A 144179-nucleotide genomic window follows, 5' to 3' on the forward strand; every position below is an offset into this window, starting at 1 on the left:
CTGATTCAATCTTATCACATTACATTTTAATTCATTAACTTTTAGCGTTCACTAGTTCATTTAGATATATTTAGGCTCTTATTGGTTCATTTGGAGATTTTAAGCAATTTTGGGGGTGAAACTGTTGTATCTTACCCATTTATAGTTAATTTCATTAAGTTATAGCCTTAATTAATTCATTTGAAGCTACTTAGATTCGCTTTAACATTTTTGGATTTGTTTGGTAAGTATACTCGCACAACACGCACCAAGATGCAAACCTTTCTACCGTAGCAACCGTCTGGCAGCTAGCTGCAGCAGGCCAGCAGCCCCTGCTAACCACAATAGGCTGGCAGCAGCCCTTGCAGGCAGGCGGTAGCCGTTGCCAGCCACTACACGCCGCAGCAGGTCATAGCTAAGCAGTCACAACAGGCTGGCAGCAGCCCCTGCAGACACGGCAGGTTGACAGCAGTAACGGCAGCGACATCAAAGCAGGTTCGGAGGGTGCAAATACTTACACTTAGAGTCTGTTTTACTCTGCTTCTACATTGCAGTCTGGGTGGTTAAATTTTGGGAATGAATACTGCATAGATTAAACAAATGTTATGATGATTTATTAGTATGACTAGTATCTGTGAGTCCTTCGTTGGAATGCCCATTTTACGTACTTTGATCTATCACTCGTTCCATGGATAACAAATTATTTAGTTATATACTGAAAGTGAGTCTTGTGATACCCTCTTTCAATTCGGACAAAATGTTCAGATTTCTGCTTTTAATCTAGGACATCTACCCTCGTTCAATTTTGGTCCCAGTGCTTGATGATTATCTATGAGAAAACCATTTCCCAGTTTAGTGAAGATTTCATGAAATATATGGAGTAGTTACAACTCTTCCATATTTCAACTATGGATACTGTAAAATGTCGTCAATGTAGCTGATTAGTAATTTTTTGAGACGACACTTGTAATTTTCAATAATTCTGAAGTTTGCTCTAATATTCCATTCTCTTAAATTAGTATGCTAATTAAAGTTGTTTGGTGAGTTCCCGTCTCTTTGTCATTGTTCATTAAAAAAGCATTTGAATTCTGTCAGATAACAGAGAAATCAAGTCACAATTGGCGTAATTTATGTCTTTTGCCATATGGGCATGTATGTAGGTGAACTTCACAGCCATCTCTATGTATCTATCCTTTCACTGGTTCTCTCTGCCCCTCCTTATCTTCACTTCCACTGCTCGTCCCCATTCAAGATATTCATACATTATTTACTTTGCCCAAGCCTCTTCTCTGCTGGTGACGATTGGCAATTGGACGACTTTGATTTTTCTGCTTGTCTTTATTCTGTCTTCTTCTTCTTTTTTTTCCATTTTCTTTTCTTTAACCAATGAAAGTAATTCAACTATTTTGGTCATGTCATAAACAAAAATGAACGATTTTTTTTTTTGTCAACATGCTTTAATATCATTGTCCTCTCTTTATGAAAGTGTGCATAAAATTAGGATGTTTGTTCATACAATATCTGGCATAAAGAGTAAGAAATTGGTTAGTAAAGACTATTAATATTTAACATTTGATGATTAATTATATGGGTATGGAATTTTGCAGTGTATAACAAATTGAATTATTAATTTGCTGTACTATGACTTCTATCAAATCTATGTAGTATAAATGTATGATCTTAACCTATGACTCCCTTTTATAGGAACATTAATGCTTCGAAGGTGTCGGTAACAATAGCATCAACGGCTATCAATTACCCAATTTTCCTTCATCGTCTCCCTCCGCGACAATTTTCTCTTCAGGCAATGTCCAGTGGCAGAGAAAAAAGTAGCTTCTCCTTCTCATCTTTTGCTCATGATTTACCTAGGTTTAATCTTTTTCATTCTCTATGTTCATGTTTGAAGTTGATTGATTAATATGTTTAGTAGAACAGTGATTTGAATTACATTTAGTTTTGTTTTTTAATAAAATGACGATAGTTTAAGTCATGTATATATGAATGTACCTAGTGATTATTAATTTTTTTTTAATTTAGAATTGAAAACCAATTGTCGTTTCGATAAAGTTTATATATAAAGTGATTGAATGGACATTATTTTGCATTTAAATCATTTATATAGAGGTCTAAGAATTCTCATTTCAAACTTTGTGTTATTGTTTTCTAATCTGTATTCTGTAGTTTAACTGGAGGAAGAAAGCATGGAGATATGAAAGGCTATCGTGGTGGATCAAGAGGTCGTGGTCATGGTGCTCCTACTGGTACTTCAGATAGAATTGATACTCTTGGTAGACTGTTGTAAGTACTACACAACCTTTTTATTTGTCTATTATTTCTTTTGCCTTCTGAAGACTTTTTTTTTCTTATAAACATTGTATTCCTTTTTTCATAAATAAAATTGAAAAAAATAATTCCAACTTTCATCAGTTTGATCAAAATAATCCCAATTTTGGATTATTTTTAAATTATCTGAACTTTGGAGTTTATTCGCTTAAAATGGTCCGAAGTGATCAGTAACATGTTAAAGAGGGTTTTTTTTTGTTTTGTTTTGTTTAAGTGACATGTGTTACAACATGAATGGTTGAAAATAAAAAAAAAAATTAATAAACAAAAACCAAGCCCCAACTCGCGATAACCCCACTACCACCCACCACACTTCAGCGTCCCTCCTCCCACCGGCCCTGCTCCCCAACCGCCGGCATCCTGACGCCATTTCCCCTAAAACCCTCACCGTGAAAGTGTGAAACCACCTAGTCTAACCCGAAACCCTAAAAAAAATTCAGCCCACTGCACAAATCAGCCAATTCGCCACTCCCCCACCCTAGGGTTCCGAGGGTAAGGGAGCGGCGATTTAGGGAGTTTGTGCAGTGGTTTAGGTGTTTTTAGGGTTTCGGGTTGCGGTGGAAGTTAAGTGATTTAGGGGGGAAGGAGGAAAGAAGTGTCGGCGCCGGTGTGAGGGAGGGATGGTTTGGAAGCTGGCGCCGGTGTGAGGTAGGGTTTGCGGCACTGGTTGGGGCTCTGGGGGTGTGACGGGCTAGGGAGAGGGTGGTGCCGTGGTGGTAAGGTGGCCGGTGGCCGGGTTGATTTTTTAATTTGGTTTTTTATTTTTTTTTTTCAAGTTTATTTTTTTTTTTAAATTTCAACTAATCACATGATGACACGTGTCACATTTACCTGATATAACAAGTTAGGTGACTGGTTGGGATCATTTTTAGCGAATGACCCCCAAAGTTCGGATTATTTATTAATAATCTAAAGTTGAGACTATTTTTTTATCAATTTTTCCTTTTTCATAAGGCTCATAAACATATTGTTGTTTTTGTATAGGATTTGGAAACATAATCAAGCATTTTGTGTTTATTAGGGTACATATATTGAGACATGATGCAACGGAGCTGAATTTGGACATGCGTAGTGATGGATATGTTAAGCTTCAAGATATTTTGAAGCTGAACATGAAAACACTGTCAAATATTCCATTAAGCTCATATGCTATTGATGAAATTAGAGAAGTAAGTCCTATCGCTGTTGTTCTCACACATTGATGATCACACAATCTTTTAAATTAAGTTGATACAGATTTTATGATTGGATTGTAGCTCCACTGTGTTTCCAAGTTTCGTTTAACCCTTAGGCATAAGTCATAGTTTTCTCCATTCCCACCTTTTTTCTTTGACCATTCATCAACCATCATAGACATATTGTTTTTCTAGTTATCTTTTATAGGTGTCATTGCAATCTTTCCCCTTCAATTTTTTTGTGCCTTCCTACCCTTTATTAATGACCAAAAGTCATCATCATACTCGGTACTAATTATCTACACATTTTCTCTTTTGAAGTGAACTTATATTAAATAAATGTAACCATTTTTTAACTAACCACCCATTTAATTTTTAAATTACCACCCAAAAATGTAACCATTTTTTAACTAACCACCCATTTAATTTTTATTTTAAATTAGCACCCCTTAAATTAAATAAATGCTCTGATTACCACCCATTTCAAAAACCTGGTGGATTTTCCATCTGTAGGCCCCACCTAACACTTATTTTGACCCTTTGGACTGATTTTTTCCTCGATTTTTCTCGGTAAAAACACTCTCTAAACTTTAATTCACATTTCCTTCACCAAATTCTACCAAATTTCAAAGAAAAAAATGTGAATTGAAGTAAGGAGAGCGTTTTTAAAGAGAAACATCGGGGAAAAAATCAGTCAAAAGGGTCAAAATAAGCGTTAGGTATGGCCCACAGACGGAAAATCCACCGGATATTTTAAGTGGGTGGTAATATGAGCATTTATTTAATTTAAGGGTGGTAATTTAAAATAAAAAAATAAACGGTTGGTTAGTTCGAAAATGGTTACATTTTTGGGTGGTAATTTAAAAAAATTTCTAATATTTATGCAGGAAAAAAAATTATGTCATGATTAAACTTTTTAGATCAAGTATTGAAATTAACTTATTACTTTTCAAAAAAAAAAAAAAGCCAAGCAACAGTAATTAATGTATACGGTACAATTTTAGACATTGGATTTCCTTTTATTGAATTATTTTATGTTAGCTCATACTTTAATCTTTGGCATTGATTCATTTAGTTCTGTTCTTCTTAACACACTTTGACACTGATGTGCAAAATTTTCAGGCTGTAAGGATAGACAACAAGCAGAGGCTTAGCCTTATGGAAGAGGATGGAGAACTGTGGGTACGTGCAAACCAAGGTCATACTATAAAGGTTAATTAGCTATCTTTGCAGTAGTATTACTGTGTATTAATTTAAATAAAATTGTCAAGAACTGCTCCATGAGTCAATATCATTCCAATTCCTGATCTTTTCAATGCTCTAGACTAATGGAGAAGATCTAGATTGTAGGATTCCACTTTTAGTACAGTTCATAAGCTATTTTAAATTGACTTGACTCATCCTGGAAATAATGGAAAATTTTTAGAATATGAAGTGGAAGATATACACAGGTGGAAATGAATAATTATTTCGTGAATGGAAATGGGAAGTAACATAGTGAAGTCAATCGTTTGGCATTGCCATGCTACATATTCCTTGTTCCTAGCATAGGTTTGTTTGGTTAAAATAGGAGATACAGATGAAGAAGGGAAAGGGAAGGGAAACCCCTAATTTACGGAATTTGTTTGAGGGGAAGGGAAATTCTATGTTGTTCTTCTTCTTCATTTTTTTTTAAATTTTTTATTGGTGATGTGGTTTAACTCAGGAATAAAACCTCCTTAATCCCTCAAGGCAAGTGCCCTTTGTCAGCTCCCTCATTACGGCGTCTTCTGTTGAATCCATCAACGACAATTTCATCTTTGTCTTGCTGTCAACATTTTCTTTCTTGTTCCCTCTCTATAGCCCTTCACCCCTAACAACCTCCATCTGCTGGCCAACTCACTCTTACCTTTCCCACCTCACAGTCCCCCTCCACTAATTAAGGCGCTAACAATTCTATGAGTTCACAAATTTCCTACTAGCTCTCTGTCTCATTATTTCTGCTCCCAGGCGCTCCTTTGGTAGTAGAATTGACCATGAAGGCTCTTAATTTGGAGTCTTGCTGGTCAAATTTAACCATTTACAGCTCATCAATGTTATGGCATTTTTAAATATGCTCTTTTTGTTTCTTTTCTGGTTATTATGGGGGTGAAAATGCCATCAGCTGCTAATTTTACTGTGTGGGCAGATTTTGTTGTGGCTGATGGTATTATGGTAAATTGAGAACATTTGGCCCGGGGTTGAAGCTGTGAGGTCCACGAAGATATATGTAGAAATATTATTTTATTGGAGATATGATTCATGTTTGTTTTGCTTAATGAGCGTGGTTAAGGTGTTGCTAATTAAAGGAAACACATTATTAAAGCAATAGTGAAGCACAAGGGCAAGAGCGAAGCTCGCTCGATTGGGGTCATGCCCGGACGATCGGGCATGTAAGCACTCTGGAATAGTGTTGCTGTGCTGCTTGATCAAGCACCCTGTCGAGCCCACATGCACGCTAGAGAAGCATTGTGTGACCGCCCGATTGGGCGCAAGTGTTGTTGTTTTTGATGGATTATGTTTGCCCGAGCTTGACCTTCTACTAGCGGTTGTTAACGGTTTTTATGTTCGTGAGTTGCTCTATATTTATAAATATTGTATATGATGAAAGATAAGAAATGAAAATTAGAAATTAACTTCCTTTACATTCTCGTTGTTTATTATTCTCTCTAAGATTCATCATCACAAATTCACAATAACTTGTTTTCATTGAATTGCTTTTAGACTACTCCTAATTGCAATTGCTTTGTTGTATCTCCTAAGTGATTTCGTGATACCCAAGCAGTAGTATAGGGTTGAAATAAAGCTTTTGGGAAAGTGATATCGTTCACGCCTTGAAGGTTCTTGTTGTTATTCTTAATTGTTATTATTTTCATCACCTTTAAGACCCTTTATCTCCATACGATCCCCAACAATTAAAAAGCTGTATTTTTTGCAAAGATGACTACCATCAAGGAATCGACAACAAATTTTCAAAAGTTAGACAAGTTTGGGGGTGTCGGTTTACGTAGATAGTGAAAGAAGATGCATTTTCTCTTGACCTTTCTTGGTGTGGCTATGTTCTTACTACCCCAAAGCCATTAGAGGAAGAAAGTGAGACATTAGAGACCCCGCAGAAGAGGAACAAATGGGAGAACAACGATTATATTTTCTGTGGTCACATTCTTAACGCTATGTCTGATAAATATATCAGTTTTATGAATCTACTAAAATGCTTTGGGATGATCTTGAATCAAAATACATGGTTGAATATGCATCTAACACGAAGTTCCTTGTTAGTAATTTCAATAATTTTAAGATGGTTGAGAATAGGCCTGTGATGGAACTATTTCATGAACTACAAAGAATGTTAGGAAACTTTAAACAACACGACATTAATGTTGATTAAACATTTTAGCATCCTCTATTATTTGACAAACTCGCACTCACTTGGAAAAATGTTAGAAATTCTTTGACACATAAGAAAGATGAAGTGACTGTTTTAGAATTGGGTTCCCATCTTCGAATTGAAGAGGGAATTCGATTCAAGATGGACTTAAGGATGGAAATCCAAATTCCACCATTAATATGGTGGAAGATGGTAAGTCCAAGGATAGTCACAATTATAAGAGGGGTAAATACTCTAACGGTAACAAGGGCAAGAAGCCTAAATTTTATGAGGATGCACCATCTTCGAATTGTTGTTACTCTTGTTGTTCTTCTCCCTTTTCACCGGAGACCCATGGGAAATCTGCAATTGTTGGGGTCATAAATGATGGTGTTCATCGGCGAGGGAGATAGGCATAGGATCACCCCCTCACCAACCATAAGTAGGGGTGGTTTTCTTTTACCTCTGTTAGTCACTTCGTGGGGTCTTGAGTGACTAAAGGTCTAGTTGGTCCTTGCACAAACTCTTGATATGCAAAATCAAGGTTAAGAGTAACAACAATTATAGTATTAATGACACCTATAGTGATGTTACCGGATCCTGTGGCAACATCCTCAAGTGGTTGACAAACCACGACCCAACATCTAAACTATCATCGGTTTTAATCAAATGCCATTGAAAATAGAGCTCCCTAGTAGACACCACCGCTGAACTATCTCCTCTAGCAAATACCGTATTTGCTATGGTGCGCTGTGAAAGTCTAAACCCGAGGATAGTATAGATGTTGACCATGAAGTGGTTAACGGAGGTAAAAGGGAACCAACCCTACTTGTGGTTGGTGAGTGGGCGGCCATATGCCTACCTTCAAGAACAACAAGGGCAACAAGATGATTGAAAGTCAATTATCTCAAATTTCACGCAACAAGTTGGGTGCCACTCTAACTTTGTGGTCAATTTCCAAGGATAACGGTTATGAATCCAAAAGAACATGCGAAATCAATCACCTTCATTTTGGAAGGAGGGTATGAAGCTCCAATAATGAGAGAGTTGGTCGCCAAAAAAGGAGATGAAGGAGATTGTTGAGTAGATGAAAGTGAGTTTGAAAATGAAGTGAGTGAGGAGGCAAAAGGAAGGCCAAAAATGAGTGATGAAGGTGCCTCAAAGAGAATCGAGGGAGAAGTGAAAAGCCAAGCTCCATTGAGAGCATATGAGCCTCGTATTTCATTCCCTCACAGAATGAAAGAATTTCCAAGTTCCTTAATGTAATGTAAGGACTTCAATCAAACATTGCACTTCTTCATGCTTTGTCACAAATGCCGACATATGCAAAGTTTTTGAAAGATCTTCTTTCTAACCAGAGTAGGCTTGAGGAGAGTGATTCTTAAAAGAGGTGTTGTTGCTGTTGCCACCAACCTTAGTGGGTATTCTTTGTCTTCTTCTGGCATCGGTAAGGACTTGCACCACGGTCCATTAAATCATCAGCTAAAATTGTTTCAATCTTTTTCTACCACATGGACATTGGCCACGGCTATATGGCCATGGCCCTTGGATTTTCAATTCCATGTAAGGTTTTTGGGGAGTAGTCTTGGGAGCTTGGGGAATATCCACCAAGTGCTTTGCTATTTTATTTTCTTATAAAAAAGTAGATGTATCTTATTTTTCTTTCTTTTTTTTTTGTTTTTTTGTTTTATGAGGAAACAAAAAATGTTTTTTGTTGAACTCTTTTCCATATTTTTAAATCCACTGTGATTTCTCTCTTTGGTTATCTAGTCTATAGAGAGTGATAGTTTGTTGAAGCCGATCGTTTCTGCCGAAGAGATCCCTGGTATGCACTACGCGTAATTACTCAGATCTCCACATTGCTTGCTGGCAAATTACTCTGTAGATAAGACAACTCTTTGGAATTTCTTTCATATGTAGTTTGTGTTCATGGTACTTATAAGAGGCTTCTTCAATCTATTCTTGCATCTGGTCTCAAGCGAATGAGCAGGTTGCACATTCACTTTGCATGTGGCTTACCCTCAGATACAGAAATAAAAAGTGGTATGTACACCCTATACGAAGAGTTTTTCTGATAAGTTTTCTTAATGTCTTTTGCAAATTTTCTTTGGACCATAAAGATATGTAATCTTCTGCATGGTTTCTTTTACTGATTTATTTCTCATTTTTCTCTCACCACACTTTGTGAGCAGTATTGCTATCCCTGTATATTGTACACGAGAAATTCTATAAAAAGAAAACATAGTTACTAATGTGATCAATGGTGATATGTTAAAAATTCCTGGTATTACTTGCCATGAATCTACAGTTGATGTGTTTTGGGCCATTTTCCAGGTTTTGGGCGTGATGTTAACATGATAATCTTCTTAGACACCAAGAAAGCAATGGAAGGTAAGCTTCCTGTATTTTATATTTGTTGATGGATACTAATAGCTGGTCGAAAGTGATTTTTAGTGCCAACATAGACCCCCCTGGTAATCTAATGGAACTCTTTCACCGTGTCTAACCTTCGCAGATGGAATAAAGTTTTACAGGTCTGAAAATGGGGTAATCCTGACAGAAGGCTTGGATGGCGTTGTCCCAGCTAAATATTTCCAGAAAATCGAGTCATGGCCTAAAAGAAACATGGTGACTTTCCATGTTTAAGTTATTTAGACAAATGCATTATGTACCCTTATTATTGTTAGATACGTATACGAGTACTCTATTCATCAAAATCTGCAGGCTGGACTTTGTGAGTCGCAAGACAATTGACTCACTAATTCCTAAGTGACATTTACTGATTATCTATTATATTTATTCTTAAAATTTATTCATTTTTACTAAACTGAAATTATTTTTATTGATCTTTTTTTAACTGTACTGAAATTGTTTTTGCTGAATTGAAATTATTTTTACTGAATTAAATTAATTTTACTTAATATTAGTTTTTTAAAGGAGAAGTGAACAGGCCTAACACCCCTGTACAAGGCATGTACAAAACTATCCAAAATCTTATCCGCAACTGATTTGAACTTTTGGATATTCGATCCGAATTTTCATTTCGAATTGAAAATCTGACATGAAAAAGCGGATATTGGATGCAAATTCAGGTAATAATTTTTAGAATTTCGGATAACCGGTATCCGAAATATAAAGGTTGAGATAGTGATTTATTCACTTCGTCCCATGATACTTGGGACGTTGGAATGGACACATAGTTTAAGAAAACTACAAGTGGATCTATTTAAAACATTTGTACTTTTATATTGCAGTAAACAATAAGTGGCATTGTGGTGAGGTGGTGAGGAGAGAGAAAATGTGGGAAAATATCAGTATATTATTAATGATCCCATTCCATGTTTAGTACTCTCGCCGTTTTTTTCATATGCATCACATTGACAATTGCACTATTCACATACCATGGTTGACTTAATTTTTTCATCTCTAAAAAATGAATAAATGTTATTATATTATATATCATTAGGTTCGTCATAATGTCTAGTTTCATAATATAATTTTTGTTACAATTTTTACTAATACACAATTAAAGATATTTATGGTCAAAGTAGCATCTCGGCAAATGTGCCGGTCAAACTGATGCATATAAAAAAAACAGAAGGAGTAATGTGTCATGTATTGGTGGGATGAACGAAAATGGGAACTGTGTCAAGTATTATGGGACGGAGGGAGTATATTATATGAAGAATAAATTTTTTAAAATGTCCATCTGAAACTAACCATGTATTATTCAATTATTATAATATTCTTAATATATTATTTAGTTAAAATATATTGTACAACTTAGTAATAAAAAAGAGATAAAAATAGTGATATTTAGAAAATAATCATAATCAATTGTAATTAACATTTGAAAATGAATATGCGAAGCATCCCATCAGAATGACTTTGGAAATTTTCGGATCAAATTCGGATATTCGAATCGAAATCACATTTCGGATTGATTTCCGATCTATGAACAGGCCTACCCGTAACTTGACTGACGCCAAAACTTTGACTCAATTATAACTGAGTAATCAATTTCCAACGTATTACTTTGGAAACACACTATCTATATGACATTTTCAACTAATCTTATTTTATTAGTTACTCTATATCAATGAATATCAAGTAAGGCAATTTAACCCTATAAATTGAAACAAATTGAATAATTGGAGAAGGAGAAAGAGGAGCATCAACAACAATTTTTCAATTTTTATGGTTGTTTAAAACCCAATTTGTGAAAAGAGAGAAAAGAAAATAGGAAAGAAGGCTACCTGGCCATGGTTGGTGCTTGCCGGCTATTCATCACCTGCATTATTTCAAAGCCAAACTTTTAAAGAAGGGACAGAATGAGAAGAGGAGAGAAAAGCGGGTGAAGAGGAGAGAATGTGTAGAAGAGGAGTGAAAAGCGGGTGAAGAGGAGAAAATGTGTGTAGAAGAGGAGATAAAGTGTGTAATTCAACATTCTGAGGAAGGGAATTCAGCTAAAACAAAATCAAAGACAAATAGACAAAAGAAAAGAAAAAAGGACAAAACTATAGTTGGACTTTTGAGAGGCAAAATAGTCAACACACTATTCATATGTAATTCTTATTGCCCACTTCTCAGTTTATTAAAGGTTTTACGACATTCATTTCATTTTAACTTTTTATTCATTTTTAATCATCGACAACCCCACTTTATAGGTTCTAATAATATTTAATAAATCTCATTTTCGCTATCTGTCTCCTCTTTATTAGCAAAAGTACCTACATGCATAGTCCTTGTTTCCACTATTTATTGGTTTACATAATTATATTATTGTTATTATACCTATGTTTTCCTAAGTTTTACTTATCTTTTGTTTTCATTTGTTTTTGTAAAATCTACTCACTTTATTCTTTTTGTGACAACTTATTATTCATTGTTATCTTTTGTGAACTTTGTGGGCTCCAACTTGATATGAAATTATCCCGTTAAGGACATTTATCTTAACTCTAACTTCTTAATCCATTGTTCTGCTACTTTCGTAAAGAACATCCAAACCCTTCACTAAATATAATCAATTCCATTAACTTATGTTGCGATAGAAACAAAGTGATAATAACAATACCAATTATTCCTATCTAATATTGGCAATAACACAACCTATTAAGCATTTCAATTAGGTCAATTATTGGAGAATTTAAAGAGGTATCGCTCACATCAATCATATTAGGATTCCGCATAATCATAGATTGGGAAACTACTCACACATAATAACAAAAGCAAAAACGATAATCAATGAAGAAAACATGATTAATAGGAAAATAAAAGTAGAAGAAAAGATATAGATGAATACTAACTACTTGAGTTGAAAAGAGATTCATTTGTTAATGACAAAAGCTTACATATGATTTTCTAAGGGCAATAAAAACCTAAGTAGAGAAGAAACTAGGGTTCAAATGAAGTATTTTAAAAGTAGTAATCAACTAAGTGTGTTTAATCGAGTTTTACAAGAGGTATTTCAACACAAGAATAAAAATTTTGAAAAAGATAGTTTTTCGGCTCTACATAGCTCTGACTGGTGTGCCAAGGCGAAGTTGCCAGGTCGAGCGGACAAGAGTTTTTATTCCCCTTTTTCCCTCAAAGCTTGCTATGACGAAGGTTTGTTCTCCTGATCTACCAGGGCGATTCCTCCCGATTAGACGCACTAGGAGACTTTGAATTCCACTTTTAAAGCATCGCCTAAATCTCTTCATTAAAAGCTTCTACATTGATATTAATTTCATCTTCATATACAGGCTCACTCAAAGTTTTGGTTTTGCATCCAATTCAATTACCTTCTTTTTTCAATAATAGGTTCATTAGGATTTTTTCAATAATTGGTTCATTAGGATTTTCGATCACCAAAAAAAAAAAAAAGTTCATTAGGATTTTAATTTATTTTTACATGTGAGCACGAATCAATATCTACGCTATTTCTTATTGGTTGTTTTAACTTTTATGGTTATCTTTGCTTCATATTTGTCATTTACTTTCTTTATAAAAGCTAATATTTCTTCTAGCTTTTTACTCTTTGGACGTTTTATGTACTTGTTATTTCATCTTCATAACACTACTATTTTACTTAGACTTGGTGTTCTTAGACTTAGAATCCTTTGTATTCTAGGGTTTAGTTATCCCGTGATGAATTGACCCTGATTTATCTATCAATAATCTTACTTGACTTGTTGCTAGACGTAGAGTTTAATTTATACAGAATTCTCCCAAGTTCTTTCTATTGTAATATCATTTGGATCGGATTTACTTTTGTGTGACTATTTTCTTCTTAGGATTACCTCCTTGCTTAGGCTTTAGAGCATTTACTGCCGTTTTTCTAAAAGATGAATTTGCCGTATTTACCAGCTTGTAAACTACTTTCCACCTTAATTGCATAAATCTAGTTCCTTATGCATTTTTACTTTATCGGTTTATAAATTGATAGCTAAATTCTTTGGAGCAAGCATATATGGATATTCTAATCTTATATAACACCTTAGATCACATACATAGCTTACAAGATTAAACATTTTACATAACGTATTAGTTATTCACCAATTTCTGCCTTTAATGGTATTGATAGGGGATTCCTCGAACTATCGGAGCTTACTATTGAGACGTAAAGAAGCATCCAATCCATAAGTCTACTAAGTACTCGTTATGCATTCATTTCTTTTCTCTTATATCTGCTTTTCTTTTATGGCTTGCTGGTTTCGGCTATCGCGATTACTTGAAGATCTGATAAGAGTCAAGGATTCCTTTTTCTTTTTTTTAATTTTTTTTTTTTAATTTTTTTGTTTCTATCTACGAACGCCGAGAGATGTGATGTGGTATCTTACTTATCTTAGTCTTAGAGATTGCATCTTATTCGAATGAAAATGAAAAGCCTACTCATCCCAGCTATGAGGGCCACCCTAGCCCATTGAGTGCTCTACCTCGTGCCATCAACATCATACGCTCTACTAAAATAGATTTCGCGAAAAACCAGCTATATTTGATCTTGGTTGGCCTTTCACCCCTAGCCACAAGCCATCCTTGTATTTTGCCACATACGTTGGTTCGGTCCTCCAAGGCTTGCTAGAGCTCTCTTCAACTTGCTCATGGCTAGATCGATCGGTTTCGGGTTAAATAGGAAGAACTAGAAGATTCCACCTCTGGGAAGGCCTTTTATACTTGAATTGTATTGCACCAATACAAATGTATATATAATTTTCTTTTGCTTTATGATTTTTATTAATCTTTTTGTTTATTTATTTAAAAGTAAGATGGACATACGGTTATTTATATGAAGGTCAACCCTTGAGAGTAGAGGCGGGAGGTAAGGAAATCTCCTACTCCCAAGGAATTGTAGTTGGTGGGGCTCGAACTCGTGACCTCAAAGTCACAAAGTGAGTTCCACTCTTCTTGTTTATGATATTGATTTATGCTATTTCTTTTCACAATCTTGTATTACTGTACTTTCTTTCATTTCTTGGCCATCGTTGTGATTTTAAAGAAAGAAGTTTAAATATTTATTGTGTTTGGTAATCTTGGCTTAGTGTATTGTTCATGTTTACACTTCTACTATTTTCAATAGTGGGTGAGCTTATTTGTAACATTTGATGATCTAAAGTAAAACGTAATATCAATTTGTCCCAAAATTTTTTTAAGTACTATCTCATATGGTTAAATACATATTTTAAAAATATTCACAATACCGATTTACCACCAAAATTTTTTAAAATATTAATATGTATTATCTCAGGCGTAGTTTTAAGACACACGTATTGATAATCAATAGGAATTGAGTCCTTTATTCAGGTTCTTATACCATAGCCTACAAACTTGTGATTGTAAAACCATGGGAAAAGGACTTTAATTTTCAGAAGTAAACTTTGCGAATGATTCCAATTTGGATCCAATTTCCCAACCTCCCTCTTAATTGTTTAAAATACCCCTAATTTTTGGAAATACCCCTAATATTTGAAAATATTTTCTTAATTATTTTATTTATTTTTTGAAATGATTAAATATTTTTAAATCATGATCTTGGTCGGTCCATACTTTATTAATTAACGTTGTACACCGTTTTAAATTAACAATTTTATTTTCCAAATATTATCTTAATAATACTTAACAACCTTAGCTTAATTATTATCTCATGAATTACAACTAAATCTTAGTTTTGATATTATCTATATATTTGTATAAGAACTTGATTTAATTATCAAATTCGATATTTTATTTATTTGATTATAATTTTTCGATTTTAAAAAAAAAGAATGAATGAATGACGTGAAGCTACTCAAGCTAGCAACCATGGCTTTAATGATAAGCATATCTGACTTAACCTCTAGCCTTCTTCATTATCCATTTTTGCTTCTTATCTTCATTCTTTCTACCATATGCAAATTTATCTAAATTTCTTCTCATCTTTTAACCCAACTACTATCCTAGACTCAAATTGATCCAAGTATTTTAACAAACCCCAAAACTTATCATATTTTCTAGTAAATATGTCATGCCTTCAACTCTATCTTTTCTCCCCTCTAAACACTATAAATAGACCTTCAATCCTTTACAAATTCCTCACACAAAAATTAGAAAAATTCTCTTCCCTATTTCTTAAACTCACGGCCCTCTCCTTCCTATTTTCCTTTCCTAAAACAAACACCACAATCGCCACCAAGTTATTGTTTTCATAGCCACCATTGCCCACCTTATTGATGCACTAACTACACCTTGACGCTTCTGCCTTCTTGCCCCCTTTCTCTTCCACTTGCTGCTACCGCAAGGTGCTGCGCATCGCACCATCCTCATTTCACTTCCTATTTTGCATGAGCATTTGTTAAAAATATAACAAATTTACTACTCTTTTACTCCTTATGATGCTACTATTAATATTATGATTACTATTATTAAGTTTTGATACTAGGAATATTATTATGCTACCTAACTTTGGCACTAAATTAATACTTACGCAAATTCTGTAAAATTTGATTTTATAAGGTTGATATTTTGGTAGTTCAAGCACAAATAGAGTAATATCTATAGTTTAGTGTTTATTTTGTTAACCTTACATTAATTAAGGTTATTTTAATTGTGTAGGAGGAGTCCCTCGAACGTGGTCAAGTTTAGTAGTCGTACCTTATTGTTCTCGTGATCAAGGACTCAAGGTACGTATAGGTGACTAGGTTCTTGATACAAATTTGAATGCGTGTTTTGGTAAATGTTTGTTTTTAATGATTGGTTGAATAAATATTGCGTTTGAATATTTAAGTTAACGATTTTCATGATTAGTTAAAATATATAATTTTACGATTTAAAGGTTTGATCTTGAAAAAAAAAATTAAAAAAAAAAGTGTTGATTGATTAATAATAGTTGTTTAATTTATAAATCACTTGATTGAATTAATTTGCAGCTCATTATGAGCCTGATTATTTGATATTTTTACTGTCCCTCTACCCGGGACTAGTTAAGTAAGACCATGAGTTTTGTATGATCTGGTCTTTCCTCGAGTATAGTTTAACTTGCTTGGGGGGTGTGCATACTTAGGCGAGGAAAATTGGTTTGGAAATATATCTTCAAAATTTAAAAGTTTATAATTAAATTGAAAATCTATTAGTTTTGAAAGCTTCTATTGATGGACATTACTACCCTTGGAAGGTTAATTTTGGATAGTCTAATTTTGAAAAGTGACTTGTGGCAAGTTTAAATTTAAATGATTACTTCGAAAGCAAGTATGCCAAATCAAGTATTTACATGCCTTGCACTTCTATGTACTTAGCGTTTTTGCTAATCTGTTTTCCGTTCCTTTTTGTTTTGGTTCGCCTTTTTTACCATTACTGGTAAGCAGTCTTGACTTCAGGTGTGGAGTTGTTCGTGCGCATGCTAGAGTCGGGATAGGATCACATAATTAGGAGTTAAATTCTATTTTTGATTGGACAAGTTTTTATGAAGTAATTTGAAACAGTCATTATGGTTATTCATATTACAATAAAAGTTAGTTATTTTTCCGCTGCAATTTAAGTAATAAATTAAGCCTTACGTTTTTCACGTGGCGGTAATACGCCCAAGTCTATCTCTATGGTATTTGTATACGTATAAATACAGTATTTACGTAGAGGGAGATTTAGGGGTGTTACAATTTACTAAGTAGAATAGCCAGTACGTTGGGCACACCTCTCCTAGCAGATGAGTGCACTGCTTCACAGACTCGTCTTTCTTATGCAAGATTGTTGATTGAGATTGATCTTACTCAACCTATTAAACATAACATTGTGATCGAGGGATCTAATGGAAGAACTATAAATCAGAAGGTTCGAAATTGGACATGAGCGAAAGCTAGACTGACTCTTGGCCCAATGCTCGTGGACGATGAAGATTGACGACCTCTTCTACCTAACTTTCTCTTTGCAAGAATAAGCTCTTCGAGAATGCGCTGCAAGCCTAGGATTCGTATCATCTAGCGTATAATCCCAATTGGCCGAATTGGCTGAGTGACAGAGGATTGTAGAAAACTAGGATGATTTTTTGAAATGGCTTGGTGGTATTGGTGTGCCAGCAACCAAGAGCTGGGAATCGTGGTGGGCTGAAATACAAGAGCACTTGCAATACAGAGAATTTTTTGGAAAGTTCCCAGAGATTGTTCTTTCTCCGCGTTTCTTTCTATATCCCTAAGAAGTACTATATCATTAGAATGTAGCTAATGGAAATCAAAGAAAAATAATGAGGCTGACATCTGTTATGGGTTTAAGCTTTCCTTTTGACCCAAGAGAGAAAGTGAATAAAGCTGCTGCTAGTTGCAACTGCATGATGCACATTTCACCCAATGCAGAATTAAAAGAGCAATAAAGGAGGAAATACTTGAATTAGTTGGACAAAAAGTCTAAAATGATTATCACACACCAAGAAAATCATGTTCCGTAATTTTTATGCAAAACCTTGAAGTTTGAAAAGAGAACAACCCTTTTTTTTTGTATTTGGTTGAAAAATGAAAAAGATAGTCGAAGGAAAGGAACATTCAATAAGAACGAAGTAGGAAAAAACGGATCAAAGAGGACACATGCCATTTATGATTCCAGCCTAGAAGACTAGTTAATGAAAGGATCAAGAATGTCATATATTTTGGTCAAATTTTATCCACAACATTTCTAAACTATTTTTATTCTTACTAGCTATTTCAATTTGGTTTTATGTCACAACTATAATTGTTATTAGTATAAATGAGAGAAAAATATGTTAATAAATATTTAGGGGTATAAATGTCCGTATGCTATTATTAAAAGTAAAAAAAAAAAAAAAAAAAAAAAAAAAGGCAATTGACATTAATGAGACCTATGAGGGCAAAGAAGTTAATAAATATTTTAGAGGGTATAATTGTCCAAACATTACTAGTTATCTTAAACTCTTTAAAAGATTGGGGTAAAAAATTGTTAAAATAACTAAACTTTGTAGTAAAAGTTAAAATCATCGTTTATACATAAAACCTAATAACCTACGAAGTATTTGAGTATATATACAAATCAAACTGGTTTCAAAAAAAATATGTACAAATTATACATTGGTAAACTGTGATTTAATATAACTCAAACTCCACCATAATTTTTATCTTATTATTATCAATTACAAGCAAAATATTTATTGGCTTATGACAACTTGATCAATGGATTGGATAGATTAAATAATATGGATTAGATAGAATTATTGGACTTTAACATGATAAATAAGATAAGATTACAATGTACAAAATAGGAAAAGAATCACAAAGGATTAATGCATAATCAATAATATACACATAGTGATAGTGTATCTCAATTGCACGTCACTTCCACCACACCTAAAGCAACACATATGTAAACCTTCCAATTCTATTCGTCCACTTCTTATTACCCCCGTGCTATTCCGCACGATCTGGTGTCTTTGTTCCTAACCCAAGTCAAACACGGGCTACCTTTTCCTAACACACTTCGACTTTCTTCGTTCTTCCCCTTCTATAAATACAATCAATCTTCCCTCACTTTTCTTTCTTCCTAACTTTACTCTCCAACAATCTGCTGTATTTTTCTCTCTCTTTTCTCCTTAAATTCTCTCTCTAAAACAAATAATAACAATGGAGGATTCAAACCACCTCTACGAGTTTGACGATGTCAGTGCTGCGGCCACGGCCGTGCCGAATCATGGATGGCAGAAGGTTACCTACGGTAAGAGGAGGAAGAACCAGCAGCAGAATAAACAGAAGCCTGCTGTCGCTTCCGGAGTTACTGTCGCTGATTCTGGGGTTGATAAGGATGGGAATGTTTTTCGAGCGATCGAGCAGCAATCGGAGGATCGACATCGGCGAATTGTGGAGGCGCAGAAGAAATCTGCGCTTTTCGATGATGACGATGATGTTCGTCGGAATGGTAGATCGAAGAAGCGCGATGATTTCGATGATAGTGAATCGGAGGACAGAGAGAATGTGAGTGTTGTTGAGAAGAAGGATGATAATAAGGAGAAGAAAAAGAAGAAGAAGGTTGAGAAGAAACCTAAGGTTTCGGTTTCTGAAGCCGCTGCGAAGATGGATTCCGATGATTTATCTGCATTTCTTATCGATTTGTCGGTGAGTTGTTTTTGGTATAGATCAATGTTTGATTTGATTGTTTGATTATTGAATTGAATTGGGTTGAATTGAATTGAATTGAATTGAATTGGGTTGAATTGAATTGAATTGAATTGAATTGGGTTTAATTGAATTTTGTTGAATTGAATTTCAATTGTGATCTGATTGATTTGATTGGTCTTTTGTGTTTTAGGGTTCTTATGAAAATCAGGAGGACATACAATTGATGCGATTCGCAGATTATTTCGCACGGGCTTTTTCAGGGGTGAGTTCTGCCCAATTTCCGTGGGTTAAGACATTCAGGGAATCTCCAGTTGCTAAACTTTCTGAGGTGAGAATTTTTAAGCATATGCTGAATTCTGTGACAACTTTGGCAATAAGATCTTTAGCTGAATTTTAAATTTGATGGTTGATTTCGTTGCAACTTTGTTAATTAGATCCCTCAAAGTTCGAAACTTGAAATATGTTTAGGATTGAATGCATCATAGTCTAAATCTGAAACCTTTTTCTTTTTGAATACATCTTGTTCGATGAAAATAATGCTTGAGCTAATATGAATTGGCGAAATCGATGTTGAATATGAGTGTTATGTGCTTGTGAAACACGTGAGTTTGTATTGTATATAAAATTTTATGAATGTGTTTTATTATCCGCGGACCACAATTGCTGGCATTTGGACTACCTTATCTTTCTCCAAATAAAAAGAATTTGTCTTTTTTTTGTTTACTGTAAATTTTTTGGGCTTTACAACTTATGTACGGAGTATCTAATTTATAGACTATAGAAGAATATAACTTTCTGGATATTATATTGAACTATTTGGATGTCTTTAACATATATTTTCTTTGGTGAATAGATTCTAGGTATTGGATATTTGGATTATGTAATTTGATTTTTATGTACATTGAACCGGTTTCCCGTTTGTGTATGATTTTGTTGCTTCTCCTTTCTTTGTTCATACGAAGTATTATTCATTGCCTTGTTAAATTGTTTTTGCTCGACTCCACATTTTTTTTTGATTACATAGCTATTATTTCTTGCTATGCATGTCTGCTCATCCAATTCTACTTTTTCTGAACAGATCCCTGTCTCCCATATCCCAGAGGCTGTTTATAAGACATCAATTGACTGGATCAGCCAACGTTCAGTTCCCGCCCTTAGTTCCTTTGCAACTTTGTTATTAGATAGTATTCTCGCAGATTTAAACGTTCAAGCTCCTAGTGTTAAGAATGCTAAAAAGGCAACTCAGCAGCCACCATCCAAATCTCAGGTAATTTTGTACTGAATATGCTCATTTTTATGTCTATTTCCTAGCAGAACTTCAAATGCTTTCTTTTATCTAAGAGTTTGATATGCTTTTCTTACACTTGGTTTATCATCACACCTCATGCGAAAGTACACAGTGCTACATCAGGTTTTTATATGTTTTTATAGAATTATGACTTTGATGCTGGTTTGAAGCATGTCCGTGCAATGTAATTACTAATGCTTTTGACAATGATTTATAATTATCATTTTATATTTATTATATCTTAGTGTCACTTATTCTGTCACTTCTTGTTTTACCTCTTCCCTATTCCCCACCATAAACTAGGGAAGGAAGTATCGAGTGTCAGGATTACTATGTATTGGTATTTATGGAGAACATTAACTGTGCTACCAATCTACCACTCTTTTCACTTTCTTTCTCATAAGTCTTTTACAATAATTGGTCATATCACTCTCCACTCTCCACTCTCAAAGCATCCTATGAAAGTTTCCAATTCCTGAAATATATGTAGTCATTTTGTAGTTGTCTTATGGATGTTGCTATATGTGATAGGTTGCTTTATTTGCGGTTTTGGCTATGGTTTTAAGGCGTAAACCAGATGTTCTTGTGAGCTTGTTGCCCACATTAAAAGAGAACCCAAAGTATCAGGGACAAGAGAAGCTTTCAGTTATCGTATGGATGATATCTCAGGTAAACTTTGGAGTAATGCCTCAAATTATTTGAAGGATATTGAGTTTAAATTGTTACTTTGCTTGTCTCATTTGACTGCCACTGTCTTATACTGACAAAATAAACTATTCTGTATAGGCCTGTCAAGGAGATTTGGCAGTTGGCTTGTTTGCATGGGCTCATAACCTCTTGCCATTGCTCAACAGCAAATCCACTAGCAATCCACTTTGTAGGGGTCTGATTTTGCAGTTAGTTGAAAGGTTTGAAACAGTTGCATAATTTGATACAGTACATCATTTGTGTTAAATGTTTAGTACATTAGTAATGAAATGTGATTGATTGCAGAATTTTGGCTGCCCCAAAGGCCCGTTCTATCTTGGTTAACGGAGCTGTTAGGAAAGGAGAACGTCTGATCCCTCCAGCTGAGTTTGAGATCCTTATGCGGGCCACTTTCCCTGTGTCATCCGCCAGAGTAAAGGTGTGTAATTCATAGAGATTATCATTCATGACCTTTTAATGAATATATTCTAATAGTTGTATGGGGATTCTTTGCAGGCAACTGAAAGATTTGAGGCTATTTATCCTGTCCTGAAGGAAGTTGCTCTTGCTGGTGCAGCTGGAAGCAAAGCAATGAAACAAGTTTCACAACAGATATTTGGATTTGCAATTTTAGCAGCCGGAGAAGGTAATTGTTTTCATGCTATTTTGCATCCTCGTTTTCGTATATAAGCATGCATTTCTAAGAAAGAACTCTGTTGAGAAATTAATGTGTATTTTTTGTGTACTGATTATACAGGCAAGCCTGAGCTGGCTAAAGAAGCGACTGATATCTTAGTTTGGTCCTTGGCCCATAACAGTGATATCTACAAGCAATGGGTAAATTGATGTTACTACTCTTGCTATTGAGCATTCAATTCTTTGACAGGTTTATATTGGCATTCCATCGTTTGTGGTTTACTTGATTTTGTGCTCATTTTTGCAGGACAAAGTATACCTGGATAATGTGGAGGCAAGTGTTGCCGTTCTGAAAAAGCTTTCTGAGGAAAGAAGGGAACAGCATCTGAACCAGTCATCTCTTGAAACTGTGAAACAGACTCTGAAGAGTTTCCAGCAAAAGGTATATTCCATGATCCTCACTCAACCTCTTTATTTGATTCAATCACATCTGGAGCCGTAGATTGACGGATAAATTACAATAAAATTAAAGATTGATAGAAAGGGTTTGGAATCAGCTTCTGCTAATTCTGTTCTTTAAAAAGCATAGAATAATATGATTGTTTGTGACTGTATAATTCATTGATGTGACATTCTTTTGCTTTTCTCATAGAATGAAAAAGCATTGGCCGGTGACCATTCGGGACAGGCAGCTCTCTTCAAGGATGCTAACAAGTACTGTAAAGTGTTATTGGGGAGATTATCGCGAAGCCATGGCTGTGTGAAAGCCTTGGTATTTGTTGCAGTTGCAACAGCTGTGGGTGCTGCTGTTATGTCTTCAAATGTGGAGTCCTTTGATTGGAAGAGGGTGTCTGTGATGCTCAGCTCCTTCCAATCTTTTTAAAATAAGAACGCTTAGTGGCTGTTTGCTGTCATTTGTGCGGTTCATTTGGTTCGTAATATGATAGAGAGGAAGCAACACCAGCAAGTTTACCTCCAGCAATAACCATCTAAATAGATCACCGGATACAAGGAGTTAGAATATGAGGAAGCCATAAGGCTTGCGGCTGTATTTGATAGTTTCAATTCGGTCCTTGACATTTTTGACCGATTTGATTTTATGTTTATTTATTTTTAGTGTTTTTTTTTTTTTTTTTTTTTTTTTTTTTTTTTTTTTTTTTTTTTTTTTTTTTTTTTTCAGCTTCCTGTTAACTTTTAGAATATTTGACATACATGCTTGTATTTTGTAGACTCGTATGCTTTTATTTACAGGTTTTAATATTATGAAATTATTAAATTACCAAGTCTCTTGTGCTCCCTTCGGTCTGGTATAAGATTTTTTTTTTTTTTTTTTTTTTTTAATCAAGTAGAACAGAATAAAAATTTGTGAGTAATGAAAATTATTTATGAACTAAATTGATCGATCATTTACGGGCATTTATCTTATCAGAAGCAATTGAGGAAAAAGTTGCTGAAATCGAAACTGATTTTATTGCTTCTTCCCTGAACACAAAAGTAATGCATCCAAAAGAACAAAACTGGAGGAAGTGTTAACTTGCATAGCCTCTTAAGTCATAGCTTCTCAATGAAGATTGTGTCTATTACGATAATCAAATAAGGAATAACTTTTGTAAATTGGATATATTATATGTGTAATCACATTGTAATCCAAGGAGTGAGAAGTTACAGATATCAATTAATCAATACATATACTATACAATTGATAATGATAATTAGAGAATTCTTCATTCGTAATCTTCAATGGTAGCCCATGGATATTTGAGAAACCCACCCTTAACCTCTGACGGGTTTTCGGGTTTAGACCACGGATACTTCAATGTTGTGTCTCTTGGGAATTTCCTGAAGTTAAGAAATGGTGCCCATACCAAAATCCTGCATCACATTTGTTCCAAAATTAAATGACATAATAAGTTTATTTGTTCAATACTACTCGATTTAAATATTGTAAACTAGTTCAAATTACACTGTTAACGTGTTAGACGAAGGAAGAAACAATTGACGTAAGGAGTATAAAGGTACTCACCCAGGGAAGAACAAGAAGACGAACATAAATTGGAAGTACATTTCAAGTAGATTTCTTCTGTACCATCTTATTCTTAGCCAGTTCATGATTATTGGCTGCCATGAAAATAAATTCAAGCATGTCAAATATAAACTACTACAGAGTATATGATCAGTAATTGAATTACCTGAAAAAATCACCATTTTTTTTTTTTTTTTGATTTGATAATGAACTTACCAAAAAAAAAAAAAACTCAACTTATTCGGATTATATAGTTAAAAACTCCATATGCTACTAAAGTGTCGTGTCGAATTATTTTTTCGTTATGTTCTCTATATATTATCGTAATTGTTGTCATTAATACGAAGTATATATTATATACTCTACTAAGATTTGCCCAACTATGATAAAAACATCACAAAGCAAAGGAAAACAGAACATTTTTTTAAGAACATTATTACAACAGAAATAGTAATTACGACTTTTGTGCACAATCAATTTATTGATTTTGATCAAAGGATTAGGAAAAGGTGGATAATTTTGCTTACTGGCATAACAAGAAAGTACCCAAAAGCCACAACTCCAGCCTTAATCAAAACCCAAATCAAATCTTCATGATAATTTACTCCTGTAACTGCAAATGCTGGTTCTGCAGCAACCTGTTGGTGCATTTTATTGCATCTACTTAACCACTAAAATAAATACGATTCGAATAATATATCAATTGAATTAAGGATGAAGATCATACAGTAGTGGTGGCCAAAAGTCCCAACTGAAACACCCAATTGGATTTTATCCCATCACTAGGCTTCAATGAAATGTTGCTTCCATTACTAATCTATTTGAAGCCAAAAAAAAAAAAAAAAATACAGATTAAAATCATACACAAAAAATAAAATAAAATAAAAAAGAAAAAAAAAATGGTGTGGCAATTTTTTTTTTCTTTGGGAGGGAAAATGTAGGAGACATACTGGTGATGGTTGTTGTTTGGAGTTAGAAGCGCTAAGCAGTTTGTGTTTGTGCACACAAGTGATGGAGAAAGCGGGTCGGCGTTTCGGAGCAGAGAGTGAAGGCAGAGCCTTGAGAGGGTGGAAGATTGTGCAATTCATGGTTTTGTGGCCTTATCTCTTCTATTCACAACCAAATGTTTCCATGGTAAGCATGTCATGCATCTGAGGACGATAATGGTTTGTCTTTTTTTTTTTTTTTTTTTTTTTGATGAGACGAGTTGTCCGCCACATGTATATGGATGGAAATGGTGAAACATATACTTTCTGTGTTCTTTTTTAATTCACATATTTTAGGTTTTGTAAAAAAAAAAAAAAAAGTTTTGTCATTACTTACTAGATGTTGAAATCTTAAGGATTCATTTGACATTGATGTGGCTTACTAGTTTTTGGTTTTCTCGCAAAAAAAAAAAAAAAAAAAAAAAAAAAAAAAAAACCAGAAAATTATTTTTCATCACCAAAACTTTTATCTTACCACCAAATAAAAAATTTAAAATGGTTTTTTACCACATTCTGTCAAAAAAACCGATAAACCTAATGGAATTTTTAAATTCTTAGATTTTCATGTCAAACACATAGTCTTTAGGGGTTTTGAGGGGCAGGTCCAATTTAAGGTCAAAAGTGACAAAAAATAATCGAAAATGTCTCGTTTTGCGTGTCTATAAGTACCTCGATTTTCAATCATTATTTGTCAATTTTGACCTGAAATTGGATCTATAGGGCCAAAATGCCCCCCTAAACCTATGAAGAACATGACACAAATATCGAAGAATTGTTTTTTTTAACCATTGAATTTAACGGTTTTCTTGACGAAAGGTGGTTAAAAACAATTTTTATAATTTATTTTGGTGCTAAAATAAAAGTTATAAAAGTTTTGGTGGTAAAAAAAAAAAAAAAAAAACATAAAATTATGATAATTTTGAAAATTGTCAACAGAAAAGTAGAAACAGCTTTTCTTGTTTCCTTTTTTGGTATTTAAAATGTAAGATTTTATTTGCATTAGAATCTCTCATGTAAGATTATAAATGGGGCATCATACCTTTCATCATCTTTAAAATTATTTATCTTGAATAGAATTTTGAATGAACCTTTAAAATCGTCTTAGGATTGATTGAAATGCTTGAATTGTATTTGAAAGGTGTATTATGGTGCATTAGGAGCTAAGCTTTTAGGCTCATAACTAGTTATTGGCCTTGGCGATGCCCCGAAATACTATAAATTTGTAAGATTGATCAGAATTATATTTAGAAGTTTGGTGCTCAACAATATTTATAAATAAATAAAAATATAATAATAAATTTTAGATTAATGGGAGGTTAGTTTTTATTCATTTTATTTTACATTACAAAATAATAACATATATAAACATTATTGTACTTCGTGGTATTGAGTCTAGTAAATTAGCATCCAAGAAATCAATGACAATTAGTGTGAGATTAATGTCTTAAAAATTAAATTATAGAATACTATGCAATTATTTAGGGGTTATATTTTATAGAAATATTAAATACGTACAGTTGAAAGTTATGCAAATGAAGAGTTTAAGGATGATAAATAATGACACATAAGACCAAGTGACACATACATAGCACTTATATGGCGCCAAATCATACGAAAGACAATGACACATGGCAGTAGCATGTTGTCCCATTGAGTTTTAATAATATTATAGATTCGAGTGTATTCCATTTGAAGTTAATAATAATTGATGAAATTTGTCGCCGCCACTGCTAATGCTAGGTAGTGCATCATTGCACGCTGAGATTTAATGCATTGTGAATATTGTGATAGATTCTAGAGGAGTGGTTGGAATACAAATAGTGTAGTGAGCTAGCTTCCAAAACCGTCTTACAGAGGTTTTACTAGGTTTTTGAGTGGTGTTTAAATATATAATTAGGTTATTTGGACGGGGTTTTGAGCCATGTTAGCCTAACCCTTATGCAGCTATTCTAGCTACAACACCAGCCCAAAAGCCAAATTTCAAACGTAACCCCATTAAAAAATTAAAAGCCCCAAATCAAAACGAACCCACCCAAAAAACTGAAAAATATCTTTAAAACATAGCCCACCCAATTGTCATTTATACAAAACCGTCAATTTCAACAACTATATCCATAACCATTATAAAAGTGCAAATGTTGCTACTATTCCTTATGAATAGTATTTTTTGGTGTTATTACAGCCTTGTCCCCAACATTAATGAATTGCCAATTATACCCCTTATTTCCACCGACTTACTTGGCCCTTGCTTTTCACCGACTTCCTGACCTTCTTGCTTCTTCCAACTCTTCTTCCATTTTCTCTCTCCTCTACTTCTTCTAAAGTCTGCGCTGATTTTTTTTCGCCATTTTTGTTCCCCATTTTTTCTTCCTTTTTCTACTTCAATGGAGGATGAAAACGAAGCTCAGTTGCTCAACAATTTAATTGATAGAATCAATGAAATTGCTTCAATTTCAGATTATCGTCCTCCTGTTAAGAAACAATACTGTAATTTAGCTCGTAGGTTGAAGCTTTTGACCCCAATGTTTGAGGAATTGAAGGAGAGTCAATTGCCGTTAGATAACGATGTTGTTATTAATCTCGTTGCTTTTCTCGATTCGCTTGTTCAAACTCTTGATTTGCTCCGATTTGGTTCTCATGGCAGCAAAATTTATCTGGTTTGGATCTGCTCATTATATACTGTTAATTACTCTTTATTTTAAAGGATTTCATGTTAATTTTGCTTATTTATTTGAAGTTTTAGTTTGATTATTGAGTTCTGAGTATTTTTCCCCAAATTTGGTTGATTTGAGGTAAACCTAGAGAGAGAATCCTAGAGAAACCTAGAGAGAGAAACCTAGAGAGAGAAACTTCTGCAACTCAAGATGAACGTGAAATCCAAGGGCGGCGGCTCAAATACCACCACCGATTTTCCCTCCGTCACTGCTTTTCGGTAACTTAAAAATAAATTTCTCATTAGTATTGTTGTTCATTTGATGGTTAATTACCCAACATTTTGAGTTACTTTTGTTGATTGTGAAATGGGGTAATGTGAATTTTTGTGGGTATTTGAAAATTTGAGTTTTTTGTGGTTTAATTTAAGTTTGTAATTGAATTTTTCTATGTATCCTCTCTTTAATTTGAAGCGATGTAGAATTCTACCATCACCACAACTTTCCCCATTTTCTGGCTTCTTGCTCCTTCATTCATTTATGGCGGTGGTGTTTGACTGCTTTCTCTCTCCTTAGATTACTTCCTCTGGTCATTTTTGTGGTATTTAGAAAAATTGATGTTTTTATTTAAGTTTGTAATTGAATTTTTCTGGGTATCCTCTCTTTAATTTGAAGCGATGTAGAATTCTAGGCCGACACAACTAGCGATAGATGCAGAACGCACCACCAATTCGTCCATGGATTACGGCTAGCCTATCTCAAACGGATCAAGGAACTTGAACAGAATGAACACTACCCTTCATCGTCAACAAATTCCTGACCTTGTTCTCAAGGTTCGCACACTCTAATCCTTAACTCTCTGTGATTTTATTGCTTTCTTGCTATGATTGAATTCGTCCTTGATCTTATGTTAGCATTTGTTTGGTTTATTCGGGATTAATTGTCAAATTATCAAGGTAATTTTCTCTAAATCTCTGCTATTGCATGTTTGAAATGGGGATTTTTTTTGTTTTTTTTTTTGGGCGCTGCTAATACTTCTTTGTGTGTTACTTTTTTTCCTCTGTTCTGAGAATTGTACATGGAGATAATTTTTTTTAATATAAAAAAAAAAATTCATCGCGTTTCTATTGCATTCCAATTATTCTTTCTAATTTTGTTTAATTTGGGTTGTAAATTCAATTTTAGGATTTGGACAATCTCAGAGAAGCTCTGAAGTACTCTGTTCAAATGCTTACAGAGCTTTGAATCTCTAAACTTTCTTCTCCTCATAAGTATATCGAACCGTGTGAGTAATTTCTTGCTGTTATGATTTTTTGCAGATGTTTATAATAGCTTTTATTTTTTCTGAATTTTTAATATGTGTTTTGGAAGCAATGGGACTATGGGAGCTTTAAAAGAATTGAGGAAGCTGGAATTGTTCTTTAAGGATGAGAGCAGGCATGGCTTTTCAGTTTTTGATCTTTACGAACTTGTTCAAAATGGTAGCAACGTGTTACCGAGACTGTAAGTTTTAATACTATAATTTAAAGCTGTTAGATATTGAGGGCACCTTGAATGCTCTAGATATCTTTTCTGTGATATTCAGTGTTTATATATGTCAGCAAAGCTGCAAGGACCTCTGAACTTTTTTTTTTTTTTTCTTACCTTCTATTTTTAATGGTATTTAGGGACTTTGCATTTTTTCTATACTTGACAATTTGCCGCCTTAGGCCTATCTACATTCATGTACAGCCATTGAGCTATACTTCCTTTGTTCTGCATATCCTCAGTAACCCTACGATTCAATGAGTAGCTTGATACAAAAGAGGTGTCACATATCATGTTGTTAGCCTTTTCAGTGCTTGGTTTGGCCTTGGTAGTTATATAGCTTCATTAGAAGGTGATACACTGTTAACAGTTGTTCCAGTCCCATCCCAATTGCTCTTATTTAGCAACTGTTGGAGCTTTAAGGATAAATTCACTTTTGAAAAATTGGAGCTACCAAACATTTCATTCAGTTTAGGTAATTGAATATGGATTATTAACTACTTAAACCCATACGTCAAAGAGCTGTGATTTTGTTAGCTTGCAGATTCGTGAAATTATTTTGCAATCTGGTGCTGTGATTGAATCATATTGTCTCAAAGTTCACGGTCAATTTTGTTGTTTTATTGTCTTAGACGAGTGAGGAAAATAACATGTTGCAGTTGCTTAAGTCTATTTGTTGGTCTATGTGATGAAATCATGAAACAGGTTAAGCTATTTCATTTCTGGGGTTGCATTTGATTTAGCTATTATTTGATGATACTGATGTGATTGCCTTCTACCTGATAAATGAAACCTCTGCTACTGTGCCTTCCAATTTTGTGGTTTTCTGACATCATTCAATGCTTTTCAGGAAAACGTGAAAACAAAGCACCCTCAACTGCTTTACAAGTCCAAATTGTATAAAATTCTGCAAAAAGGAAGTAATGAGCTTATCTTCCATTCTCGACACTTAATTGATTCTAAAGCTGAATATAGTAATATTCTTTCCCACATTTTGATATTAGTCTTACTTTGATATTGTCTGATGTTGGCAGCTGGAATTCCTAATGTAAGATGGTTTGGTGTTGAAGGAGACTATAATGTATTAGTCATAGATCTACTTAGGCCCAGCTTAGAAGATTTATTCAATTTCTGTAGTAGGAAGTATTCACTGAAGACTGTTCTTATGCTTGCTGATCAGATGGTATTATGTTTTGTTATTTTTTTTTTGAGGATTGCAAAATAATTTCACTTTGGATAGAGCACTCAAATGGTCTTATTATTTGCTACTTATTATAGTAATATTTTTTGTGCAGGTTTGTTGTTTTGTATATGGAAAGAATGGTTCACTTTGCATTATTCAGCGCATAATTCGGCCAGCAACAATGAATTAGGTGTGTTCTGGTAGATTTTATGGTATTCACTATTTGTGCTTTCCTATCTACGCTGGCACTTTTTTTCAGGGTGGGATGGGATGTTTCTAGATGTTTGTGCTTGATTTATGAAACTTTGTATTGCAATCTCACCTGATATGGTGATTTCTTGTATTGCTTGTATATTCTGTCTACACTTCTTACTTCTTATAGATGCAGGAAACTGATAATTTAGTAATCATGTCATCATGATTACTAAATTATAGGGATATTAGACCAATCCCCATCTCAACCCTCGATTCCCCCCCCCCCCAACACACACACGCAAACACCTTTTTTTTTTTTTTTTTTCAAAAATGGCATTATTTTACTTTCCGCGACCACTTTCACAACCACCGCCAAATTTAGATTACCCCTAATTTCCTTTAGGAATTTTCATCTTACCAGCTTTACCCCAACTCTGACTTATTACCGACCAAACCCCAGCAGGCCAGCACAATTTGATTCGGAAACCTGTGCTGCTCACTAGCAAGAAATGGAGGTGGTGTATGGTGGCTGAGAGGGCTGTGGAACTCTGGTTGGGTTGTGTTGCATGGGTCAGGGGAGGGGAATGGGAAGAGGAGGAGGAGAAAAGACACATGGTTATCATTTCTTTTTATCAAGTAGTTTGTATTTGGTGGATAATTTAATTTGATGTGTCATCTTTTGAGAACCTATTCTAAGGAATGCTCCTTTTCATTTTTATGAAAGGATTTGCTTTGAAAACATGAAGGTTAAACGATTGTATACTTAAACTGATCCCACTCATTAAAAGTCTGAATGTGTTATGTTTGCTACTATGATTATGTTATTGGAGCTTTTATATTTGTATTTATAGTTTTATACAGCTCATAATGTGGTTATGTGGGCACTTATTTTGTTGGAGTATTTGCTACTATATCTTAAAGTGGGGAATGTAAGACATTTATATCTTGTTAATGTAGGGAAGTGCTAAAAGATTGGTAAAAACTGCATTGCAAGAAGCAGCTAAAAAAAGAGTGATGAGATACTCTGATTTGAAAAAGATAGACCGTGGGGTACGTCAGCATTTCCACGATGACATCACTATGATTATTGTATTCTTTGATTCAAATCTAATATCCAGAGCTAGCTTAGTAAGGGGTACCACATTGTCCCTCAGAGGTGGTGGTATCAGCCTACCTGCAAAAACTCTAGCCCCTTGTGCCACGCCCATGGAAGTCGGCAACAGGCTAACAGGGCTAACAGCTGATGAAAGGTTTCTCCTTTTTTTTTCATGTTATTATCTATGTTGTATCTAATGCCCCAAACCCTTTTTTCAGCCTTCTCATCAGGTGACACACTATTTAGAAAGATAAAATGGAAGGTTATGATCTTTTTTTTAATTTTAAATTTTTTAATGTAAAATGTAACATTTAACTTTGAGATAGCGTGTTAAATTATTTTGCGAGCAGAATGAAAAAGAAAGAATCTGGTCGAGGCAGCTTTGAAAGGTGATGAGAAAGATCCATTCAAGAAAGAATCTGGTCGAGGCAGCTCTGAAAGGTGATGAGAAAGATTCATTCTTTGGGACACTCCTCTACTAATCTTGATCCCATGGTCTTGAAACTCTGTAAATGATTGTATTTCTTATCGTTGGAGGGGATTGGGGGTACGCTCGTAGTGCATGCTTCAACGACTTAAACCTTAAATAAAATAAGTGTTAAGATATTCCCTCCAACTGTATTATCTAAATATCGTATATAAAATAAATTTATAGATAAATAACCCGCAAATAAACTTCAATACATACACATATGATATTTCTCATTCATTTAATACATTCCACGTCAATTACAAACTCTAACTACTATAATTTTCAACTGAACCACCAATTGAAAATTTTCTACTTTAAAAACTATAACAAACAAATACACAATTCTTTCATATATTTTACATTTAATCTATTTTAAATAACTTCAACCTTTAGTATTGCATTTCCTTAAACTACTCCTTATAATCACAATCATTTCAAAACAAATTATTCAGCAATTATTTAGGTACTCAATAGAAACCATATTGCGTTCTAAAATAATATCTAAAACAATAATATAATTCTTTTTAAAATCTTTAAATTGTAACGAATTCTAGATAATTTCACTTATAACACTGGTTTTTCCATAGGTAATTTCCCATGGAAACTTTATCACTAATTCACTATTGCTTGTCAGTACTAACAAATTCATATATCCTTATTATTACAAAACCCGAACACAATCACAAATATCACAACCACTGACCACAATCGCGAATTTTACTTATCTTACCGTCGGGGGATGCGCGTGCTCCAACGACTAGTATATATAAGTATATGCATGAAAAATATGGCGCCAAAACAACAGCTATTAACAACAACTTTGTAAAAATAATAACTGTCACTCTCAAACTTAATTTTCTGAAATTTATTACTCTTGTCTTTGATTTTCTCTCTCTTACAATCAAACACAATTCACTCTCTCTCCTCCAAAACAACCATGGATATTTGAGATGAGATGAAAATCAAACGGATTCTCCCAAAAAAAAGGTAATTTTATGTAAATTTTACATAATTTTGTTTGAATTTTTATGAATATCACTTATTTTGTTTGAATATTGTTCGCTTCTGTTGTTCGAAATTTTTATTGGAATTGTTAAAAAATTTAGTGAAATCAAACGAATACCTTATGTTCATAAAATGTTTAGAAATGTTCATAATATAATTATATGTTGTTCATACGTTAAACATTCTTAATGTTCATAAAATGTTCTCATTTTGTTTTTTTTTTTTTTTCTGTTTATGCTTATGTTCACATTTTGAATGCTTATGTTCACTTTCTTTAATGCATGTGTTCATATTTTTCATGCATGTACTTATGTTCGTATTTCGAATCCTTTTGTAAACTTTCTAAAATGCATATATTCACTTTCTGAAATCCATATGTTCATATTTTTTATGTATATGTTCACCTTCTAATATGCTAATTATGTTCATACACATTCAAAAAATGAACCAATGCATATGTTCATATTTTGAATGCGCATGTTCATTTTCTAAAATACATATGTTTATATTTTTAATACTTATAATGCGTATGTTTCATAATCATTTTATTTTTTTATTTTTTCGATTTTCTTAAGTTCATAATTAAGTAAATTCAATTCATATGAATCACATGTTCACAAACCTAATCAAATTGATCAAAATTCATTACAAAATCACCACAAAAAAATTGAAATTCATACATAGATCAAATTGATAGAAATTAAAAAAAATAAAAAAATACAATTACAATTGAATATAACTTTTTTTTTAAAAAAAAAAAAAAAAAAAAAAAAAAAAAAAAAAAAAAAACCTAATTACAATCAACAAAACAAAACGCTAACTTTGAATAACAACTAATTCCATAGTAAGCAACAAAATTAATCGAAAAAGTGAAACAAAAGAGAAAATTAAAGAAACCAAAGGAGAGAAAAAATGAAGAACGAAAGAGGAGAAACAGAAGAGAATAAAATTTTGATGAAAATTATGATCGAAATTTTGATGAAAATTATGATCGAAATTTTGATGAAAATTTTGATTAAAATTATTATAGGAACGAAAAGTGAAGAGAAAAGTAGTACAATCAATTTGTATTCATCACCAATTACAAATTGACAAAATACCCAAAAATTGTATATGCAATATCAATCACAAATTTAGAAAATATAATCAATTAAACCAAATTACAAATCAATAACATAAACTAACTTATATCAACAATCTCTTCAAGATTCCAATTAAATCCATCACGAATCAACGAAAATACAAAAATGGAGAGAGAAAATCTTAAAAGAAGAAGATAACGCCAAAAACAGTGGAGAGAGAAAATCTTAAAAGAAGAAGATAACGCCAAAACAGTGGAGAGAGAAAATTTCAGCCAAAATTAAGAATTAAGTAAAGAATTTGGAAAAGAGAGAAAAAAAATTATGTATAAATTATATTAAAAAATAAGGAAAGAAATAAAATAGGAAAAAGATTGAAGGAAGGAGATGAAGTGATATAAGTCAATACTCCAGTAGTACATAGTATATATGTGTGTTTAGTGTATAAAAGGGGGTATTTGATGAGTGGTGCAGCCAACTTCCCTATTAGGTTTATCATCTAAGGCTCAAATTAGGTTTGGATTGAGTTTAAATTCAATGCAATCTTTTTTTGGCTCGATTTGGGTTTGATTTAGAAGGCTTACTGGTAAATAATTCTTTTGGTCCATATTTAAGTTTAAACTAGCTAGATAAAACAAATAGTAAAACTTTTCAATCATTGAGTTCTTTTTAGAGAGACACACTTTGATGCCTGCACTGCCCTAATTTTTTAACTAGTACTCTATAGTAATCTACGTAAAAATCATCATCATGGATAAGTATCGGTGCATAGAACTTATTTGTTTTGAAACAAATATGGTGGTTAAGTTGTAAATATTAGGATAATAATACCATTAGTGTTGTTGTATCATATACTTCCTCCGTTCTTTTATTATTGCAACATATAGCTTGGGCATAATTTTTTTGGTAGTGGAAAAAAGGAAGAGCGAGAGGGGTAGAAGTACAAAAGTAACCATGTGATGTAAGCATAAACTAAAGTAAGGGTAGATTGGGTATTTTCATTGTGAACATAGACATTTTGTTTCCTTAAATGGATATGGTGCAATATTTGTGAAACTTCCTTAAAAGGAAAGTGGTGCAATAATTAAAAAACGGAAGAAGTATATCTTTCTAACGGTACAAATAAGTATGTAAATTGTACGTCAAATATTATACCACTATGAGATATAATAATACTAATAAGATAACCTATACTCTAATGGTATAATAATATACATGCATAATTACAAAAAAAAAAAAAAAATAAATAAATAAAAAATAAAAAAAATATAAAAAAACCACTGTGTAGACACCTAAAAATGTCTCCCCAAAACCAAATCCGATAATGGACAACCTTTCACCGCCATTATTGGTCGGGTGAAATATATAATCTTGCGAGTGTTTAAAACTCATATTCAGTCAAATAAATCAGTCCAGGCATTTAGTAAAACTCAGTCCATGTAACACCCCTAAAATTCGAGTCTTTTTAAAACAATAAGAGTAACCTTTTTAACTTTCAAACCCAACCAACGAACCCTGGGAGTGCTTTTATTGCTACGCTTATCTTCCGTAAAAAATAATGCAAAGCAAAACGAAATACAGTTTAATAAACTAAGTGGTCTAAGTGGTGGCAAAATAAAATAGTCATTACATCAAAACTGCTAATTATTTTAAAAACATTAATTAAAAGGAAAATAAATAAGTTCGGAAATAAACTAAATTGTCATAGCTACGTGATTATTCTAACGTCTCCTCACACGTAATCGAGTACCCTCTTACCAACCTGCAAAATAAATCAGAAACAAGAAAAGAGAGAAAACTTCCAAAATTAGATAAACTGAGTAATTGCAACTCCATCCCGTAAAATAAGTAATTTTAGTTCGAAAACATTTAATATACATATAGTTTCATAGACTTTATAATACTAAACCAAAATCAAATTGTCATATAACACTTTATTACTTTAGTTAAGAAAGGGAAAAAGAACGCCAGTAAGCCGGGACTAGTCCCTGTCACCACCTCTTTTATGGAGGGTCGTTCATAATCCCAAATGGCCATAAAATAAAACAGAATGTCCCTAGTGTGCACACCCCTCACTAATACCCATTGATTAGGAGGAAGACTAAACATCAATATACGTTAATTTAAACCAACTAGTAGCAACCATAACTACTAGTGGATAGTTAACCTATTCTTCACCCTTTTGGGTTTCATTTCCCTTCTTAGATTTAATTTCACTGTACATTTTATTAGATTAAATCATCCGATTACACTGTACACAAGTATTGCACAAATCAATTTAATCCCAAGTAACAATACTTCAATTTTAGTATTATTAGACCATAGTCATTCTATGACATACCAATTACAACTCGTTCCCAATAGGCCTTGGAGACCATCAATTACATATAATAATCAATCATCCAATTCCCAAGATTTTAATTTTATCAAAAACAATTACAATACTAATTAATCAAATTTACGAAAACACTTAAACCAGTACACAAAATATAGAAAACTAGTATTAAATATAATTCCATAATATCATACAATAACACTCATCACATATAATTACATGAGTGATGTGGGGTAACATATAATGTCGTAATTTTTTGGTTGCCCACACTAATGCTAAGCTTGTTTTTTCCAAGGTGCTATATTTTGTTTCATATTGAATCACTACTAAAATGCGGCCAAATTGCGACCGCCTCAAACGGTCGCAAAAAATAATTGCGACCGTCAACGGTCGTAACATGGTTGTCGTTACGCAAAAAAACAAAATTACGACCGTTTGACGGACGCAGATTTTTTGCGACCGTTTTTACTATTTTCAACAACCGTTATGAAAACGATCGCAAATATTAATAATTGCGACCGCTTTATGAAACGGTCGCAAATCTTGAAATTAGCGACCATCATAAGCGGTCACTCACTAAAAGTTTTTAAAAAACAAAAAAAAAAAAAAAAAGACCCATCACCCACCCACCCTTAACCCAGACCCACCGAAACTAGATCCCACCCAAACCACCGCCACTGCCCACCCTAAACAACCACTAGCCGTCGCCCGCTACCCACCATCACCTTCGCCCACTTGCAACCACCAATACCCACCAACACCCACCCACCCTTAACCCAAAAAAACATAAATTTATCAAAACAAAATTAACCCGGAAATTTAAACAAAAATCAAACCAAAAATCGAAAAAAAAGCAACATAAATTAAGCAAAACAATTTAACCCACAAATAAAATGCAAAAAAATTAAACAAAAAACGAACAAAAATTAAATTAAAAATTAACAAAAAATTCGAACACAAATCAAACCCACAAACACTAAGCAAAATTTGAACAAAAAATCAACTTACAAAAATAAAACCTACAAAAAACCTACAAAAATTCAAACAATCACACAATTTCGACAAAAATCAAACTACTATTCGAACAAAATCAACAGAATTTCGAACCAAAACTCAAACAAAAGCACAAACAAAAATCGAACCAAAACTCAAACAAAAACACGAACAAAAATCGGAAAAAAAATCGAACAATCATGGAAACTAGAGAACAAAATCAAACAACAAAAATTGAAAATAAACAAAAATATAATAAAAATTTTGAGAAGAAACGCATACCTTTCACAAAACTTCTTCCTCTTTAGGTTTATATGGTCAAATTCGACCATAAAAACTCTAGATCTGGAATTTTTATGGTCGAATTTGACCATTAATACCAAACTTTGACGAAAATACAACACCACAATTTGTTAGTTGAAAAAGATAGAATGAAGAAGAAACAGAGAGCGAAAATTCTAAGGAAATAGTAGAAAAAGGATAGAGAAGAAAATGATGGAAGGGGAGAAAGGAAAAAGAAGAGAGATAAAGGAGAGAGGAGGAGCAGATCAAGGACGAGAGGAAAGAGAATGGGAGGGAGAAAGGAAAAAGAAGAGAGAGAAAGGAGTGAGGAGATATGGAGCGGCGGTTTGGGATAGGGTTAGTTTAGTACTCCTTTTATAAGATTTTTAAAGAAAAAATATTAACCCTGTTGTGACCGCCTTAAACGGTCGCAAATGGTCGCAAATTGCGACCGTTTCTAAAACAGTCGTAATGGTCGCAATTTGCGACCGTTTTTTGCGGTCGCAATTGATTTGTTTTTATTAGAATTATTTTTAACATGTATTTTATTTTTAAATACGTTTGCGACCGTTAAATAGCCTAAAAACGGTCGCAAATCTGCGACCGCCTTAAAAACGGTCGCAAATTTGCGAACGCCTTATAAACGGTCGCAAATATTATATTTCGCGACCGTTTTAATGACGGTCGTAAAAAAAGGTCGCAATTTGACCGAATTTTAGTAGTGAATGACTTTTTTTGCTTATATAATATATTGCGCGTTCTACTTTTTCTACCTCTTGTGCTAACATGGCTCTTGTGGCTGTATCTGTAATGGTGATGTATATAGTCTAAGAGGTATTTTGGGTACTGGTGGTGCTAAAATTGGTGGACATTTGAGATAGTCTTTGACTTTCTCAAAGGCCTCTTGGCATTGATCGTCTTATTCATGTATTTTTTTTCTTTTTTTTCAGTTTTTTGAATATTGGCTTACAAGTCATTGTCAACTTATTGATGAATCGACTAATGTAAAGTAGCTTGCCAAGGAACCCCCTAATTTGTTTTTCTGTTTGATAGGGAGGCATATCAACGATTGCCTTTATTTTAGAGGGATCGATCTCAATACCACGTGTGCTTACTACGTATCCAAGTAACTTGCCAAAAGTCACTCCGAAGGCGCATTTTTGAGGATTCAATCTGTAGACACCTAAAAATGTCTCCCCAAATCCAAACCCGATGATGAACAACCTTTCACTGCCATTATTGGTCGGGTTGAGTATGTAATCTTTAGAGTGCTTATATCCATGTTCATTCCCAATACATTTCATAAACAACCCAATTCCTAACCCATTTCACCAAACCATAACTTATTTTCCTCATTTCGTGCCTTTAAACCCAAAATAATTCATTTCGTGTCCATTAAAATCATTCATTTCGTGTCCTTTTTATAAAAACGTTTAGACCAGTTTATTTCGGTCCATAATCTGGGTCCAATTGTTAAATAGTTGGATGGGGCTTGAAAATAGCTTTCCAACGATATATTATGAGCCCAAATCCGAGTTATAACGAATAAGTTATGGCCAAAATACTAAACTGAGTCCAAACCGAACCTAAGCCCACCTTACCTACGACCCAATGATCATGTGGAGGGTCCAAAGGATTTAATCCCACTCCTAATCCAATTAGGATTAATTGGAAGCTTCTATAAGCTTCTAAAAGATCTTAATTATCCTTTTTGAAAAGATATGATTAAAGAGTTTGAAATAAAATAAAACTCCTCTAGTAATTTGATTTGAATTGAAAGACGTTCAAAGATAGTCAGAAATTATTTTCGTTCCTCACTGTTTTTATCTGACTTTTCAATATAAGAATCGAGTAGAGGCCAATACTGGCGAATGTGACCTCATGACTCACTTCGTACCATCATCCCCGATCCTCCTTTCGTGGTTCCGAACCATATGGAGTTAGTAATCTCATGGATTATGAATGGGGTGTAACCTTCACGGGTCAATCGTTGTTGCCTATCGTTGTCCCTTTTCGTGGTTGCCTTATAATGATCCGTGGACGGTTTACAAGTTCCTTAAAAACTTTTTGGCGGCTCCCTACTTTCCTTGTCCCTAATCGTGTCCCTAATCGTATATGTCAATTCCCACTTCCTATGAGTGCCAAGCATATTCACAACATGCTTTTAACGTAGGCGCACTTCAAACGACGCCTACAAATCTCATTTTATTTTCTTTTATGCGACTGAAGAATTTGCGTAAAGCTTTTATATGTCATATTCTATCTTTAGACTTTCACGATCATGTCATCCACATATACCTCTATTTCTTTATGCATCATATCATGCAAGAGAGTCGTAACCGTTCTTTGGTACGTAGCTCCTACATTTTTTAGACCAAATGGCTTGACTGTATAGTAGTACTTACCCCAAGGGGTAATAAGGCATGTCTTTTCTTTATCTTCTTTTGCCATTAGAATTTGGTTGTAACCTGCGTATCCATCCATAAAGGATAACATCGCATGTTCATCCGTTTCATCTACTGATATGTCAATATGAGGTAGAGGAAAATCGTCTTTAAGGATAGCCTTGTTAAGGTCCCTAAAGTCGACATACATGCGAACTCGTTCATCCTTTTTAGGGAGTGGGACGATGTTTGCTACCCATTCTAGGTAATTACATACTCGAATGAAGCCTGCGTCTATTTGCTTTTGTACCTCTTTTTTTTTTTCAAAGCGACGTTAGGTTTCATTCATCGAATTTTTTGTTTTGCTGGTTTAGAGGTAGGGTTCAAGGGAATGGTATGTTCCACAACTTCCCTACCTATTCCAGGCAAATCCTTGTGTGACCAAGCGAACATGTCTTTGAATTCTTTAAGCATCGATATGAGGATTGATCGCTCTTTCAAATTTAAGGTTTAGCCAATTTTGACACCCTTCTTGTTATCATTACACTACTAAAATTCGGTTAAATTGCGACTGTTTTTCTACGACCGTCTGAAAAACGGTCGCAAACGATGAAATTTGCGACTGTTTTTTATGCGGTCGCAATATTACGACTGCTTTGACAACGGTCGCAAATTTGCGACAGTTTTGCGACCGTTTTTATCCTTTTAGACGGTCGCTGGGATGTTTGAACAATTAAAAATAATTGTAAATTAAAATAAATCGTTTGCGACCGTCAAAGACGGTCGTAAATGTCATAATCTGCGACCATCACAGTAACGGTCGTAAATCTCATAACCTGCGATCGTCAAAGACGCTCGTAAATGTCATAATCTGCGACCGTCATAGAGACGGTCGTAAATTTTATAATCTGCGACCGTCAAAGGCGGTCGTAAATGTCATAATTTGCGACCGTCTAAAAGGACGGTCGTAAATGTCATAATTTGTGATCGTCAAAGACGATCGTAAATATCATAAATTGCGACCGCTTTAAAGGTCGCAAAAGGGATTTTTTTTAAAAAAAAAATTATGTGGTATAAAATGAGCCAAACCCTAAGAGTTTCTCAGCTCTTAGCCACCGCCTCTTTCATTTCTCTCTCCTCCTCTTCTTTTTTCTTTTTCCATGGTTCCATCTTCTTCTCTTTCCTTTCTCCTTCCTCCTCATTTTTATTCTTCATTTTCACATCTCTATTTTCGTTCCAAGTTTCGTGCCCCTCCTTTTCCGTTCTCTTATTCTCCGGCAGCGTTGGTGGTGTGTTGGTTTGATGCTTAGCTTTGTGGTGTTAACTAGTTCATGGTTTTTAAGGTCGTTTTTATCCTTTTAGACGGTCGCTGGGATGTTTGAACAATTAAAAATAATTCTAAATTAAAATAAATCGTTTGCGACCGTCAAAGACGGTCGTAAATGTCATAATCTGCGACCGTCACAGAGACGGTCGTAAATCTCATAATCTGCGACCGTCAAAGACGGTCGTAAATGTCATAATCTGCGACCGTCATAGAGACGGTCGTAAATTTTATAATATGCGACCGTCAAAGGCGGTCGTAAATGTCATAATTTGCGACCGTCTAAAAGGACGGTCGTAAATGTCATAATTTGTGATCGTCAAAGACGATCGTAAGTATCATAAATTGCGACCGCTTTAAAGGTCCAAAAGGGATTTTTTTTAAAAAAAAAATTATGCGGTATAAAATGAGCCAAACCCTAAGAGTTTCTCAGCTCTTAGCCACCGCCTCTTTCATTTCTCTCTCCTCCTCTTCTTTTTTCTTTTTCCATGGTTCCATCTTCTTCTCTTTCCTTTCTCCTTCCTCCTCATTTTTATTCTTCATTTTCACATCTCTATTTTCGTTCCAAGTTTCGCGCCCCTCCTTTTCCGTTCTCTTATTCTCCGGCAGCGTTGGTGGTGTGTTGGTTTGATGCTTAGCTTTGTGGTGTTAACTAGTTCATGGTTTTTAAGGTCGTTTTTATCCTTTTAGACGGTCGCTGGGATGTTTGAACAATTCTAAATTAAAATAAATCGTTTGCAACTGTCAAAGACGGTCGTAAATGTCATAATCTGCGACCGTCACAGAGACGGTCCTAAATCTCATAATCTGCGACCGTCAAAGACTGTCATAAATGTCATAATCTGCGACCGTCATAGAGACGGTCGTAAATTTTATAATATGTGACCGTCAAAGGCGGTCATAAATGTCATAATTTGCAATCGTCAAAGACGGTCCTAAATATCATAAATTGCGACCGCTTTAACGGTCGCAAAAGGGATTTTTTTTTAAAAAAATATTATGCGGTATAAAATGAGCCAAACCCTAAGAGTTTCTCAGCTCTTAGCCTCCGCCTCTTTCATTTCTCTCTCCTCCTCTTCTTTTTTCTTTTTCCATGGCTCCATCTTCTTCTCTTTCCTTTCTCCTTCCTCCTCATTTTTATTCTTCATTTTCACATCTCTATTTTCGTTCCAAGTTTCGCTCCCCTTCTTTTCCGTTCTCTTATTCTCCAGCAGCGTTGGTGGTGTGTTGGTTTATTTGATGCTTAGCTTTGTGGTGTTAACTAGTTCATGGCTTTTAAGGTCGAATTCGACCATGCAAAGTCTAGATCCACACTTTTCATGGTCGAATTTGGCCTTATTAAACTAAATTCGAGATAAAATTCGAAGTTTGAGGTATGTTTTCGTGTTTTTGGTTTATTTTTGTTTTGGTTTTGGTTGATTTTCGTTTCTTTTTTAGTTTGATTTTGTTTTTTTTTTTGTTGAATTTTGGGTTTGATTTTCGGGTACATTTTAATTGGATTATTTTGTGGGTAAATTTTCGTTGATTTTAGGGTTTGATATTCAAAGTGAAATTGTTTGATTTTTGTTATTTTTTGATTTGATTTTCGCTAATTTTTGGGTTTTCATGTCATTTTTTTTTTATTTTTGGTTAATTTGGTTTGTGGGTGGCTTTGTGGTGGATGATTTGGGTTTTTGTGGGAAAGGGGTGGGAATCCGGGGTGGCCTGGAGTTTTCGTGGTGGATGGAGTTCTTTTCAAGGTGATTCGGGGTGGCTGGAGGTGTTTTCGTGGTGATTCAGGGTGGTTGGAGGTGTTTTTGTGGTGGTTGAAGGTGTTGTCGAGGTGGCTGGAGGTGTTTTCGTGGTGGTTGAAGGTGTTTTAGTGGTGGTTGAAGGTGTTTTCGGGGTGGCTGGCAGTATTTAGGGTGGATGGTGGTGGTGGGTAAAGGTGAATAGGGTTGGCAGTGGTGGTGGGTTGGTGAGGCTGGATACGGGGTGGGGTGATTTTCCTTTTTTTTGTTTTTTTTTTTTTAATTTTAGCTACAGCTGTAGGCGGTCCCTAAATCCAATTTTGCGACCGCTGACTATACCGATCGCAATTATATTTATTTGCGACCGTTTTCCAAACGGTCGTTGAAAATATTAAAAACGGTCGCAAAAAAATTGCGACCGTCAAGCGGTCGTAATTTTGTTTTTTTGCGACCAAATTAATAACGACCATCACGTTACGACCGTTGACGGTCACAATTAAGTTTAGCGACCGTTTTTACTATTTTCAACGACCGTCAGAGGCGGTCGCAATTTGTCCGAATTTTATTAGTGTTAGTTCCTATATTAACCGTTTCAGTTTCTTCAATTACAGGATTCTTTTGTTGCGCGCGCCACTTGCTCGTGCGAGTTTTTTTTTTTTTTTTGTCTCCTTTTGTTTGACAATTTTTTTATGATACCCTTCGAATGCAACTCAAAATTACGAAGGGACTACTTCGCAATTGGGTACCTAAACCAAAACTAAAAGGCTATCATAAAACACATCGCAAATAGTCACGTAATCACATAAGCATACTGTAGACACCTAAAAATGTCTCCCCAAAACCAAACCTGAAGATGAAACACCTTTCACCGTGCAGTCTCTTATTTGTTTAGAAAGAATTGCATTCATTTGCGCTTGTAAATTTGGAAAAGTCCTTCCATGAAAATTTGTTTGTTTTGCTTTTCTTTTGATTTCTTTTTCATGCATTGCCTTGTTTGTATTATTATGAGAGTTATAGGTTAATCTCTTAGGAACTTTACGAGAGCATCACTCATCCTCTAGGGCGATCTAGGGGTTTAAATGGCTTGTCTTTAGTTGCTAAAATTGACTGTGATTCCTACGAAAGTGAGTTAGTGTATATTCTTGCTCCTCATTTCTTTTGTTTGTTTGAATAAGCTCATCATTTTTCTCTCCCTTGGTTTTGTTTTGCTAGAGGACGAGCAAAAGATAAGCTTGGGGGAATTTGATGGTGTCATAAATGGCATCCATTTGATGAGTATTTAGGTTGTTTTCACCTTCTTTTCATAGCTTTCCTTTTTAATAAATGCTTAGCTTTATGAATTTCCTCTTTGTTTTACCTTTTCTCTCTTATTTTGTGGCTTTTGTACATTTTGATGGTTTTTCTAGTCTTTTCTCCTTTATTTGCTCTATTTTCGTGGTTGTAGGTATTGTACGAGGTCCGAGTCTTGATATTGGTGATTTATTAAGGTGGATATGCTTTTGGAGCAAGGCTATAGCATTTGGGAAGCTCAAGATGCAAGGAAGTGGATTCTCTAAGTTCTAGCTCTTGTGCTCTCATGAAGGAGTGGTGTTGAACCCACTATCAAGTGCTTTTGAAGCTGCCACTCTTAGTGCTCATCATCACCATATTGCGCGCTCATTCGAAGCCCTTAGCGAACGCACGAAGCCGCGAGAAGAGCCGAAGAAACCCGGGGGAGCGCGGGCACGCAGCCCAGCCGCGCGGGCGGGCCTCCCCGGGTTCTCACTTTGCTCGGTTTCGTTTCGCACCTCCTATTTAAACCTTTGTAACCCGAAATTAGAACAAGTTTTATTCACATTTTAGATCATATTTCTTAGCTTTGTTGAGAGTTTCTCTCTCTAGTTTTAGGGTTAGTTTGGGAGTAGATTTTAGAGAGAGAAAGTAAGGAATTTCAATGGTGATTTGAGTGATTGAAGATTCAAGGTGACAATTGTATTGAGGATTTCTAACTCTATCTCATTTTATTGCTTTGTTTAATATTCATGTTTGTTTGATTTGATTTTGATGTTTGATCTTTGATTAGTGTAGTTCTTGATATTTTTTTGATTCTTGATTTCGTTAGTTGCTTGGTATAGTAGTTGTTTGGCTAGGGATAGGGTGAAACATGTATGATTGATTGATTGTGCTTAATTTGGGGATTGTGTTGATTAATTGTTGAGATTAAAGTGATTAATGGAAATTGTGCATGTGTGTAATTCGATTAGGCCTTGAGATTTATGCTAGATTGCATTGTAGTTTCTAATGATACGGGCCATTGATTTAGGAATTGCAATTGTCGATTGAGCTTGGTTAGTGACGTTCCTAATTAGAGTCTCTCGTAGTTGGCGCTAGTTAGACCTCTAGGAGATATCTTGTTAAGCTCTTTTGATTGCTCTACCATTAGTCTTTGCAACCATTGATTGGAATGTTTTTCCCGAGTTGCTACAATTGTCATGATTATTTGTTGATCCCCATTCCCTAATGCTTTATTTGTTTGACCGTTTTGGTAGTTGTTAGTGTTACTTCTTTACCCTAGACTTGACCTAGCTTAGGCATTGATTGAGAGCACTTGAACATAACCGTTCCTAGTGGTTCGACCCTTGATTTACCTCTATACTTGTATTTAGGTTTGTTAAGTGATTATAAATTTTGTTTGGCTTAGGGAGGATCAGTTCAATGACCTAGTTTTCCCCTCGTCATATAACTGACAAGCCCATGTACATCAGCTTCCCTCAAGTAATTCACATCAACCATATCCGCTTTGACATCCCTCCTCTAATAACATAACCCACCACACCAGCAAAGTAAATATTTTGTTTTGACACTCTCTTGGGCACAAACGCACACCCAACTCTAAATACAATATCAATTAATCCATCTGGGTTGGCCATAATCTATCCAATGAACAAATGCAAAAGTAGTTAACAAAAGGCAACATAGCACACCCTAATTACACAGTGAAACGCATTGATTCCAATGTAATTGACAAATGAAATAAATCCCAATTCAACGACGACACACAACAGTCAACAATGCACCAATAAACTCAAAAATTAAAGTAAACAATAACCAATTAAACAATCTACTACTTAAATTACATACCAATTACTTTAATTTAAAGTGATAAAACATAGTTAATCACACCCAATTTGACTTTTTTAGGGTTTCATTTTTTTCCCCAAAATTTACCTTAGTATCCACACCAAATTTGCAAAATTAACACCATCAATGATAGAAAACTACTTAAAAAGGTTCGAAAGGTACCTCTTTGGAATCTTACTTCTGTTACTGTTAAAAACCAAGAAAAATCCACAAGTTTATTTTGTTGCTGAAGATGAATGACGAAGTTTCGTTGCGTTGTTTCACTCCCACTCTAAATCCTCTCCTTGAAATAGAATTTCTCAACCATAGAAATCAGATTATGTTTTGATTCTCCATGGTTAACTTTGGTGGTTGAATATTAACAGAGATACTTCAACAAAGGGAGGAGAGATTGCGTAATGAATGAATGAGGGAGAATCGAATTAAAGAGGTTGAATTTTGGAGGGTAAACTAATTTGTGGGCCCCACACAATTTTTTAGTCACGGGAACTATTATCTAGTGGTGAAATTAATTTTTTTGTTTTTTTTAAGTCGTGTTAAAATAAAACTTTAGAATTATTTGTTGTGTTATAATCAAATTTTTGTGATTTTTGTGCTGTTATAAGTCAATTTTTTTTTTTTAATTAATCTAATTTTGGGCAAGCTCTGAAATCTTATAATTAAAGGGGTATTTATACTACTCCCTTTGAGTCATACTTGCCTTAAAACAATTTTTCTTGTCTATAAAGTTTAATTGGTTGACATAAATTAAGAGCGTGAGTTATGGTAAGAATATTTTCAAAATAAAAGCTTTAGTGAGGAACTTTTAAAATATCTTTTAGAATTAAATAGATTGATTTGCTTAAATCCCACTCATATGTATCTCTAGCTAACCAATTATCATTAATATTAGAAATGTAATTTTAATAGTAATAAATAAAAATAATTATTATTATATTTATTGTAATTATTATTATTATTATTATTAATATTTATTATTATTATTATTATTATAAAAAAAACCTACAAAGTCAATCAATTTACAAGAATTATTAATGTTGTTGTTGTTATTATTATTATTATTATTATTATTATTATTGTTATTATATTATTATTATTATTATATTATCATTATTATTATCATCATCATCATCATCATCATCATCATCATCATGAACTTTAATATTTCATTTTAGTTTTTCAGTTTAGTTTAGAAAAATTTAGTTTAGTTTGGGAACTTTCAATTCATTTCAGCAGCTTTCAATTTAGTTCATCATAACAAATTTCAATTTAGTAAATTTCAGTACAAAATAAAGGAGCCTTAATCATTGAACCATCAAAGCGGTTTTTCTGACCAATAATTTAGTGACCTTAATATAATATGTGCCAATTTTTTTTTTTAATTTTTTGCTATAAAAGTTGAGGTACTTTGTTAAATTTAATTAAATAGAGGGGATGTTATAGGTTGAATGGGCAATCAATAATTGTTATATTATTTTACTTTTTATAAATAAAGATATTACATTATCATCTCTGATTTATTTCCACATTTTTTATAGTACTTGTAGAATACGACACTTCAAATACATCATAATTAAATATCAAATAATTACATCAAATCAATATAAATTAATATAGAATAAAAGAAAAAAATGGTTATTATAGTGTTTTTTAAAAATATTATTTTCTTTTCTTAGGCATTGCTTGCCTTCCATTGTAAAAATATTAGGCATTAAACCAGTAACAATTGATTTTATTTATTTAAGTGACCACTAATTTTTTATTACTTCGTAAATTAGTATAAACATTTTTTTTTTCTATATTTACTTTAATTATTGAATTGATGTAATTATTTGAGATTTTATCACAAGTGTATTTGAAGTGTCCGTAATCTACAAGTAATATAAAAAATAAGGAAAGAAATCAAAAATGATATTGTAGTATCTTTCTTTATAAAAAGTAAAAATAATAAAACAATTATTAATTGTCAATTCACCCTGTAATATCTCCTTTAATTAATTTATTCTAACAAAGTCCTTAAACTATTTTTAGGAAAAAAAATAACACATATTAAGTTAAATACGCGGTATGATGTTACTAGAAGTTTGTTTCACATCATGTTGCAAGTAAGCATATACATTCCTAAATCCCTTCATATTCAACAAATTGAAAGGACAACCTGTAACACCCCCAAATTACCCTCCAATAATAATGATTATAAATCATGATTACGAGAGTAATTTAGGAGCATTACCGCCACGTGATTACGTAAGGCTTTTCAAAATACAAAGACTTGCAGCGAAAAATACATACTTAACTCTTATTAAATAAATAATAATAGTAATAATAGTTTTCAAAATTGAACCACACGAGAACTCTTCATACAAATCGTCAACCATGAAATCTAGACTAAGTGATTATTGCCCTTTGTTCCCAATGCAACATTTTGTCACGTCGACTCATCATCATCACCTATCTACTTATCATAAGTGATAAGTAGGGCCAAGCCAAAAACAAAAGAGAAATACGCGTTAGCAAAATGCTAAGTACATACCAATGCTAGATATGTAAAATCATCAATTTATTTAATTAAACATGCTTTCGTAAGATTTAGCATTTGTAAATGATTGATCATTATTCAAACCTTCCATAAATAGAAATTCCACATTTAGAAACATTCCAAAATCAACGACTTTCCAAAAGTAGAGTCCAATAGAAATGGAAGATCAACATTTTCGTAAACCATTTCCCAACCTAAGTGTGCACACCCCTCAAGCTAGTAACTCATTTACATAGTCTATACTTGAGGAAAGACTAGATCATACAAAGCTCATAGTCTTATCATTTATCTCCGCATAGTGGGAGTCAAGAAAATCCAATAAACACCTTTGATAAATCAATCTTCCAATTCCCATGTATGGGATGATTAAAATAATAACATTTCCTTTTTAAACAATTTAGTAAACCAAGTAAGTTTACAACCAAGCTTATAAAGCATTTAAATATCAAACAATCGTTTTTATTAAAACAAGCTTACAAGATTTATTTTATAAACATTCATAAATCATTGTTCAACATTCAAATATAAAACACATTTATGAATAAAATCATATTAGTTAAAGATCTAGCCACGAATACGTACCTTGATCTTTCATACAACCATATGAAACCTCTAACATCAAAATTGACACTTCCCTTCAATAAACCAATAAGCCTAATCAATACTCTTTGAACAAACAATATAAAATATTGACTCAAACTAATTGTGCATGAATAATTGCTTTAACCCTTTTATAAAATTAATACTTGTTTTTGTAAACTAATCTTTAAACTTTATCATTGTTAGATAATAATAATAATAATAATAATAATAATAATAATAATAATAATAATAATAATAATAATAATAATAATAATAATAATAATAATAATAATAATAATAATAATAATAATAATAATAATAATAATAATAATAATAATAATAATAATAATAATAATAATAATAATAATAATAATAATAATAATAATAATAATAATAATAATAATAATAATAATAATAATAATAATAATAATAATAATAATAATAATAATAATAATAATAATAATAATAATAATAATAATAATAATAATAATAATAATAATAATAATAATAATAATAATAATAATAATAATAATAATAATAATAATAATAATAATAATAATAATAATAATAATAATAATAACAACAACTACTTATTATAAATGTGAAAGTACATAAATTTAACCAATAAAAGTAATATAATGTAAGCATGAGGATTGGGCTTACTTACTCTTAATGGGTCAAATATCATTAGAATAAATTAATATTAGTGGGTTTCAAGGATATATTGCATTGTTGCTATTTGGTTTTTACAGAATACCAAAACCAAACTTTGGTCTTTGGTTTGGAGGGGGACGAAAGAAATAGAGGACGGAGGAAAGAGGTGGGTGCCTAGTGGTGGCTCAACCGTGGCTGGGCAGCAGGGGTCAGCCAGGGTTGGTGGCGGCGGCTAGGGCGCACGGCCTGGAGGTGGTGGGGCGCGGCCAAGGAGGCACGGAGGAGAGAGAAAGGGGAAATTTTTTTGGGGTTTCTTAATTGGGTTTAATTGCTTAAATTTTGTGGGTATTCTTGCAATTGAAATTGAAATGAAATTAGCTTGGTTTCTTGCTCTATTTATAGGTGGAAAGGGGTGAAGAAATCAGATTAAGCTTTAATGGAGATTGGTTGATTTGGGTGGTGCATCTAATGGTAGAGAAGAACTTGATAATGGTGATGGAGTGGATGAACTCCAAGTGTAAGAAAATATTTTTACCATTAAATTAATAGTCTAAGGGAGGTAGCATTTGGGGAGGTAAATTGGAAGAAGCTTCCATGGTTATGGTGTATCATACGTTGATGTTGTTGATTGGGGAAGATGGGGTGGGTTTTTATTTTCTTTTCCTTTTATTTTTATGGGTACAATAATCTGATTTGGGTCATACTTTGTAAGTGAAAAAAAATGGACTTCAAAACATTCTTATGGGCTAGAGGAAAATGATAGTAAGTTAATGGCCCAATAACTATGGTCATGATTTAGAAAATAGTTTGGACTCATAGAAGTTTTTATCATTTTAAAGTCTTGAAATAATAACTTTATAAATAAAGTTTAGCAAAAAAATATAATTTGCTTAATAAAACACTTTGAAATCACAAGAGTTTAGAAAATATTTATAAATAAATAAAATATCTTAAGAAAAGCACCTTAAAATAAGGTGTATAATATAATTAAGTATGGGATTTGAATAAATAAAGGTGAAAATCTTTTAAGAAAATAACTTTTTCATAAGGAAAATTAATTAAACCCAAATTAGAACATATTTTAAATGTAATAAATATGATTAAAATTAATTAAATAGGCTTAAAAATATGGGGTATTACAGTCTATCCCCCTTAAAAGAAGTTTCGACCTCGAAACTAGGTAAATTTTTTGTCAAATTAATTAGTATTAGTCCAATTTGACTCATGCACAGCCTAAAGTGACTCAAAATAGGCATAAAAGGAAAAAGCGCAAAACTCTATCGTATTCTACCCCTCTTAAAAGGAGTTACGCCCCCGTAACTCGACCAACTTGAAATTTTTACTTCAATATTTGTTGGGTAAAGTAATTACCAGCATATTACACTTGAATACATAATATGTGACGTTATCACTAAATCAATGACTGATTCAACCATATGTTTACTCTTTATCATTTAATATCAAGTAAGAGAAATCACATTCTCACTGCATTATCAAAATAACCATCATCTCAAATTCAGAAAAAAAAATCTTGTTTTAAAAATGAATTGAAAACTCATAAAACTCTTACTTCCTTTGCCTTGATTGAATGCCTTAATATTTGAAACATTATAATAAAATAGAATGATCTTGTAAGAAAGAATATATAGTATTTTGGAGATACGGCAGGACATAATAAGAGTATAGTTTCCATAGACGGCTATATAAGATGGATAGGATATATAAGAATTAAGGATAGCATAAAACTTCCCAATGAAATTGAAAGTTTGATCTAGTAAGATGATCATGATGGGTCAAGAACTCAAGATAATGAAAGAGTAGATCTTACAAGAATTAATATGTTGGTTAAAGAAACCAAAATAAGGTAAAACTAAGTTATACCAAATAATTAGTGTGAAGGATTACAACTTATAATGTTGGAGTATGGAAATATATTAAATCAAAACAAATACTTGAAAATAACCAAGTAACACAGTTTTATTTTAAAGGAAAAAAAATAAAAATAATTATTTGAAACATTTTTCCATATACTTGTGATTCTATAAATTCTTTTTAAAAACCTCTTCATAGACACACAACAATTACAATCTATTGCATATATACTTGACTTTAATTTCTTACAATAACTCTAATAAGTACAAGGGATTTATCATGTCTACTTTAATTACTAACTTGATCTCAATGGAACCTTTCCCAAATTTTAATCCTCCATAATTGTGCTAGTCAAACAAACCATACATTAGAACTACTTAAAATCTTAAATTCTTGGTCACTAGAAGAAAATCAACAATACTTTATTCTTATAAGTTTCGCAACCCAATATTCATCTTCCAGCTTCTGAGAAATCTAAATCCAACATAATTATTAAAACCTCATGATTATTTCTTAAAATAACTCTCTTGCCATTTAACCTTTAGTATCACCTTTCTCATACCAATTCACTTTTTTGAACCATAATTTTTGTATATGGTATATGTGTACATCCTTAGCTTGCAAATGATCAATATGCTTTTATTTACAACAAATCAATTTATAACCTCATTAAATTTTCTCCCAATAATGTAATATCTCCTCAAAATAGACTCCAATCATGTACAAACTCTTTACTTCATAATAGTGCTTTCTTGTGTTTCTTATTCACATCCTCCAATTTAATATGCCCAATTATATTCAAAGTTGTCAAAAACCCCTTTAAACTTCAATAATTTTGCAAATAAACATCACAAAGAATTATTGCAATTTTTCCTCATAATAAAGGTTTCAATTGAAACAACCATAACTTTATATCAATAACATCATAATAGTTTATATATTCCTTTAAATAGTGTATACTTAACTCCATCAATTTCTATATATCAAACCTTTGCTTTGCAATTTTTTTTTTAAATATAAATTATTTCCTTCTTCAACTTCACTAAATTACCAAAAGTTTGTGGGAATTTTCCTCAAAATATTCTTCATTTTATGCAACCCAACTAAAAATAGCTTCTTATTGATTCTACAATAATCACCCCAAGTCCACAGCCTAATAAGAATCAAAAGTCACAAGTTTAATTTACAATTAAACTATACCAAACTTATGTAAATCCATAAAATAACACACATGTGCATATCATATTAAATAATATGACACACAAGACTATACAGTTTGTCAAATTTATCATTATATACTATATACTCATAAATATATTAATGATGTTTATAACACAACTTGCATTAGAACTCCATACATTCTAATGCATTTTGATAGAATTTCACAAATAACTTATACATTATGTATAATTAATATTATCCATGAAAGGAATAATATAAGTCACAAACATACACATACTTCCACTTTCCATGTAAGGAACTAATTTATTCCATGTAAGGAATTAACTCACAAATTCTCCAACCAATTCCTATATTAGGAATAATTATACCAAGTGATTCATAATCCAGTTTTTAATCAAAATATTTTTCAATAAATAAATTCAAAAATATACAAAATATCAATTTCCATTCACAGGTAAATTCGGACCTTATTACTACAATTTGGATATTACACTTTAATAATAATAAAATAGTTTGGACTTTTCTATTTATTAATTTATATGCACATATTCACATAAAATTTAAAATCACTAGAAAAACATCATTAGTATTTTAACCTTTTAAATTTCAAAAATAATATATATATATATATATATATAATGTGAAACTCTATCTTATATATATATATATATATATATATATATATATATATATATATATATATATATATATATATATATATATATATATATATATATATATATATATATATAATGTGAAACTCTATCTTATATGCCCATCTTATGTCTACCCATCAATTTTATTTCCCATTTTAATTAATCTTTTTAAGACCTGAAAACTGATACCACTTTGTAACACCCCCAAATTACCCTCCAATAATAATGATTATAAATCATGATTACGAGAGTAATTTAGGAGCATTACCGCCACGTGATTACGTAAGGCTTTTCAAAATACAAAGACTTGCAGCGGAAAATACATACTGAACTCTTATTAAATAAATAATAATAGTAATAATAGTTTTCAAAATTGAACCACACGAGAACTCTTCATACAAATCGTCAACCATGAAATCTAGACTAAGTGATTATTGCCCTTTGTTCCCAATACAACATTTAGTCATGTCTACTCATCATCATCACCTATCTACTTATCATAAGTGATAAGTAGGGCCAAGCCAAAAACAAAAGAGAAATACGCGTTAGCAAAATGCTAAGTACATACCAATGCTAGATATGTAAAATCATCAATTTATTTAATTAAACATGCTTTCATAAGATTTAGCATTTGTAAATGATTGATCATTATTCAAACCTTCCATAAATAGAAATTCCACATTTAGAAACATTCCAAAATCAACGACTTTCCAAAAGTAGAGTCCAATAGAAATGGAAGATCAACATTTTCGTAAACCATTTCCCAACCTAAGTGTGCACACCCCTCAAGCTAGTAACTCATTTACATAGTCTATACTTGAGGAAAGACTAGATCATACAAAGCTCATAGTCTTATCATTTATCTCCGCATAGTGGGAGTCAAGAAAATCCAATAAACACCTTTGATAAATCAATCTTCCAATTCCCATGTATGGGATGATTAAAATAATAACATTTCCTTTTTAAACAATTTAGTAAACCAAGTAAGTTTACAACCAAGCTTATAAAACATTTAAATATCAAACAATCGTTTTTATTAAAACAAGCTTACACGATTTATTTTATAAACATTCATAAATCATTGTTCAACATTCAAACATAAAACACATTTATGAATAAAATCATATTAGTTAAAGATCTAGCCACGAATACGTACCTTGATCTTTCATACAACCATATGAAACCTCTAACATCAAAATTGACACTTCCCTTCAATAAACCAATAAGCCTAATCAATACTCTTTGAAAAAACAATATAAAATATTGACTCAAACTAATTGTGCATGAATAATTGCTTTAACCCTTTTATAAAATTAATACTTGTTTTTGTAAACTAATCTTTAAACTTTATCATTGTTAGATAATAATAATAATAATAATAATAATAATAACAAGTACTTATTATAAATGTGAAAGTACATAAATTTAACCAATAAAAGTAATATAATGTAAGCATGAGGATTGGGCTTACTTACTCTTAATGGGTCAAATATCATTAGAATAAATTAACATTAGTGGATTTCAAGGATATATTGCATTGTTGCTATTTGGTTTTTACAGAATACCAAAACCAAACTTTGGTCTTTGGTTTGGAGGGGGACGAAAGAAATAGAGGAGGAAAGAGGTGGGTGCCTAGTGGTGGCTCAACCGTGGCTGGGCAGCAGGGGTCAGCCAGGGCTGGTGGCGGCGGCTAGGGCGCACGGCCTGGAGGTGGTGGGGCGCGGCCAAGGAGGCGCGGAGGAGAGAGAAAGGGGAAATTTTTTTGGGGTTTCTTAATTGGGTTTAATTGCTGAAATTTTGTGGGTATTCTTGCAATTGAAATTGAAATGAAATTAGCTTGGTTTCTTGCTCTATTTATAGGTGGAAAGGGGTGAAGAAATCAGATTAAGCTTTAATGGAGATTGGTTGATTTGGGTGGTGCATCTAATGGTAGAGAAGAACTTGATAATGGTGATGGAGTGGATGAACTCCAAGTGTAAGAAAATATTTTTACCATTAAATTAATAGTCTAAGGGAGGTAGCATTTGGGGAGGTAAATTGGAAGAAGCTTCCATGGTTATGGTGTATCATACGTTGATGTTGTTGATTGGGGAAGATGGGGTGGGTTTTTATTTTCTTTTCCTTTTATTTTTGTGGGTACAAAAATCTGATTTGGGTCATACTTTGTAAGTGAAAAAAAAATGGACTTCAAAACATTCTTATGGGCTAGAGGAAAATGATAGTAAGTTAATGGCCCAATAACTATGGTCATGAATTAGAAAATAGTTTGGACTCATAGAAGTTTTTATCATTTTAAAGTCTTGAAATAATAACTTTATAAATAAAGTTTAGCAAAAAAATATAATTTGCTTAATAAATCACTTTGAAATCACAAGAGTTTAGAAAATATTTATAAATAAATAAAATATCTTAAGAAAAGCATCTTAAAATAAGGTGTATAATATAATTAAGTATGGGATTTGAATAAATAAAGGTGAAAATCTTTTAAGAAAATAACTTTTTCATAAGGAAAATTAATTAAACCCAAATTAGAACATATTTTAAATGTAATAAATATGATTAAAATTAATTAAATAGGCTTAAAAATATGGGGTATTACACAACCCATGCTTAACAATAGCAACAACAAGCAATTCACGACTTTAAAATTAAAAGGTAGGATTCTTAATTTTATGACCATTATCTAACCAATGATCTCTTACAATTACATGAATGCCAAAGCAAATTACCAGTAGCACACTTGCTATAAGCACTCTGAATTTGGCCGCATTTATTAAGCACATATTACCTTATGGGCTAGGTTCCAGAAATGTAAAATTTAACCACACAACAAAGGCAAATTTTCTAGAGTATTTAAAATCTTACCAGGAAGACTTGTAGACATGCCTGATTTGTTTTCCTTTATCTTTTTTAGCCCGCGTCTCCTTAAGAATTTCAAACTTTGGCTCACCAGATTCTTCCCATCAATTTGAGTTGATTTAGGATCCGCAACTTTGGTCTGAGGCAGACGAGATTAAGGAAGCAAAATTAGTAAAAGCCAAACAAACTAATAGATGAACAAATTAAAGAGATTAGAAAAAACTGTATAATCAAATTGAAAGGAAGACAAGTTATTAATGATATTAGAGTGAGATGAAAATCATGAGATTAATGTGAGAGAAATGAGATTAAGGAAGAAAACTTACCAACAATGATTGCTCTAGTACTCTCTATGTAAAAGTAAAAGAGTGAATGAGAAATACTGAAAAAGTGAATGAGAGTATATATATGATGGCTAAGTGAATGAATGAGATGTAGGTTAAATAAGGTTTTTTCAACTTTAGATTGACGAATGTGGTGCATAGACTATGAAATTATTATTTTTTATCTTTTGGGCCATAATAATTTTTTTGGGCCTTGTAGAATATAAGGTTTTTTATTTTTTTATTTTTTTTTTATTTTTTAACTTAAGTAGGTATGAAGGTAAACGAGTAAACAGATTGACTAGAATATGACCCGCTAATTAAGGAGGTTGGCTCGTGCTACTTTTGTGTTATAATTTTCAACAATAACCCAACTTACTGAACTAGTTTTGTCATGTCTACCAATTAAACAATCTCGGTTGAAAACCTTAACACCAACCAACTTTTTTTTATGTTTATTTTGTGTCGTGTCAATCCAGTTAGTTAAATGGGTCAAAAACCAACACTAACTTGCTCTTTTCATGTTCGGTTCGTATCGTGTTAGCTTTTACCAACTCAATTCAAACCCATACCCGAAGTCAATAAAAATGCCACTCTCTCTCTACTAACTTTCTCACTCCTCTTTTCCATTTTTTCTTATGGGCCCATAGGTACTGTAGCAATTTATTTTTGCCATTCCTATGGGCATTTGATAATATCCTCATGGGCATTTTTTTTTGCTCATGAGTGGAATAACATTTTTAGCATTTTTACCATTAAATTCTCCTCATGGGCATTTTTTTGCCCATGAATGAGAGCAGAAATATTTGCGTGGATCTGGTCCACAATAATATTATTGTGGACCCAAGGTTTATATACACGCAACTGACATTATATTGAACATAGTGACCCTTATTTTTAACATAGTTTCCTTAATTTTAACATGCTAACCTTTATTAAAAGTTGTATAACGTTTAATACTATTGTGAACTTAAAGTACAACGTTATGACCCTAATTTTAACATAGTGACCTTTATTATTTATATTGACCTTATAAAATATTTCATTAAAAAAATTAACCTCTTATAGCCTATATGTTACCAAAATGACTTTTATTTTCAACATGTTGACCTTTCATTTTATTATAGTGACTTTTTTTTTATTAATAAAACAACCATAGTTTCTCTAATGTTAGTGGTCTACAATAAATTAGTGTGAACCTAATTCATTTAAGAATTTTTATGTTGCCGCGATGTCATTATAATTACTCCGTATTTTTTTTTATGCTGAACCAATTAGTGTATGTTTGTTACTGCTATTGTTTCTTTTCTATTAGACTATTATAACTATTTTGATTATAATTTTTTGTCATTATAATGATGCACTGGAGGCGCTTGTAGCACACATAATTAAAGAAATCACTTTTTGTTGTAAAATAAGTGTTTCAAAGGATATATATATATATATATATTTTATCCGTAAGAACCCCTCGTTATATATATTTTATCCGTAAGAACCCCTCGTTATATATTTTATCCGTAAGAAACCCTCGTTATATAAAAAACTGTGCTGGATTAGATTATTCTAGAACGTAACGAATTTACGTTATGATCCAATAACGACTTTCTGTTAGAGTTCGTTAGTTTCTTCTATTATTTCTTGTTAAAATTTTTTTAATGGTTTCTTAGATTATTAGTCAAAATTTATATTACAAAATTGATAATAATAAATCGTATAGGAATGGATAATGTCTGTACCATGCAAGGTACCCACGCCTGTAGGAACCACACACTAGCTCACCTCCACCTCCCTTTTTTTTTCCCTTTCCTTCCTCCATTTCCCCTCCCCTTCTTTTCCTTCTTTGCTATCCAAACAAAGCGTAAGGGCCTGTTCATATTTACTGAACTGAGCTCAACTGAACTGAACTGATTGAAGCTGAACTGAACTGAACTGAATTGAGCTGAAATGAATATTTTATGTGAGAGGGAAATTAAGAGTTGAACTGAACTGAACTGATTGGAACTGAACTGAACTGATTGGAGCTGAACTGAACTGAACTGAACTGAAATTAAGTAAATGTGAACAGACCCTAAGTCTATAAAAGTGTCTTAGCTTAATTAATTAATTAATAGCAATATAAAGACTTAACCTAAACCTTCTATTGATTTTAATTGCCGTTATGCATGTTAAAAGATACTCGTAAAAAATAGCCAATACATAAGTTAATTAAAGTAAACTAAACTTTCTATCAGTTTTATTGTCATCATTATAGTTTTTTTTTTTTTTTTTTTTTTTTTTTTTTTTTTTTTTGAGAAAATCATTATAGTTTATTTGATCGTGTTTTTAAAACATTATGCATTACACCTTTCACTGAAAACAAGAAGATATCATAATTCTTACTGATTAAATTTTAGTACTAAGTCCAAGCATTTGCAATCAAGAAAGTTTTAAATATATAGTGACCCTTATTTTTTATATAGTAACCTTACTTTTAACATACTAACCTTTATTAAAACTTGTATAACGTTTAATATTATTGTGAACTTGAAGTACGGCGTTATGACCCTAATTTTAACATAGTGACTTTTATTATTTATATTGAACTTATAAAATTTTTCATTATAAAAATTAACCTCTAATAGCCTATATATTACCAAAATGATTTTTTTTTTTAAATTTTTTTTTTTTTAGTTTTTTTTTACGCATACCAAAATGACTTTTATTTTAAACATAGTGACCTTTATTTAATTATAGTGACTTTTTTTTTTTATTAATAAAACAATTATAGTTTCTCTAATGTTTGAGGTCCACAATAAATTAGTGCGAACTAGGTCTATTTAAGAATTTGTAGAATGAGAGTGCTCTAATTATCCAAAGCACTCTCTAGAAGACTCAACTTCATTATTCGTGGCGTTCATACTCCGTGCTACACAGTTTATGGGAGTTTGCTCTCAAACTTTCATTGATTCATTCTTCCCTATTATCATACATTCAAATTTAAAGGCTATTCACTAAAATAATCTAATGCAATATTAATCACTTCCCTTTATTCTGCGCTTAATTCGGTTTGGTTTATTCAGCTTCAGTTGGGCTCAAATGATGGCAACAATCTCTGCAAACAATTTCAATTTCAGCTTCAAAATTCAACCCCAACCCAGAAATTCCCACTTAGAAAAATCTGTAATCTTGAATAATAGAAGAAGAAATTTAAAACCACCCTTGAAAATTAATCTTTATTGTCATTTCTTCAACCCCAGAAAATGCCCTTGTCTTTCTGTTGTTTCTAAGGCCACTGGTGATGCTGATTCTGCCTCTCAACATTCAACAGTTTCTGTGAGTTTTATTCTTTGCCCCTTTTTATTTTTTTCTGTTTAATTCTATATTAATTCATGTATTTTTAATTTTTACTTACAATATTTTTGGTATTTGTGCTATTAATTTCTGGATAATTAGTTTTATTCATCTGTGAAATTGGAAGTTTGTGTTACTTGGGGTTGGATAATAAAGCTACAAATTCTTTAAGTTCTGTTTTTTGAGGGTTAGTGGATAATTTGATTTGAGGGTGATGTGCTGGGACCTGTTTCTAGTGTTTTGTTCAGCTGGAGGTGGTTGGTGGTGGCTTGAAATGCTGGCGCCGTGGCGGTAGGAGAGGTATGGTGGGTTATGCTTATTGATTGTTTATTTGGGTATACCCATGCTCGTAGCGGTGGCATTGTTTTGGGTCAGAGACTAAATAGACGAGGTTGTAGGGCAGTTGAGTGCCACTGTCATCAAACCGGAAACTTATAATGTTCCCAAACTAAGTGTCAAAGCTTATGGGAATGTTAATTCACTATGGTTGTGAATGGATTTCTACCTGCTTCTTGCTTTGAAGCTCAAACTTGCCATGCCCGTGGATGGATATGACACCATGCAAGCCCGCAACCAAACACTTTCATCGAGTTATGCTCTTCCTTATGTCTTGTACCACCTTGCTGGTCAACCTAATTGCGTCCAATGCTTTAATTCTATGCATTATAGTAACCAAAGAGGATTGACCACCCACATGGCATATGAACATCATTAGTTTATTTCTTATAAACCTTCATATGTATCCACTTAGCATCACTTGGGATCCCTCGTTATCAGTCAAGCTGAGGCTTCTGCATTAGAAGCAGAGCTGGTTAGAAAGTAAAATGTACGTATTTGAAGGAATTAGTATTTAGATTAAAAATATGTTTTGTCAAAGGGAACCAAGTTTTGCTGGAATGTCTCATTTATTTCTTTTTGTTCTTAGGATGATCTGCAAATTATCTTAGGATTGGCATCCTAATTTTCAAGATCTTATACCAACCTTAGAAAGAGGTTGCCATTCTTTTCACGACTTCACGAGCTTTCTTTAGTGAGGAACAACAAGAAAATTTACAGGAAATACATTAACCTAGAAAGCTTATCTCTTCTACCAAGTAAAACATAGTATTATTTCCAACCCATACTTTACCAATCCAACATTGTCTTTGTCATATTATCATTTTAGCTGTTCTGTAAATAAATCTAAAAAAGGAATAATAATATTATGGAACTGAATAAAGATTTGGCTGACAAATCAGTATGTCCCATCAAAGAGGGAGATAAATGTCACCTCCCCACCTGTTGAGTGTAATACATGTTTGGATTCATAAGTAATCGTCCAGAATTCAAAGGACCTGTTGTTGCTGAGTTTAGGTTGATAATTTTATGCTCAAAACGAAAGGTGTTAGATTGCTTCCATTTTGGGTCAATTTTTTCAAGATTTGATTTAATTCTTTATTGCAACATGAATGAAAATTGAAAAAAGGCTTTGTATCATACCAGCTCTTGATTTTTTTTCATACTGAAAATTTGAAGCTTGTGTATCAACTGGTGCCCTAAGGCTTGTTTTCTTTGCTTTATTTCTCTTATGCTGTGCTACAAGTCTACAACCATTCACTTTTGGACTTATGGTCTTATTCATGCATGTCTTGTGTAAATTAGTGATTAGTTTGCCTTAATGATGCATCCTGGAAACTGCATTTATCATACTGTGTTTTTTCATATTGGGTCAATTTTTTGACCTATAAACAAGTCTTTTACCGCTTATGTTGAATTATGTAATTGTGAAGAATTGAAGCTTGCTGAACCAACCTGGTGCACTAAGGCCTGCTTTCTTTGCTTTGGTTTGCTTATGCTGTGCTAAACAACCGTTCACTTTTGGACACATGATCTTTTGTATACATGTCTGGTATAAAATTTGTGATTAGTTTGGCTTGCGATGCATTCTGCCATTCTATAATCTGCATTTTACTGTGAGACGATTTCAATTGCATGGGCAGTACCACTCATGGTCCTGATTTTTGGACTCTGCCCTTAATGCATATAGTTATGAGGTCATTATGTTTCAATTCATAGAAGAAGCTTCTTAATGTACCTGCTCTTGAAATTTGACCCCACTATGTTGAATGGTTTTATAGGATGTGGATGCAACATTTAGTAGCTTATCAAGTACTGATGAAAATTATGTGCCCTTGCTAGTAAGACTGCTTGGACTGGACAATGACCCCCTGGACAGAGAACAGGCAGTAATTGCACTTTGGAAATACTCTCTGGGAGGAAAGCATTGTGTTGATAAAGTAATGCAGTTTCGTGGGTGTGTAAATCTCACTGTTCATCATCTAAGATCCAAATCTACCCAAGCCTGTGAAGCAGCTGCAGGTCTTCTAAGAATGATATCTTCAGCCAATGCATACAGAGATGTTGTAGCTGAAAGTGGGGCCATAGAAGAGACAACTGCTTTATTAAGGAGGCCTTCCTTGACGGCTGAGGTACACATCAACACATGCTCTTTCTCACTGTTATCTTTATGTTAAATGCTCTGCAGGGCCAATGTGTCATCATGATTCTTGTCTACAGGTGAAAGAACAAAGTATATGTATGTTGTGGAACTTGACAGCAGATGAGAAGTATAGGCTGAAGATTGCAAACTCTGCTCTTTTGCCTGTACTTGTAAAGTGTCTGGATGACCAGGACATTAAGGTAGTTGAGGCAGCTGGTGGAGTGTTAGCAAATTTGGCATTGAGCTCTCCTAATCACAGTATCATGGTCGAAGTTGATGTGATTCCTAGACTGGTGAGACTTGTTTGCTGATCATAAGGTGCTATGTGCTTTATTTATGCTACCAACTCTATTCCCTGATTTACTACCGAGTTCTGACATTTATTAATAATATAGTAATGGAAGTAGATGGATTCCATTCATATTCCAGTAGTTTGAGCCATGTATATAAATTCTCACTTTGGTTGGGTGTTTTTGGAAAGGCTAGTCTCTTTGTGGATACTTGGGCACATGTATTTTACATAGGAAGTAACCTAAAATTTGCCCTTTTTTTTTTTTTTAATTTTTAGTTTTTATTCTTAATTTTTTTGTACTAACTTTGAAGTTAGGATAATGGGATATTCATAAATACCTTAATTTAAACTAGATATTGATCTTACACAATATCATTTGGAAAAATTTCTCATAACCTGCTTGGACACAGTGAAAAAGTTACATGGACAATGTAGAATGTTTTTCTTTATGCTATATCAATTTTAGTCAACAATTGTCCTGAATTTCCTTAATAGCATCTTTGGATAGGAAGAGTTGGAGGGAAGGTGAAGGAAAGGAAAGAAATTATAGGGATCCATTTTCCCATTTCCTTTTCAAAATCAAATCCCTCCACTATTGGAAATTTTTTTAAGGAAAATTAAAGCTCACTCTTTCTCTCTCCTCAGCCCTCTTTCCTTTTTTTTTTTTTTTTCTTCCCCTTCTCTTTCTCTTCCCTTCCTTCACCTCCACAAAGGCTAACCAAACTCACTCTAAATTACAATGACAACATATACCAAGGATATGATATTATAATGACAAGTATTTTATCCTTTCTTAAAATGTATCCGTCAATTTGGAAATATATTCTCAAAAGGACGTTAGCAGCAATTCTATTATGATTGCCCTATGTAAGATAAAACATACTCTTGTAAGAGTTTAAAATCATGAATTTGCACTCTCTTAGTGAGAAAAATGAGCTTTTAATTCATTTACTTTCTCAAACATTTCTCTATCTTTATAAATAGATATGTAGGTTCACAATTATGAGAGTTGGCACACCTTTTGATTTAACAATGACGTGCAAGGCCATCAAGGAAAAAACCCATGGATGTGTTAAGGAAGAGATTGAAGCTAAGGGACCTAACAATGTTATGCCTTATTAAGCGATTGTGATTTCTCTACCTTGCCCATCAATGCTATCTCCTCGAAGTGGAGCTAAGCTTTGATGGAACTATGGGTGTACTATGGCGGTGACATCACTGCCATGGGTGCAACCATGTCCTAGCCCGGGACATGCCCATGAACAAGGGCTCAGATAGAGTTGTACTCCATGACTGTTGAGTATTTTATAATATATACTCTCAACTGTTCACCTTACAGCTCGAGATGTAGCTGGAGATTCATGTTTCTTAGATCCCTATTGTTATTTGGTTGACTAAGTTTCCTTTGCCATCCCTAGATCGGGGTTTTTTTAACAATGCTGTTATTGACTTATTCCAGGCCAAATTTCTAACAAATGAAATTGAAGGATCAAAAGTCATTCGAAAAGAAGCAAAAAATGCTTTGCTTGAGCTTGTTAAAGATGATTACTATAAGATTCTTGTCATGGAAGAAGGATTGGTTCCTGTTCCTTTGGTTGGTGCTGCGGCTTATGCTTCTTATAAGCCAGCCTTGCATTCATGGCCCTCATTACCTGATGGTACCGAGTTTAGACGAAGTTCTAAAGGCCCTTCAAGATATGGTGCTTCTGAATTACTACTTGGGTTGAATGTTGAAGAAAATACTGATAAAGTCGATAAGTCCAAGATGGATGCAATAGTTGGGCGAACACATCAGCAATTTTTAGCCCGTATTGGGGCTATAGAAACTGAAGATGAGAGTAAGCTGGAAAAGGGGTTTTCTAGTAGCTTCCACCAGACGTTGCTTCCATGGAAGGATGGAGTTGCACGTATGGTACTGATTCTTGAGCTGGAAGATGAAGCAGCCATCACAAAAGCCGCAGATGCTATTGCTGCTTCAGCAATAAATGAGCACATGCGGACCTCATTTAGGGAAGCTGGAGCTGTCCAGCGTCTAATTTACCTATTAAGTCACAGCAGTAATGCAGTGAGGTCATCTGTTCTGAGTGCATTGGATAAGCTGTCTATCAGGTACAATGTGGTTTCTATCATTTTAGTTGCATTCTTTACAAACATCTTCTTCAGATAAAGGAAAACATCAGTTGCAGTGATCTTTTAAATACAAATGTTTGAAATTTTAGGTGTACCAGCAACATCAACTTGATTGCTAGAGTTTAGATTTATTCTTGTACCTGAAAACAGGTTTCACCTCTTGCATAAGCAAAGCTTACTATTACGCTGCTTGTCTAATAATTACTCCACTTGTATTTATTTGTTTTTTAATATTTACGTTTCTTTTTTTCTTTCCTCTTATAATCACTTGTTCTCCAACCTCTCTTGTTTCTTCTTTCAATTCATTTCTAATCTTGGAATTTCTCAGTGTTTTCTGTTTAGTGACATAAAGTGAGTGCTTCAGTTCTACTAATACCTTACTAGATAACGTATCTCCTTCTGCAGAAGCTTCATAAAAAAGCCTGAGAAGTTGCTGAAAGCAAATTGTTAAACTTGTTTGAATGCGTCATTTGAATAAAAAAAATTAATCATATTTATTTTTTTGGGAAATTCTCATTGGTAGCCTTGTACGTTTGCGTATTTCCATTGGTAGCCACTTTGTATAAAAATATCTATGGTAGCTTTGCACTCTTAGCATTTTCACTTCCCTAGCCCTATTTACTATAAATCGTTAAGTGGCTGTTAAATTTAACTGAATTTATTTCAATTTAATTGTTATTAAAAAAAAAAAACACCCCTCCCCGGACCCACCAGCTCAACACCTCCCTCCCCTAGTTCCCTCTCCTCCTCTTTTTCTTGTGCCGCTGCCTAGGCTTCCCCCTACCACTGACTTTGGCTGCCCCTCCCCCACCCTCAGCTATCCCTTCTCGTCCCCCCTAAACCACCAGTACACAAAATTACCTCTTTTCTCTTTCCCTCTTTCAATGAAAACCCCCAAAAACCAACCCTGTTCTTCTTTCGTTTTTTTGGCTGCTCTTGATCTTCACCATTTAACCATCTTCACCAAAATTGGAGCTTGCAGCTCTAGATTATGGGCTAGCGGCGCTGCTCGGTAGTGTGGCAGTGTGGTGCTGCTGGTTGCAGGTTGGTGTGACGGTGGCTGGTTGTTCGGAAGCTACTGTGTGGCGGTTGTGGGGAGCTGCCCGGTTGCTGGTTGATGTTGCGGAATTGGTGTTTGAGGGAGCAGGGGAGGCAGCAGGAGTAGTAGTATGGTCTGTTGTTGAGTGAATGTTTGGTGGTGGGTGACTGCTATGTTGCTGCTGCTGTTATTGTTGTGTGGGTACTGCGTAATGGGTGAGCTGTTGGTGGAGCAGCAAAGAAAGAAAGTGGTTTTCTGGTGGTTTAATAGGGGGGACGGGGAGGGATGACTGGTGATGGGGTGTCGGGAATTGGGCGCCGGCGGAAAAGGGTGGGCCGGCGCCGGCAGTGGAGGGGGAGAGGGGAGGAGGTGGTTGGGGGAGGGGTGGGTTTTATTTTTAAAAGATTAATGAAATTATAATATAACTAACCTTAGTTAAGTATTTTTTTTATTATTATAAAAAACCTCAGTAACAGCCCGTTAACGGTTTTAACCAATTAAGGTTACGGAAGTAACATTTAAAAGGTAGGTGACTAACAAAGATAATTCATATATAAAGTGGCTACCAATGGAAATAAGCAAAAGTAGATGACTACCAATTAATAAATGTGTTTTTTTTTTCCATCTAAATGAATGTTGTCTTATAGAGATGTAAATTTCTTACAAAAGTATGTTCTTACCACATAAAGATGTTGTGTTGAGAAAATATCTGAACTTTTGCTTCATTTCCTCTAGCATTATAATCCCACCTTCCCCCCTAATTCATCTCCCTCCCTTTTCTCCACCAAAAGTTCTTATTGTAACTTTTGTTTGTATTCGATGCACTTGTATTTTATTTTCTTGCTTTTCTGAAATTTGTTGTTAATGATTAAGAAAAAGCAGTTCTTTGTTACTCTTTCTATAAATTCAAGATCACTTTTCTACATAATATAACCAACTATTGATTCTGGACCATATAACTGTCAAATGCAGCAATTCTGTTTGTGGAACAATGGAAGCAGATGGTGTTACGCACCCTTTGATCAATGTACTTAATGACTTGAAGACAAATGAAAGCCTAATCGAAAAGGTTAGTTTGTCTGTATATTTCTTCACTCTTTGCCCTATACAATCTGTTGACCGAGGCCATACTGTTCTAAATTGACCTCAAGTTTCAAGTTGTTGTTTGACTCATTTTTTTAAAAAAATGTAGACAGTGAACATTCTTGCAAAAATTTGGGATCCAAATAAACAAATGAAGTTAAAGGTCAGTGGTCAAAACTCTCATAAGTCAAAAATATTGTTTTTCCCTCTTGCAATTGTATTACTTACATATTGTTCGACTGTCTCCAGTTTTATGGTGGACCTATTAATGGCTCAACAAAAATAATTGATTCAAGCAGTCAAAGTGTTGCAGAACTCGGAGGAAGTGAGGTAGAAATGTAAGAATAAGTATTCTATTGACTGGTTTGATATTGCCCTATTCTTTAATTTACTTCTTCGTATATAATTACAAAAAAAAAAAAAAAAAAAATCTTCATCATTTAGAAAAACCTTTCCTTGACCTTTTTTAATCATAATATCTACAAGGAAATTTTACATAAAACCACCTTTTTAATCTTGTTTTTTGCAATTAACCACCTTTTAAAAAAAATGTTGCAAAAAACCATCATTTTTTAAAAAATTGTTGCAACTTCACACCTAATGCCGGAAAGTGAGTATTTGACCAGCTGTTCCGGCATTGACCCAGTGGCACGTGACATTAATTAATCCCTAATTCCCCCCTTTTCTTTTTCCTTTCTCTTTCGCTCTTCCCCTGCTCCTCTTTCTTTCTCTTTCTTCCTTACTTCTACTCAACAATGGTTGTACATGGTTGAAATAGCTGCTGCTTAATGGGTAATCTCGTAAAAAAAATTGATTTTTCATCCTCTATTTTCACTCAACTCCATTAATTAAGATCAAAAAGTTTAAACTCTATAAAAGCTACAATCATGAAAATAAAACCCCAATTGAATTTGTGGCAAAATGCAGTAACCCACATGTAGTAAATCAATTTCATTACATCATAATTCAACCAAATGCCTAGAAAATCATATAATACACACTTAATATAACATCAATTTTTGCTTTGATCTTGATTATACAACACTAATCTTATTCACCCAAACCAACCCCTTTGGATTTGTGTCTGGGTTGTAAAATTCACAGGCCTCAAACCTTCGTGGAGGGTTCTCATGAGTCCAAGACTTCAATCTAGCAATTGGGACGCCACACCCACACTTTTTGTTTAGTGGAGATTGAGACATTAGACCTAGAAGTACCAAATTTAGAACGAAATTAGCAAACCCTAAATTCTGGAATTCGCAAAGCCAATTCGAATTCAATCACCATAGAGGAATAAAGAACACAGAGAAAGAGAAGATGGGAAGAAAAAAAAACCTTAGCAGTTGATTTGTGAAGACGCGGCAACAATGATGAACAATGGAGAAGAGGAACACAGAAGCAAGGAAGAAAGTAAAATAGAGAGGAGAAAGAAAGAGGATCAGGGGAGGAGAAAGAGGGGAATCGAAAGAGAAAGGGGAAAAAAAGAAAAAGGGAGGATTAGGGATTAATTACATGTCACGTGCTTGGCACGTGACTGGGTCAACGCCGGAGCAAGGGTCAAATAGTCAGTTTCCGGCAATAGGTGTTAACTTGCAACATTTTTTTGAAAAGTGGTGGTTTTTTGCAACATATTTTTTATAAGGTGGTTATTTGCAAAAAATGAGATTTAAAAGGTGGTTTTTTGCAAAATTTCCTATCTACAATGATTAAATATAGTGGATCTTTGTCTAGTTTATGGCATACATGGGAAATAAATAAAAGCTTTTATTCTAGGAGTTTAGGTCAATAAGCAGAATTTTAAGAATGATATTCATAACACCTATAAGGATTGGGTACATATAAATAACATGAATACAATAAGTTAGAAATACAACCTTTAATACATGATTCCAAAGCTACGTTTGCTTAAAAATTAGTGCCTCAAGTGTTGCTCCTCTAGTTTTAGTCCACCCAAACACGGATCGAATCTCCATGATTGTTGGTTTGGAAGGAAGAATGAATCTTCCTTGCTTTTGGGGAGGATAGGGCTCCAGTTTAGGGTAAAGTGAGAGGGAGAATACGTTCTTTTTGTTGCTTGTTAATTATACTGTATCTCTTACAGGAAATATTTATTCCCTAATAACTCCCAACCAGCCACTTAGCCCAATCATTTGCTTGGTGTGTTTATTTCGACCCGACACTTATTGTGTGACCTAATAGGATCCAATTAGTTAGCAGTGGGCCTAATCCCATTAGTTCACAGATCATAATTGGTCTCTAGCAAGACAATTATGATTTTATGAATTTATGACCACTGAAATAACCCAAACTTATTATCTCTGTAATGATTCTTATTTATATTTAGTAATTGCACTAACAATCGAGGACACATTTTCTTCATTTATGCCATGAATTTGGGTTCTTAGATGCTTACACATTGTCATCATAACAGAAGGCATAATGGTCAACAGACAGCAGATGGTATAGATTATCAAGGGAAAAATTGAATAATCTTTGGTTTTTTATACCTTTATGAGTGTCTTAACTCTTGACCTGAAAAGCTCTGCGTGACTCATAGTAATCCCTAGTTTCCACATGTCCTTCCTAAAGACCCCTTTGCTAATAGCGAAAGCAAAAACAAATGGAAGCTTAACATTTAGAAGAAGAAACCTACTAGCTTCTCTGTCCTCTGTCATTATTCTTCATCATTTTGATTATAATTTTGACATAGCCTAAGTATTAGGAGCTTCTTTATATAAGGTGACATCGTGTTCAATTTGTTGGGGCAAATTGTTAACCTTTACTCAGGATCTTTTATTTTATGTGAGGTTTATAATTGTTGCCTCCTTGATGTTCATGACCTCTATCCTCTTAATATATAAAGAAAAGAGGGATTTTAGAATGCTAGATAGATATTCCTTAAATGACATTTGAATCATTCAATAAGCTCATTTGCTTTTTTTTTTATTTTTTATTTTATTTTATTTATTTATTTATTTTTTTTTTAAAAAAAAAAAAAAAAAAAAAATTATTGTGAGAATGTAATAAGAGTACCTTAGGGCGGAAGGCATTTTGGTTTTGCAATATTAATCTGATAGAAGTTGCTTAGGAAAAAGGTTAGAGAGTTAGAGGTGAGAAATGCATAGTAGTCAGAAAATGCTGTAAATTGGAACATTGTGCAGATGTGCAGTGTTTCCATTTGCTTTAGCTACTCAATTGGGAATGAAGCAAGCCTCTGAAAAGCTTAAGTGTCCTAATTTTTTGTAATTTTTGTTTATTAATACAATGCTCACCTTCTATACTCTTTAAATCTGTTCCTATATTCCAGGCTATTACAGATGACTGATCTTTTGAATCCAAGATACAATGCTTTTAGAATTTCATATGCTTGCAATCTACAGATGCAAGTACGGTATCAAATTTATCTTAAGTTCCTACTTCCTAGTCATCATCTCTAAGTAAGATACTATGAATGAAACATACATACATCCCTTAAGTCCCATTTATAGTAGGTTATAAGAGAAGGAGGAGGTGAATATTGATAAATTGGAATCACTTAAATAAAGGATATTCAAGCTTTCGAGAAGCTTGATTGACAATATTAAAGCTAAACAGAACTTTCATTAATTTTCTACAAGCTTTTCCTTTCTCTAATATGTCACAATTATAGAGCTTTTCATGTAACACCCCCAATTTCCGACTCTTTTTAAGAGGCATTAGCAGAAGCACCAAATAGTTGATTAGGGGTATTACAGCCTCACTTAGACTACGTACTTAAGTGATAAGGTTAATTTATATGACCCTTAACCAAATTTATTCCAAGACTAAATAATTATCACAATTAAGTCACAACCTAACAAAAAATTACAATATTGTTTCTAACTTAACTTTAAATAAATATCTCAATCCCACTACATTTTCACTATTAAGACTTAGACGGCTCAACAAATCGTTGTCTCATGTTGAATTGCATAAATCTGAAATACAAGAAAACATATACAAGAAAAAAAATTACAAATTCAGTGAAAACTTAATAAATATTCACCTTGTAAAACATATTTGAAAACTTTTTCTTACCTTAGGAAATAATCCCTCTGTTTTGTAATAATCGTAACGCTTTCTTTTTACGTCTGTTTCATAATAATTGTAACATTTTCTTATATGGCAAGAACCCACTACTTTTTTTTATTATTATCTCTCCTACCAATCCCACTTATACCACTTTTTAATTATTTCTCTCCTACTAACAATTAAATATATTCCTTTCAACTATACTTTATATTGTTAAACCCTACTTGGCCCCCACCCTATAATTTTCCTAACACTATGAATCATGCTTACTATTGTGATTATTACGAAACAAAGGGAGTACCTTTTATTTTAGTAAAATATCTTGTACAAAGGTAACATACACACACACATCAATTAATAGTTACAAACATTAATTTTTTGGAGGTAAGAAAATAAGATACTATAATACCATCACCAAAATGTAGATTCAAGTCTACTACTGAGAATGGGTGTAACCAGCAAAATAAGTCTTAATCCTTAAGTGTGCACACTCTCCTATATGAATGTTTTTAACTCAAAGGAGTAGATTAAGCCTAGGGTTGTGCCACATAGCTCAAACCTAAACTACTTCGCAGTACCATTCGCAAACTATGAAGTTCAATGCTAAAACTTTTAAATAAAACGGATGTTCAGTATAAATTATTGACCATCCGTTATAAAGTGACAATAAAATGTGCAAATGTTACACAAAAATGCACAAAAGTTATTCGGACATATATAAGAGTTATTTATGCTTAATTGATAAATTTGACAAAAGTGACAATAAATTTGACGACACTAAATTTGACAAAAGTGAACTCGTTGTTCAGTAATAATCGGGTGTATACAAAACTTTTCCTTTTTCGTAAGGGGATAGATTATAGGAAAAACACACCTTAATAATCCCAACTATTGGCGATCTACTTCTGATAAAATAATCCCAACTATGCTATGACTTTGTCTCCAATGGCCCCAATGACCGGTAACCTGCTGAATGGGTAAATTTTTCTTTTTTTGTTTTTTTTTTAAAAGTCAACGTGTCAGTACATGACTGGCTAAAAAATAAATAAATAAAAAACTAAAAAAGAAAAAAAAAAAAGAAAAAACCTTACAGCCACCACCTCCTCATCGTGAAACCCAAGGTCAAAGCCCCACCTCCCTAACCCCCCTCAACACACCAACACGGCCTACAAGTAACCCCTGCTGCGTGACACCGTAGCAACAACAACAACTACATGTGCACAAATCCAGTCACCTAATACTCGTTTTGCACCGGTAGTGACGCCCACATAACAGTCACCAATTGCTCCAACAATTCAACCACCACGAAACAACAATTCGACCTCCAATAACCACAATTTGCCAACAATTTCATCAACTTTAACCACCAATTGCAGCAGTCAACATCAAACCACCCTTCCCTTCCTTCCCTCCTCACTGGAAAGGTGGAAAACAAAAAAATCATCACATTTTCACAACAAACCACAACCAACTCCACTACTAATAATTAACACAACCGCAACTCCACTCGCACTCGCATTCTTCACCACGCATGATTGTCGTCCGCCACCAATTCAAGCCAATTCAAATGATTGCCGGAAGGGAAGGGTTGGTTTGGGGGGGAGAATGGGCCAATTGGGTAGTTTCAGAGGGGTTGGGAGACGCCGACCATTTTCGAGGGTTTGGGGAGGCGCCGGTTTTTTTTTCTGGTTTGGTGTTTTGCCTTGGGTTTCACGGTGAGGGGGGTGGTGAGGGGGGTAGTGGCTGTTAGGTTTTTGGTTTTTTTTTTAAATTTTTTTGAATTGTTATTAATTTTACACCAATCACATGCTAACACAAGTACCTATTACAACAAGTCGTTGATTTGGTGTTGACCTATTGGGACCACTGGATGCAAAGTCATAGCATAGTTGGGATTATTAGATATTCCCTCTGTTATTTTTTAAATACATCACTTTTATAGGTGTTTTTTTGCAAAATGCATCACTTCCTTATTTGGTTAGTTTATACTTTATTTTATCATTTCTTTCTCTTACGTTATACCCCAATTAAATTATTTTATATCATTTCTCTCTCCTCCATGGTCCCCACTTAAATAATAAAAATTTCTACTCTTACATATTTTCTCTTTCATGGTCTCCATCTTACTTTTACTATAATTAAAAATTCACCAACTCACAATATTATATTACTCTCCTAAAACTCAGCGCATCACCAAGTGATGTAAATAAAATTAAAAAAAAAACGGAGGAAATAATAAACTTTAGTTGGGATTATTATAAGTAAATTGTCAATAGTTTGGATTATTAAAGTGTATTTTCCTAGGTTATAATACCTTATATTTTAGTATTAAAATAAGTATTTACTCCATCCGTCTCATAATACAATGCCTCTTTGGGTTTTTATGCGAGAATTAAGAAAGTTATAAATTCCTTAAAACTAATGATTGGAAATACATATGTGCATGTGGGATTAGAGAGAGATAGAGAGAAAGAAAAAATAGTTGGGAATAATTGAAGAGATAGAGAGAGAAAGTATTGGAAATTAATAATAAAAGTAAAAAAAAAAAAAAAAAAAAAAAAAAAAGATGACGATTCATCAAAAAAGGGTAATAATGTCAAAAAGTACAACCTTTAAATAGAAAGAGACATTGTATTTTGATTTACCCAAAAAGGAAAAGAGGCATTATATAAAGAAGGAGGGAACATTAATTATTTAATGATTTGAATACTCTATTTTATTACTATTTTGGGTTATTATCTTATATATTATATTTTTTTATACTAAAAATAAAATAAAATAAAATATTAACCGAATGATATATTTATAAGTGAATGATGAGCAATTGTGATCATCATCATTATTACTTAACAACTCAATCTAGGCTCACTGCCTTGTATAACAAACTAGTTAAAACCATCAGATCATCTTCCTAAACTTCATTCCGAAAGGACTCATGAAATAGAAGCAAAAGTACTCTCCCTACTACCATGAATAATTCTAAATACACTCCTAAATTCATTCCTGTATCATCTTTTATCTCTAAGTCAAGTTCAAATTATTCCCAACCGCTCAAGATAATGCTTATCTTTCCATTTTCAAATTCGAACTTACCTCTCACCCTCATTGCTGCTCATTTCCAAGACTTTACAAACCATTCATACTTTCCACAAAGCATCGAAATATCCCACTCAAGAAACCAAATAATGTAAGTCGATCGTCGAAACAATTTTAACTCACTTTCGGCACAACAAAAACACCTTGAAATAGCAATGGAAATTAATGTGAAACACATCACCTCGTACCCTTTACCGTCGTTTTTACACTCAGCTTTAAAAATCTTTACATCGACCAAAATCATAGGTATACGGCTTACCCAAAGTCACTAGTTTCTCTTGCACACGCACGCACAATGTTACAAGGAACGGGATTCGATTCGAAACGTGGTACGGAAACGAATACGCAGAACGCTACCCGTGGTGAATCCGGTACGATTGGGTACGAAATAGTAAATTAATAAAAAAAATATAGGTGATTTTTATTAATAGATTTTATATTAGAAATTAAAATAAACACAAATATATAATAATTCCTCCAAAAATATGTATTTAGGTGAGTGGATTGCTAAAAAATTAGAGTATATAAAATAGAAGGCCCAAGATGCTCATTGAAAAAAGGCCTAGTTGTTGATAGAGGTTTAAGCCCATTCACCAATTGAAACAAAACCCTAGCTGCCACTTTAGTAAAATGTTACTGCTATGTAAAACATGAGAGAGGAGAGAGAAAAAAGTCAGAAAATTTTCAAAAATTAAATAAGCAATGCACGTGAAAGAAGGAAGAGAGAGAATATTGCACTGCAAATGTCGGGAAACAACCCATTAGAAGTTGCAGAGGGAGAACAACCGTCTTCGGTCAGCCACAACTAGGAGTCGCCATCTTCAGCGTTCTGGTTCGCGACCACTAGCGACTCAGTTCGCGTTTGTTCCGCGTTCCGGTTCGCACGAATCAGTTCGCGATTCGTGGCACCGTACCGCGTTCCTTGTAACGTTGCGCACACACACAGTGTTTGATGAAGGAAAGCAAACTTTTGGTAAGTTGTATACCTTCAATTTTGTTAACTTTAAAGATATTGAAAACAAGTGTAAAAAGAATGGCAAGGGCTAAGAGGTGGTGTATTTCGCTGTAGTTTAAGGGTGCTTTTGCTGTGCTAAAAGTGGGATGAAATTGTTTCGATGATCGACTTTTAATATTTGGTTTCTTGCGTGGGGTATTCTGATGCTTTGTGGGAAGTATGAATGGTTTGTAAAATGTAAAGTCTTGGAAATGAGCATCAATGAGGGTATTTATAGATAAAATTGCAGTATTGCACAATGGTATGATAAGATAGAGAAGTTCGAATTTAAATAATGGAAAGATAAGCATTGTCTTAGACTCTTATTCGGTTGTTGGCAATATTTTGAACTTGAATTAGAGATAGAAGATGATACATGAATGAATTTAGGAGTGTATTTAGTCTCATTCATGGTAGTAGAGAAGTACTTTAGCTTTTATTTCATAAGTTCTTCCGGAATGAAGTTTAGGATGATGAGCTGACGATTTAACTAGTTTGTGATACAAAGATGGTGAGCCTAGATTTAGTTGCTAAGTGATGATAATTACCATATCTTGTTATTCAATTATAAAAATATCATTCGGTTAATATTTTACTTTATTTTTAACATAAAAATATAATTTATAAGAATATAACCCAAATTAGTAATAAAATAGAATATTCAAATCATGAAATACTTATTTTAATACTTCTAGGGTATTACATTTCATCAACTAACCGATTACCTTATTATTCAAGCCATTTATAACTGAATCATAATGTGACTACTTAAAGTGTCCTTCCCCTAATTTTGATGCTTAACATAAGACCTCATCGATCAAAGTTGACCTCAAATGGTAACCTGATATAATAATATGTGTGTGTTTTTGCCTATGAATGATCATGAATCCCTATTGGATTATTGGACTACTGAGTTAACTGTTATTGTTCTTGCTGTCAAATCCTTGCAAAGTTATATTGACACGCAGAACAATTCATAAGCAGATATTTTTTTTTCCTTAAGTTTTTCTCAAGCTTAGGCACAAATTAGAACAACGCACCTTTTATGGTCTTTTGGGGGGGGGGGGGGGGTCTTAGGGAGGCGCATCAAAAGGCAGCTTGAGGTACACAATATTTGTTTCAATTTTGGAAAATTTGTCAAAAATAATCTTTTAAAAGCACCATTTTGCGAAAAAAAATCTTTTAAAGGCTTTTTGGTTAAAAAAATTAAAAAAACCACCAAGTTCATTTTTTTGCATATAAAAACCTGTTTATCTAATTACTCTCTAATTTTCTCTCATTACTTCTAATTAACCTTTAACCCACTTAATTATTTAATGAATAAATTAATTTTTTTTTAAAAAATCACCAACCCCCAAACCACCATCCAACCACCATCTCCCCTTCCCCCTCTCCCTCCCCTAGAAGCAGCCTCCTCCCCCGTCGCCCAGATCCCCTCACCCCCGGGAACCTACCTCCACCGCCGCCCGACCCTCCCTTTACCACATATCCCCGCCCGCGACCACCCTTCACCTTGATGTTCTCTGATTCTAGGTATTTTTATTTAATAAAAAGAAAAAGAAAATGTATTTGTGAAAGGGATCAGCCATGTTGATAATGTCTGGTTGGCGTGCCTATCACTGTGAAACTTCATAGGAGAGAGAAAATATTAAGGTGGGCTTCTTCCATTTGAGGTTAGGGAGTTTGGTGGAGGGGGAGATGGTAATGGCGACAACCCACCACCACAAAAAATGTTGCCAGTGGGGTTGAGGAGTTTGGTGGAGGGGGAGATGGAGGTGGAAGGGCGGAGAGAGAAAGTGGCGGACGAGGGTAAAGATGGATGGGTCGCCTGTCGCCGGTGAAGATGGGTCGCCGGTAGAGGGTTCCAGGCGGCAGCTCAGTTGGGGGAGCGGGCTGCCACCGCCTGCTAGGTAAGTGGGAAAGGCAAGAGGGTGGCTGGATGGTGGTGCCATGGTGTTTTTTGTTTTTAATTTATAAATTAATTTAATTAATAAATTGTTAAGTAAGAATTTGATGTTTATTAAAAAAATTAGAGGTTAATTGAGTGAATTAGGGACACTAGGTTTCCTTTAACAAAAAAAAAATTGTAATCGGGTTCTCTTTAGCCAAAATGTTAAATATTTGGGTTTTTTTTATTCCAAAAAGCTTATAAAAGGTTTTTTTTTTTCGCAAAATCGTGCTTTTATAAGATTTTTTTTGACAAATTTTCCTTCATTTTTTAACTAACTAAATGAGGCGCACTGATGCACGCCTAAGGTGCAGGGAATCCCCATCATTTTGGTATGCCGTGAGCCTGTTTATGCATTGGTCTGAACTCTGAACTGATTGGCAATGAAAGAAGTATTGTATTGTGTAACTTACCTTCATCACTCTGTATCAAGGGAAATTCATAGCTGGTTTAATGGGCTTTCTATCCTTATCATTGCCTAATTTTTTTTTTTCATTCAAATGTTCTCAACCAGTGGAAGTTAAACCAATTCTAGTTCCATGGAGAAGTTAAGTTTGGTTTAATATTCGAATACGTAAATCAAAGAAAGGCGTTAAGTTATGTCTGAATAAAAGTGAAAGGTTTTGATATGTATTTGGGATACAGAAGCATAGACCGGAATATTTTATTGAGCAAGTCTTCAAATATGGAAATAACTAGAGAAACTTAGCTAGTTCATCAGTCCCATAGTTATAGGAAGTCTAAATACAAATATTCTTCTCTATACCTGAATTTTATTCTTGTCAGCCATGGTCCTTATGTCTATAAGTGTGTCCTACTTTATTCATTAACGTTCTTGACTTCATGCATTTCAACATTATCGTAGTTTAAATCTTTAGCTAGTTGTTACGATTATTACAACTGTTAACTTGATTTAAAAGTCTGCCATTACATTGGGTAGATGAGAGTATATCAATCAATCAATCAAAGCCTTAATCCCATAAGTGGGTTCGGCTAACATGAACCAAATTTGATTATTCCGTGTAGTCATCAACATAAATCTTCTTCCTCCATCTCTTACGATCCAATGCTTCATCCTCATGCAAATCCATAAACCTCATATCCTTCCTAACTCCTTCCAACCAAGTCATTTTCGATCTCCCTCTCCCTCTCCCTAGTTTAAGCTCTCCATGGTCCCACTCTTCCAGTCTTCTAAACGGTGCACCCTCGGGTCTCCGTCTTACATTCCCAAACCAACGCATACAGTTTTCTCTTAGTTTATCTGCAATGCCTGCCACACCTACTTTCTTCCGAATAACCTCATTTCTAATTCTATCTCTTAGAGTGTTCCCACACATCCATCTTAACATGCGCATTTCCGTAACCTCCATCCTTTTAATGTGCTCCTTCTTAGAAGCCCAACATTCTGTACCAAAGAGCAACACTGGTCTTATGGCAGTCCTATAGAATTTTCCCTTCAACTGTAAAGGAATGCTTCGGTCACATAACACTCTCGTAGCCGCTCTCCATTTAAGCCACCTTGACTTAATCCTATGGACCAGATCAATGTCACCATTGTTCTGGATGATCAACCCAAGATACTTAAAACGTTCACTCATAGTCAAATCCTTTCCATCTAAACTCATCACTTCATTGTTGATGAGAGTATAGAGCTGCTTAATTCTGTCAAACGTTTTCTGCTGAAATAATAATGCATGATATGGAATTTGTCTATGTTCAAAGACAAGATTGGGAAATTTGATTGTGATTCTTACATCCATATGTATTGAGGATTGTCATATATTCTAGTGAGTTGGTTTGAAAGGACAATGAGACATAACTCATTCCTTGTAGAATAGGCTAGATACGCAAGGAAACTAAGGATTTATTCTACTAAATAAATAGGAATTACTTATGCACCACATTATTATGCCATCACAATTTTGATATAATTATAAAGTTTTAATAATAAAACAAGTGTATGGAGTTTAGGAGTATATATAATTGTCATTAGATTTTAAATAAACTGCCATAGTTCATTGTAATATCTATATTAAGTACATACTCCACCAAAACTATGAAAGTTTTATATTATTAAAGTATTCATTGAAACGAATTAAACAAGACCCCAAATGAGACATGACTTTTTTCCCCCCAAATGTATTGATAAAATTTAAAGATAGTCTTTCGAAATGAATAGTGACTAAATTCCTAATGGAAAGGAAAAAGAGGGGACGAAGGGAGTAATAGAATATAATTTTGGTGCATTATTTGAATTTTGTACTACGTAATATTTATAATTTATACCTTGGAAATTATATATATGCTTGTAGGTAAGACTTGTTTAACTTATACCTTTGCGATCAATAAAAATGTATTTCGCCGTTTATCTAAATTCCTATAAAAGTATCAACAAAAATGAAGGAGAACTCAAAAGGGCAGCACAAGTTGGGGTAGGAGGTAATGGGATTTAAATACTTGCCATAAATGGGATAAATTTACAGTGAGTAGAACTCATGAATTCAGAGGGGATGCCTGCTATTCTTCATACTTAACTGTGTGCATTTGCATGGGTTTGACAGTTTGAAAGCTAATTCATAGTTTTATCATGCACCACCAAAAGCCAGACTTCATAAATTTCCAAAATTAAGAATTAAATCTAATAACAAATTAGGAACTCTGGATGATTAAATGGACAGAATTGAACTCTCCCTTGGAATCTTTAGAACTCCCTAACATACATGTGTATATGCATGGTTGTCTGGTGGGTATAGTCACAGTTGTGGTCACCGTGTCAGAGAAGCACATCTTGAGTGTAACTTCACGCTTCATAAAGTGAATTTCACAATTTTACAAAATTCCACTTCTTTCATGTTGAGAGTTTTGATATATGATTATATCTCATACTATACTCGTAAATTACAAGGTTTTTCTTTCTTGTAGTGTGTGTGTGTTTATTATTTTTTTTAACCTCCATGACCATTGCTGTAATTGCAACCATGTAATTTATGTGTCAAATTAGTATACTAAGGCTATACAACACTGACCTTCCCTTTAGTTTGAACCTTGTGCAAATTGCGTCCTTATGTTGTTTATACGTTAAAATTTGGAACTTTGTTTCAGGGAAAGTATGCTAGACTCTACGCTAGCTGCTCGTCTTGTTGATATTTTGAAGATTGGATCCCCAAGTTTACAAACAAAAGTTGCATCTATCCTTGAATATTGGAGTATGATTGAACAATGTGTGGATGTCATCCTTGCAACAGAAATTGAGTCTGCTTTGATAAATTTCTTCACACAAAAAGTTCCAAGAGGTATGTGAAACTTTGTATTAGGAACCTACCTCCTCCGTCACACAGAGTACGTCCCCTTCATATTTATGGTTCATGGTTCATGGTAGTCTCAGTGGAACAGAGGGAAATACTATTTTTGCTTTATGTTGTCTCTTATATAGGTCTTCTTTCAACTATCTGCTTGTTATCTGGTTCCTTGGTCTATGGCCTTCTTGAGAATGAACGGCTTCAAAATTATCTATGCCTCTCAGTTCTGTGTGGAAATTCATTTTCCAACAGTTACCTCTTATGATCTCTCTCAGCCTCTCTTGCTAAGATATCAAGGGGTAATGTGGGGTACAATGGATTTTCGGAGGCATGGGAGTAGCCTCATACCAAAATTCCATCTCTTTTGTGCCTTAACACTTTTCATAACACTTCAGTTTCAGACAAAATCAGTTTAGTCAGTGAAAAACAAATCAAGTGAAGATAACAGATGGTAAGTTGATGTGCTGAGAACAGAAATATGATTGAACTTTTTAACGTTACTTATGTATCCTAGGATGGATGGTTTTGTTCATATTATGAGATACTCCCTTCGTCTCCTAATACAAAGCCTCATTTCTTATTTGGTAAACCAAAATACAATGCCTCTTTCTATTTAAAGGTTGTATTTTTTGACATTATTACCCTGTTTTTAATGAGTTGTCATTTTTTTCCTTTGCTTTTTTGTACTTTTAACATCAATTTCCAACACTTTCTCTCTCTACCTCTTCCATTATTCCCAACTACTTTCTCTCTCTCTCTCTAACCCCACATGTACATATGTACTTTTAATCATTAGTTTTAAAAAATTTACAACTTTCCGCGCAAAAACCAAAAGAGGCTTTGTATTAGGGGATGGAGGGAGTACATTTTATCACCCCTAGTATAAATAGATAGCTGATTAAACAGTCAATTAATAGCTCCTTTGGCTCACTCCGTATACTTTTAAAGCTGTAAAATTTGCTATGTAATGCACAAACTTCAAATCTGTGTTAATAATCTCTGATAATTACAGAGGATGTCAGCTCCGTCATTTACTCTTCCTCAACCCTCGACTGAGAAAAGATTAAAAAAAAAAAAAAAAAATCCTTTGACCCCTACGATTAAATGTTACATGATTAAGTTTTCTATGAAGTCTTTCTTTGACTCTGCCTCCTGTTTTTAATTTCTGCCAGATATGGAAACTTTCGCCGAGTATGAGGAGCCTGATGTGGCTTATGTTGAAGATGTTGGGCTTGCTGTCTCACAAGCTTCAAGATTGCTTACGAAGTTGCTTGATTATCAGCAATTCCGACGGACTGTCGACTTGAACCATTTCACAAAATTGCTTCGGCAGATTCTGAAGTCTGATATCCCTCTTGATTACAAAGAATGGGTTGCAGCCTGCCTAGTTAGGCTCAGCTTCTTTTCAAGTCCATTTGAGAATCCCATTACCACCGAAGTTGCCCTTTATGAGACCATTCCACGGTTAATCGAGAAAATAAAAACTGCCTTCTCAGCTGATGCTCAGGAGGCTGCTGTGGTAGAACTTAACAGGATAGTTTCTGAAGGTGTGGTAGATGCAACGCGAGCTGTTGCTGCTCATGGGGGTATATTTCCTTTAGTGAAGTTGTTAGAGCAAGGAAGCGAGAGGGCTATTGAAGCTGGATTGGCTGTTCTATACAATCTGAGTATGGACAGTGAGAATCATTCAGCAATATTAGCTGCTGGAGCAGTGCCAATACTAAGGAGAATTATCCTTTCACAAAATCCTCAGTGGACTCGAGCTCTTCATCTGTTAAGGAACTTGCCTGTGTGATTTATACTAAAATAATTATCATGATTGAATATTTAACTCAGTAAATTTTGGAAAACAAGCAACTTATACATGCACTTGTGAAGGTGATTCCGTTACCTCCATCTGCGTCGTTTTGGCAAGACTGTTTTGTCCTGCTTAAAAGCTTCAGTGGGGTAATTTCTTAGACTTAGAATGTTAATATCTTTCACTATAATGTATGAGAGTTAGATCGAAGGGCTAATCCAAGATATGTACTCAGATTGACTGATTTTTCGTTAAAATTGCTGAGTTAATTTCAAGAGAAATTCTCATTTTATCACTGTCTATATTATGGATTTTCATTTTTTCGGTTCAAGGTGAAAGGAACCAAGATAATTTAATGTCCGTCTGTGGGGACTGAAATTTTTTGGTATCAACATAGAGGTTGGGTGAGCCTTGCTATGCTTCAAAATGTTGGTTCCTTTGATGCCAATCTATGGAGTATTATGCTGACTGCTGAGGAAAATAAATACGTAGTACGTAGTATAGATGTAAGTTCATCATGACGTGTGGATGCCAACTTAGAAATCGAACAAACTCAATAAATTCATACCATCATTATAAGTTTAGGAAAAATTGTCAAGAATAACATGACCTTTCATTCATCTTCCAAAAATAAAACCACCTTTGATTTATTCCAGAATAACATGACCTTTGATGCACTTATTCCAGAAATAGAACCAAAAACAGGTTATCGGTTTGTGACTTGTTGTGTGGGACAAAGTCAAGGTTTGACTTAAATTTCCCTCGTAAAGTAGATTACGTGGCATTTAATACCCACAACTACTTCTTTTGCGCTTTAATTCACTTCCCTCCCTTTTACTCTTTGTCTCTCTCTTCTGCTCTGTACTCTCTCTCCATTAAAGGCGATGCAACCAAACTTGAAGAGCTTCAATCAATTTTGCGAACCAACCCCATCTACCTGAAAACGACGTTCCAGTGAGTAGAAGAAGAGAAAGTTCAAGTCTTGGTCCCCAATTTTCGCCAAAAAGGTATGGAATTCTCCCCCAAATCAAGTTTTCCATATGTGGTAAATATGAATGTGATGTGTATAATTATGAAATTTGATTAATTTGCTGGGTGTTTAACTACAATTTCGTTTAAATATGTCTTAATTACTGATGTGTTGTGGTGCTTGGTTAAATTATGTTGATGATGATTTATAATTTGGATTGTGATGTGTGGATTGATATTGAAATCTAGGGTTAAATTATTAATGTGTTAGTGTAATAGATTGAATTGTTGTTGTTTAATTACTGATGTTGATGTTGAAATGCTTTAATTGATGATGAAGAATGTAATTTGTTGTTTGTAACATAATCGCATAGGTGAAAATGTCAACCTCTAATGCGACTGTGACTATTCGATTCTGGTATGGTGGTACTTTTAAAACTGTTAATAATGGTGAGTTGGTGTATGTTGGAGAGGAAGGAAGGACTTTTATTGTAGACACTGATGAGTTGTGTTACTGGGAATTGCTTGACTATGCTAATCATTGTGGGTATATATCTGTGGCTGGAATTTATTACTTAGTGCCAGGGCTGAGTTTAGTGAATGGGTTAAGGAAAATAGATGGAGATAAGGAAGTGCTTGAGCTGAGTGAGATTGCCAAAAAAACTAGGTCTGTGGACTGTTATTTCCTGCACCATGAGAGTCCCCCTCACTTGTCACCTACTGAGCCACCTGTTGTGGAACAAGTGTCAAACCCAATTCTACCGGCAGTAATTATAGAAGAAAACCCCCACCCCAGAAAAGTCAACAAAAGGAAAAAGATGACCCCAAAGAAGGGACCACAAACAAAAGTTGTGGATGTACCTAGGAGAAGCCCTAGGAAACAGAAAGATGCTTCCACCTCAGCCTCTAAAGTACTCTCCCCATCTGCTTTAAGTAAAGATTCCCCCACACCTAAATCTGCCTTTAAATATCCTGTTTCACACCCATCTTTTACTCACCAAACCACTCAAGATAAAGCCTCAAAACCAAATCTGAGTGAGAAACAAACTGTTCCCCCAATCTGAAGGCCCTTCTCAAATCTCTCTTTCTCAATTTCCTTCATTAGAGTTTGTTTCCACAGCTGATTCGCCAAACATTAACTGTACCACAGATGATTTGCCAAACATAAACTCCCAGTTTCTTAATGATTATGAGTGGGAGGATGATAGACCTGACAACCCTTTGAAGTTGAGTGAACTATTACCTGATGGTGAGGGGTCTAGTTCAGATGGAGATCCTGAATTTGATTTGGAGTATCAAAAGTTTTGTGAGGGGTATGAGTATGAAGAGGAGGAAGGTGATGATTATGTTGTAGATGGTGGTCCATTAGAGGGAGATTTTAGTTTGGAAGATATAGATCTGGAGGTTGAAGTACATGTAGGGCAGCCAACTGAGCAGTTAGAAGAAACTGACTTCATTGAAGCTGAATCTGATGATGAAGATGAAGATTGTAGAGAAGCTAGAGAGAGAGTTAACAAATGTAATTCACAGTTGCTTGACATAGCCCAGCAGTTGCAAAAGGAAGCTTGTGAGGGGAAGTTGGGGAAACAACCTAAGGAAATACCAACCATTGTCCAACCAACACCACTTGGGGATTTAAACAGTGATGGTGAGGAGGATATCATCACTCCACCTCTAAGTGAGGATGAGGTTCAAGATTGTAGCAAGCCTAAGAAGGGTGAATTAGTGAAAAGGGACACTGATTTCAGCACATTCATCTGGAAAGTGGGTCAGAGGTTTGCTAAAAGGGGAGACTTTAAGGATGCTGTGAGCAAGTATGCAGTGATGCAGGGGAGGGATCTCAGGTACATCATCAGCAACAAAGACAAGCAACAACTGGGAGTGAAGTGTGTGGGAAGTTGTCCCTTTTATGTGTATTGCTCTGTGCATTCAAGGGATGCAACCTGGTTAGTGAAGAGAGTGGTTGGATCTCATACATGCCACAGGAACATGAACAAAAACAGGCAGCTCAAGTCCTCTTGGGTAGCAAGTCAGATGCTGGAGGTGTTCAAAGCAAGGCCACATTGGCCTGCTAAGGAGATAATTGAAACAGTTAGAAGAGCATACAGAGTGATTGTCAGGAGGGACTTTGCCTATAAGGTGAAGTATCATGCCCATAAGATGATGCATGGATCAATGAAGGAACATTACATGAAATTGGAGAGATACATTGAGGCTTTGAGGCTTGTAAGTAGTGGGACTGTGTTGGAATTGGTTGTTGATCCACAACCAAACACATCAACTCCAATGTTCAAAAGGCTGTTCACCTGCTTTGATGGAGTGAAGGAAGGGTGAAAGACAGGTTGTAGGAGGGTGATCTGTATTGATGCAGCCTTTCTCAAAACATTTCTAGGAGGTCAGATAATGACTGCAGTTGGAAGGGACCCTAATGACCAGATGTATCCAATTTGCTGGGCAGTTGTTGAAGGGGAGAACAACTTGTCTTGGGTCTGGTTTATCACACATTTGCAATCCTGCCTAGATCTTGGAGATGGGAGTGGAGTTGCAATCTTATCTGATGAACACCAGGTTTGACTTTGGCATTTCATTGATGTTATTATCTTTAGAGTATGCTCTATGTTGTAATGTGTGACATAGCTGACTGACTTTTTTTTATTGACTTAAATGCAGGCTATATTACATGCAGTGAATGCTGTGCTTCCAAAAGCAGAGCATAGGCACTGTGCCAGGCATATTTTTGCCCACTGGCACAGGACATACAAGGGTGATGAGATGAAGCTGTTATTTTGGAAGATTGCCAAGGCATACAACAGGGCAGACTATGAGGAAGCAATGGAAGAGTTGGAAAAGTTGAATGCAGATGCTGCCTTAGCTTTTAAGAGGTATGACCCTAAGGTGTTTTGTAGAGCATACCTGGATGAATCTGTGAAAAGTGATGCCATTACTAATAACATGGCAGAAACTTTCAATGCATACATTATTAATGCAAGAACAAAACACATAATCTACATGTTAGAAGATGTTAGGGCTGCATTAATGCAGAGATTAGTGTCTAGAAGAAAGGAGATGGAAAAATGGACTGGAGTCTTCTGTCCTAGAATACAAGCTAGATTAGAGAAAGAAAAAATAAAGGCTGCATATTGTGATGTCTTACCTTCCTCTGACAGATTATTCAATGTGAGGCATTTTTTAGATCAGGTTAATGTTGATTTAGTTGCTAGAACATGTAGCTGTAGGAAATGGAATATGGTAGGAATACCTTGCTGCCATGCCATAGCTTGTATTTATTTTCAAAACAAAGTTGCTGAGGACTACATTGATGATTGCTATAAAGTTGAAACCTACTCCAAGGTATACAGTGGTACAATACCACCTTTTGAAGCAGAAAGGTACTGGCCAAGAGTCCCTTGCAATTTAGACCCACCTCCCATCAAAATTGGGCCTGGTAGGCCCAGAAAAAACAGGATCAAGCATCCTGAAGAATCAAAAAAGAAGCCAGGATCATTGTCTAGGTTGAAGCATCCTGATTGAAATGACATGTAGCATTTGTCAAACTAAGGGCCACAACAAGAGAAGCTATCCAGACAAAGGAAGCTATGTTCCTATAGAGCCACCTGCAAAAAGGCCACAAGGAAGGCCAAGAAAAGAGGCCACAACAGATGCTGCTGCTACTCCTTCCCAGCCATCACAGATTGCTTCTACTTCAACTTCAATGCCAAGTTCATCAGTCCATCACAGTACAACAGCACAGCCCACTCAGCTAGGCAGGGGTAATAGGATGATACTTGGGGGCCAAGGTGCTAGAGGTAGGGGATCAGGTGGGAGAGGTAGGGGATCTGGTGGGAGAGGAAGGGGCAAGTCTGGTGGAGCAACTGAAAATGCTGGTGCTAGCAACCAAGGGCAAGGAAGAGGCAGGGGAAGAGCTAGGGGAAGAGGTAGAGGGAGGCAGCAACTACCTATTGGTGTTGGTGTCTTATTTCATGCAGATGGCACCCCTTTAGAACAGGTATGGTGGTGTTGGTGTTTTTGATTTTTACCTTAATACATTGTCAATATTTTACTCATTTGTGTCTGCATTTTTTTGGTGCAGGGTCCTAGTGCAAGGATCAGGACTAGACAACAAGCATTAGGAGCTTAAGCTAGCCAAACCTCAACCTTAGATCAGCAGCAGTAGTGGAAGCATGAACAATGACCAGTAGAGCCCAGATTTTGGTACTTAATTGGCTTGTATTTTGGATTAAGTATGTTTTTGCTCAAAAAACTTGTTATTTTAAGTATGAACAGTGTATGTAGTATTTTGGTGCACCAGATGTCACTATTTCCTACATGTTAGGTGCACCAAGTGGCATGTTCTTTTGTAGCTTTTGAACACAAAACTTTTACTTGCAACATGTTAATGCATTATTCACAATCTATGTATCCATTTGTTTTTGCTAAGATGATGTTTAGACAACACATTTCATTATTATTAATCCCAGCAAAATGAAGCCACCACATTCCATTAATCACCTTACATAAGAACTACAAACCCAACTTAAACTATGAATATCATCAAGTGTTGTCACTTGTTTGACAGAACTATAACAACAACAACAAAAAACCCAAGACAAAACTAATGCCATAAACAAATTCTTTTCATTCCTTGAACTCCTCATCAACTCCACCCTCATTTCAAATCCTTCTGTCTTCATGTCTTGAATTTCTTCCTCCAAATTATCTTTCTTCAACTGCAACTTCTTCAGTTCTTCATCTCTGATTTTTTGTTCAAACTCCATCTCCAAAATCAAAGTATCCTTTTCCAAAATCTTCAATTGATGGTCCTCCAAATCACTTTGTTCATTCACCCACTTGAACATGTCACAATTTGTGTCCTGCAAATAAATTAAACTAATTTTAATTCAATTAAACCATAAAAACACCAACAAAACATATTAGAGTGACACTTACTAGCCACAAACGACACCCATAAAACTTCACGCCCAAATTGGGCCCATTTCGCACCGTCCTAATCACAGCTTCATTGCCACAATTACAGAGAACTCTTCCTTTCCCAGACGTTTTTGTATTTGAAGAAGAACTTGATGTGGCTGAATTTCTCCTTCTTGAAGACATTGTGAGAGAAGTTTCTGGTATAATCAATAAATCAAAGAAAAGGAAACAGGGGAAGTGAAAGAAAGAAGAAGAAAGAGTCAGGAAGAAGAATAAAAGGGGGGGATTTCTTTTAAAAGGGTGGTAATGACCTAACGGTCATAAGCCACGTCAGCAGGTTACCTGCGAATACCAGTCACAATTACAATTGTTCTATTTCTGGAATAAGTGCATCAAAGGTCATGTTATTCTGGAATAAATCAAAGGTGGTTTTATTTTTGGAAGATGAATGAAAGGTCATGTTATTCTTGACAATTTTTCCATAAGTTTATTCACTGTTGGGGATTTTACTAAAACAAGGGTCACAAAAATGAAGGAAATTAACAACAATCGAAAACCTTCGAGGCGTGAACGATATCACTTTCCCAAAGTAATATTTCGACCCTAATTAAACACACCGAGTATCACGAAATTTACTTGGAGATACAACGAAGACAACCACAATAGTGTGTAGTTTATTTGTGGTCTAATGTAAACAAAACTTTTAATAATTTATGATGATGATAATACTAGAAAAACAAATGCAATACAAAAGAATGAAAAAGAAAGTTACTGTCCTTTTCATCATATGTTACTAGAACATATATATAGCAAAGCAAATAATCTCCTAGCACGGTTTGGTAAATGTCAGTTACTTTGTGATGTCTTGTATGAGTGGATAATGACAACCATTCACAAGAATCTTAATTTCCATTTAAGCCAAATGATGCAATATAACTTAGTATCACAAGTCCACAACCATCACTTGGTATTACTTGGTCTCAAACGTCACTTAGTATTATTTGGCCATTTGAGCCAAATGACACAAAGCATTATATAGCCAAATCATACGATTAAAACCAAAGACAACAGTTAATTATGGTCATTTGCTTTAGCTACTTATTTTTTTAATTAAAAATACAACACCTTAACCTAAGTAAATTAATTAAATAACATGAAAATAGTCTACAATTCTCAAAATAATTCAACAATCCTCCCTGTAGACACCCATTTGTGTCTCCCCAAAACTAAACCCAGTGATGAATGTCTTTCACGTCAAACCATAATCGAATGAGGTGAAAGTGTGGATAAGTCAAGTGTTGCGGTTTAATAAAATTCTCTTCTCTCTGTTTTCAAAAATAACTCTATTTATTAAAAATAGTCAAACCAGTTTAAATTGGTCCATGATTAAGGTCTAATAATAGTGTAGTTGGATGGGGCTCGAAGAGACCTTTACAACGATATATTATAAGCCCAATTCAGATGAATATTGAGGAAGTTATGACCAAAATACTAAACTGGGCCCGGTTAATTATTTACATACGGCCCAATGATCTAGAGGACGGCCCAATGTTAATTATTATTCCTAAAATTATTAGGATTAATTATAACTTTCTAGAAGTTTCTAGAAGGTTCCTTTTAATTCTAATATTATTAGATTTAATAATTATTTATTTTAAGATGGATTTTTATTTGGAATAAAATATTATTATTATTATTATTATTATTATTATATCTCAAAAACAAAAGTCATACAACCTACAATAAATTAGTGGGAAGCCAAGATACAATCTGGGCCCCCACTCCTCTAGCTATAGCAAATCCTACCCTAGTGAAGATATGAGCTGCAGCTATTATTATTATTATTATTATCTTTGAAAACACGTTTTTATCTTCTATACGGATTCCGTAGATCAAGTTGATTAAAGATCGGATTCCGCGTGGAAAAGTGCGTCCAAGTCAGACTGTCGCCAAACGACAAGTCTGTCGCCTCGCGACAGAGTGAATTTCTGGCGACAGCGTGTAGTTTTATTCCTTATCAAATTCCATACTTTTTCGGATTATTTTCCTTATAAATAGGGTCCCAAAACTCCGTTTTCATTCAGAATCACCCAATTCATATGCAAACATGAACACAAATTATCTTGTTTCGAAGCCACAACACTAAGCATTATATTCCTAAACCAAAATAAACTAATTTTATTGGCCAACCAAATTCCAACGATGGAAAGTAGTTTACTAACTCGGGTTTGTCTTTTGATCGGTTCGAGATAAGCTGTAAGACACAAGTAATTGGGATTTCTCACCTAATTATTGCAACTAAGACTACAACATCATCTAAATAAGAAATTATAATCATATTAGAAATTCTGCATTATCATACAAGAAAAGACTCACAACTAAACCTCATCTTTCAATGCAAGCATAGAAGTGCATACATTAGCAATAAGTGGTCATCCAATTACACATGCAAATAACCAATTCTTTAAAAATCAATCATCAACCCAAAGTGGACGTGCAAGCACAAATATTAATCAAACCATGGCTTGGTTGGGTCTTCACCAAACCCCTAACAAGTTAAGGAACTACTCACTAATCATGGCTAAGAACAACATAACTACAACCTAATTCTAGCATTAATCTAACAAGTTGAGAGGAGTGATAAGATGGAAGTGAACATGAAACAATAAAGTAACAAGATTAAGAGACAATTGATTAACAATTCAAAGTAAATAAAATCATAAAATATAAAGAGTAAGAGATAGAGATTACTAAAAGAAGCTTTAAACTTAAAAGGAATTATTGAATTTAAGAACACAAACATCAACTAATCTACTACTCCCTCCGTTTTCAAATACTTGCTCCATTTTCCTTTTTCGGCCGTTTTTAAATACTTGTTCCATTTTCTTATTTGGAAAGCTTTTACAATACAATGATTGAGTTTTGAGAAAATCTAAGCTAATTCACCTGATTTGATTTGATTTGATTTGAAGTGAAGATCTTGTTCAACCCAAACCAATCATAACCTGAACCGATGATGACTCAACCCAATTTCACGTGATCTGTTTTGAACCAAAACTTGATTTAAACCTAACCCAATTCAACCAATGATGATCCGGCTCGATTAGGAGCCGATTTATTTTGAACCAAAACCCGCTTTAAAACTGTCAAAACCTGTTTTCAAACCGATTCAGTTCAACCTAAACTTATTATGACCTGAACGAATTATAATATGACCCAATTAGAAACCGCAATTTAAAAAACCAAAAATAATCAACCCAACAATCAACCTGAATCGACTCGCTAATCTTTTCAATCCATTATAAATCAACGAAACCGTCAAATTCCGAATTGACACCTCTAGGCCTTACTACCCGTTGCAAATTGACACCTCTACCCCTTACAACTCCCCATTGGCCATTGTAAATAACGCAACCTAGTGAAGAATTTAGCTTATAATCGCACCTTTTATTTGAACTCTAATTTCAGAGACAAACCAACACCAGAAGCAGCAGCAGCAGCAGCCATGGCAGAAGAAGAAGCTGGAGAGTTCTACCTTCGATATTACGTCGGTCACAAAGGCAAATTCGGCCATGAATTCCTTGAGTTCGAGTTTCGCCCTGATGGTAAACTTCGTTATGCTAACAACTCCAACTACAAGAATGACACCATGATTCGTAAGGAAGTCTTCCTTACTCCTGCAGTCCTTCGTGAATGCCGTCGCATCATCTCTGAGAGCGAGGTCTGTTTATTAACCTTTTAAATTGTTCTAAATTATTAAGAATTTGGGTTTTAATTTGTTTCATTGAATTTTGAAACCCTAATTTGTAATGGAAGCCCTAATTGTTGAAATTTCTTCCTGAATGATGAATAAACATGCTCAATTTGTTATTTGATATGGTTTGAGTATACATATTTTCATGGAAGCCCTAATTTTAGCAATTTCTTCCTGAATGATGAATGTACTTGGTCAATTTGTTCTTTGATATGGTTTGAGTATACTTATTTTCGTGGAAACAGTAATTGTAGCAATTTCTCCCTGAATGATGAATAAACATGGTCAAATTGTTTGTTTTTTTTTTTTTTTTAATGTGGTTTTAGTATACTTTTTTTCATGGAAGCCCTAATTTTTGCAATTTCTTCCTGAATGATGATTAAATATGGGCGATTTGTTCTATATTATGGTCCGAGTATACTTATTTTCATGAAAGCCTTAATTTTGCAATTTCTTGTTGAATTAATGAATAAACCTGGGAAATTTTATATGGTTTGAATATACTTGCTTCCATGGAAAGCGTCAAACAAGAAAGACAAAAAAAGCCTCATTAATTAAGGTTAAGATATACAAGTGTTTTGCACCTAGATTGTCAAACAGGTTGCTAGGTTTGTCACTTTTTGGGTAAATTCCTTTTTGTTTCAGGTCATAATTTTATTTCTTAAGAACTTAACTCTTTTTAATGGAGTTTGTTGGTCAGTAGAAGTAATCAATTATGGCAACATTATAGGTCATTTAACGATTTTAGATTTTATAGGTCATTGGATTTGTTTTGTGAGTGATATAAGTTGTAAATGCATTAAGCACCCACTTTTTAAACTTAATGGATTGTGTTACTTATGTGTTTTTGTAGGTTTTTTTTTTTATTCTTGAGATGTGTAAGATTGCTTAAACGGTGATTAATGACCGTTTAGGCAAAAGATAGTTCATAATGCTTGTGATTATGGTGCTTGTAGTTATATGAAGTATTTTTTAAATTTATTTTTCAAAATTTTGTTTAAGTAGATTATGAAAGAAGATGATAACCTATGGCCTGAACCTGATGTTATCGGGAGGCAAGAGCTGGAGATTGTGATGGGCAATGAGCATATCTCATTTACAACTTCAAAAATTGGTTCACTTGTTGATGTCCAGAGTAGTAAAGATCCCGAAGGGCTTCGGATCTTTTACTATCTTGTTCAGGTCAGTATTTCTGATTTCTTTAGATTATAGTTCATGTTTTTATTTTTTATGACAGTCCTGCAATGAAATATGCTTATGGAAATCTTTTGTTAATATGTTTCCTGTTGATTGTTTCTTTCTTTCTTTTTTTAGTTCTCGTACTTTGAATTACGAATCTATTGTATTTTGCATTTGTTGCTCTATGTATTTTATTCTCTTGAATGAAGGTTATGGAACGTCAAAGTAAAAAGCAACAGGTTGATAGGTTGTATTTTAATCATCACTAGGGTGCGCGATGCGCGCAGTGTGGCTAGTATGCTTATTGTGGTACAATGCTAAATATAAGCAAGATTATGGCCAACTGGAGATTGTAAGTGTGGAAATGTTGCTGCATTAAAATAGGAGTGGTAGGCCTTTTGTATTGAGGCAGCAAAGTTTTGTCCTTATGGTGTCCTAGCAACAACGCAACAATGTGGCATTGCTGTGAGCTATTAGAGGCTTTAGATCTTATAATTAATAGAGTCATATACCCGTGTTAGAACAGTTTGAATGAACATAGCATTACGGATACTATATGCTGAATCGATGGTTTTGATTTTAATTATTTTGTTTGGTAAAAAGGAATGCAATGCATTAATGATTAAAAAAACTACATAGTTCTGCTACTTAAGCTATCTCAATCTGCTGAATAAAGTTCCATACAAAAGCAAGAGATTTGGTGTAAGACACTTTTCTCTCTTATATAGTTATATACAAATAGGTCTATGATGTTTGGCCATGGCCTGCGTTACTCCGACACCTTCCTTGGCCATGGGTGTCGCGTGTCGACACGACATGACGCGCGACACGACCCTTGACACGGCTCTGAGAAAGTGTCGACTCGATGGTCAAAAAATGTCTGAAATAGGTGTTGACTTCATATAATCAAGATTTGTAATTTAAAATTGTAGGGTTTAATTCAAAAATCTACCACAAAAAGAAAGGGAATAAGGAAAAAAAAATGAGGAAACGCCATTAAAACCGATGAGTTCTTAGATCTGAACTAAAAGAAGAGAGAGAAAGTACATTTTTTGACAGCTGTAAAGGGTAGCACATGTAAATTTATGTAATGGGTTTAGAAGGTTTATTAATTCTATATTATAAAGTTGGTGGGACAATAGTGGGCTACTAGTCACTGGCTATAACAGATGGCCTTTTAAATTGTGGTACTCAGTAATAAAACACAAATAAGCTTTGTAGTAATAAGAAATAGGTAACTAGTACTGTATTTGGATAAAGGGAAAATACAATTTAATCTGCCAGATAAACGAATTTTTGTTAATTTGATGGCATTTTTGTAAATATATTGAAAAAGGAGGGTCATTCATTCAGTACTTTTGGTGAGCTGTCGAATTACTGTTTGCCTTTTGCTTTTACTGTTTGGTGAGGAAATTACACATGTACCCCTCAACTATTACATGAAAAGACGCATATACCCCTCCACTGCTACTTGAAAAGACAATTATACCCCCAGATAATACTGGGTATCCCTCTTGGATAAAAGGTCATAATAAATTATACTCGTAATAATTAAATTTCTAACCTAAATAAAAATTAATTAAAAATCCTAAATAATGATATTAAATTTTCAGTTTTATGACTTTTATCTATTTTTTATTTTCAAGTGTCGGATTAAATTTTTCGGACACTTTATACAGTAGTCGTATCCTAAATATCAGTCAAGACACTCCCTTGACCGTGTCGAAGTGTCGACCAAAATTTAAGATTGAGGTGTCGGACACTCCGATACCTTGTCAGACACGACACGTAGAGACGAGTCCGAGTAACATTGGCCATGGCATTTGCAATTTGATTTTCTTTCCCCCTATAATGTGGATAAGCTTTAGTGTCTGGGAGTTTTGGAATAGCTTCCTTCATTCATACGAGATATTGTGGTACTCCGTACTTATTATGAAACAAAGATTGATGTTGGAGGAGATGCACACATTTGTATAATCTGATAAAATCCATCTGATGCAGTGCAAAACTTTTTGCAAGAAGGCCTGCTCTTATGCTGAATAATTCTGCTGCTAGAGCATTAAAAGCATAACTTTTTTCTGTAAAATCCACTACTTTGCTCTCCCATTCAATCACTCAAGTGACCAGCAAATCCGACATTCGCATTAGGATTTAGCATGTGTGCATGATCACAGGAACCAAGAAAAGATTCCAGAGTATGGATTGATAAAGGGGTGGGTATACCAACTGACTGGCTTCTATAAATTTGTAAACTAAAGTAGCAGCGTAGTGGAGGATAATGGAAGGGATAGAGGTGACACTATGATCTAATTATACTCCTCCAGACTTTGAAACAAATAAGATGGAAACAAAATGTTCCACCCCATGTCCCTGACCAAATCCTTGCATTTCATATTAGTTTTAAGCCACTGTGTAAAGATCCATCCATTGAAATGCTAGGACTAGGAAGCAGGTGCCATATGAGGAGAAAGATAGGATTCTCAATTGATGTGATTTGAGTTTTCAGTGTTTCTGTTGCATGCAAGGCTCTTTTGGGAGCATATCCCAACCTAAGTACTTAACTAAAATATCATGGGCTTAGAACACTTGAATAAATATCTTGGACTCAAAGCAAATGTAACTCCTGTTTGATGGTGATCCATTTCTTTTCCTCTTTTTCAGGGATGCTATCTTTTGATGTTGTTTGCAGCATGTGAGGCTTAGCTCATTAAAAAGAAATTTTATAGGCTTTTAAGTCTTAAACTCACTTATTATTCAAGATTTATAGTTACTGCATTTTCAAGAATATTGTCATGAATTCATCTTGGAAGATCATTTACATTGTGTGTTTTCACTATGATTTGGCCTTGTTTTTTTTTTTCTTCGAAAGGCCTTGGGTTAGTTTCTGGCCTTTCTGCTACTCAAGCAAAAAATATTATGCTGTTAGGTCCAACCTGCTCCTTTTTTTTACCCTTACCCAAGACAGATTTGATGATGAGTTTTCGTAACCAATACGTTTAATGAAAAATCCAAGGGATGAATTTTGTGTAGACAGAACACCATATTGAGTGGAATGAATTTTTCTGGTACCTGCAGGAGATGAATCGTGGTGGACTTTTTGTTTGGTTCTGTAATCTGTATAGACTGAGGATAGAAAGTTTGTCATTTGATAAATAGAAGGATTTGTGTTTGATGCAATCAAAGACCTTAATGCTGACTATTGTGTTGGGTGGACAATTTTTTGTCTTTCAATGCTCTCTGTGTTTGTACGTATCCTTAGTGTGCGTGATCTTTGTACAATACACATGTAATACTGAACTTTTGCCTCATTGTTCATGCAGGACTTAAAGTGTTTTGTATTCTCACTTATCTCACTTCACTTCAAAATCAAGCCAATATGAGATCTGGAGCGGATTTTGAATTTTGGCTTATATGTTTGCATAGAAAAATCACTTTTGGTGGTCGTCTGGAGATGTATTCTGATTAAAATGTGTGCACATGTGACTGAATCTTCGTGGATTTGGCGTGTTTCTTGGTGGATTTAGTCTGTATTGCACTATGACTTGGGATGGACATTTATGGATGTTCGTTTTTTTTTTTCTGCGTCTAGCTGGTAGAAATGTTTCATGGACATCTGCACTTTAAGAATATTCAGCATTTGATTTTTATGCTTACTCATTGTTTCAATCTCCATTATAGTGATGTGATTAATGCCACAATATCGCATCATAATTCGTGACATGAAATTGAGAGGCTGAGGCTGGCTTTCCATCTCTTTTCAACTATACATACATTTTTCACTTTTCACTTTTCACTTCACTCTTATCAGTGTACATTTATACCTTTAATATCTGTATGTTTATTTTCTACTCGTAAGAAATTATAAAGGTTGATATTTTGAAAGTATATTATTAGTGTCACAATGCAATGTTTTATGAGTGTTCTATTAAGGTCCTCTAGAATTGAAATACACTATCAGTTTTCAAGCAGAATTGTGGTTTAAGACAGGATGACCTGCTGTTTCAATATTTAAAGTTCTAAACGAAATCGGTTTTCCTTTTAAGGACATGTCAAATTGGTTTATTGAGCATCTGCTCATTAGTAATTGAAGACATCCCAATTAGAGAATGGAGTTGACACTTTATCCGATTCTTTTATAGTGAAGATGGACATACTAGTAATCGAGCCTTACTCTTTGTTACAAGACTTGCAACATCATGAGCTATTTGGCTAGAAAGAAATGAGAAGATTGCATTCAGGTTTTAACACCCTAGTAAACAGAATTCTGGAAAGAGTTACCTCGTCCCAAAGGATTATGAATCCTATATCCAATTGGCTTTCATGGACATGGAATTCTTACACTCCCCTAAACTAGAGCCAATTCATCCCCGCTCCCCTAGGTTTCTCAGGGCAATCATGGGATGTTCTAAGTTTGGCTCCTCTGTAAACTAAATTCAACTAGATGAAGCCCAAGACGAAAACGCAATCATGGGATGTTCTAAGTTTGGCTCCCTTAGCTTTCTCAACTCTGCTCTCCCAGCCAAGCCTTAATATTGCTCGACTCAATTGGTCTCGACTTGACCAATTACATGTAAATTGGTGTGAGTTTTGTACATCATTTTTCATTAAAAAAAGTCTCCACTTCAGAATTTCGGTATTTCATGGAGTTTCCACCAATGGCAAACAGAGAACAAGTTTCAGGTCATATTTCGTTATATACCCTCCCTAATTAAAAAAATGTATATTAATAAGTAAAAAAAATTATGTAACTCTCTCTTGAATAAAAAAAATTAAAAAAAAAAAAAAAAAAAAGGAAATTCAATGAATCTCATAGCTTGTGATGATCACGATGAACAAATAGTTCACCTTTCTTTCAATCTATCCTCATTTACATTCCTAGACGGCATTACAAAAAAAACAAAGGATACAAATAAATTTCTATGTACAAATTTTTTATAAGAATAACAAACCCCCTCCTAATCAATCTTCTAATTTACCCTCGAAAATTATTATTCACTCGGTTGCATAGGCCGTTTACCACGAGGATCTGAACCTAGACTCCTAGCAGTATGGGTGGTGGTGTTGGTAACACTCATCGTACTGGAGGTGTGATCAGTTCTAGTTGTGGAAGATGCACCCGAAGATGCAGTATGAGAGGATGATCCACCTGGATTCCGTGACCTCCGATATCTTGAGCCAGGGAAGCCAGGCCTGGTTGGTTCTTCCAGGCTCGTTGGTTTCCTTGACAACAAGACCACTACACGACGCATTGATGGCCTTAAATTAGGATCCGATTGGGTGCATAACAGCCCTATTTGAACGCATAGAGCTACTTGTTCTGCATCTTCGGGAATAGCTATTGATGGGTCCAGAACTTCCAGACTTCTGCTTTTCTTGAATAGCTTGTAAGCCTGCCAAACCAAAATTTACCTATTATGTTTTACACCTTAGATAACATTGTAGTTCTTACACTGCAATGCTTAAAAATTTGTCCACATTTTCCATTATATAAGAAATGATTCAAATGAACACAGGATATATACAATTATGGCGGCGGCAAACATTTTAATTTCCTCAAAAGACTGACTGTATGGTGGTTACAGTAGTTGGAATGTACAAATTTGGTATCGCTTCCAACTTCCAAGTTTCTCTGGAACCTTGGCTTAGCCATTTACTTTGCTATTCCTGCCCTTTCGACACGTCAAAAACATGAAATAGACGGCATTACAATGACCTCGAGCTCATCAGCCCATCTTTTACTCATCCTTAGTCTTTAGCAAGCTCAGTATGAAGCCAATCTATAAACATCGAAATGGTACGATGCTGCATATCATTAAAGACCGACTTCCCAATGATATTCTTGACAAATAATTTTGTGGCCATTATTTTAAAATTAATCTTTACGTTGACAAGTAAAACCTCAGACCCCACTTGACTCTTGACCCATCAATATATTATTTACGTTGACAATATCCAAATAGATACAATTTTGGCCATAGATATTTGTGGAAAATCTCCATAACAAAAGTCACAAATCTGAATCACCCTGTCACCTTCCCACAAAATTAAATAAATAAATAAAAATAAAATAAATATTCTCTGTAGTTGCTAGATTATCTAAACTTGTCAGATTATTTTGAAACAAAAAAAATTTGTAATACAGTTTCATGTTTACCCGTGTAAAACTTTCGACATTTTTATCTTTAATCTATTATTAGGTTTATAAAACACAACTACTTTCTTCCCGCATAAAAAACAAAAGAAGGTTAATGAGGGATGTGTAAATAGTGAAGAAATCCAAATTATACAATTAAAAATAAATAAATATTAAAAAAAAAAAAAAAACAAAACAAAAAACAAAAAAAACAAAAAGGATGAAGTACTTTGTATATTTTAAGAAAACAGGGCTCATTTTTTTCAAGAGCTTACCTGATCAATGAGACAATGTTTGAAAATAAGCAAAAATTGAGATGAACTCTTCTATCATCATGCAGACGTCAAGGAATGCAAAAAGTAGACGGCAGCCACCTCCCAACATATCCCCACATAATAACTCACGTAATAAACTTTGTCACAAATAAGATATAAAATGGTTTTTTTTTTAAAAAAAAAGATGTAAAATAAAACATACTCCGTATATAAGAAATAATCTACAATATTTAGGTCAAATGATTATCTGGTGAGTAATATTGACTAGGAAAGTCCAAAAAGGTAAGCTGGAATAAAAATAGGTTTTGTGGGCGTGAAGAAACTCTACCAGATTTTGGCAAGAGCATGCAGCTGAATTCCTGGTGCATCCTAAAGCCTAGGTTCATTAATCGTCGTCACTGAAGAAAAACAACAGTTTCTACTTTAAACCCGAGATCGTAGTTACTCATGCATCCCAGCATACAATGATGGAATGATTAACAAGTAAAAAATGGGACAGATTCATTCATACCATATATTTCATTAAACTCCTTAATAGATGTCGAATTGGCAGTTCCAAAACTCCCTCTGATCCAAAATATTATTAGTAGCTTTAGTTGATTGATTTTGATCAAAGATATAAAACGTTTTGTACTACCAATTTACAATTACATGTCAGTTCATGGCTTGATGTCAAAACCATAATTAAGTTGATAGTTTGAATACATTACAAAACATCATTTTTTAATTTATACGGCTTTACTAAATCCAACTAACAACAAATATGATAGGAAATACCTAACTACAAACAACCAATATAAAGGATCATAGGGAGAACAATTTGTTAAATAGATTGACTTGTAAAACCAATAACTTACCCAATCAAGTAAATTTTGAGCATCAAGGGATAGATTGTATGAAGAGTTCCGCTGACCACTAATCAGCTCAAGCATCAAAACTCCAAAACTGAATACATCGGCTTTCACTGATAAATGCCCGTGCATGACATATTCTGGAGCCATATAACCACTGTTTCAGTCAAACAAACTGCAGGTTACAGAGCAAGAACATTGCCACATTGGGAAAAAACAACTCTATAATAGTAAGACATACTTGGTACCCGCAACTCTAGTATTTACATGTGTTTGATCTTCAGGAAAGAGGCGAGCCATGCCAAAATCAGCAATTTTAGGGATCCACTTATCATCAAGTAAGATATTACTAGCCTTGATGTCACGGTGAATGATGCAACTATGTGCATCTTCATGAAGATAAAGCAATCCTTTAGCTACACCTGCTATAACTTCATACCGTTTCTTCCAATCAAGTTGTTGACGTTTATCTGGCTCTGTATCAAACACCATCAATATCAATTTATTTGGCTATAAAATGAAGCAGTTTTATTCAAATAAGTGCAATTCTGTAGTTAAGCGACAATGGCATTTTAGGAGTTGCTAAGGTTAAAAGTTAAGCATGGATTCATCAATTACGTCAGGCCTCATGAAAGCAATGCTTCACAATGTTAAAAAACTAATGAGAAGAAAATATTATGGATCGATTATTTGGTGTACAGAACTTAGAAAAACATACAGTCAAAACTCAAAAGTCATGACTTCAATTACGACCACATGTTTGAAGTACAATAGGTACTGCACCGGATGCCATAAGTGCACAACTTTAAAACTTCAATATCATGATAGTTTTGAAACTTTGACCAACCTAAAGGTTGTATGTGAACAAGGAGAAAGATTTTCAAACCAATCATATGATCCCACCTGAAGGACGTATGTGAACTAGTAGAAAAAATTTCAAATCTCATCATATGCCCCCACAATACAACCAAAGGTTGTATGTGAACAGGCAGATTTTTTTTTTTTTTTCTCACCGTATGCTCCCACAATATAAATGCGATGATCCCTCCCCTTTCCTTGTCTTTGACACATATAATGCGCCAAAATACAGCTTTCTATCATCCAAAAGGCTTCAAAACATCACTAAATTCTCTGATTTCCTAACCAGCAATCATAAACTTCCTAGAATTTTAAATATAAAGCAAAAGTCAAGCACTGAAACAATTTCCTTGCCCCAATAATCATGCCAACAGCAGCCAGATCAATCATGAATGAAAAATCTAAAAAAGGTATAGATTGTCATCATTTGCTGATTTCCCCTACAATTACCAACACTTATCTCATTGTTCAGTATTGACATAATGATCCTTAAGAACTTTTCAAGTTTGCATTGGTATAATCCATATGGGTTTTGACATAAAGATGAAGATCAAAATGTGAACGCAACTTATAGTAAAATTATCAAAGGCTTCCAAAATAAAATCCAAGACAATAATCTGAAGGCCATAATTGCATTTAATACCCAGAAGCAAATTGTGGCAGTCAAACAACTATCTATACAAAATCTAAGCAAGATAATATAATGTAATCATCTAAGAAAACTTTTCAGGGGTTTAAGATTCATTGATCATTTATCAATATAGAAGAACAAGCTAATGTTGATGCTTTAACCAGGATAAACACCAGAGATACAAGTATCTAATGATAAGCTCACCCAGTTGTTTTGAATCGTGAGCTTAGGTTCTGTCATCCTAAGCATTATCAACAACTAAGGAGCATGCTTTGCAGAGGAATATTTATTGCCTAACTTCTCAACGAAGAGAGAAAAACCTCATTCACACCAAATCTGAATCATTCAACTTCATCCAATGGCTCGAATCAAAAACCCAAGGAGTCATTGAGAAAAATATAACTGTTGCAAATAGGAAACAGGTCCATGAGCATCCCTACATATCATGGTTACATATCATGGTTATGGAAGTGTATTGAAGGATGTTTTGCTTGTTCTGACTTCTGACAACTCCTTTACTGCAAATACCTCCTGATGACATAGAGAACTCTACACAGGGTCCAAAAGATCTCAAATAAGCTCTCCTAAGCCTGGATCAAACTCATTGTCATCCTTAAAACACTTATTATCCCCAAAAAAGGCAAGCGACTCTCGTAAAAAGGCCTTTTGCTCAATAACACGAACATACCAACCAAAGTGGCCTTGGAAACACTGGATACATTTATTCCATCATCTGTCCAGCATTGGAGATTGGCAAGCCATGGTATTCCCTTCCCTAACAAATCAAGTACCCAAAAGTTACCTAGATTATGGGTTTTACCGTCATCCTATGATGGAAGAATCAGCTGTTTCATCCCTAGAGAATAACCAATTACTAGCGCCGTAAAAAACTAGAGTATTTGCTGTAATTTTACACTCTTATTTACAGAGATTGCTTCGGTTGGAGCTTGTACAAGAGAGATAAACTCATATACGTAACCTTAATATCGATATAAATATTTTTACAAAAATATTTTGCTCTATCCACCTCCACAAGCAACATAGTAGTATGCCCTTTAAAGGCCATAATATTAATACTCCGTCAAACTAAACTACTCCATATAAGAGTCACATGCACTATATTGGAATGTCCAAGAAAACATTCCATTTTCCTGAATTTATTAGCAATACCAACCAACATTTCAATTTAGTATCTTGCTCAAAGCATACTTAAATACTTCTTCAATTATGATGAGTAAAGAAAACAAACAATATTTCAAATACAATGAGCATAATGTAATTAAGAAGTGTCATAATGCGAACTAGTAACACGACAACTAACAACCACAATTACCATCACAAAATTACCTCACAATCAATGATTTTTCCATGCAGTTTTTCTCAATTTCCTTTGTTTGGTTTGTAAAGGGGTAAAAAAAAAAAAAACAATTTTCCCAATGGTGGAAAATAACTCTCTAAGGATGGAAAGCATTTTCCTCCCGAAATGAAAGGGAGTGGAAGCCATATTTTCCTCCCACATCCTTACCATCTTTTTTTCTTTAATCTAATGTATCCATAGCTTATAGTGTAAGAAAACAAACAATGGAAAACTACTTAGCAATTGTATTCTTCCATAAAAATTGTTTTCCATTAAAATCATTTTCAAATTTCTCATCAAATCAAACGGAGCCTAAACACAAGACAAAATCATTGCAAATTGACAGAAATCTTACTGAATAGAAGCTTGTCGACGCTTTCATGGGAGACATATTCATAAACAAGGAGTTTATTATCACCATGTGTACAATAACCCAACAAATTCACAACATTTCTATGTTGCACACGAGCTAACAACTTTGCCTCATTGATGAATTCTTTCTGCCCTTGTCTTGAATGCTGTGACAGCATTTTCACTGCTACCTCTCTTCCATCCAACAATTTACCCTACACCCACAAAAATTTCCCAATTTCACTACTTTGGCATAACCAAACTTCTATTTTAGCAATTAAAATTTCCTTACATACTTATATCCAACTCAGTAATCCAGATGATCCGGGTTCGAGCCGGGAGAGCATTCCCTGGGCTCGAACCCAAAACCTCTAGTTAAGCTGAAACAACTCCCCTACTAAATCACTTGTTGGTCCAAATTTTCTATTTGAATAAACAAAATTAACATACCTTAAAAACAGGACCAAAACCCCCTTCACCAAGCTTGTGAGAAGGGTGAAATTTATCAGTTGCTTTGATTAATGTCTCATATGAAAATTGTTTTTGCTCTTGTGCTGCAATCTTCTGCAAATCTGCCTCTTTTGAGCCTTCTAACAAATACCCAATTCAAAAAACATACAAAAACTTTAGAAATTAAGCTACAATCACAAATTATAAAGTAATAATCATAATAATCAATATACAAAAATAAAGAAAAGGGTTTTTTTTTTTTTTTTTTTTTGGTTGGGTACCTTTGTCAGAGTAGAATTTAAAAGGATTCATCATGCTCTTGATGAAGTCTTTGGCTTTCATATTTTGATTCAGAAATTCAATCAAATTCCATAGAAATGGAATAAAACTAAAGATTAAAAAAATATTAAAAGCAGGTTGAAAAATCTGAAGTTTGTGAGGAAAAAGTTGGCTGACTTTTCCACAGGTAATAAATTAATAAACAAATAAATTGATGATAGAAATTGTTAGCTAAAATTGAGAAGGGGGGATGTTAAAGCAAGAAAAGGTGAGTTGACTTGAAATTGAAATTGACTAAATATTTAATGTTGTTAGCGACGACAATAGTGAGGTGTTGAAAGAGTAGTATGAAAGTTGAGTATGTACGCGTAGATTGAGAATGCACGTGGAATTTGTTCATCCTTTTTTTTTTTTTTTGAAAGGAATTTGTTCATCCTTCCGATCTTCCGCGTTGTGGTTCTGAAATTGCCGAATTCGACTATTCCTATTTTCGTAATACTAAGTCAACCTGAAACATAAAAGGGTGTAAACAAGTGAAGAGAGTAAGGGAGGTCAAGTTAAAAGGTATTCATCGGGTCACCCCAGTGCACGGTGCACCTAAGAGTATTTTTTTACTTATTTTGATGATTATTGCTTATTTTATCATCAAATAAACAAACAAATATCCTTGGCTGTACCGTACACCCGGGTGTATATAACAATCTCTCTTAAAGAGTGGTATTGGTGCAAATAGTTGCAATTTTAATCTCTTCTAGATGCGAATAATAAGAAACAGAGGTAGTATGTAGTTGTCCTACTAAGTAATATGATATTTGGAAAATCCCTCAATATACATTAACACATATCAAAAGCGAAATTACATTAACAAACGTCAAAAGCGGAATTACATTAGACATTAACAAGTCTCAAAGGTAAGAGCAATGGCGCTTGGCCCGCTTGGGCAATTCTTCTTCACATAGCTTATATAGCGAAGTATGACATCGCCATAGAGGCTTAATCCGACAAAATGATGTTGTTGAGCTAGATTGTAGGAGAACGAGGATTGACAATGTTGGGATGGCGGTGATGATGACTTCAACAGCTATACCAATTTGAAACATGGTGGATACCAATGCCGTGGGATGTAAGAAAGAGGTCAAGAGAGAGAAAGCAATAGGTTGGATGGAACCAGAAGGTGACTAAACCTAATCTTTGTACTCGTGGTTTGTAATTCTATAGCAGCCAATTTGACTTTAGATAACACAAGAAACTTTCCAGCTTGCATTTCTATAAAATACAAGAACTTGTGCGCAAATTCATTGTCCTTTTAATATATCCGACAATACGCCAAGAAGATGTAAAATGATGTTTTGAATATATTCAACCACTTTAATAGGACTTTAGAAAAAGAACGCTTAACCTGTACTGGTAACATTACAATGAGGATAACTGATTAGGCCTATATCCCAAACAAAATAGGAGACATATTTCAGAACAAAGATCAATGCGGCAACACATTTCAAGTACAGCAGTATCAGTGATACAAATTACACCTCGCAAAGCACCCCATGGCGAGTCCCTACATTTACCATATTTTTTACACACGACCCCATATAATAAAAATATACAATCCTCATAATTTGGATCTCAATAGGAAAGAATAAAAATTATTATTCTTGATCAGTAGATTAATGAATCTCTTTTATCATAGTAGGTTTACACTATAAGACGATCCAGTGTAGAAATGCCTTCATCATATGGACATCTCATACCTAAAATCTAAGACATATTAACATCACTTTTATAGCCTCACACTTTACCAAAACCATATGTGCCAAAAGCCAATCGCATCCAATCAGGGTTACAGCAGTCCTGTATTCCCGAATGGATTAGCTGCATTTTGTTGATGATTAACAGGAGCAACGGCATATGGTCCAAAACCTACGTCACCGAAAGGATTTGGTGCCCCAAGCCCCACAGGTGCCTGTGACTGTGCATGATAAGGAGCCTGATAAGGACCAAAAGGATTGTGTGGCGGTTGCTGAGTCATAGAATTCATCTGAACTGCAGCAGGAGGAGCAATGTTGTTGGACATTGCAAAGGGATCATGTACTTCAAATGGATTGGGTGCTGATGGTACACCATAAACAGGCTGCTGGCTGGCTCTATAAGCTCCTTCATCGTACAAACTATTCAGTGTGAGTGAATCCAATCCACCAGCCTACAAAGAAAGATATATTGCCAATGGTATCAAATAGCTGTAGCATTGTATAAGCTCCACAAACAAAACAAATCACGAAATAAAAATTTATACACAGCATTGTAAAAGGAAGATGCAAACTCATTTCTTTTCATACAAAAAAGTGAATCTACCAACTTCAATGATCATAACCTATCCTCATTATATTATCTATTAACATAAAACATAAAGTTAATATGCATCATTGATCAATTGCCTCTTTCACAGCAAAAGAGATCACTAATGATAAACCAAGTCAGGTGATTCATGGTAAGGTATAATCATGACAAAAACCAGAACCACAGGAAGGTACCACAATAAAATCAAGAAAATAGCCCCCTCAATTTAGAATAGCATTAAATTGAAAAGAATTTCAACAAGAAGCTTGCACAAACATGTACTTCAAGGACAAATAACCATGCAGCCATAGTAAGCTAGTAGCTATCTGCAAGTTCCATATTTGCATCATCTAATTCTGGCTAAACTGGTCCAATCCTAATTACATGTTTGAAAAGTCTAAATTTTAGAATTTAAGTGTAGAAAATGTAGTCATTGAAAAAATGGTTTTTCCAACTGAATTTCTACTTCACCTAGGTTCCAATCCCCACCCAAACTAGTAAAGAGCACTCCTTCCAAAAGCAAAATAGAGAGCAATCCCCAACAAACAATATTGATCATAGCAAAGAGCACTCTTTCCAAAAGCTAAATAGAGAACAATCCTCATCGAAAAACATTGATCATAGCAATAAATCAAGATAGAAAATTTGAAAAATGATGTATAACAGTGCCATATTAAGGAAGTGATAATCTAAAATACCTAAATTTATTAGCAAACAATATCTTATCGACAATATATAGGAAGATTAAACTACTGATCTTAACATACAGCAAAAAAAGGTTATTAGAATATCTAGCCATCCCTACCTTTTCTCCTTTTTTAATGGATTTCTGCGAGTAGACTATAATTTCAAAAAACAAACACCACAGAAAATAACACTTGAAATACACCACATAGACAAAATTCAACCAAAACTTTAAAAAACCAGCAACACAAAACCTGTAAAAATATTTACATTTAAATTTTAACTCACATCCTTTAACTCATGGCAAATTATATAATACGCCAAATTACTCAGGGACTGATATTTTACCTTCCATTTAACCATATCCCTAGTTAAAAGCAGTGTCCTAAACTAAAGCCCAAATGTTCAAAATTGACATTTATGTTTGGCATTCATCAAAATTGACATTTATGTTTGGCATTCATCCCAAAATCAAGATGATTCACAAATACTAATGTCAGCTTATAGAAAGATGATTCACAAATACAGCATTTTGAGTTCAGCCAAAAGAAAATGAAAGAAGTAACGAGAAAGTACTGCTGCAAAACATGCATCATCAATGAACTCAGATGGATAGCTTCTCAAGATGAAGAGAGAAACACAATTTATCTCTTCCTGCTAGATAAGATTTAACGGCACACTACTTGCTAGCTTCCTCAACAGTTCCTTGACAAGTATATGCAAATTTTAAGCTGTAGAAACCAGGGAAGCTAGAGAAGGATACCGCATACCAGTTGCCTATCAGTATGAGTAGAAATGTCGGTGCTTGGAGTTGAAACCAAAGCAAGTTCCCAGCCAGATGGATCAAAATTGGCTGAAGCAGTGCCAGAATTTGAGGTTGAAGCAGCATCTTCTCATTCCAAAAATAAAAAAAAATATATGAATATTAGTTCCAAAAAAAACAAAGAACAAACAGAAATACACTAAAGTAAGAAGAAAAATAATACGCAAATTTACCCGATGACACTATGGCCAAGGCCAACGCATTACTTTCCTCAATGGCTGTTGCATCAGGTGTAACATCATTCAGCCCCTGTGGTCAGAAAACTAATAATTATGACAGCAAAAATCAGGGAGCCAAAGAATAGCACGGTGACAAATGCAGAACAAAAAGGTACGTGTTTGTTTGATATTCCAAATTTATCCCCACTCATCCCTCATATTCCCTTTTTTTTCCCATATATGTGTGTGCACTATGGTTTCATCAGATAAAACGATTTCAGAAGCATCAATGGTGCATATGATTAAAGGATAAGGTTTTCTTTTTCTTTGGAAGGATGAAAAGAGAGAAACCCAAGCTGCTGCATATTGACCCTTCTTGCTTAGATATGGCAATCTTTTAGGAACTACTTTCACCCAATCATATGAAGCCATCTCATCAGTAACATATAACATCCTAATCAAGGAGTGACATACCAGCAGATCACCAGAGTCCATATTCATAGCAGGTGGAGGAGCTTCAGTTGTAGCAGGAGCAGCTTCAGCACTAGATGTCAAATCATCTGAAGCCACTGGTTGAGGATCTTCAATAGTTGATTTATCATCTTCAGAAAGATTGTTTTCCTCAGGTTTGTATGTCAGTAGAAGCCTTTCCGGAAATTCCTGATTCAAAATTATGGACCAAAAAGGTAAACCAACATCAAGCTAATATGATTTTTCCCCCTAGATAATAACTATGTATAAATAAAAAAAAATAGACTAAAAAAAAAAAAAATCTGCCATTTAGATATCAAACTTACCAGCTGCTGTGCTGGCAAATCTACCATCTTAGGTGCCTCTCTGATATACTCATCCATGGTTGCAAGAAACGATTGTGGTGGCTGCAATAGTAAGATAAAACATATTGCCACCATATCTAACATTATCAAAAAAAAAAAAAAACATCACATATAACTACATTAAACAAAACCCCTAATAATTACCTCTCTCAAAACAGGAAACTGGAAGTTCCGAGCAAGTTCCAATCCTTTACAAACCTCATAAAACTCGGAGAGACTCGCAGCCTGCATTGAAATTTCAAGATATACAATACCCAACTGAATCAGTAAATAATCAAACTCAGTCCCCATTCAGTGCATTTATATAGATAATTCTTAAATCTATTAACTTAGTCATTACTTTTTACCTAAAATATCAAATAGAAATTTTCATAAACAAACCCATCTGGCCATCTATAATCCCTTCATATACACCTCTCTAAGTAATAACCATAAAGGCGAACAAGTTATAGTATGGTAGAAGGTAAAATGTCAATGAGTGCCCAAGATTAGTTCATACAGCAAAAGCTAATTAATAATATCATTATTTTTTACACAACCACCCCCCCCCCCCCCCCAAAAAAAAAAAAAAAAAAAAAAAAAAAAAAAAAAAAAAAAAAAAAAAACTTTAATATAATTTAAGAGTTGTTTTTTAGTTCTCAACAAATTCCTCCAAAACTCCAATCCTGCAATTTTGTGCACTGTTTTTATTTTTCTTTTTTTTCCTCGCAATAAACTCCAAATAACTTCCTTTATCCAAATAAATTTTTTTAAAAGAAAATTCCATAACTCACTTCTACAATACTTTTTTTTTTTCTTTCTAACTATACATACTATATATATCCCGTGCATTAGCACGGATGCAATCTAGTAAAATAAAATAAAAAGACTGCTATAGGAAGTACTGCTTAAAAACAATAACATTTAGGAAGCTGTAATTATCAATTATCATCACCTGCTGGCCAGCTCTTCTATAAATTTCAAGGGCTTTTACAGCTTCATGTCTTGGCATTTCAAAAAACTGCCACAAGAAAACATGAAATTCAGTGTGACTCGTTACACAAGTGCCTTAATATGTGACATTCGTAAAAATCCAATTTACCTTATCAACCAGATTAATAATTCCATCATTAATGGCACAATATATTTTGAAACTCTCCTTAAGAACCTGTAACAAGAAAGAAAAGTGGAATGATTCAGACAGCATATAAATGTCAAATGCAAAGATGAATAAGAGTCAAACAACCATAATTCATATAGTAATCTTGGTAACAGATACTCAATACGTAGCATTTAAAAAGTAAGAGAGAGGGGAATATGTAACTGAGAACCCAAATCTGACAGTGTAGCAACTTGCAAATTACTAGTCATATATTTAATTACTCAGCTAATCACAGATCTCCGGAGCAAGGCTTGTAAATAAGAAGTTGACTTTTTAGGAGGTGAGATTCATGGGTAACCTTGATGGGGAAGAGTGACCTTAACATTAGTTAGGTAACCTCTTGTACACTCTTTTAGAACTTAACAAACTCATTAACATTACTTACGTCAGAAAATGGATTTCCATAAAACACTTAAACAACAGACATGCTCCATATTATACAAATGATATAGGTTGCGAGAAATATAGATACCATCACCAGATAGTAATAAATAAGTTGGCAATAGTTATATGGCCCACATCAGCAGGAAATACAAACAAGAGGCCAGCAAGCAACAACAATGCAGCCAATAAATTATGTTACTTTCTTTTCTTACCAATATGTATTTCCTCTATCAATATAACTATTCAAGAAAATTTGTATACACCACTGTCATGAATGTAAACTTGCATACATTCATTCTCTCACATCATCAATCACAACCTGATAATCTGGTATACCCGTAAATCTAGCGCCAAAAAAGCTTAAGAATAGCTCATGAATACTTAAGTGATAAGTTTCTAGTTAACGCTTACCACAAGGTTGAGAATCAAGCTCAAAAGACTATCAGATTTTTGAGTATTGTCAATTTAATAGCATAAGGGCACAAAAAACAACAAAATGTCTTCTAAAGCATAAATTACACCAATGTTCCACCATAAACTCATTTTCTTCAAGCATCATAAAATTTACAGAAAAAAATTCAATATATTGGTAAACAGACAAATATAACTATGTTTATGGAAGTATCCAACAGAAGCCTGCACATCAAGCTTAGTAAAGCACTTGAAAAAAATCCATAGATACGCTTTTACATACCAAGGCAAGTGCATACTGTATCACATAATTTCCAAGAGCGGCACCTTCTGGCTGTTATGAGAAATAAATAGTCAAGAAAAATTAAACATTAAATTAATCAGGGGAAAGTTAAAAGAGGAGAAACCAGATACCCGGCATCCAATAAGACGATAGAGCAACTGCTGCAAGGCTGGCAACTGCTCCAAAAGTTCCTCTGAATCCAAATCCCTGGTTCTACTGTAACCCTGTAACGATTCAAATAGCAAAGTTAAGTATTTCTCAAAATATATATATATATATATAAAAACAGATGATGTTTAATACAATACAAAGCACATTAATATTTCACACTAATTCTGATAATAATTTTGTGGCTAAACCTAGCTAGCTTCACATATGAGATTATGACTACAAGAGCATGATGCCATTTCCCATGCTAACTGTCCAATAACGGGAGTTTGCCCTTCTGGTGATGTTTTTCCTCAAACTTTAGTTCAAAATAGTGCGCCTAAGGAATGCGGAGGAACAGGGCACCATAAGGGATGTACTGAGTACATAGCAAAAAGCCAAGAAACAGCAAGGATAATGATGTGAACAACACTGTGCACTCATGGCTCACCTAGCAGAAAGAGGGTAGAGTAAGCAATGAGCAAAGTTCCAAAACATTATGCTTCTATTGTGAACAAGGAGGAATGGGACAAAGAAACTTGCATGCTAGGCTTGCCCTCAATGTCATTAACAGACCTTCTGCCCTTTCTCTAGCTTCATTCCCTCCTCACATCTTCACCCATCTACTATGCCCACCCTTCTTCAGATCCTCTGCTCTAGAGCACTAGAGTTCCTAGTTTGTGGTAACAAGAAGGATTCCGTGAGCATTTAACTTCTTTGGAATGATTCTATTCTGTTTCCAACCCTTCTAATTTTTCTACTCATCAGAGCAACTCCAATGGTTGCTTTTGGGGACTAGCTTGCAATTTTAATAATATTCAAGTTAGTTATATAAATAGCTTGGCCAAGCAAATTAGCTAGGCTAAGCTAATTAGCTTAGAAATTAATTCTCGCATAAAATATTAATTATTTAAAAAATAAAATTGAAAAAACTAAATGACAGTTAGCTTAACCATTGTGGTATAAATTAGCTAGAAGACTGAATAGGTTTGCAATCCTAGGTGGCATGGCAAGCTAATTTGACAATTAGCTTGCCATTGGAGTTGCTCTTAGTTCAACTTTTCTCCAGCTTTTCAGAACTTCTAATCAATTCTCAGCCTCACAGATGTTTTTTTCTCTATTTTTGACCTTTGAAAATACAAAAGCTAAGAAATCAAAAGGGTTACTAACCACAAAGGAGAATTAAGAGGTGGCCAACACATGAGCCATGGGCAGCATTGCGTATCTACTTTACAGCTGTACACAAATTTTCTACAGATATTGCAATTTCCAGAAGAATATCACTCAAACCACGATGTCTAAGGACATTTTTGCCCCTCCCCTCTTTAGACTCTCACCAACCAACCAAGAAACCCACCCAGCCCACACAACTACCATCGCCAACCTCACCTCACCTCACCTCAACTCAACACTAACCCAGCCACTTCCAACAACCAATACGGGGCATTGTCTCTGATTTCCACCACCAAGGGAAGAGAGAGAATTCAAAGGCGCCACCACTTTTTGGTGGTCATGGTGATTGGTTTGTTGGTGGTGGATGTTTCAGTGGGTGGTCAATTCTTGATGGCTGGTTAAGTAGGACTGTCACTCTGTCAGGTAACAGGGGTAGTGGAGGCTAGTTAGGTGATGTTGTGGGCCAATGCTTGGTCAGATGGCAGTGGCAGGCTGGCAGCAGCAACGATAGTTGGTCAGATAGCAGTGAGAGCAAAGGTTGGTCAACTGGCCTGTGTAGGGGTGTTGATTAGGTAGCAGCATAGGTGGTGTCACACTCAGCCAAAACCCATTGACATGATTTCTCTTACTACTGTGAGTAGTATGCAAATTTTATATGGACTTATGGAGCAACAGTTTACTTATAAGTTATAACACAAAATATAGCTAAAAAATAAAAATACGGAGTATATAATTAAAAAAATAAAAAATAAAAAGATCAATCCCTAATTTAAGAAAGAAGCAATTCCCAAGGATTAATGGAATGCCTACATCTCATACAGTCATACCTTACATCTGATCTTTAGGAACTCTATGCCCTTCAAAGTACCTAGCACTTAACAAACCTAAGATTTTCAGCCAAACTAAGGAACCCTCATTCCTCATTGTAGCATTTACTCTAGCTTCAAAACCACCAATTATTCTTAAACAGCATGAGGTTATCTATGGCCTCATAATTTCTAAAGAGATAAATGTATTAAAATGACATAACTTGCACGAATCTGCCAGTAAATAAACCAATTAATCAGGCAAACTAATTTTAAGTCAGCCATGCGTTTGAGTGTCTAGCAAATATGTAATGGATCCATCATCTTTAACACATCTAACATATACTAATATTTTCCAATCAGAACATAGTGATAATTTTAAATAAATAACTAAACATACAAGAGGAAAAAGTGTAAAAATACACACCTTCTCCTGCCCATCAGCAGGTTTTGGTAGACGCTCAGCTTCAATATCATATTTTAAAACTCTGAAACACTCAAGCCGTTCCTCTAAGAAAAGTGCATAAGTGCGAACCCAACCAGAGCAATCCCAAGCTGCAATTTTCAATTATAACACTATACATAAGATGTTGCAACATGGAGAAAAGAGAGAAGCAATCTGAACACATGAAAATGAACAAGCATAACCAAGAAAAAGACTAAAGGACAACCGATTGGACTCGAGTCATCCTTGAAATTGGAGAGCTGCAGTACACGCCCACGTTGTGAGAAACCAAGAAGTTCTTCCCTAAAAGTTGGATCACCCTCTCTCAATAGCCTATGGACAACTATCAATGTTTTCAGTGCAACCTGTTCATTAAGGTGGAGAAAAAACAACATAAGAATCCTCATAAGTCTATGCATCATAAACTATAGCTTACAGCTAAGATTCTGCCAACAAAATCATAATTATTCATGAAGCAGGACAGGCATACAGTCATGTACACATTACTTTCATCAGTAACCAAATCAATGGATTCTCTCCAACAAAAAGTAATTCAGCAAATGTAGTGAAGTTCAGATCTGTCGCATATATAACTGTAGCTATGTAGCATAGAAAAAATGATAAATGGATCATGCTTTACGTCAAGGGCCCAAAACTCACAAGCAAAAGGAAATGACAGTTAGTTGATCGATCAGCACCATGGAATTAAATCAAGGACCCTAAATTATGAAGATGGCAAGATGCTATTCTATGATAAATTCACAACTAGTTGACCCATGGTATGCTTGTTTATAATATTTTATACTCACGTTGTGTATGTTTGCATAGAGTGCTAAACATTTCAATAAAGACTGATTTTTAATGGCATCAATCGTTTTAATCCTATATTAAAGCCATTAAACATCAATTAGGCAATTAAATTCAAAAAATTACACTCACAAAATATAGTCACTATACAGTAAAACACCTTCAACTACATACTGAACGACAAAATAATGTTCAAAGAGATAAGAAGTATATTTTGAACAATAATGTAGAGATATGCTGCAACTAAATGACAACGTCGAATAAATTCCATTCGTCAATTCACAACAAGACTGCATGAGATGCCATATCAACCAATCGCGACTGTGGTTTTCTTCCTTCTATGTGATCAGAAGGTCAGCATGAAGTGGTGCCACAAGCAATATTAAATTTCCATTACTCCATACAAGACAAAATCCTACAGAGTCCATTGTCCAAAAGATTTTACCTTCGCTTCACTAATTAGTTACACTTTTTTTTGCAATACTCATTTCACACATTTGACCAGTATTACCAATAATTATGTGTTGGTAAAAATAATAAAATTTATTACCCTTAGTACTTTAAGATAAATCAAACAAGATCTTGCACATTAATATTTTTAACACTTGTATGAATGGAAATACTCCATCAAAGATTACAAACTTTGACATAAAAGTTAAACCATTTTAGTGAAATAGAGGGAATAAGAAAAAAAGCATGAATAGGAAAGGTCCAAGATGAAACAATATTCATATAAATGAATCCATCTTGATTTCAATATGAAATAGCTCAATCTAAAAGACAAGTATGGATGCATTAGGTAATAGAAAAAAACTATTATAGCTGAGATAACAATAAATTTGCTACGTTTAGTAAAAGACTACATTGAATAATCCATAGATGGCCAACACATTTTCTTTTGACTAGTGATAAGCCTGCTCACGAGAGAACATGCACGATGCAACATGGGTACTACCCAACCTTAGTAAAGCATGAAGATAGAGGAGTAGATAAAATCACCAAAATGGAACAGACAAATAAATTTGCACAACCCAGTGCAAAATCTTAAGGAGTGCCAATAGTTCGAAATTTTGTATGAGCAGAATGTTTTACGTGTTAAGTTATTGAAATGTTATCAATTATTATTTAATAGGAAAGTAAATGTGATGTGAGATAGGGGTTTTCTATAATAGAATGCGAGAGGGACTAGGGCCCTAATAATGTATTATTTTCCATAAACAAAGTGTTCCAATAAATTTAGGACACACGAAAAAGAAAAGTGTTCGAACAAAATAATAAATCTATACACTATCAGATCCTACAATTCTTTTCAAGGCAGTGACTACATTTCCCCTGAAAACAAAAGAACCTCTCAACATTGAAAAGCCTGGCTTTCGCATAATATGCTGTAAAAGTTTGTCACTGACACTGATCAATATGATGAACCAACAAACTCAGTCTCGACAAAAATAATACTAATTCACAGCAAAAAAAAAAAAATGATTAAATTTTAGCCCAAAATTCATCGCCGAGTGAGCAAGAGGTATCATTTCATTTATAAATTCACAGAGAAATGGTCATAAAACGAGAAAAAGTAAAACAATACATAAAATATGCAAGCACACAAAGAATAATTAAAATATACTTGACAAAATCATGATTATATGATACTAATTAAAAATTAAGACAGTACCGTCCAATTACGAGTCTTGCCTAATCGGCGAGCAAGAGCATGAAGGCAATACGCAACATCAGCCCTAGGCCTAATTGCAGATGTAGCAAGCAAAATCTCTGAAATCAATTACCAAACATCAACAAATTCTCAATCCACTAAAAACGGATCTACCACAAAAAAACTACAAAAATCATGTAATTCTACTCACTTCTAAGATGTCGCTCTTTTGGCGGACACTCGACATGATTCGTTGCCTTAACAACCGCAACATCCAAATCCTAGTATCGCACAAAAATAGGCAAAAATCAGACCAAAAAAATCGGAAAAATTAGGGCAAAATCACGAAAAAAAAAAAAAGGAAGAAGAGAATCAAAAACCTTATAATCACTGTTAATAGTAGCAAGACCGACTTTGGTGTGGTCTTTAATGGCACCGTAAGCTTTCCGCCATGTTAAAGTCGCCATTGATAATCAGTATCAAGCTTTCTCTCTACTACACAGAGATCGCCAACTTTCTCTCTCTAAAAATTCTCTCTCTAGAAATGAATCTGCTACTGAAGAAAAAAGGAAGAAGAATAAGAAGAAGATGAAGAATGAAGGTTGAAGAGAGAGAAAGAGAATTTTGGTGAAGAGGTGGGAAAAGCAAAAAAGTCTGTAGTCTGGAACAGTTGGGTTGGGTTGAGTTGGGTGGGTTTTTTTATTTTTTTTTATTTTTTATTTTCGCTGGCTTTCTTTTGTTAGAAAAATTATGGCATCATTGCTTTGCTTTCATTTTTAATTTTTTTTTCATTCAATAGTCAATATTAAAAATAATAATGATGATGATAATAAATTAATAAAGTACAATTAAGAATCTAATAAACTATTGTATATTGTATGGTTTGGGGTCTCTTCTACTTTGATAGTTTGATGTCTATGCTAGTGTTGATTGGCACAAGTTGATTTAGATTTGATTTAGATTAGAGGAGAAGCAACGTATAATCAATTTTGTAAAATGATTATTCACTCTGTTTTGAATTTAAGGTTACACTTTGTGTTTTACTAGTTTAGATCTCATGCCATTGCATATTCAAATCTAAGTATAATTATAGTGTCAGTATAGTTATTGTTTTAAATTTAAAAAAATAGATATATGGTATTTACCACATTTTGTTTATCTAACTTAGATACTTACTAGTATAGTACCCGTGCAATTGCACGGTTTATAAAGTTCAACTATTAAATTTCACAATATTTAAACTATAATTAGATTAATGTCTAATAGTGAAATCTTTTACAAAAATTGATTATTTATAATTTCATCATGACGATGTTACTCACAATAATGTGTGCCCATTTATCACATTACTTAATACTATGTATAATATTTCCAATTCATTGTTGAATATAAAAAAATTGAAATAATGATATAAAAAAGTCGTTTTTCACTACATATCTTGTAGAGTTGTTCATAGACGGGACAACCCGCTAAGCGCGCCTTTCCCGGCCAGTAAAATGGGCGGGTTTGGACAACAATTTTGGGAAATTTTGAATATTTGGATGGGCTAGGGCCAGCCCGGCCCGCTAATATAAATGGGTGGACATGGGTAAGACTATTTGTATCGCGAGCTAGCCCATCGGACCCTTTTAATAAAAATAATTTAATAAATTTTTTAGTTAGTTAAACTATATATATATATATATATATATATATATATATATATATATATATATATATATATATACACACAAAGAAAGTGTATTAGACTCTAAGTATTTATTAGCTACAGTAACTATTTTTTTATATATATTTTATCATCAGAGACTTATTAATTTATTATATTGTTCGTTCATAATTTTTCACGTACTAACATATGTCACAATTTCAATTTTTTTAAAAATTCTCTTATCATTTGTGACCAAGAAATTTTTAAGACAACTTAATCAAAACAATTGTAACATAAATAAATAATAAAAAGATTACTAAGTGTTTATAATAATTAAAACAAAGTCATAAAAATAATAAAATAAGAACTAAGATTTTAAGCCCGTTAGCCCACGTACAAAGCCCGTCTCATTTGATAGGGTGGGTATGGACAAATTGTCAACCCAGCATAAAAGGGCTTCAGTTTGCGTGATTAAGCCCGTCGGACAAAGTATAAACTATAAGCCCGTCCCGTTTCCCGCCCAAACCCGTAAATGATCACCTCTAATATCTCGATTATATTTTCCCTTTTGGATCAGAATGTATCAAGCACATTCACATATCCAATAGACTAATATTAAGTACATTACCCTTCATGTGTACTATTATCTTGATCAACATGATAAAACATACTCTCTATGTAGACACAAACTTTTTAAAATATTAGGTTTGTATTAGGTTTACAATAAATGTTTACTATCAGTTGTAAGTTTCCCCTAAAATAATCATAAGCTACCTGAACACAAATAAACATTACCCTAGAGTAAATAAAATTGTCTACTTAATATATAGAGACCACGCCAACTTTCATATGTGATTGTAGGGGTTACTTCGACTATGTTATAGAGGTTATTTAGTCAGTACTACAAGAAGATTTACTTGGTCAGTGTTATAGGGTTACTTTGTTCGATGTACAAGCGGTCACATGGTGTGGTCAACCGTACACAAAGCACGTTGTATTCCCCAAATATCTAATGGGGACCGTGTAGCTTTATTGGAGACCATATTAAAGAAAAAAAAACTCACAACATGTACAAAAACTTTTGTGTACACCCGATTTACATTAATATTATTAGTGTACATCGAACCAAATTTTTGGGTAATTGATAACTTTTAACTTTTAAATGATAATTCTAATGATGATATGATTTTAATTGAAATAAACATTGATATGTTTTATAAAGGTAATGTAGTTACTTTCACTCACTAGCATTTGATTTTTACACATTTTTAGAAATTAACTTTATCATTAAGCATGTTCATTACATTGGGGTAACTTTTATTTGTTTTGTGGCAACTTTTAATCACATTAGATTTTTATTAATATTATTATTACTCCAAAGATAAACTACATACATTCCGAGATTATTTTTTATAATCAATCAAGTTTCCTAAAAATTATAATAATGTTGCTGACAAACGTGGTTTAATATTGAGATATGTCCTATTATTATTTGGGAATAAAATTATATGCATAGTTTATATAATAAAAATATATGCATCTTTTATAAAATAATACTATATGCATCTTATGTATTCTAGAATCAAATATTGTATCTGCTAATAATTGATTTTGCTATCATAATGATTACACTAAGGTAAATCCATTCAATAAGTTAACTAAATAAGAATGATATAAATTGTTTCACGGCAAGAATATCCCAAAAGATCAATTTGTAATATTATAATTTCTATAAATCAAGTTCAACAAAAATTAGGTCTAGAATATATTTATATATATATATATATATATGTATATATATATATATATATATATATATATATATATATATATATATATATATATATATATATATTCCTCGTCCCACGGTCATATTTGTGCTTTTTTGAGCTCTGCGAAGCTATTTTTATTACTAATATACGTTTTCTAGTGTTTTCGTAGAGTTAGTATTATTTTGTAGGAATTTGCAGATTTATGACAATTTCCGAGCTTATTGAGCCACTACGAAAATATTAGAGTCGGATCGTATTTTATGACTGTATATTTTAAGCCCAAGGTCGAGTTGGAGAAATTTGAGTCGGTGATTAAGGGCTCGGTTCAAGTAAAGAGGCTAAATAAAGGTCGCGACTACTTAGATGCTCAAGCTAAGCATGCAAGTGAAGGAAGCCCAATGAGTAAAAGCCCAAAGATAAAAGTCAACTTTGTGGGCTGTGAGACAGCCGAGCCCGATCGAGCTGACTGTGGCCCGATCGGTTATTAGCCCAGTAGCACGGAGTACTTTTCCTAATCCTAGTTTTAGTGGAACTCCTTTTCATATAAATAAGGAGTAGTAGTATTACGTAAGGGAGGAGGTCAGATTGTTAGTTTTAGCTTTTGATAATTTTGTTTTTGCTTTCAGAATTGTTATTAGGCAGCTTTATTAGATTCCTTATTGCTTAGGATTATTACTACGTAGTTCTATTTGCTTTTCGTCAATTTCCTAACCGTATTAGTTGACTTCTATTAGCTAAATTACTTTTAAGTTCTTTTATCGTTTTATTGATTTCATATTCTTGTTTTCTCATATGTTTACTTTAATTGTTTTATTTAATTGCTTATCAATTTTATTTATGTTTAGTTTATTTGGTTTGTTTAGTTTAGTTTTAATCATGTCTGAGTAGTTTAATTCTAGGGTTTATGGGGATCCATAATTAATATGAAGGGATAATTTGTTATTATTGATTATTGATATTGCATGATAATTTCTTATTGAATTGTTTTAATTCTTTGCAATTGGGTTATGAATCGAGCAGATGTAATTTGGTTGTAAATGTTTAGCATTATTGAATTGATGAATCGAGCAGATGTTAATTTAATATTAAAGGCTATTTTCAATAGGAACTTAGATCTAGTAAATTGCAGAGAGCCTGTTAGATCTATGTTGATTAATAAATTGCGAGAGCCTGTTAATCATGTTATCTGTGCAATGTTGATTATTGATTGTTATGTTTTATCCCGGAATATTAATTATTGGTGAACCTGTGACCCTAGTCTTCCTTATTATTAATTTTCTACCTAAACTTAATCTCTGTAGTATAGTTTCCTATTACAAACACCAAATTGGTTACCTTAATAATTTAGATTATATTAATTAATTAGGAATAGAAAGACCAGTTTCCCTGTGGATTCGACCCTACTTCCCTATCTACTTTAGTTAGAGGACTTAGGTAATTACTTTTGATTAGGGGATATGACTTTACCTTGTCAAATCTTAATAACACAATAAGATTTAATTGATATATATAGGGTTGGAAAAACGAGCAAGAAAATTTTTAACTATAGAGCGACACGTGTCAAGCTGTAGTTTGAGTGCCCCTCTATTTTAGTATAATTATAGATAGATAGATTGTCTATACTCCCTCTATCCATTATTTTTTACCTCATTACAAAAGTTTAAGTCAAACTTTAAAATCTTTGACTACAAAATACTATGAACCTATACGGGATAATACCGTCATGTGGGATCTTATTGGATCCATTTCACGTATATTTTGTTAATATCTACTCATAGTTTTATATTTTTTACATATATGAAAATGGAGATAAAATCGTTTTAACACGCGTCTTGGAGATCGTGAAAAGTCAAATTAGGCAAAAAAAATAACAAACGGAAGGAGTAATGTATTTTTTTGGAATTTACAACCTTATACTTGCCAAATGTTTTAAATTTACCACCACTTAACGATTACTCTATAGGGCAAAAACCCTTTCTATGTGGACCAACCAAGGGCAAAAGGTGGCCGCCCATACAAAAGTTGACATGTGTCCTCCCACTTAGCCCAGAATGATCAATTAGAGTGTGACACGTGGCAACAGAAAGCCCTCTAAAGATAATGGAACTTATGAAAGTCGTAATCTGTAAAGGCCTGAAACTTGAGAAAAACCACGGAAATTAGCATTGCCCATGACACGTGTCTAACATACATATTGGAAGCCAATCATGGGTTCACCTTTTTGAGGCGAGGAACCATAGTGCACGCGAATCCGAACCATTAAAAATACCCCAACTATTAAATAATAGCACAATTTCATATAATACAATATTCAAGGCATTTGCCCTCTAGACTCTATTTTCTTAGTCAACATTTTGTGTTTCCAAGTGGTAACTTAAGCTTCAGAGGCGACCGAAACATTCGTTGTTTTATAAGTGCTCGTGTCATACAACTGTAGCATTCAGGTCTCTCATGAGGAAGATTAATAAAAACAAATACAGTTAGGGTTGCACACCGGTCCAAAACTGGATCGGACCGGACCTGAACCGGAATCGTAATTTTTGGAGTACTGGACCTAAATCAACAGGTCCGGTTCCGGTTTTAGACCAGATTACCTTTTCCTAGTTTTTTGTTTTAAAAAAACCTATGTACTCGTATATGCTTTAGCTTTTAAGGAAAGAAGGAAATTGATGAACACGCAAATAAGAGTATTATAGTAATTAAACATTACAATAGAAAATTTTCCATATAAGTTACAAAAATAAAATCTAAAAATCTAAAAATATACACTACGAAATTTCAACAATTAGAATCTAAAATAATCTTATGCCTAACTTAACTCATGACACAAAAGAAAAGTATGTCAGTGAACAAATCAAGAATCCCACGGTCGTCAAGGTGACAGTGCTTGGCAAGAGTGATGGTGGTGGAGCGGTTAGATCGATCTGTTCGTGGCTAGAGACCTAGAGTAACTGTGGTGGAGCCCCTTTCAAATTGGAGCTCGAACATGAAAGAAAGGTGATATGGTTGGCTAGTTTCCCCTTGTTCCTAGAACTCAAATTACATGGATTATAGACAGAGACCAAGAGTGAAGGTGAGAAGAATTAGAGTGGTAGCGACTATGTGGAAATGTGGGATAGATAGTGTTTCGGGGTTTTTTGTGATTCCCTCGGATACTGGTCACGCTTTGCTGACAATGAGACTCGGACACCTGCAAAATAACGAATATTCCGGTGATCGGAATATTCGTCTCCGACGATCAAGTTAGTGATCGGAAACCGGAAAAGGCTAGAGAGAGAAAGTAGAGAGAAGTTGGAGCTTTTAGTGCTCTATATTGATGTTACGTCCAAATCCACCCCTCCCATCATAAATGATTGGGGCATTTATAGGGGTGGGAACATATGCCCCTCTAGGGTTTATGCCCTAGAATCTCGTGACATGATTGGCTGCGCAATCAGAGGTCGCCACGTGTCACGGGGGGCGCCGTTTTACGGCTTTCAAGGGTTTCTCAGGATTTGGGCCTGAGGTCATCAGGGCCTTTTTCTCTTTCTGATGTTGTATTAGGGTATTTAGAGATGGCTGACATGTGTCACCCTGACAGGTGGACACGTGTCTCACTCTCATAGGGCCACGTGTCGCCTTTTTACTGGGCCACGTGTCACTATGAGATTGGGCCACGTACCTGGGGTATTTTTACCCTAAACATTTGCCCCTCAGAGGGGGTGGCTCGTACACTTACTGGCCGCCTCCTCTGATCTTGCATTCTGGACGTCCTGGTACTTTGGGTTGGGTTTGCCTCCCATCTGCCCTGGACGTCCATATACTTTTGATTCAAGGCTCTTTTTACTACCTGGACGTCCATATATTTTGCTATGGACGTCCTCGTAGTCTGGAGTGAGCTTGTCTTCTTGCTCATTTGGACGTCCATACTTTGTACTGGACGTTCTCGTACTCTGAGTGAGGCTTAATCTCTGAGTTCATTTGGACGTCCACTTACTTTGGGCTGGACGTCCTCATACTCTGGGAGGAGTTGATCTCCTAACTACCCAGAGCGGCCACAGCAATGAGGCTGGACGCTCTGATACTCTAGGAGGAGCTTATCTCCTAACTACCCAGAGCGGCCACAGCAATGAGGCTGGACGTTCTGATACTCTGGGAGGAGCTTATTTCCTAACTACCCAGAGCGGCCACAACAATGAGGCTGGACGTTCTGATACTCTGGGAGGAGCCTATCTCCTAACTACCTAGAGCGTCCACATATTTTCGTTGAGATAAACTGGGCTTCCATGATTTCAGACGTACTCTCTGGCTCTTTAATCATGCTGCGTACGTCTGAATTTTTCCTTTTGGACTAGACGTCTGAGAACTGGGCGGACGCTTTTTCCTCTTAGATATTCTCGAGTTTTGGAGACTAAGTGTTGAAGGTGTAAAGCTCTTGAATTTGTCACTTAACTCATTTCAACTCACTTTGACGTGCCGTCAATTGTCCGTCTGATTTTTTCACAAGTTAACAGAACCCTAACGTCGTTCTGTCCCTTTCTTCGAGTAATTTCTCAAGAAATTACTGTTTGAATGTTTAGGCGGGAAAAATGATTTTACCATTTTGCCCCCATGAGTTCATTCTATAAATATGGGAAGTGAATTCTCATTTTCACACTTTACCCAATTGTGAATTCTAGAGAGAAGTCAGAGCATTCTAGTGAGAGAAAGTTATTTTTCCCTTAATCTTCAAGAGCGCCGCCGTGAGTTTGAGTTTTCCGGGCATTTTTTGAGTTTTCCGGTCAACCTTCAAGAACTTCACCACCACCTTCAAAGTTTTCAGAACGTACAAAGGTAGGCCGTCTACATTTTCTCTTTTATTTTTACTTGTTTTCTTTTTCTTTTACTTCAATTCTGGATCCATACTCGGCTTCGTCCGACTCTCCTCATGAGGCCGGCCGTTCGCCTGGGACTGAGGAGTCTAGAGTGGACGGAGAAAAGTTGTCTCCTCCTTGGAATGAGTCTATGTCTGATGTGTACATACTCACCCCCACTTATTCTTCTCTGTCCCAACAGGCAATGACAAGAACAATGCGTACGCGTGAGCGTCATGCGGCCAGGAACCCAGACGGCAGTCTGGTTCACCCTAGGGTCCCCTATGACCCTAGTAACCCAAGTACAATGGTGGAGACTAACTCCACCACCCAAACAACGACCGCCTCCACTGGCTCTCATCACTTGGCCGTGGAGGTCACTTCTTCCTTCGAGGAACGCCTACAAGCTGAAGGCGCCTCGTCCGCTCCTGCTCCGGAACTTAGGTTCCCTCAATTTGCCAGTTCAGTCATGGATGGGGCCGAACTGGTAGCCCGCAAAGACAATCCTTCCAATCCTGGGGCGGACGCTTCTGGTTCGTCCGTCCCCTCTTCTTCTCAACCTCTGCTTCAACTGGGCGGGGCGGACAGACCCTTGACGGGAATCTCAATCAGAGAACCGTCCAACCTGCCTATTCGCAGCGCCCCTCCTTCGGGAAATCAGGCGGACGCTGCCAAGGACAAAGGCAAGCGTCCATTAGTTGAGGAGGGCGTTCCTTCTTCCATGGGCGTACAGAGCTCAAGAGGCCGAAGCTCGGCCGAGGAAGCAGACCTGGACAGGGTGCTGTCTTCAGAGTTTGGGAGTGCTCCTTCTCACCAAATGGAAGAAGAAGAAGTTGAGAAAGAGGCCGTGGGTGAGACGGCCTAAGGTGAGGCGGCGGCCGAGGAAAACGTCGCCAACATTGACAACTTCAGGGACCCATACGCCTGTACGGTTGGGGAGACGACCCTGAAGTTCCTCAAAAAGGATTTTGAGAAGTACAAGGAGTCCCTCCATTTGGGGGAGGGATTCGAAATACAAGTACCCAGGAAAGCCATTGCTGTGGCTACCTGGGATGAGGAAAGGCCGCGCAAACGGGCGTTTTGCGTTTACAGGGCCGCCTTGGATGTGGGCCTTCGCTTCCCTCTTCATCCATTCGTCCGGACAGTTCTGGACGAATACGATATTGGCCTCTTCCAACTGACGCCAAACAGTTGGATGAATATTTTTGGGTACCTAGTGACGTGCATCTGCAAGGGTTTCACGCCAGACTTTGCAGTTTTCTGTGAGATGCACTCACTCACTCGGCTGGAGAAGGATGTGGATGGTTGGCTCATCTTGAGTGCGACCAGGGATTACATGGTCGTGGTCGACCGTGTCAGCAAATGGAGGGACTGGAAGCACCGCTTTTACCGCATCAAAACTCAAGATGCGGAGTTCAACCTCCGCATGAACAAGTGCCGTCCAGAACCTATTCAGCTCGGACGCGGAGACCATAGACCTGACAAGCCGCCCATCCATCCTAGCCATGAGCACCAGCTTGAGTACTTCAAGGTCAACCGAGTCAAGCGGGGTAACAAAACTGAACGTGTCCCTAGACATTGGGTTCCTCTTGCCAATTGGCTTAGGGACCCTATCTTCATGTCTGCGTACGGCCTGTACCAGAACATGCCCCAAGGTGGACACTTAGATATATAAACTTTTTGTACGCACGTAAAATTTTTAGAAAAATATTCTAACACTTTGCTTTTTCTCTTTGCAGCAGAGGCGTACGCTATGCTTGACTCGGCCCAGAAAGGGGAGGGTGGAGATGTCCGAGGTGGACTTGGCTAGATACAAGGCTCGTTTTAAGATGTACGAGTAACTCAAGGAGGTAAACACTTAGTTTATTTTTTGAATTTCTCCTTCCTCATTGTGTCCGTTCTGCTATATTGGGAGGAGCCTGCTTCCTGAGTTTGCGCGGACGCTTTACGTCCGTTCAGGCATGCTGGAAGGATGTTCCTTCCCCAATTCACACGGACGCCAGCATATTCTTTGTCTTGTAAAATTTTCTAACTTTGGTTGTGTTTCTTGCAGTCCTCCTCCACTCCGAAGGCTAGGAGGAAGCAGCCGGCCACGCCCACTCCTGATGCGAACACATCTAAAAGGAGGAAGACGGTTGCTTCCAAGACGTCTTCAAAATCCGCGGCTAAGGCGAAGTCGCAGACTGCTACAACGCAGTCTCAAGGAGAACAGCCCCGGCTGACACAAAGCGGGGTCTCCAAGCCCGTGGAACCTGTTGCTGATCAGGTCCACGATGAGTCCGTCCCTTCGGACGGTGGGGATAAGTCAACCCCAGAAAAAATGACCGGCCCCTTCACGATTGCGGGGGTCGAGATAGTCAAAAAATCTGACTGGCTACATGCTAGTCAGTCGGCCAGCGATGCTGATGCTGGTCGTCCAGAGAACGATGGGGAGGCCTCTTTGCTGCCTCCTCCCATCAATCTCTCTCCTCCAAGCTTCTCCACTGGTTAGCCTTTCTTCTTTCTTTATTTTTGTACATCTTTATTTACTTGTACTTGTAAATTTTAGCTAACTCTTCTTGCACGGTCGTCCGCAGATATATCAGAGGAGATGCAACTGAGGATGCCCGGCCAGTCACTGACTGGTGCGGACAGGAAGGCCATACGCGAGGCCATGGTTCGCGCGGTCCCCCAAGCGCAGCGTGACAAGCTGCGGGGGATCAATGAGGGGTTCCTCGGCCCCATGCTTAACTGTAGTGCCGAGGTACGCTTCTATTTCAGCACTTTTTCCTTTCCAACACTTAGCGTATTTTCTTGTTATTTGTCTAATTTTCCTTCTACTGTCCGCAGCTTTTCCTCCGCTTGAACGCCTTCCTTGACTGGAAGGATAAAGAGAACGAGCGGTTGAAGCAAGCTTGGCTCGAAATCAGGAAGGCCGAGGATGCTGTAACTGGGACGGCCGCCGTCCAAAGGGTACATTTTGAGACCCAGATAACCGCGCTGTCCGACAAAGCGGCGCGGCAAACAGAGGACCTGGTCAAACTGGGCAAGGCACTCGAACAAGAGTCCTTGGCTAGGGAGGCCTTGAGGGTTGAAAGGGACGAGGCCATCCTGGAGAAGGAGAAGTGGAGGTTGGGCTTCGAGGCGTCTGAGGCCTTGAAGAGTGAGCTGAAGTTGGCCCAAGCCAACCTTAAGTCTGCTCTAGATGAAGCGGACGCGCTGAAGGTCGAGGTTGAGACCTTAAAGAAGTCCATTGCGGACTATGAGGAGCAACTTAAAACTCCTCGGCCACCCAGCGCGGAAGAAGTCGTCCGCATAGAGCAAAATGCTGAAGATAGACTTAAGGCATACTTCTTCGATGCCTTTGACTTGATGGTGGACGAAGGTGAAGTCGCCTATTATGAGGAACGCTTCAAGAAGCGGCTTCAGTACGTCTGCCTCAGAGAAGAGGCAAAGAAGGCCGGCATGCCTCCTCCTGAGCTAGTAGTTACTTCCCCCGAGTCCGGAGAGGACGGGGATGATGAGGAGGAGGAGGCGGACGACGGGGCTGCCAAGGCCGAGGACGCCAAAAATGCGGAGGAGCCTGCCAAAGATAATACGGCGAAGTAGAGCTCAGGTCCTCCAGCAGCCGTCTGCTCAGCTTTCAAGCTTTCCTTCTTTTTTCAGCTTACTTTGTACTTAGCTTATTCTGTACTTCTTTTTTTTGTTTTTAATTTGAAGCCGCCTGTTAGAGCGGTATTGTAAACATTTCCGGCCGCCTTTTGAGCGGTCTAATCAATGAGAATTTTGTCCGCTTTTTGAGCGGTTTTTCAACTCTATTTCATACTTAGCAATTTTTTGCAATTTTGTGTTTTTTGAATGATTTTCGTACGTCTCAATATTATGCCTTTTCGTACGTTCCTAGGGGTATGCCCCTTTATTCGGTGTTCGCCTAGTCCATTCTCTAAGTGGTTTGATTAACTTGGTAGTTTTTATGCCTTAAAGGGTATGACGGCTAGCAAGTTAATCAAATCATAGTAATGATTGCCCTTGGACTAGGTGAAGCACCGAATCAATTTAATTGGCCGTTCGGCTATCATTGTACGAGTAGTCCGTTGAATCTATCGCTCGGACGCACCCTAGAAATCCTAAGTATTATCTCAACTTAGAGATTCCTTGCTCGGCCGGGCCAAACGCCTAGGTATACCCTTGCCCTATTTGTAAAGGACACTTGCTTTCTACACAAGTTCGGAATACCTTGCCTCAATCGTCCGCCTAGAATTGGGCGGACGCATTGTTCTCTGAATTAAATCAGTTTTTTTTTTTTTTTTTTTTTTTTTTTTTTTTTTTTTTTTTTTTTTGGTGTGGCCGAATTGCTATATTGGGAGCAACCTTGCTTCCTTTTCACTTCGGCCATTTAGTAAGAATGATAAGCCGTGTTGCTATATTGGAAGCAACTTAGTAAATCATTTCATTCGGCCTTTAATCATAAATAATAATATGCAAATAAATACAAGTAAGACAACAAATAGTTCAACAATGCCTGACTTTTCATTAATTTTGTCAAAAGTACATTGTTGTGGCCGTATGGCTTTAATCACAAGGCTCGGTCAGTAGACCTAGCTGTATACACAGCTTTTTGGCTAAGTACTTAAAGAAATAAAACTTAAACATGATATTTCTTCAGATTGTCAGTGTTCCATGTCCGTGGGATCTGACGGCCATTAATTGCCTCAAGGCGATATGTGCCATCTCGGACTTCTTCCCTGATTCGGTACGGCCCCTCCCAGTTTGGAGTCAACTTGCCGTCCTCATTGGCACGGCCAACAGCTTCCATTTTTCTCAACACTAGATCCCCCATTTTGAGCGGCCGCTTAGACACTCGGCGGTTATATGCCCTTGTCATCCTTCAGCGATAAATTTCATGCCTAAGCGCCGCATTGCCCCTAGCTTCTGGAAGAAAGTCTAGGGCGGTCTTCATGGCCTCCCAATTGGCCGATTCATCATAAAGCATTACCCACAAAGTGGGCTCGTACATTTCAATTGGGAGTACAGCCTCAGCTCCATAGACCAAAAAGAATGGAGTCTCCCCTGTAAAACTCTTTGCTGTTGTCCGTATGGACCATAGCACATTGACCAACTCGTCTGCCCATAGGTCGCCTGCCTTTTCAAGCTTGCGCTTGATCCCATTTGAAATCAACTTGTTATAGGCCTCAACTTGACCATTGGCTTGTGGACGGCTGACTGAGGCAAAACAATGAGTAATGCCTTGGTCTCCCAACCATTCCTTGAGTTGGCGCGTCTCAAACTGGGGTCCATTGTCGAACACCATTGACTGAGGTACCCCATACCGAGTGATTATGCTCTTCCAAATGAAGGCTGACACATCCGTCCATTTAATGCCCCGGACGGCCTCAGCTTCAACCCATTTAGTGAAGTAGTCTACTACCACTAGTACATATCGTCTCTGGCCGGATGCAGGAGTATACGGCCCCAAAATGTCCATGCCCCATTTAGCAAAAGGAAGCGGACTACTGATGGCTGATAGACTATTTGCTGGACGATGAATAAAGGTTGAAAATCTCTGGCATTTGTCACATTTTTTCACCATTCTCATGGCGTCCGCATTCAAGCTCGGCCGGTAATATCCCAAATGTGTCGCTTTTTCAGCTAAGGCTCGTCCTCCAATATGTGAGCCACAATGTCCCTGATGAAGGTCGTCCAACACTTCATGCCCTCTTTCAGGAGTTATACACTTAAGGGAAGGCTTCACAAAGACTCTTTTGAATAGCTCCCCATCCTTCATCTCGAACCAGGCCGCTCTCCTCTTCATTAGCCAACTCTCTTTTGGATCGTCCGGAAGTATTCCATCCCTTAAGTAGGAAATAATTCCGTCCATCCAGGTTGAACTTCTATCTATTATCTGAACGGGCTCGACATCAATGCTCCTTTTCTCCTTTACTTCCCAAAACACTGATCTTGGAGTATCACATGATGCCGAGGAAGCCAATTTGGAAAGGGCGTCCGCTTGATGATTTTCTGAACGAGGAACTTGTTTGAGAGAGAAATGTTCTAGGCCCTCGGCCTCATCCTTAACTAGCTGCATGTACCTCATCATGGCCGGCTCTTTGGCTTCGAAGCCACCATTGACTTGGTGAACTATTAGCCGGGAGTCCGAGCATACTTCAACTTTGGTTGCCCCGGCCGCTTTACACATCCTTAGGCCGGCCAACAATGCTTTGTACTCAGCTTCATTGTTTGGAATTGAAATCTCAATGCATACTCATACTTGTCTCCCTCAGGAGATTCACATATAATACCAGCACCACATCCGGTCGCTGTTGCACTACCATCCACAAACACTTTCCAGACTTGGTCCCCGGCCGGCTGAAGATCAGGCCGTGTCATTTCAGCCAAAAAATCCGCGAAGGCTTGCCCCTTGATTGCCTTCCTTGGTTCAAACACAAGGTCAAAACCTCTGAGCTCCAAGGCCCACTTGAGCATGCGGCCACTTACCTCTAATGTTGAGAACGGCTTCTTCAAGGGTTGGTCTGTATAGACCACAATTAAATGTGCCAAAAAGTATGGCCGCAGCTTCTTTGATGCCATGTACAAGGCCAGGCCAAATTTTTCAATTGGGGGGTACTTAAGCTCAGCATTGTAAAGTACATGGCTGATAAAATACACTGGGACCTGATGGCCGTCCCTTTCAGCAAGAAGGACGGCACTTAGAGAGTGTTCAGAGATGGCAAGATAGATATATAGCTTCTCATTCCTGAGCGGACTGACGAGGCGAGGCAATGTATGCAAGTGACTTTTCAACTGTACGAATGCTTCCTCGGCCTCCTCTGTCCACTCAAACATGGCTTTCTTCTTAATGGTTTGAAAAAAGTAACGGCACTTATCCCCTGACCTTGACAAAAATCTTCCAAGGGTTGCTAAACAGCCGGTCAATTTTTGCACTTCCTTGATTGTTCTTGGAGACTTCATGTTAAGGACGACTTGAATTTTTTAAGGGGTTGGCCTCAATTCCACGTTGATCAATCAAAAATCCGAGAAACTTGCCGGACTCAACACCAAATACACACTTCTTTGGATTTAACATCATCTTATGCCGCCTGAGTTCGGTGAACGTTTCTCGTAGATCCTTGAGATGATCGGCCGGCTCTTTTGACTTGACAATCATGTCATCGATGTATGCCTCCATGTTCCGGCTGAGCTAGTCTCTAAAGACTGTATTAACAAGCCTCTGAAATGTAGCAGGGGCATTCTTGAGGCCGAATGGCATAACTTTGTAACAGTACAACCCCTGCTCGGTCACAAACGCTGTTTTCTCTTGATCTTCTTCCCACAAAGGAATTTGATGGAATCCGGAGTATGCGTCCATGAAACTCATTAGGGCGTGTCCGGCCGTAGAATCAACCAAACGGTCAATCTTAGGCAAGGGGAAGCTATCCTTAGGACACGCCTTGTTCAAGTCCGTGTAATCCACGCACATCCTCCAAGTCCCATTCGGCTTTTTCACAAGAACTACATTGGCCACCCAATCTGGGTAAAAGCATTGCCGAATGAAGCCGGCGTCCAGCAGCTTTTTTACCTCTGCTGCGGCCGCCTGATTCCTCTCTTCTCCATGATTCCTCTTCTTCTGGCGGACAGGCTTTATCAGAGGATTCACGGCCAACTTGTGCACGGCCAGGTCAGGACTTATTCCTGGCATTTCACCAACTTCAAATGCAAACACATCTTTGAATTCTCTTAACAGCTGAACCAACTCATCCCCAAGCAATCCCAAGGCTATAGTGCCAACACTAACTGTCCGTTCTGGGTGGTTGGAGTCAAGCACTATATCCTGGTGGCTGCCGGCCGGCTGGGGCCTCAACTCATCTGGCCGGCCGATAGTCATTAATTGCTATGCTTCTTCTGCCCTGGCCGCCTTACGCTTCTGGCCGACCTGGTATGCTGGGAGTGAGGTTCCTTCTTCCTTTGGCTCGGACAATTTTGGGCCGCGTGCTATTGGCTTCACGGCCAGCTGATTACATTCCTTAGCCATTTTCTGACTTCCTTGAATTGTTCCAATTTTTCCGTCCGACCTTTCAAACTTCAGCAACATAAAGTGGGGCACTATGACCGCCTTGGCTGCATTGAGAGTGGGGCGGCCAAGGATGACATTGTACCCGGTTAACTCTTTTACCACAAGGAAACGGACGATCATGTCTCTTCCTTCTCCCTTCTGCCCGAAACGGATGGAAAGGTCAATCCGTCCGACTGGATGAATGATATTCCCCCCAAATCCTACCAAGGGGTGAGTTATATCCTGGAGAGCATCTTCTGGGAAGCTTAAATTCCTCAAGGCAGAGAGGCTGATGATATCGGCCGAACTCCCCGTATCAATCAGTATTTGTCCCACCTTCAAATTCGCTATCTTCATTACAAAGACCATGGGATCATTGTGCAAAGCCCTGACCTCTCCATGGTCAGCCTCACTTATGATCACTTCAGGAAATGGCTCGGCCTTAACGGCGTCCGTTTGCATCACATTTGACAAATTTCGAACGTCCTGCTTGATTCCTTTCATGGTAGGGCCGCCTGAAGCAAAGCCTCCTGATATCACGGCCACAAAACCTGAATCAGTGCTATTCCCATCATCTTCCTTGTCATTTTTCTTATCACTTTGTTGCTTTTTCTAGGATGTGTTGTCTGTCTGTTTGAAGGTGAATTTGGACTTGGTCACATAGGGTTTCAGCAGACCCTTGTCGGCCAACTTATCCAACAACCTCTTCAGATTGATACACTTGTTCGTGTCATGACCTACATCCTTGTGGTAATGACAATACTTGTTCTTGTTTCTGTACTGGGCCGAGCCTCTCAAAGGCTGGGGCTTCTCAAACTCAAACTTGTCTTTTATCTCCATCAAAATGGAGTAGCCATCCTTGTTGAACTCATACTGAGGCTCGTACGTCTTGCTTTTCTTTGACTTGGGTTGCTTGTCATCAGCTAGCCAGATTTATTTTCTTTTGTTTCCTTCTCTCTTTCGACCGGCCGAGTCTTGCTGAGAAGATTGCTTCTTCTCAGCCCCCTTGGCCGGTTGTTCTGATTTGGTGAGCGAACAAAAGTCCGCGGCCTCAATATTGGCTTCGGCTTCCCACAATACACCTGCGTATGACCGAATCTTTTTTCTTACCAAATCAAACTTAAAACCATTATGCCTTAATCCCCGGAGAAATTCTGAGTAAGCCATTTCGTCCGGAAGATTATGAATTTGGGCTTTTTCTTGGTTAAATCTTTGGACGTACGAGCGTAGTCCTTCATTCTTTCCTTGGACAATTGTGGCCAAGTTGAGACTTGTCTTTCTTGGTGGGATGTTGTATGAGAAGTTTCCCACAAACAACAAACTGAGGGTGGTAAAACAATTGATGCATCCGGCTGGAAGGCTGTTAAACCAATCCTGGGCCACCCCTTTGAGAGTGGCCGGGAAGCATCTACACCATGTAGCATCATCTACACTTTGCAAGTACATCAAGTTCCTGTACGAGGTAATGTGCTCCTCTGGGTTGCCCGTACCATCATAAGCACCCACTAGTACACTCTTCACTTTTGCTGGTTGAGGGGACGCTAGTATGTCTTGCGAAAACGGAGGCGGCTTATCTCCCAAATTCAACAAACGCATTTGCCAATGAATAGGCTGAGGCTGAGCGGACGTTCCGGCCAGGTAGGGGGCTTGGCCGAACATCTGACCATACGGCCCATATTGCCCAAAGACTTGGGGAGTTGGCTGTATCAACCCATTGAGTACTTGAGGGGGCTGATATTGTGATGGCTGAATTGGAACGGGAGTGATAGTATGAGCAGCTTGACTTCTGCCGGAAACGGCCGTGTTGGTGTATTGGGAGAAAGATTGGTTGGAGACTTCATCCGGCATGGTTGGGGTAGAGGCCGTGTCAGAGTATGCGGCCCTCTCCCTTTGCTTGTGCCGAATGTAATCCCTTGCATCCTTGAAACGCTGTGACGGCTCAGTCTCAACTCTTTTCGGCTGTCTGCCCCTCCCCCTAGCCGACTGTGTTTTCGCCAGCAGGCTAGAGAAGTTGGTCCGTGGGCCTCGGGGAGACCTTCCATGCGGACGGCGGAATGGGGTGTTACCAGCATCAGTTGCGTTAGTCTTGTTGTTGGCTTTCTTGGAAGTGCCTCCTCCCCCCTTTTGCTGAGTAGCGGCCAACTCCTTGCGGAGCTTAGTCAGCTCGGCCATTAGGGTAGCTGGGGTGACAGGAGGTTGTTCGGCCTCTTCAAATGAGGCAGTCAAAGGATTGCTTGAATGTATAGTAGTACGTATGTCTTCTACATATCCATCCTCGCCTGGACGAGGACCAGAATTAGGTGTCTGACCATCTATTACCATAACGGACGAGTATCCCCACAGACGGCGCCAAATGTTTCGGGGTTTTTTGTGATTCCCTCGGATACTGGTCACGCTCTGCTGACAATGAGACTCGGACACCTGCAAAATAACGAATATTCCGGTGATCGGAATATTCGCCTCCGACGATCAAGTTAGTGATCGGAAACCGGAAAAGGCTAGAGAGAGAAAGTAGAGAGAAGTTGGAGCTTTTAGTGCTCTATATTGATGTTACGTCCAAATCCACCCCTCCCATCATAAATGATTGGGGTATTTATAGGGGTAGGAACATATGCCCCTCTAGGGTTTATGCCCTAGAATCTCGTGACATGATTGGCTGCGCAATCAGAGGTCGCCACGTGTCACGGGGGGCGCCGTTTTACGGCTTTCAAGGGTTTCTCGGGATTTGGGCCTGAGGTCATCAGGGCCTTTTTCTCTTTCTGATGTTATATTAGGGTATTTAGAGATGGCTGACATGTGTCACCCTGACAGGTGGACACGTGTCTCACTCTCATAGGGCCACGTGTCGCCTTTTTACTAAGCCACGTGTCACTATGAGATTGGGCCACGTACCTGGGGTATTTTTACCCTAAACAGATAGGATTTTTTAGTGTTATTTAAGACTAAAATTTAAAAAATTATTAATAAATCCAGGTTAAATATCCGGACCTGAATAATCCGGTTTTAACCCAGATCAGACCTGAAACCCGGAATCACTCATTTGCACAGACCGGGACCGGACCTGAATTTACCGGTCCAAGTTAAGTCCGATCCAAATAGGTTCGGTTTAGGTCGGGTTTCAGGTCCGAGTTAGTTTATGTACACCCCTAAATACAGTTGCCATCCATTAAACAACTTCCCCTAAACTTGTAACACCCTAGAAATTCCTTTCCTTTAAATACCTCACTTACTTTTTAAAATACGAAATAGGAATATCTAAGACATTACCGCCACCGTGAAAACGACTAAGGCAACTATCAAAGATACACAGCGAAAGACTTAAAATTTAAATCTGTTCAAAACAAGTCAACTTAAAAGTAAACCAAACGAAAGTAAAGTTTAAAACCAAAACAAACGAAGTTGAATAAAATCAAAATACTATTTGGAACCATTAAAGGCCCTTATTCAAAATCGATCCAAAACCAAAACTTTGCGTTAGTCCACATATAAATAACACTATAAATAATAAAAGCATAAAACACATCGTAATCTAATGGAAACTAGCATGATTCGCTCTTCACTCATGCCCCGTCATAAATATGCTTCAATACCTGAAAAGCTTATCTTTACTTGCCCCCACTATTCTCCATTAAAAATGGGTCATCATAGGGCCAAGATAAAGACATGGCCAAATCACACAAACACACACAATCAACAAATCTGAGTACATAAGTGTAATTAAACACACTAACATGCTTTCACCTATCAACACACACACTTACCTCAATGCACATGTGAGCAAGCACACACAACATTCAACAAGACTCTTCAACTAGACACTAAATAATTTATATAGCATTGATTACGCATCGAACGGGTTTCCAACTCTACCTCCCCCAAATAAATTGAGGTTAACTGACACGGGAGCGAGCTAACTGTGCCAGCACAAAACCACACATAGGTGGCGGAATTTATACGCATAATAATAAATAAAAAGGAATGTACAGCGTCTTGTACTCCATTAGAAGTTATGGTTAAATATAAAACCCCATAACTCCCCCCATATGTTCATACTCAAGGTATATATGTTCCAAGAGTTTTGGTGCGTAATCTATTTCACTTTACGTTATTTACAGATTATTAGACTTGGTGATGACTCACAAACCATAATCATTTAATCAACAATAATTATTCAATCAATCAAACATACCAAATTAATTCTTGAATAATTATTGACCACATAATATTTAATGTTGAACCCTTTTTAAATCTACCTCAGTGTCAAAGACACCTTAAACGCATAAAGCACCACAAATCCTATCCCTCGGTGTTAAAAACACCTTAAGTGCACGAAGGCACCAAAATACAATTTATTCCTCGTGTACATAAACACTTATATAGCTCATTTCCCATGCTTATAGCCTCAATAAAAATTATATGAACCATAATAAAATTCCTTTTCCATATTCCAAGCCAAATTAAACATGTAGTTTATTAAACACATGCATTCTAACATGCCATAAATAAAAATGTAGTCCATATAATCATGTCAAAATATAATTTTTCAATCCATAAACCATTACGAATAAATCATGCTTCACATTTCAATCACCAACACCAATAATCCACAATTCCAAACATAGACATTAGCATAATACTACTTGTAATTGATTTAAATCAAGCCTAGTATGATACTACATCACCAAAATATGCTAAGTACGCGTACGTACCTTGAGTACGATCATAAAATCGCCACGACTAATAGAAATTACTTAGTTCAAAGTCTCCTACACATTAAGATCATAGTAGAGTATTAAAATCCACTCTAAATAAATTTCCAGCAATATTTACTATTATAAAACCCCTCATAATTTAATTAAAACTAGAATGTGCCCGTGCTAATGCACGGGTTATAATTAAGGATAGGATTAAAAAAAATACAAAGTATATAGATGCAAATGGTATTTAATAAAACCAAATATAATAACAACAAAAACCAAAAAAATGAAAAAAAAAAAACAAAATGATTACAAATTACAAAACTTTTACAAAAAAAATAAATATATAAAATAAAATAAAACCAAGTGTTGAATTCATATATATATATATATATATATATATATATATATATATATATATATATATATATATATATATATATATATATATATAATTAAAGTCTTGAAATATTATGCTAAATGAATCTAAGTCTTCAATTAGATTGTCCATGCATCTTTTGTTTCATATAATAGAATTCTTCCTCCCATCTTACTTGTAAAACAGATGCAACTATGATATCATCATTTCCTATCTCAGGAACATGTAGTATGAAAGTGAATGTATTCATCAATCGTTCACTCAGATACTCCTTAGATACTCCTCTAGAAAGTAGTCTCCAAATTCCTGTTCATAAATAACAAATATAGCCATTATGCCGGTGAGTAATTCCTTAATATATATGATTAAAGGATATACTTACATTATCTGTCATCGCTTGAATACTTGATATTGGACAACCGATAATCATCTCAGCATATTGGCCAAAGAGTGTAACAGACATTGTATTTGCAGCGTCACCAATTTTTACATTGATTCTATATCTGTTATTATTGATATGATATAATTAGGTATAGTGATATGTAAAGCATGTTATAATTATATTTTTTAAATAAAATAAAAAAAGTGAAAATACCTTGGCCTACTAAAAGAGGGGTCACACTCCACGCACATATCAGCTCTCCTTAAGTGTCGAGCACATGATTCATACCAAATAGGCATAGAAGAATCAATAGATAACACCTTTGCTAGAACTCGAAAGTATTTTACCTGGAAACACACATCAAATATTAAATACCTCATGTATAAGAAAATGAAATCAATAATTGTTGATATACATGCATTATGAGCCGCTGAAAACTGATTTAACTTGATCCTTTTTGCATTAAACACCATTTCCATTTCAGAGTTACTATTGGCTAATACCTGACTCCAGCTGATATGTTTTTGGACATATCCATCATCCGCATACCTATATGAGTTATATAAGTACATAAGTATGCAATATAAACTTACATTGTATATTATGATGTTTTTAGGCTTACCAGCCATGTAGATCATCAGCTTCATCAATATCAGGATTAATAAAAAGTCTGGTACATCCAACAGTCGAAAGACATGCACCTATTGAAAGGTTAGTAAAAGTATTCAAAGCAATGATAATAATGAAAATGACACCATATAGTCTTTTCATGGTTATCTAATTTTAAAAAACTTATTTTACCATAATAATAGCCAATTGATACCATGGATGCACCCAACACATGATCCTAATTAAGCTCATTGAATAAGAAACGACCTTGATCATGAGCAAACACTTCCCATAAAGTTAGCCTCATTGTTTCCATGCTGTAAATCAAAATATATCATTAGTTTTTTTTTTTTTAAAAAGAAAAAAAAAACTTAACATTGTATAAGTTGTTATAATTATATAAACATATTGTAACTTTTGTAATATGCTCTTACTTTGTATTGCATAGTAACACATCTCTTTTGAATTGTTGTCTCCCACCCGAGTAAAGATGGGCATGGGCCATGCCGGCACGTGGGCGGCACGGGCTCGACACGATTCCGGCACGGCGGCCCACATGTGGGCTGTGCCGTGAACAAAGTTTTGGAAATCGGCACGGGCACGACACGTGGCACGGCGGGCGGCACGGTGGTCGACACGCCTACACAGCCCGCCGGTACGGCACGTGGCACGGCCGAGTACGACACGGCACGGCACGAGGCTCGCTAGGCACGGCCCGACCCGTGCCATGTAGCCATTGGAAACTAGCCGTTTTGGGCCGTTTTCCAACAGCTATTAACGGCTAGTTTTTTTTCCAATTTCCCACCCAAATTCCCTATAAATACCCCATTTCTTCCTCCAAAATTTTCACAATTCATCAACTCATCTCTTCTCTCTTATTCTCTAATTTTCTTACTCTCTAAATCCTACAATCTTACTCTCTTTTGTGAAAAGAAAAAAAAAATTCCTACGCTCTTATAAATTTTACATTTTTACTATTATTACTTTATTAGTCTACTACTACTACAAAAAAAAAATTGTTATATTTACATTCGGGAAATTATCAGTCCGGGAAATTATAAATTTTGGGAAGCATTGAAGCGTCATTGTAAGATCTAACTCAACTTTATTTTAATTTGTGATTGTTATTGTTATTGTTGTTGTTGTTGTTGTTTTTGTTGTTGTTGTTGTTGTTATTATTATTATTATTATTGTTATTGTTATTGTTATTGTTATTATTGTTTTCTTGGAATTAATTAATTATATAAAAACTACTTTCTATTTTAATTGTGGGTTATTTGGATTGTTGAAATCTGTCTAAGGCGGGACCTGGGCTCTGGACAACGTCGCTCCTATCCTCTCCTTGCTACCTGGGATCTCATTGACCCAAGTAATCTATTATTATTATAATTATTTTTAAAAATTTAATTTACATAAAAACTACTTACTAATTCTTATTGTTATTGTTATTATTATTGTTGTTAATTGTTATTATTATTATTATTGTTACTTTGTTATTGTTATTTGTATTATTATTGTTATTGTTACTTTTATTGTTATTGACTTATTGTTATTATTATTAATATTAATCATAGCATCAAAACCAAACCCTTCCTCCTCCTCTAGAAAAGCTAAGTCAAGACGTACGGAATCACCAAACCCAAACACTTCAACGCCTATGCCCCCTCCTAACATGCCCTTTCCAAACACTTCCACTCATTTCTTTCATCCCCAAATCACGGGAGGGCACGAACAAATGGATGATATGGCTCCTTGGACCCAATTTCACCAAACCCAATTCTCACCTCATTTATACGGATTACAACATGAATTTTCTTTTCCTCCTCCTTCCCAAGGTAGTCAAACACAAGCCTCCGGGTCGAGTGAACCATCCACTCAAATGCCTAACACCCAAATGCCTAAAACCCAATTAGAGTGGTGTACCGAAGAGGAATTTGCTCAAACCAACCGAAAGAGTGAAGTTTGGGCACATTTTCAATTGAGTAAAAATGGACCAAAAGCCAAGTGTCGGACTTGTAGTAAAATTTTCTCAGCCGAAACCAAGGGAGGGACGGGACACCTTAGTAGACATGCAAAAAGATGTGGTGGACCATCTAATGATCCAACCCAACCCAAAATTTCTCAATTCCATCCACAAGGCTTTATTTACAATTATGAGAGAGATAGGGATGAACTTAGGAGAATGATAGCACATGTCGAACAACCTTTTCTTTTCGCCGAAAATGATGCCTTTAACAATTACATTAACTGAGCACTACACCCCAAACACAAAAAAATCTCCCGAAAAACCGTTTGATCTGCTGCCATGAAGACTTTTCAAGAGTACAAATTGAAATTAGAAAATGAATTGGGTAATCTTCCTAGTAGAGTTTCTTTAACTGCCGATGCATGGGATAGTGGTTACGAACTTCACTATTTATGTGTTACTTGTCATTGGTTGGACAATGATTGGTTGTTACAAAAACGAATGATTTATTTTAAAATGCTTGAGTATCCTCATACCGGTATTAACATTTCTCATCATTTAATGCAAGCTATTGATGCATATAGTCTTAGGGATAAAATCATGTCTATGACTTTTGATAATGCAACTTCTATGACATTTAGTGCGAATTTGGTTAAACACCAATTGACCGATTTAGTATTAGATGGAGATGCACTTCATATAAGATGCATTTGTCATGTTCTTAACTTGTGGGTGAAGGATGGAACACAAGCAATTGGTCCATTTTATCACAAAATTAGGAATGCTATTATGTCTATTAATAGCTCTAACTTGAGATATCAAGAATGGAAAGGTTTTTGTAGACAACAAAGGGTAAAGGTTATTAAAATAGCACTGGATTGTCCAACTAGGTGGAACTCCACCTATGAAATGTTGAGTCGGGCAATCGAGTACAAGGTTCCTTTAACACTTTTTTATAATAAAAAATTTCCATAAAATGCTTTACTAGAAGATAATGGGGCTAATTGTGAAAAATACATGCAATTTTTACAATTACTATATAGTATGACACATTGTTTTTCTTCCGTATATAATCCCTGTTCGCATTCTTTTCTTAGCAATGCATGTTTACTTGCACAACTATTTGCCGAACACCGATCATAACAATATATTATGGATATCTTCCATCTATGGAGGAAAAATGGCGTAGATATTACACTAATATTCCTATGATTTATATATTTGCTTTTATTTTAGATCCAACGCAAAAGTATGATGTCACTTTTTTATTAATTGATATTTATTATAGTAACATGGAATTTGAAGATGATGTTGAAACTTTTAAAAGTAAGGTGTCTAATGATTTTTTCTCTTTATATAGAGTTTATAAAACTAAATATGGAACCGTGTCTCAATTTTATGCTTCTCAAACATCCAAAGACGTAAGTAAAAGGGCTTAAGGTTTATTTGCCCAAGCTGCTAACATGATGTCCAACTTTTCAGGTACAGAATCATCATTATCTAGGAGAACACAAAGCGATGTTTCGGAGTTGCAAATGTACTTAAGTTACGACTTCATGAAAGGCATGGACGATGAAGAGAAGTACGGCCTCGACATCCTTGATTGGTGGAAATCACAAACCACAAAACATCCAATTTTGTCGGCAATGGCTCGTGATATTTTTGCTATCCAAGTCTTATTCATTGCCTCCGAAAGAGCTTTTAGTGCGTCGGGACGGGTTTTAGACGATAGAAGAACAAGACTAAAAGCCGAAACACTTGAAATGTGTGTTTGCTTCAAGGATTGGTTGGATGCCGAAACTCGATCCCAAGATCGTACTTATGCACAATACGACGACGATGAAGGAACGTCGAGTTCTACTAGTTCTCAATCAACTCAATTAGCTGATGAACTTGAACCACAAGAAAACAAAGACAAAGACGAACACGAAGAATAATAATTCCGTATTTACATTAGATAATATTGTACAATTTTTGTATTATCGAACCTCGTATTCCGTATAATAAAATGAAGTTGTAGGCATCGTTCGAAGTGCGCCTACGTAAAAGCATGTTGTGAATATGCTTGGCACTCATAGGAAGTGGGAATTGACATAACGATTAGGGACACGATTAGGGACAAGGAAAGTAGGGAGCCGCCAACAAGTTTTTAAGGAACTTGTAAACCGTTCACGGATCATTATAAGGCAACCACGAAAAGGGACAACGATAGGCAACAACGATTGACCCGTGAAGGTTACACCCCATTCATAATCCATGAGATTACTAACTCCATATGGTTTGGAACCATGAAAGGAGGATCGGGGATGATGGTACGAAGTGAGTCATGGAGTCACATTCGCCCGTATTGGCCTCTACTCGATTCTTATTATGAAAGTATTCCTTTGATCTCAAAGGCATGCAAATAAAATATTCAATTTGCTCCAAACTATTATTATGCTAAATTGGTTGAATATTAATGCAACATATAATTCTACAATATTGTGATCACTTCGATTTAACAACAAGATTAAAAAGGAACCTAAACCGGTTGTCCAAATTATCTTATTAGTCGTGATTTTCAATTACATATTCCCTTTAACATGCAATATGGTGATCATAAATAATAATAATAGAATCAACATTAATATTGGAAGCAATTCAACAATAATAGCGTTAGTCCAAATCAAATAAAAATAAACCTAATCATGATACTAGAAATAAAAAATAAAAATAAGAGTAATGAAGTGATTAATTACTCACTTTCCGCGTTTCCTTGAAATTGCTACATCATGAATAAATTGTTAGTAAATTCAATAAAAATAAATCAAATGTAAATTAAATTAAATAAAAGGTAGAGTTAATTTGGTCCAAACCCTCAGTTAATTCTACCTTTCACGCCTTGGTTTAAGTATAGAACTTAGGGTATTGTATGGACTCCTTAGAGTGCTTAAGGGATATAAAATGAGAGAATAGGGTGGCTAGAGTTTAGGCTAGAGCAAGAGAGAGAGGAGAGAATATTTTTGGTGTAGGGAGAGAGGATTATTTTTGGTGTAGAAGAGAGGAAGAGAGAATGATTTGGTGATCAAGCTTGTTGATGATTGAAAAAGGGGAGATATGACCTCTATTTATAGG

The 144179-nt window shown here is 35.3% G+C and overlaps 8 protein-coding genes and 1 long non-coding RNA gene across 15 annotated transcripts; 6 read left to right on the forward strand and 3 right to left on the reverse strand.

Annotated features, from left to right (window-relative positions):
• The first annotated feature begins 335 nt into the window (after positions 1–335).
• On the forward strand, positions 336–9694 carry LOC145600095 (uncharacterized). Its single transcript, XM_081655953.1, has 9 exons — positions 336–474; positions 1684–1848; positions 2161–2277; positions 3344–3491; positions 4620–4709; positions 8653–8707; positions 8803–8925; positions 9217–9273; positions 9398–9694. Exons 2-9 carry the CDS (start codon positions 1787–1789, stop codon positions 9526–9528), a joined length of 783 nt encoding a protein of 260 aa, XP_081512079.1. The 5' UTR covers positions 336–474; positions 1684–1786; the 3' UTR covers positions 9529–9694.
• A 9110-nt stretch (positions 9695–18804) lies between these two features.
• Positions 18805–23333, forward strand: LOC145603018 (uncharacterized). Its single transcript, XM_081659152.1, has 10 exons — positions 18805–19445; positions 19639–19776; positions 20527–20715; positions 21268–21405; positions 21523–21644; positions 21730–21862; positions 21940–22069; positions 22181–22260; positions 22367–22501; positions 22712–23333. Exons 1-10 carry the CDS (start codon positions 18957–18959, stop codon positions 22940–22942), a joined length of 1785 nt encoding a protein of 594 aa, XP_081515278.1. The 5' UTR covers positions 18805–18956; the 3' UTR covers positions 22943–23333.
• A 320-nt stretch (positions 23334–23653) lies between these two features.
• On the reverse strand, positions 23654–25268 carry LOC145601905 (NAD(P)H-quinone oxidoreductase subunit L, chloroplastic-like). Its single transcript, XM_081657990.1, has 5 exons — positions 25033–25268; positions 24810–24899; positions 24610–24720; positions 24083–24177; positions 23654–23931 (listed from the first exon to the last, which is right to left on the reverse strand). The coding sequence occupies exons 1-5, from the start codon at positions 25168–25170 to the stop codon at positions 23784–23786; spliced, it is 582 nt and encodes a 193-aa protein (XP_081514116.1). The 5' UTR covers positions 25171–25268; the 3' UTR covers positions 23654–23783.
• Positions 25269–27203: 1935 nt separating this feature from the next.
• Positions 27204–32383, forward strand: LOC145603019 (uncharacterized). Of its 4 annotated transcripts, none has more exons than XR_014104660.1 (9): positions 27204–27725; positions 27861–28000; positions 28395–28552; positions 28905–29004; positions 29091–29222; positions 30097–30166; positions 30281–30429; positions 30542–30619; positions 31582–32086. It is a non-coding gene; the product is annotated as an uncharacterized LOC145603019 (long non-coding RNA). The 4 variants fall into 4 exon arrangements; XR_014104662.1 differs by having other exon boundaries at positions 27871–28000; XR_014104661.1 differs by lacking the exon at positions 27204–27725 and having other exon boundaries at positions 27732–28000; positions 31582–31874; positions 32071–32383.
• A 27598-nt stretch (positions 32384–59981) lies between these two features.
• Positions 59982–82951, forward strand: LOC145603092 (uncharacterized). Of its 3 annotated transcripts, none has more exons than XM_081659211.1 (9): positions 59982–60423; positions 62559–62909; positions 62998–63213; positions 64672–65321; positions 67354–67450; positions 67574–67627; positions 67714–67802; positions 80655–80845; positions 82024–82951. In XM_081659211.1, the coding sequence occupies exons 1-9, from the start codon at positions 60187–60189 to the stop codon at positions 82644–82646; spliced, it is 2508 nt and encodes an 835-aa protein (XP_081515337.1). In that variant the 5' UTR covers positions 59982–60186; the 3' UTR covers positions 82647–82951. The 3 variants fall into 3 exon arrangements, with proteins under 3 accessions (XP_081515337.1, XP_081515339.1, XP_081515338.1); XM_081659213.1 differs by having other exon boundaries at positions 60297–60423; positions 62620–62909; XM_081659212.1 differs by lacking the exon at positions 59982–60423 and adding an exon at positions 60661–60741 and having other exon boundaries at positions 62620–62909.
• A 3070-nt stretch (positions 82952–86021) lies between these two features.
• On the forward strand, positions 86022–87149 carry LOC145600510 (uncharacterized). Its single transcript, XM_081656395.1, has 2 exons — positions 86022–86186; positions 86289–87149. The coding sequence occupies exons 1-2, from the start codon at positions 86022–86024 to the stop codon at positions 87147–87149; spliced, it is 1026 nt and encodes a 341-aa protein (XP_081512521.1).
• Positions 87150–91991: 4842 nt separating this feature from the next.
• Positions 91992–97273, forward strand: LOC145601835 (protein mago nashi homolog 2). Its single transcript, XM_081657913.1, has 3 exons — positions 91992–92268; positions 93307–93483; positions 96801–97273. The coding sequence occupies exons 1-3, from the start codon at positions 92053–92055 to the stop codon at positions 96858–96860; spliced, it is 453 nt and encodes a 150-aa protein (XP_081514039.1). The 5' UTR covers positions 91992–92052; the 3' UTR covers positions 96861–97273.
• A 1014-nt stretch (positions 97274–98287) lies between these two features.
• LOC145602775 (cysteine-rich receptor-like protein kinase 43) lies at positions 98288–104914 on the reverse strand. 2 transcript variants are annotated; one of them, XM_081658931.1, is made up of 6 exons: positions 104668–104914; positions 104387–104523; positions 103941–104151; positions 100981–101215; positions 100746–100896; positions 98288–98870 (listed from the first exon to the last, which is right to left on the reverse strand). In XM_081658931.1, exons 1-6 carry the CDS (start codon positions 104726–104728, stop codon positions 98469–98471), a joined length of 1197 nt encoding a protein of 398 aa, XP_081515057.1. In that variant the 5' UTR covers positions 104729–104914; the 3' UTR covers positions 98288–98468. The 2 variants fall into 2 exon arrangements, with proteins under 2 accessions (XP_081515057.1, XP_081515056.1); XM_081658930.1 differs by having other exon boundaries at positions 104387–104526; positions 104668–104912.
• A 1192-nt stretch (positions 104915–106106) lies between these two features.
• Positions 106107–117440, reverse strand: LOC145602774 (putative clathrin assembly protein At2g01600). The gene is made up of 15 exons (XM_081658929.1): positions 117132–117440; positions 116963–117032; positions 116773–116870; positions 114520–114658; positions 114276–114403; positions 111854–111946; positions 111723–111773; positions 110585–110650; positions 110438–110503; positions 109648–109728; positions 109465–109545; positions 109142–109327; positions 108683–108758; positions 108457–108575; positions 106107–106865 (listed from the first exon to the last, which is right to left on the reverse strand). Exons 1-15 carry the CDS (start codon positions 117216–117218, stop codon positions 106506–106508), a joined length of 1701 nt encoding a protein of 566 aa, XP_081515055.1. The 5' UTR covers positions 117219–117440; the 3' UTR covers positions 106107–106505.
• Positions 117441–144179: the final 26739 nt, after the last annotated feature.

The sequence above is a fragment of the Chenopodium album genome, chromosome 21, assembly GCF_948465745.1.
Source record: "Chenopodium album chromosome 21, dcCheAlbu1.1, whole genome shotgun sequence".
Lineage (NCBI taxonomy): Eukaryota > Viridiplantae > Streptophyta > Magnoliopsida > Caryophyllales > Amaranthaceae > Chenopodium > Chenopodium album.

Coding starts and splice junctions, on each gene's coding strand:
- LOC145603018 (XM_081659152.1), top strand. CDS start 18,957: ATGGAGGATTCAAACCACCTCTACGAGTTTGACGATGTCAGTGCTGCG. Junction 19,777..20,526: donor CAGTTGCTAAACTTTCTGAG/GTGAGAATTTTT, acceptor TTTTCTGAACAG/ATCCCTGTCTCCCATATCCC. Junction 20,716..21,267: donor AGCCACCATCCAAATCTCAG/GTAATTTTGTAC, acceptor TATATGTGATAG/GTTGCTTTATTTGCGGTTTT.
- LOC145601905 (XM_081657990.1), bottom strand. CDS start 25,170: ATGAATTGCACAATCTTCCACCCTCTCAAGGCTCTGCCTTCACTCTCT. Junction 24,900..25,032: donor CCAAACAACAACCATCACCA/GTATGTCTCCTA, acceptor GGCTTCAAATAG/ATTAGTAATGGAAGCAACAT. Junction 23,932..24,082: donor GTCTTCTTGTTCTTCCCTGG/GTGAGTACCTTT, acceptor AATGTGATGCAG/GATTTTGGTATGGGCACCAT.
- LOC145603092 (XM_081659211.1), top strand. CDS start 60,187: ATGATGGCAACAATCTCTGCAAACAATTTCAATTTCAGCTTCAAAATT. Junction 60,424..62,558: donor CTCAACATTCAACAGTTTCT/GTGAGTTTTATT, acceptor ATGGTTTTATAG/GATGTGGATGCAACATTTAG. Junction 80,846..82,023: donor CACACAAAAAGTTCCAAGAG/GTATGTGAAACT, acceptor AATTTCTGCCAG/ATATGGAAACTTTCGCCGAG.
- LOC145600510 (XM_081656395.1), top strand. CDS start 86,022: ATGACTGCAGTTGGAAGGGACCCTAATGACCAGATGTATCCAATTTGC. Junction 86,187..86,288: donor TCTTATCTGATGAACACCAG/GTTTGACTTTGG, acceptor ACTTAAATGCAG/GCTATATTACATGCAGTGAA.
- LOC145602774 (XM_081658929.1), bottom strand. CDS start 117,218: ATGGCGACTTTAACATGGCGGAAAGCTTACGGTGCCATTAAAGACCAC. Junction 109,328..109,464: donor ATTTGCCAGCACAGCAGCTG/GTAAGTTTGATA, acceptor ATTTTGAATCAG/GAATTTCCGGAAAGGCTTCT. Junction 106,866..108,456: donor CTCATACTGATAGGCAACTG/GTATGCGGTATC, acceptor CTTTCTTTGTAG/GCTGGTGGATTGGATTCACT.
- LOC145601835 (XM_081657913.1), top strand. CDS start 92,053: ATGGCAGAAGAAGAAGCTGGAGAGTTCTACCTTCGATATTACGTCGGT. Junction 92,269..93,306: donor GCATCATCTCTGAGAGCGAG/GTCTGTTTATTA, acceptor TTGTTTAAGTAG/ATTATGAAAGAAGATGATAA. Junction 93,484..96,800: donor TCTTTTACTATCTTGTTCAG/GTCAGTATTTCT, acceptor TTGTTCATGCAG/GACTTAAAGTGTTTTGTATT.
- LOC145600095 (XM_081655953.1), top strand. CDS start 1,787: ATGTCCAGTGGCAGAGAAAAAAGTAGCTTCTCCTTCTCATCTTTTGCT. Junction 8,926..9,216: donor AGATACAGAAATAAAAAGTG/GTATGTACACCC, acceptor GCCATTTTCCAG/GTTTTGGGCGTGATGTTAAC. Junction 9,274..9,397: donor CACCAAGAAAGCAATGGAAG/GTAAGCTTCCTG, acceptor TAACCTTCGCAG/ATGGAATAAAGTTTTACAGG.
- LOC145602775 (XM_081658930.1), bottom strand. CDS start 104,728: ATGAAAGCCAAAGACTTCATCAAGAGCATGATGAATCCTTTTAAATTC. Junction 101,216..103,940: donor CGTCGACAAGCTTCTATTCA/GTAAGATTTCTG, acceptor TGTTTGATACAG/AGCCAGATAAACGTCAACAA. Junction 98,871..100,745: donor CTCAAAATTTACTTGATTGG/GTAAGTTATTGG, acceptor TTGGTTTGGCAG/GCTTACAAGCTATTCAAGAA.